Source organism: Lactuca serriola, chromosome 4 (genome assembly GCF_051521515.1).
Source record: "Lactuca serriola cultivar US96UC23 chromosome 4, Lser_US96UC23_V15, whole genome shotgun sequence".
Taxonomy (NCBI): domain Eukaryota; kingdom Viridiplantae; phylum Streptophyta; class Magnoliopsida; order Asterales; family Asteraceae; genus Lactuca; species Lactuca serriola.
This window is the reverse complement of record NC_136411.1, coordinates 214,929,247-215,073,425: the sequence shown is the minus strand read 5'-3', so window position 1 is coordinate 215,073,425 and position 144,179 is coordinate 214,929,247. Positions and strand designations below refer to the sequence as shown.

The 144,179-nt window shown below is 37.8% G+C and overlaps 1 protein-coding gene across 1 annotated transcript; it reads right to left on the bottom strand.

The window, feature by feature from the left end:
* Window positions 1-110,054: 110,054 nt before the first annotated feature.
* On the bottom strand, window positions 110,055-110,540 carry LOC145099174 (uncharacterized). The gene has a single exon (XM_079036766.1). It carries the CDS (start codon window positions 110,538-110,540, stop codon window positions 110,055-110,057), a length of 486 nt encoding a protein of 161 aa, XP_078892892.1.
* Between the last annotated feature and the right edge of the window lie 33,639 nt (window positions 110,541-144,179).

The window sequence follows — 144,179 nt, the reverse complement described above, 5'->3', positions numbered from 1 at the left end:
TGGGCCAAGGCCCATTTGCCAAATCCATAATCTTAAAGTCCGTACATCTAAGGCCCATTAATCGCCCAATTTTCCCAATTGGGCACAACTTCCTAATTGGGCCTTATTATAGGACCCCTTATCAAAACTGGCCCCATTTGCAATTATTAAGAGGGCCCAACAAGGCCCAAGTCCAGTTAGTCAAAAGCGGCCCAATCCAGAAGCACAATTTGACAAAAGCCCAACAGAGGACGTACGCGGGGCGTACTCCTCTGGTACTCTGGGCATACTCTTCCTAACGTTGACCACCATCGGGGTGGTTGAATCAGTACGCTGGGCGTACAGGATTTACGCAGGATGTATACGGGGTTTTGCCAAAAGCCTAATAAGTGCTTAATGGCTTAAGCACTTAAGCCCAAATACCTGATCCATCAACCAAATGTGTCTTTGAACCATAAAGTCACGAACTTTAAGACTTTGGACGTCCATAAAGCTCTTAACACATGGTCTTAATCCATTAAGACCTTCCTAATCCATGCATGAGACATATTTAGCTATTAGGACATCATTTTTATCACTTAGGACCTCCTCAAGGGCATGAAAGGACAGCTCATCTCGTCCAAATCATATCATGCATCAACTTGGGACTTTTGGGACAAGGAATGGTTCCATAAAGCTAGCATTGCAAGATCTATAACATACAAGCATAAAGTTTGAAGCTTTTTACCTTCTGGAGCTTCTGTAGCACAAGAGAACTTCAGATCCACAAGCTTGCCTTCCTTTTCCAACTATTTGATGAAATGCCTTCACCTTCAAGAGCTTAAAACACACAGTAACTCACACTCACACACACGGCCGGTCCATTAATTTACAATGCCCTAGGCGAGATATTAGTTTAGTGCCCTTGTATATAAAAACTATTATACATAAAAAGGGTGAAAAATTTTATAGTCAAACAAATTTCATTGTAAATCAAACAAAAACCTACCCAAATTACCTACAACAAAAAACTACATCATTGAGAAACGAGTAAGAATGAGAAATTATAAATTTGGCAATCACTATACTTATATTTTATAGATTACAACTATATTGCAAGATAACAATAATTGCAATTTTTTTAGAGTAGAATGCTTTAAAAGAAAACATTAGGAACTAATTATGTTGAAAATGAAACGAAATGACATACAATGAATACAACTATTTTGCGAACCATAGTTTTGGTCAAAATAACAATGATAATAAATTTTATAGTCAAGTAAAATCCATGGTAATACAAACGAAAATCTACAAAAAAAAAACACTTAATACAATGCCTTCAAGCAAAAAATAAAATTATCAATCCACTACAATAGTCCATTTGATGCAAAGTGCTCTGAAAATGAACAAAAAAAAATTAGAAATTTCATAATTACATATTTAAATTCAGTCAGATCAAAAATGCTCAGAACACTAATATCCAAAACATCAGATTTTCAAAAACATTGCAACTTTGTAAGCAAACATGAGAAATATAAGATTTCAAAAATCATTTATTAGATCTATCTCCCCTTTCTTCAGGTTCTGAAACTCGTTGTTTAGGTCTATCAGATCTATCTCCGAGTAGTACTGCATTTTCAACTGTTCCAAGAACTCATCCCATGACATCCTTATGGCTTTTCCTCGTGGCATCGTATCTGCCAATAGCTTCTACCAGCTCAAGACTCCAGTTTTCAGCTGTCTTACGGCGAAAACGGTCTTTTGTTTCTCGCTACAGTTGCAGCTCTCAAACACCATTTCCATCTCGGAGATCCAATCCATAATCTCAACAGGCTTTGGGCTTCCTGAGAGACTTGGTGGTTTTGCACCCAAGAAATTCTTGTACATCCGCCCATCCTTGTTGTTTCTCCCTTCTGGGCCATCCCTTTGCTCACCTTGAGTCCCTACTTGACTCACTTGGCGGTTGTAGTTCCCTTCCTCAGATTGCTCGGGAATTGGCTCCGTCGGTTCAACATGTACGATAGGTTCGTCCCTATTCAACATCCGTCTCATTTCTTCCCTTTGTTCAACAAACATAGCCTGAATCATGGCTTGAACTCCAGCCATGGTGACTGGCTCAGGCGCAACTTCTTCTACAACAGGTATTTGCTGAACCACTGGGGGTTGGTTTCTGTTCCCATTTGCGTTTACGTTTCCGCTACGGGTTCTTGCCATCTTGATCTATACACCGAATAAGGTGAATAGATCTTAATTTATGATTGACGTCTTAAATCATCCTTATCACCCCGAAACGTTTACATGCTAGTTCTAATATCGTTGTCGTACGTTTAGAATCCTAAACACATAAGGTTTCCAGATCCGGTCGGCAACAGACCATAGATCCGAACAAATAACAACATATCATGCACAAAGCATTTAGCACATAAAAGCAATTTAGGCATCATTCCTAAAATAAGCTAGTGCTCACACCTCACAATCATCGCTTAGCATTCTAAGTTTAAGTCTAGAAATAAATCCATATTCCTAGTTCGCTTAAACTAATGCTCTGATACCAACTGTGACATCCCCAAAATCACTGCCAGAAAAGACCAGTTTGTTTATGCTTTGTAAAAATCAGAGTACTTCTTTTAATGAAAGTGTTGCGGAATTTGTTCCCAGAAAAAACACGATAAATACGTTATTAAAACCTTTTCGAAGAAACGTATTTTATTCATCTTAAAACGTTTGGGATGTCATCGTTAATACAGAAACATAAGCATAAATAGAACTTACCTTTGTTTACACTAGTGATCTACATCTCTTTAAATCTCTCAGTGTAAAGTGACTTCATATCAACACCTGTGATATAAATAAACTAAGTGGGTCAGGTTGGGAAACCTGGTGAGTACATAGGGTTTTCAACCCACAATAATATAATTATTATGTTAAACAATCAAACAATCCACCCAATTACCCATCTCCATTATCTTCTTTACTCTTAAGGAATTAACCTAAGAGTCATCTATCCTGCATTCGTTTATTCCGAAGTCCCTTACTTCCACGGTTATAGGACATGCACTAAATCCATAGCTGCCAATGTTCATTCATAGAGCACTAATTCCATAGCTGCTATAGTCTACTCATCGGGTACTAAATCCATAGCTACCAGTGTTCATCTAATAGGTACTAAGTCCATAGCTACCAATTCCTAACAGGTAGTAAATCCATATCTACCAGCATCCAACTAATAGGTACTAAGTCCACAGCTACCAATTCCTAACAGGTACTAAATCCATAGCTACCAACGTCTAACAGGTACTAAGTCCATAGCTACCGGTGTTTGTCCAATAGGCACTAAGTCTATAGTTGCCAATGTATACTCACATCATCTTCTATCTCTCATCATTCATCTACCCATCTCATACCCAACATATTCGTATATACAGAATAGATCTACAGTTTAAATCCTTTAAAAGATGTATAAAGTGTTCATCCGGCATAGACAACAAGTATTCAGATATTATGCACACATAGCACGTAGTTTATATAAAATACTTCATATCTATGTGTAAGATGAAAGAGACTATGCACTCACTTGAAAGGTGGTGACTCAGCACTCAGACATCGCTTTGATACTCTCAAAACGAGATTCCTTCGATAAAACCTAGTACCAACACCACTTGGGTTTAGTCTACCGATAACCATGACAAATTAATTAGTCTGACTATTATTAAGCGTTAATAACACTCAATATAACTCATAATAATAGCCCAAATAATTATTTTAAGGACCTAATAACATTCCTATAATTATTTGAAAGCTATATTAAAAATTGCGTAAGCGTAGCACACTTACAACGAATTTTATCGAAAACCGGAACTTAATTGGAGCAGCGTTTCGAAACCGAAAGGCTCTTTTTCTCGGGACTCCGGGAGCCTCGGGGCTTCCCTCGGGGTCTAAGGGGTTTAACTAGGGCTTAAGGGGGGGGGGGGTTAGAAACCCTAGAGAGAGAAAGAAATCTAGAGAGAGAAGGAAAATTGTGTGAATAATACGAAGGCCCTTGCCCCTTTTTATACCATGCGAGGCCTCGGACTACGCTGGGCCTAATCCTTGGCTACGTGGGGCGTAACTTCGGATAAGGCAGACACGCATGATCCAGCTGGCTCGCACTTGGACAGGACCCGGATAAGACCGAAGGTACGCGGGGCGTACCGAACCTCATACGCGGGGCATAATGTGAAGGCTTCGTGGCATGATCCGAAGCGAGGTCTGATTAGCGATGGAGGGTCCGGATGTTGCCACGTCATCTCAGTTTCGCAAATTTCTTTCTCGACTTCTAAAAATCATAACATTCGCATACGAGCTCCGTTTTCGATGTTATTTATATCCACGCGAAGGTGGGAACATAATCTACAACTTTTGTTTAGACTCTGTCGGCTAATTTTGACTCGATTTTAAATTTTATATTATTAACAGGCCGGGACAGGATTGGTCCGTTAAATCCTCATAACTTCTTCATCCGACGTCCGTTTTCGCCCATCTTTTTCTCGTTACGCTACTCTTAACGAGATCTTCGATTCTTGTTCAGGTCATGTTGGCTAAAAACCGCTCGATCTAATATTCGAATTTCGGGTTGTACACTACTAGTCTGAAACTTCGAAAAATCATAACTTCTTCATACGAAGTCAGATTTAGGCGTTCTTTTTATCGATGTTCTTAGTTTAACATAATCTACGACTTTCGTTTAGATCGCTAAGGATAAATCTCGCTCTATCATAAATTCACTATTTATGCTTCCCGGTGCCGTGTCGGTTCCGTCGCGAAACTTCGACGGGTCATAACTTCTTCGTTATAACTCGGATTTCGGCGTTCTTTATATGTACGAAAACCTTGTGACATACTCTAAAATTTGGTTAAGAGTATTTATTCTAAATAATCTTTTGTCGAAAAGTCGTTTTCGACCCCTATTGCCTCTAAATTGACTAGCCCGAATCTACGGGCGTTACAATTATCTCCCCCTTAGGATGATTACGTCCCGGAATCATCAAAGAAATAGGGCTCGTATAATGACTCCATATGTCATCTCTTCATCCTAGGTAATAATTTATAACTTCTATATTCCTTCAAGTCTATCTCTTAGACTTATTGACTGCAAGCAGTACTCGATCGTGCACCTGCTCTCTACCTCAGGTTAGACTCCAAATTATGACCTTCAAGTCACAATCTCGATCCTTACTAGATACGAACTTGGGATGAATTCTTTTATTACTACTATAGATCGATGTGTCATATTCTAATGACCTATCATCGTATGCTGCAACACTTAGACTTAGGTCTCTCAGAGTTAAATTCTAAAACAGACTATGCCTTCCTTTATGTTCTAATGTGATATAATCACACTTTAACATTAGGCATTTCTAGCTACCAACTTCTTTAACAACGAGCGCGATACTTTTATTGATCACTTTGTTTGGTTTAAGTCGGATGCTACATCGATCTTGATTTTCTAAACCACATATCATACTTAGCGTAGTCGGACTCAAATCGATATGACCACTAGGGTCGGAATATCAACAATTTCTTAGTCATTACCGAAACAATGGTAACGACATACTTGAATAAAACGAAATCAATTACTAGCTTCTCGGTGACCTTGTGACTTTCCCTGATCCAAGTGTCAGTCCTGTGCTTCCGGTAGTATAGGCCTCTACTACTATTCACACCTACTCATACTCGTCCCAAGTATTGTCCCGTAGTTTCCCAAGTCACCATGCAGCAAATCACACAACAATTTAACACACCAGATAACAAAATGAAGATTTTATTATTTCTTGAAACTATTACATAGGTGTTCAAGTTCACCCTAGACTATGCCTCTAATAGGCTACATCATAAAATACTATGGCTACTACATAACTTGATCTTCCGATATGAAGTCCTCATCCTTGATTCCTCGCACGGTTTTCTGCTTCGTCGAGGATCATGTGAAATGCCCTTGGCCTTGTTGGCGTTTCTGGTCTTGCTGCTTTATTTTTCCTTGGGCAGTCTCTGGACATGTGTCCCTTACCTCCACATCCGTAGCATACTTTATCATTATGTGTGCAGTCTTTGGAATAGTGACCAGTCCTCCCACACTTGTAACAAGTCACTTCTTCGTTGCACTTCCCACCATACTTCTTCTTGCATTTATCACACCATCTTGCTTCACCTCCATCTCCTTCTCTAAGCTTTCAGAATTTGCTTTCCTTGTTGGACCTTGAAGATCCTTCAAACTTCCGCTTCTCTCCTGGCTTATCTTTTTCTAGACCCTTTTCTCTTATCTGGGCCTGTACGTTCTTAGCTGCCCTAACAGCCGCTTTCAAGGTAGTTGCCATTTTGACCATTGGGCCAAAGTCAGTGGGCAGTCCGTTAGCAAACCTATCAATCTTGGAGAGTTCAGTAGGCACCAAGTAGGGGAATAGCTTCATCCTCTCGGTGAATGCGGTGGGATACTCATCAACACTCATCTTCCCTTTCTTCAGGTTCTGAAACTCGTTGTTTAGGTCTATCAGATCTATCTCCGAGCAGTACTGCATTTTCAACTGTTCCAAGAACTCCTCCCATGACATCCTTATGGCTCTCCTCGTAGCATCGTATCTGCCAATAGCTTCCACCAGCTCAAGACTCCAGTTTTCAGCTGTCTTACGGCGAAAACGGTCTTTTGTTTCTCGCTACAGTTGCAGCTCTCAAACACCATTTCCATCTCGGAGATCCAATCCATAATCTCAACAGGCTTTGGGCTTCATGAGAGACTTGGTGGTTTCGCACCCAATAAATTCTTGTACATCCGCCCATCCTTGTTGTTTCTCCCTTCTGGGCCATCCCTTTGCTCACCTTGAGTCCCTACTTGACTCACTTGGCGGCTGTAGTTCCCTTCCTCAGATTGCTCGGGAACTGGCTCCGTCGGTTCAACATGTACGGTAGGTTCGTCCCTATTCAACATCCGTCTCATTTCTTCCCTTTGTTCAACAAACATAGCCCAAATCATGGCTTGAACTCCAGCCATGGTGACTGGCTCAGGCGCAACTTCTTCTACAACAGGTATTTGCTGAACCACTGGGGGTTGGTTTCTGTTCCCATTTGCGTTTACGTTTCCGCTACGGGTTCTTGCCATCTTGATCTATACACCGAATAAGGTAAATATAGATCTTAATTTATGATTGACGTCTTAAATCATCCTTATCACCCCGAAACGTTTACGTGCTAGTTCTAATATCGTAGTCGTACGTTTAGAATCCTAAACACATAAGGTTTCCAGATCCGTTCGGCAACAGACCATAGATCCGAACAAATAACAACATATAATGCACAAAGCATTTAGCACATAAAAGCAATTTAGGCATCATTCCTAAAATAAGCTAGTGCTCACACCTCACAATCATCGCTTAGCATTCTAAGTTTAAGTCTAGAAATAAATCCATATTCCTAGTTCGCTTAAACTAATGCTCTGATACCAACTATGACATCCCCAAAATCACGATAAATACGTTATTAAAACCTTTTCGAAGAAGCGTATTTTATTCATCTTAAAACGTTTGGGATGTCATCGTTAATACAAAAACATAAGCATAAACAGAACTTACCTTTGTTTACACTAGTGATCTACATCTCTTTAAATCTCTCAGTGTAAAGTGACTTCATATCAACACCTGTGATATAAATAAACTGAGTGGGTCAGGTTGGGAAACCTGGTGAGTACATAGGGTTTTCAACCCACAATAATATAATTATTATGTTAAACAATCAAACAATCCACCCAATTACCCATCTCCATTATCTTCTTTACTCTTAAGGAATTAACCTAAGAGTCATCTATCCTGCATTCGTTTATTCCGAAGTCCCTTACTTCCAGGGTTATAGGACTGGCACTAAATCCATAGCTGCCAAAGTTCATTCGTAGAGCACTAATTCCATAGCTGCTATAGTCTACTCATCGGGTACTAAATCCATAGCTACCAATGTTCATCTAATAGGTAGTAAGTGCATAGCTACCATTTCCTAACAGGTACTAAATCCATAGCTACCAGCGTCCAACTAATAGGTACTAAGTCCACAGCTACCAATTCCGAACAGGTACTAAATCCATAGCTACCAACGTCTAACAGGTACTAAGTCCATAGCTACCAGTGTTTGTCCAATAGGCACTAAGTCTATAGCTGCCAATGTATACTCACATCATCTTCTATCTCTCATCATTCATCTACCCATCTCATACCCAACATATTCGTATATATAGAATACGTATACAGTTTAAATCCTTTAAAACATGTATAAAACGTTCATCCGACATAGACAACAAGTATTCAGATATTATGCACACATAGCACGTAGTTTAAATAAAATACTTCATATCTATGTGTAAGATGAAAGAGACTATGCACTCACTTGAAAGGTGGTGACTCAGCACTTGGACTGCACTTCGATACTCTCAAAACGATATTCCTTCGATAAAACCTAGTACCAATACCACTAGGGTTTAGTCTAACGATAACCGCGACAAATTAATTAGTCTGACTATTATTAAGCGTTAATAACACTCAATATAACTCATAATAATAGCCCAAATAATTATTTTAAGGGCCTAATAACATTCCTATAATTATTTGAAAGCTATATTAAAAATTGCGTAAGCGTAGCACACTTACAACGAATTTTATCGAAAACCGGAACTTAATTGGAGCAGCGTTTCGAAACCGAAAGGCTCTTTTTCTCGGGACTCCGGGAGCCTCGGGGCTTCCCTCGGGGGCTAAGGGGTTTAACTAGGGCTTAGGGGGGGGGGTTAGAAACCCTAGAGAGAGAAATAAATCTAGAGAGAGAAGGAAAATTGTGTGAATAAGGCGAAGGCCCTCGCCCCTTTTTATACCATGTGAGGCCTCGGACTACGCTGGGCCTAATCCTTGGCTACGCGGGGCGTAACTTCGGATAAGGCAGACACGCGTGATCCAGTTGGCTTGCACTCGGACAGGACCCGGATAAGACCGAAGGTACGCGGGGCGTACCGAACCTCGTACGCGGGGCGTAATGCGAAGGCTTCGTGGCATGATCCGAAGCGAGGTCTGATCAGCGATGGAGGGTCCGGATGTTGCCACGTCATCTCAGTTTTGCAAATTTCCTTCTCGACTTCTAAAAATCATAACTTTCGCATACGAGCTCCACTTTCGACGTTCTTTATATCCACGCGAAGGTGGGAACATACTCTACAACTTTTGTTTAGACTCCGTCGGCTAATTTTGACTCGATTTTAAATTTTATATTATTAACAGGCCGGGACTGGATTGGTCCGTTAAATCCTCATAACTTCTTCATCCGACGTCCGTTTTCGCCCATCTTTTTCTCTTTACGCTTAACGAGATCTTCGATTCTCATTCAGGTCATGTCGGCTAAAAATCGATCGATCTAATATTCGAATTTCGGGTTGTACACTACTAGTCCGAAACTTCAAAAAATCATAACTTCTTCATACGAAGTCAGATTTGGGCGTTCTTTTTATCGATGTTCTTAGTTTAACATATTCTACAACTTTCGTTTAGATCACTAAGGCTAAATCTTGCTCTATTGTAAATTCACTATTTACGCTTCCCGGTGCCATGCCGGTTCCGTCGCGAAACTTTGATGGGTCATAACTTCTTCGTTATAACTCGGATTTCGGCGTGCTTTATATGTACGGAAACCTTGTGACATACTCTACAATTTGGTTAAGATTATTTATTCTAAATAATCTTTTGTCGAAAAGTCGTTTTCGACCCCTATTGCCTCTAAATTGACTAGCCCGGATCTACGGGCGTTACACACTATAACTTCAAACAACTCATAGAAGAAAAAAAAATTCACTTATCATATTTTCAAAAATAAGAAATCAGATTTTAGAATAATTGTAATTTCAGAAAACTGATATCTAAAATTTCATATTTTCACTTAATGAGATTTTCAAAAATCCGATATGAAAAATGTTGCAATTTCAGAAAACTACCATCATAAATATCGAATTCATGACAATTATAGTTTTAGAACATAATAGCGTAATTAATATCATAAATATTTGATTTTCATGAAAATCAAATTCAAAACTGAAGCCTTCAAAGAAGAGTGTGGTGTGCTTTGATTCAAACTCCACGATTCAAAAACATATGTTCATTATGACCATCAACATCGTGCATTAAAGAAGAAAGTTGTTCAAATGAAAAAGTCCATGAAAACTTATAATTGTTTGGCGTTTTTAGAAATGAAAACTCAAAATTAGATTTAGAGTAATCATTTATATGGAAAAGAAAAACTCAAATCAGAAATCACCCAACTAATATTTGATTTTAAAAAGCCTTGATTTGATCACACCTTCACTCGATTATTTCTATCATCTGATTTGGGAGAACTGGAGCAGCCGATAGGCAGAAGTGAAAAATATGAAATACTATATAGAGAAGGACAAATGGAGAGGGATAAGGGAGAATTGGTGAATCGATAATGGTGAATTGATGATTAATAATAACAATTTGCTATTGCTCATGGCCTCTGAGTGACTCCTCAGTTTCAATTAAGCTTTAGGCATGCGATGTGACATGTGAGGTTAACAAGAAAATTCCAACGGCCGCTGCTTCAAATTAGGCTTGATGCCTTTTGATTAGGTGCTTATTTCTCATGCCTAACAATCTACATACCATAATAGCTTCGGTTGATTTAAACTATACATACTATAATAGCTTTTGAACATTTGATGCCCTCTACCAGGATGTTGCCCTGCTGGCCCTACCCTTGGGCCGTCCTTGCTCACACACAAAACTAGGGTTTAGAACATTTTTGGAATATAGAGGGTAGGAGTGATGAGAGAAAATGAGCCATAAGGATGTTTATATAGCCCCCAACCCTAAATATTAGGGTATGTATATGACGTGAGTACGCTTAGCGTACACAAGTGTACACCCAGCGTACTAAGGCGCGCCCTAGTACGTTTAGCGTATCTTACGTACGCTTAGTATACTAGCCTTGTCTCCAAAGTTGCAACTTTAGCCTTTAGGCTTCTCATGGGTCGACTCCTCTGACCTCATGGACTACAAATAACAAATAATGATAGAAGAGAGGGTTCGGAAATACCTACAAAATCTCGCGATGTTACATTTGAGCTCAAGTACAATTATTTTAGCCGTATATATATATATATATATATATATATATATATATATATATATATATATATATATAGTGAAAATACAACTTTCATAGTCTCGTTAATGATGTTTTTCTTTCTAGGAAGGTCTACATTTTTTTGAATAAGGGAAGAGGGGTGTGTAACATCCCAAAATAATGACACAAAAATTTGAAATTTTAGAATAATAAATTGTTAATACATAATAACACCATAAAGCCAATGTAGCCAAGATTTAGCAAAATATCATTAAATCAGAGTAATTCACAGAATTCAAAAACATGTTGTGTGTGCTCTGCAATCATCCCGAGCCCTTCCATTTTGAAAACCGAAGTACCTAATACATAAACTGAAAACCGTAAGCAAAAATCTTAGTGAGTTCCCCAAGACACCACATACCACACATACATAAATCATATACTAGGCCTCGCTCGGTCTCGAGTCCCACTCGGCCTCGGGCCCCGTCTAACATCGAGCCCTGCTCGGATTACAGATCTGTTGTTCTCAGGTCTCGCCTGTCACTGTGCCTCATCCACTATACACATATAATATATCACATAATCATGCTAACACATAAAATGATCATAAATACTAGCATATGTACCAGTCATCGGGCCTCACCAAGCATCGAGCCCTGTCCGGTACACACATAACCATATAACCATACTAGCACATGAAATAATCACAAAGACTATAGCATACCATATATTCATCGGGCCCCGCCCAACAACGGACCTTGCCTGGTAATCATAAGACACATACTGATAATTAACATATAATAGCCTCCTCAGGCCTCGCCTGACATCGGTCCTTTCCCGGTAAACATATCATCATATAACGCGTGCAAGAGCCAAACCGACATCTAGCATCCTAACATAAAACCATGGGCCGACATTGGTACCTTCGACATGCTAAACCCAATGAGGAGACCCACCTCGCACTGTAGAATCATATGGAAAATCTCTGGCTGCTGGCTGACCAATCCCCGAACTATCAATATCAAAAAAACACCCGATCAACATTTGGGTCGCAATCCATGACCATAAGTCAAACAGTACCTTCTTGGGGGTAAAAAGACCATCTTAACCCTTACCTAGTTTGGCCCAAGACTAAGGCCCAAACCCAAAATCTAAAAGGCCCAAAACCAAATTATCACTCAAGGCCTATACTTGGTCCAATTTTCCAAATTGGGCCCAGACCCCTTACAGGGGCCCTACTTTAAAGCCTAAACATTAGCCATGGTCAATCCTAGCCAAACTTCTGGTCAAAGTCAAAGTTAACAGCCCATGTTGACCAAACATGTCGTGTTGCCACTTGGCCACGCCGTGTTCCGATATCATCGAAACAATCGAGGAAATCCCAGCCAACACGTCGTGTTTGCCCGAGATTCAATAGCTTAATACATTCAATTGTCTTCTCCGATTCCAAGAGCTCCAAAGCTCAGATCAAGTCCATAAAATGGTCCAAAAGGATAAAGTTTGCAACTTTATCCATTGGGACTACCCAAAAGGTTCCAAATGCAATCCAATAGGCTTAATAGTGCAAGGTCTTAACCAATAAGCACTTAATCCTTGAAGACATAACCCCAAAACATAGATCTGACCTCCTTGAGCTGGATTATCATGTGAAGTTGCCTACTTTATGTCCATATATAACTAAAGGAAGCTCTTAATCTAAAAAAGGGATTTAATAGGTGACTTGAAGCATGCACGGCACCATTCCTCACATAAAGCTTGCACCATTATGCTCAAGCATACCAAAACAAACCCAGATCCGAAAGAACAAGCCCTCAAACAACTCAACTCATCCAAAGACCTAAAAGGAGACCAAAATCATAATAAACTAGCCATAAAAAGATCTAGTCATACACAAGCCAAGATGAAAACTTGATACCTCAAAGAGACTGCAAGAAGTGGAGAGATTCTGGATCTATGATCTTCCTTCCAAGCTATGCACCTTCAATCTTCATAGCTTCCCTTGGAAATGAGCAAAATAATCACAAGAATCCACTCAAGGCTCAAGAACACCACCAAGAAAGCTTAAGGGACGAATTAGGGTTTAAGTGGAAATGGCGGATGGTAAGGAGGCCAGCCAAGAGAACTTAACGTCTTTAAATAGGGTGCAACACCTAAAAATTAGGGTTTCCTTCCCAGCTGCCAACACGTCGTGTTAAGTTACCACAACACACTGTGTTGGTCCATTAATCTTCGCGTTTCTTCAAATCTATACACGCCGTGTTGGTTCCTCCAACACACCATGTCCAATCCAAAAAGGGTCTTTACTCCCAACAATTCTCCTTAAGAAACCGGGTGTTACAGGGTGACTGCTAGGTGAGCCAGCTCTTGGCGCTTGTGTTGTTTTTATCGGGTGTGATTATCCATTCAGAGTTTGATCACATTTCCATTTCTTCGGGTCCGCTTCATTTAGGTCTCTCCCTTTCATTTAGGTATGGTGGTATGATCTGTGTACGTGTCAAATTTTGGGGGACACACCTCCATTTGGGCTCTTGGGGTTCGTACTCCCCCTTGATTTGTTCTTAGAATTCTTCTTGCACGTTCCTTGGTGGACCTGCTCACACTCGCGTGTTGCTTTGCTTTATTGGTGTTTGTGTCGGAGTTTGGTGTTCGTGACAATCTAATCGTTACCTTTAGCGGTGACACTGTTTTCCCAGTCTTCACCTGGTTGTGTGGTATGTTTCTGCCAGGTGGTGGCCCTATGAAGTCTATGCTCTTGTAGCCTTGGTATCGCCCGAGCATGTTTTCCCAGTGTATGATTGTATCCTTGCACATGAAATATATTGATATTTTCGGGTGGACTGCCTTCCTAGGAGTGACCTTCAGTTCCTCTTGTCTCCTGGTGCCTTCTGTCTTGTTCTTGTGTTTCTGCTTTGTCACCACCTCCATGTCTCATTGTGTATTGCTATTTCGGGCTTTGTTTGGTGGGAGTTCATCCTGAAGGTGATCTGAGTGTAGTCCGATTTGACTAGAGGGTTTCGTGGTTTTGTCGATTTGTCCTAAGTTGACTTCTTTACTGGTAGCTCGCTTGGCTTTCCTGTATATCCATGTATTTTGCAATCTTTGCTCCATATCTTGGTGCTTTCATGTTTTTTGTTTTGTTTTTTGTTTCATAGGAGAGGTGGGATTGTGGGACTCCATGGGACGATAGTTCCTCACCCAGGGTAGGTCGAATTTTGGGCTTTCATCGTCGTCTGTCATGGCTTCTTTCCGTGCGGTGGTGTGCAAGGAAGTTTAAGAAGACCGAACCCATGTGGGTCTTCGTATAGGATGCCTTTGTGGCTCCCGAATTAGCTTTGTTGTTGTAGCTACACCCTTCCCCCTGATTATCTCCCATTAGGACGATCTCTCTCTCACCTTCTTGATCATGCCAAATAGGTATTGGAATTGAATTCTTCTGTCCACGATGGCCCGCCCTTTGCTTTTTCATGAACTGTGTGGCCTCCAGTGTGGCGATAGCTTCGCGTCGTTGTGTTTTGAGGTTGAAGGCAATGATCGTGTTTGATCCTATTCTAGTGCTAAATTTCACTTTGCCGTGGATTTTCGACGGTATGGACTAGAACTGGAAAAGTGTTGGCTGTCCGAGGAGCATGTCCGTGTCAGATGGGTGGTTTACCACTGAAAATTCTATCACCCTCGTGATTCTTTCCTTCCCGTCATGACTGAATAAGGCGAGGGGGAGATTTATGGTGTCCACCGGTCATCGTTGGTGACCTATGAATTCCACCAGTTGGCCCTTGGTTGGTTATTTCAATCTTTCTTTCCATGGGGTCAGGAGCTCGCGGAAGCAATGCTCATAAAGAACGTCCATGTTGCTTCTGTTGTCAATTAGTACTTCGCAAATTTGCCTTTAACGTACGTAGGTAGTTATCACAAGCGGGTCTCTAGGATTCCATCTGGGCATTTGTGGGTCTTCTAAAGAAAAGTTGATGTTAAGGGTGTTCTTATGTACCACTTCACTGTCATTATCTTCTTCCCAGGGGTCGCGTCCTTCTTGGAGCCTCGTGATGCTCAAAATATCTTCCTTCTTTAGCGGGTGCTTTCCAGTGTCTTTCTTAGCTCACATCTCCTTGGGATCAGCATCAAATTTGGATCTCAAATCTTTCTCTATATCCACAAGGCTACCGGCCAATTGTTTTCTTCCACTTCTTTTTTCAGCATTGTGCATTCACCGGTGCTGTAGGTCTTACTCTTGTGATACTCGTAGTATTTCCCTTTCTCCTTCTCTGTTTTTTACTGGTGTCTTTTCAACATCATGTACTTCGGATTTGTTTCCTTGTGACTCGTCTCTTCCTAATGTGCCGAACCTTCGAGAGGAATGTCTCGAGTGTCGGTTGTGTTTATCGTGATGGCCTCTGTGGCACTCCCGGTGATGGGAGCTAGAATGAGCATCTGCTTCCTCTCATTTGATATATGTGTTTGCCACCGCTTTAATGTTTGCATCCGTTTGCTTTTCACCCTCGACTTTCCTTAGGTACTTCTCTACCCTATATATGAGCTATTCTCTTGTTTTTGGCACTGTTCCCTACATCTTTTTTGATAGAGGGTCGGGGAGAAGTCCGTGGATGAAGGCTCATGTAACAAGGAATTCTTCGTGTCCTGGCATGCTGAGTGTTGCGAGGGTGAACTTGTCATAGCACTCCCATATCGAATCCCCTTCCTTTTTCTTTAACGCCATGCTGGAGTTCGTGCCTCATATCCCTTTCGAAGTTAAAAAAATTTGTTGAGAAAGAGGTATTCTAAATGTTCGAAGCTTGAGATACTTCCTAGATAGAGCGTTTTGAACCATTCGTCTATATTCCCTGCTAACGTGATGGTGAAATACATGCAGATGAACCTTTTGTCCATCCGGAGCGATGTCATCGTCCATTCATATGTATCAATGTGCTTGTTCGGGTCCGCCGTGCCATTGTATTTGGGTATATTTGGGATCATTGTTGAATGGGGTATCTCGTACTGCAGGAGCTCCAAGCAGAATGTAGAGCTGGTGCTTGGTCCATCCATGCAGGGAAAGCCTCCGTATTGTATGGTTTGTTGGGCGTAGTACAAGTTGTTGTATCCTTGGCTATATCCACAGTTTTACCCTTGATTGTACCATGCCGACTGTGGAACATATGGTTGTTGCATCGTGTTTGTGTATGTGGACTGTTGGGATGGCGAGTTAGAATCCAAATGCTCCAACGTGTGTGAGTTTACCCCATGCTCCGGTGTTGTTTGGGAATTTTGGCCTTGTGACTGGGAAGCTTGAGCGAGAACTCCTTCGAAGTGATGGTAGTAAGGGTTGAACATCGACTGTTGTATGAAGAGTGGGATGTGTGACATGCTTTCCATGAGGGAAAGTTGGCGAGTCACCATTTGTTTCAGGGAAGAAGGTATGCTTGTGCTTGGAGACCATGTATTTGTCTCTATTCTCTGCAATTGTGGTTGTGTTCTACGATCAGCTAGTTATGGTTAGCGAGTCGTTGTTGTTTGTGGTGTTGTGTTGGTTGTTGTAACCAGGTGTTTTGTTGTGAAGGGCGGTGGACGCCATTGACTGATGATGGCTTCTGCCAATAAGCTAGCTACCTGCGTTGCTGGTGTTTGTGTGGGTGTTTACCCCCTGGTGCAGATGAACTACTACCGTCAAGAGAGAACATTGTTCTGATCTAGCTGGCTTCTCTATCCTTCGACGGCGTGGGTCTTTTATCTACCATTTCTAATTTCTATGGTTCTTTTATAGGTTCTTTAGCTTTGAGTACATGTCCGGTCAGAGACCAGTGCCCTAAGCATTACACACGTCGCTCTGGGAGGTAACTGGGATTGTTTTGTTTTGGAGTTGGCTTCGGCGCTTGGGCGCCAAGGAATGATCGTGAGGCGCCGATGGCGAAGACCCATACTCGATGGTACGTATGCGTCGACCTTTGACTAAGCCGTCTAAGAGATGACAACTCTATTATATTTAGCGTATTCCTAGTGGGATACGCGTTAACACACACACACACACACACACACACACATATATATATATATATATATATATATATATGTATATATATACGGAGTGGTTCAATTGAGAACGCAAACAGATTAAGAACCCTGATAACCATTTTTTATATTTTTTAATTAAGGAAATTTTGGACAAATCCAACTTATATAATATATTAATCAAAAATTTTCAATCCATAGTTTGCAACTAGTTACCATTAGTCGTCGAACCGCCATCGGACTAACAACAAATTCAGTGACACTTTTCTAATCGTGCTCACAACTTAATAGAACAAACATTGTACCTCCCATGTTTTGGTAATACTTTTTAACACCTACCATTTTATTTTTACATCAAAATATATTAAATTTAATAAAAAATAATTGTATAGACAAATTCAATTTTCTCTCTTTTAAATTGTAGATTTCATTAAAAAAAATATATCATTTATAAGACATATTCACTGTTTAAATTACCATATGCACAGATTAATATACATGTTAATTAATTAATACCCAAATTTATATTTACATACATACATTCATTTATATTTTAACACAAAATTTATATATGATGAGATTTAGGTGAAAAAAACAAAAATTAAACCCTTAAGCTTGCATGCATGCAACCTAAATAGGATCTATGTTTTCTTTATTGAACCTATAACTAAGAGCATAAAAAATAACCCTAGAAACCGTAGGATATTTTCGAAAAAATAGAGGAGAGGGTTTTGGGATTACATACCTTTTAGTTGATGTAGCAAACAACTAGAAATTCCCTTTGAAAAATCTCTTGGAAGCTAGCACCGCAAATGTTGTGCCTCTAATGGAGTCACACCCAAGCTAGCAAGAGGATAACTTAAGAGACAGAAGATGGGAGAAGCAATTTTCATACAAGGTTTATAGAGGAAGGGATGGACGAAATCAAGGGGCCAGAGGTTCCTTATATAGTTGAAGATACTTGGTGCCAAAGCTAGAGTTTAAGTGATAAACCCTAGATTCCCTTGCTTGGTGACCAAGCAGCCCAATCCCCTTATCAAAGGGGCCTTGGACGAAATCATCTAGGCCTTACCTTAGATGATTTTCATCCACCTCACTCCATGAGGTTCTAGAGGCTTCCTTCCCCAACTATCAATAAATAACCAAACAATCCCTTTACTTTTAATTAATCCAATTAATCCCAAAATTCATTCCAATTAATTTCTGATTAATTATTAATTAAATAATATGATTTATAATTAATATATTATTTTGATAGCACATTAATAAACCATTTATATAATTTATTATTTACATAATAAATTAATCTCTCTCTCTCTCTCTCTCTCTCCATAAAAGTCATCATGTCCAATTGCTAGTTTTGAGGGAAACCCAAAAGGATTGTGCTACTGTCCATTCAAGTATATACACATTTTATTTATCGGCTTAGACACTAATCCAATAGTCTCCCACTTGTGTAATTCTATAACTATAATTGCCAATACAACTTCTGAATCAATCAACAAATTTTTAGTTCCAAAAGCCACTATCAAACTCTGACCCAGTCAGTTACTTGTCCTAAGATAAATGATCATATAATCCTTCGTTCTGTAAGATATCATGTGAATACGAGACATGGAATAGAATTAATCTCGTTTGTCCAATACTTTGTTTCCTAATTTTTGATTTTTAATGATATAAAACTTCTAATCGAATACATTAATTTAGTCCTGGTCGGGCCCGACATTATAAGTCAACACCAAATCACCGAGGGGCCCAATAATATATCTTTTCCCATTAGGGAAAAAGAAATGAATAAACTTTGACTTATATGCTGACACCATTACTCATCAAATCATGCATGACAATATGTTTTATAACATCAAGTTACTGATGCTTTTACGTATTATCAAGGCAAACCCGACTTGTAAACTACAACTTATATATCTCTGTTTTAAGATTATAAGATACTATCTTCTCATAATTACTTATGATAAATTCCATGGAGTAATTCTCTAAGAATGGGTTAATCCAATACTTAAATCTCCATTTCTAAGTACTCATGAACATTGCAGCAACACTATTTCTATGCCTAATACCCTTAGATAATCTACTATCCAGTTCATGACAGTATTAATTCACTACTTACTTCCAAATGTATGAACGACTATGTAATTTGAATAAATATATTATTCGGGAAGTAAAACATGAAAAATGAAACACAAGAATAACTAATTGACAAAAGGTAGTAAACAAACTCATAAAGAATTCTCTATTATTTAATCACCAATAATCAATTACATTTACTTTGTTACAAGTTTAAAAAAAAATTAACTAACTACAAAAACTAGTATTATCTCTCATATCTATGCTCTTGGTATCTTGAATGTGTTTAGCCCTACTCAGACCCTTTGTGAGTGGATCTGCATGATTCTCTTCAGATGATCCTCTTCACAATGAGGTGACATTCTTCTACTCTATGTCTAATGAAATGATACTTTTTGTCGATATTTCTTGATATTCCGTGATATCTTGGTTCCTTTGTCAATGCAACCGCTCCTTCATTATCAAAAAAAAAAGTTCCATCGACTCCTTAATGGTTGGAACAACTCCAAGATCTCCGATGAAGTTTTTCAACCAAATTGATTCCTTTGATGCTTCACTTGCCGCTATGTACTCTAATTCACAGGTGGAATCAGCCACTGCCTCTTGCTTGGAAATTTTCCACGTAACTGCTCCTCCATTAAATTAAAACCCAACCAGATTGAGAACATAAGTTATCTCTAACCTAGTTACGCTCAATGTATCACTACTACCAAGTACTATGACCCAGTCCTTAGTCCTTTGAAGATACTTGAGAATATTCTTAACTGCTATCAATGAGCTTTACCTGGATTTCCCTGATAATGATTGATCATGCTCAAATAAAAGGACACGTCATGGCGAGTACATGTCATTGCATACATGATTGATCCAACGACGGAAGCATATGGAATCCGACTCATTTTAGCTATGTCTGCATTGGTACTCGAAATCTGAGTCTTAATCGGTTTGGTATTACTCTGGATGGGCAGTTATCATTTCTTGGAATTTTCCATACTAAAAGTTTTTAGCACCTTTTCCAAGTATGTACTTTTACTTAGTCTAATTTGTATTTTACTCCTATTCCTTATAATTCTTATCCCCAGAATATAGGCAGCCTCACCTAGGTCCTTCATAGTGAAGTACTTTCCAATCCAATACTAAACCTCTTGCAAAGTTGGAATGTCGTTTCCTATAAGAAGTATGTCATAAACATAGAATAGTAGGAAGGTTACTATACTCCCACTATCTTTGACATATACATAGGACTCATCTTCACTTCTAGAGAAATCAAACTCCTTGATTTTCTCGTCGAAGCAAAGATTCCATCTGCTAGGTGCTTGTTTTAATCCATAAATTGATTTCTCAAGATTATACACTTTATTAGGAAACTTGTCATCAAAAAAACCCTCTGGATGACTCATGTAAACATATTCAACCAACTTTCCATCAAGGAAAGCGGTTTTGACATCCATCTGCCAAATTACATAGTCAAAAAATACACGCATGGCTAGCATTATCCTAATAGATTTTATCTTGGCCACTGGTGAGAAGGATTCATCATAGTCAACCCCTAGGGTTTGAGTGAAACCCTTTGCAACCATCCGTGCTTTGGATGTGTGCACATTACCATCCATGTTAGTCTTCTTCTTGAAGATCCATATGCAATCAGCTGTCTTCCGACCAGGTTCTTAATCAACCAAATTCCAAACTTGGTTGTCATACATGGACTTGATCTCACTTTCCATTGCCTCTTTCCATTTTTCTACCTCAGGGCCTATTATTACTTCCTTGTAGTTATCTGGTTCATCTAAATTTACCAGTGTACTATCACTAATAAACGTATAACGATCTGTAGTTATATGGAAATCATAGAACTCAGGTGGCATGCTAACTCTACTAGAGTGACAAAGAGCTAATGAATTGTCAAATGGTTCAACCCTAGCATCTTACTCTAGTTGAACCCTAGCATCTTCAGAGGATCCTTCATTGGTTGACTCTTAAGTATCTTCAAGGTCAGTGGTGCTCGTACCATCCTCTTTGCATATGAGCCCTCTCTCGCGAAAGACTCCTTGTGAGAACAAGAATCAGTGTGCAAGGATGAGGTTTGAAAACTCAAACATTGAGTTAATCTTTAAGATCAATGTCTGCTCTTAATATGAAGTTCCATTCAAGTTTAGTAAACCAGTTAGGACTTGAAGATAAATAATCAATAAAGTATTCAAGTGATAAATGAAGTAAACTTGAGTATAATCAATTCAAAGATAATTTATGAACAAGAAGAATGTTATGAAAGAACGTTAACTTGAAGGAAAGTTGAAAGTGATATAAAGAGAATAATTGCTATTCTTGGATTAATACTTCGATATCAATTCTTGAAACATTCACTCCTTAAATAGTGAAGGAGGAACATAGTACAAACCATTAAAACATTCTAAGGATTGGATATTGATCAGTGTTTGACAAACAGGCATCTAAAAGATACATACGTTTAAGTCCTATGAAGTGTTAAATCAAGGTAAAGAGAAAATGCATTAAATGCATATACAGACTTCTGACCTCTGAACATCTTGATTTCGGAATTGACCTGGCTTCGGAACTTCATCATATCTCGGACACAAACTGACTTTGGAACTTGATTGCTTGAGATTGCTAGAGGTTCACTTTTCATGTATCAACAATCTCCCCCTAAGTAAACTTATCAATCTTGTCATCTTAGTTGGCATCTTCGGATAAGAAAAGGTAAGCACTTTGGATCACACTTCGAACTTCCACATACAACTTGAGATGATTGACAAACTTATTCTTCAAATGCTCCAGAGCATCACTCTTGGCAGCATTGACGATGAACTTCTGCAGAATGGTAGTAAGAACGAGATTCTTGTCCATGAATTGAAAGAACTCTTTCTTGTTGGTCTTGTTTCTTAGATAGATGTATCCGAGTTCTGGTTGTTCAATACGACATTCTGCTAGAATCAGGGCTTTAGGAAGTTGACATTAAATTTTCGCCAACACTTTTTTAGTTCCAAACAAGTATGAAAACTCAATGTCAGATCTACAACATCCGGCTAAATAATATTCAAAATGTTGATTGCAGTATCGTATGTTGTGATTGTAACATCCTAGGTTTTAGGTATTTTCAAATCCTTCCTTTGGTTTTAAACTTATATCATTTTGGTCCTTGGATTGTAAAGATGTAGCCCTAGTGGCAAAATGGTAATTTTGGGAGTTGGGGTTGTACGTTGAGCGTACATGTGAGTACGCTAAGTGTATTAGGGCGCGCCCTAGTATGCTGGGCATACTTAAGTCTAAGTGAAACCCTAAGTTTTAGGGTTTGAGGGGTATTTAAACACCTTTATGGATCATTTAGCCTCATCCTTCCAGCCTCCAATCCTTTGAGTCAATTTTGGCAGACCCTAACCTCATAAGAGAGGGTGTTGAGCTAAAAGTGTGTTCTTTGTGTGCTTAAGGAGGAAGGAGTTGCATCAAGGAGATTCGAAGTTGAAGCAAGCTTGTTAATCTTGGATCATCGCCTTCTTGGGAAGCTCCGGAAGGTAAAAAGTTGCTACCTTTATGTTTTGATTGCTTGGATCTCATTTTGGTAGATTTATGGTGTTCTTCTTGTCCCAAAAGTCCCATTGTTATAAGTGTTTGGTTTTAAACATTTTGGGTTGTCCTTTCAGACCCTAGGAAGGGTTCTAAGCTATAAAAACGAGGTCCCTTTAGCTAGTTTGGATCCATGCTTCTTTTAGAAGGTTTTAATGGATTAAGACCACGTATTAAGAACTTTGTGGACGTCTAAAGTCATAAAGTTGGAGACTTTATGACTCTAAGGTGCATTTGGACCATGGATATGAAGTTTGAGCTTAAGTGCTTAAGCCATTAGGCACATATTAAAGTTTTGGGCTATACGAGTGTATACCCCGCATAGAAGGAAGTATGCCCCGCGTACTTGGTCAACTTCCCCGTTAGGAAGTCAATGTGAGGCGTGCGTACGCTGAGCGTATCTCTAGAGTACGCCACGCGTACTCGCATGGTTCTGCCATTTTTTAGTTAACTTGGCTGGGTCGACTCGGTTGGGTTGACTTGACAGTGTTAACTTAGTGGGTTTATGGATTTTGACCTATTGACCAAGTTTGACCAAGTTTGAATTTTAAGGGTATGTTGGGTATTATTGGATTTTGATGGAATTGGTCACTTGGTGGTTGTAGGCATTTGAGTTGAGAGCTGAGATTCGGAGTCAGGCCGTATCAGTTTTGTGTTGTTTGTGAGGTGAGTTTTCCTCACTATACTTTCGCGTCAAAGGCACCGAGGTCGGCTCATTGTTTTGTAACCTGAATATTGTTGATATGTTGAGTATAGAATAGATATACATGCTAGTCTTGATATGCTAGTCTGGTAGATCTGTAGGACTGCCTATGATAGTGTCTGTTTATTTGTATATGATATTATCTGTTATATGTCGACATATTGTGTGGGTTGGGTTGAGGTTGTACTGCTCTGTGTTGTAGCCAACAAACCCTGGAGCATACTAGCTATGAGTTGAGGGCTAGGGATGGCATGCCAAACTCATACTAAGGGCTCATGATCATTCCAAATACAAGCTGAGGGCCAGATAGGGCATGCCAGAATTGTATTGAGGACTTAGTGGTAGTCAGGCCGAGGAGCAAGCCAGACATAAGTTGTGGGCCCAGAGGGCAAGGCAGACTTATGTTGTGGGCTCAAGGGTAATCCAGTATGTTAGCTGTGGACCCATTGCATGTTGTTATTATGTTATGTGCTATTTGCTTGTGTATTGGTATTTTGGGGGAACTTACTAAGCTTTGGGCTTACGATTTTGGATTATGTTTCAGGTACCTTAGAGGATCACAGAAAGGTGAAGGTGTGATCGTGCATCTCCTCATTTTTTTTCATGATTTTGGGATTACTCTGATATTGACACGTTTTGGAAAACTATTTGTGAACAATGATGGTTTTTGGATCGGTATAAAAGTTTAAATTTTTCACGAATTTTATGGATGTTCTAGCGATGCTCATTTGATCGTTTTGATGACTTCAGAAGTGAGCAACAATTGTGAGAATATGGTCCAGATTGATGGAAGGGAAATCTACATCCATGATGGTGATGGTGGCTTCTTTGTTCAGATTAATGTAATATCTGTACAACTTGCATTTTAGGTCGAACTTGTTTTGAACCTTTCTTCCAAACCCAACAATCTTTGTTATTTTCTTCTAAGACCACACTTCTTTTTCAGGAATTGCATTGATGGAGTAGAATGTCTTCAATCTGTCTCACTCAGTCTTGATGATTGTTTGAGGATTATCATTGGGATGAAGTGGAGAAAACTTGATGTAATACTTTCCGAAGGAAGAGATTGGAAGATCAATCTGGCCTGAGTCTTACATGGGCAGATCAAAGTACATGAAGGGCATAATGTCTTGGTCATGAATTATCCCTTCTCGGAAGAGTGGGGATATGCCCAACATCAGATTTGGAGTATCTTTTAAAGCCTGGATCTGAATGCTCTCTTTAAGTGCTTGATCGATTTGAACTTATGACCAACCTTCAACCTCTCTGAAGATCCTTTGAGGGCTGTGAGGTTCCGAGGCAATGTTCTTCCATTTGTATTTATGTGGTTTGTTTAAGTCAGAGATGAATTTTTGAATGGGTTCAGGGATGATGAACTCTGGAGGAGGAGGAATCAGAAGCTCTTCCAGAATATTGTCAGGTTTCCAAACAATAGAACCTTCATCAAGAGGAGAAATTCTTAGAGAAGGAATAGGGGAAACATAGACTGAGTGGCTCGGAATGCATCGACAGTGAGCTTAGTCTTGACCTTATCCGTTTCACGGCTTCTTTGAAGAATGTCTGTCAAGGATGATGGCAAAGTGACAGCGGACTATATCCTTCTTTCTTCCTTCAATAGAACTTTAGCTGGAAATTTCTAAGGAGCTTGAAGTCCTACAACAACATTTGTGATTAAGTCTTCATCATATTTCGATGGAGGATCCATGGTGTGACAACCCGAAATTTCCATTCTGAACAAACCATTTGAAGCCAATAGAAGTAGAACAGTTACAGTGAAAACTCAGATTTCGAGTATAAGTTTGGCAGTTTTCAGGATTTTACACTTAAGGAGATATTAGGAGAGTGGATGCACTAGGGTTTTGTGCAACACTGTTATTCCAATACTCTAGGACATTAGAGTTCGTTCCAGGAATAAAAATATTTTCTGCCAAAAATATCTCAGGACTATAAATAGAATTCTGAACCAAATTGGTTCATTTGTTGAATTCCATTTAGAGAAAAGTCAAAATTCTCTCTCACGGATCATCGGGTTTTTATCCCAAATTGTGAGTACTTTGATCTAGTTATGTTATATAGCTTAGATTGTGTTTAGAAACTGTCACACCCCGAAAACCAAAGGCGGAAACATTTCCGGGGTGGACTCCACGTTGAGTATCAAATCCAATGTACATAGTAATTGCAGTAAACAACTATTACATTACATCTATTTGAAAGTTTACATTTGTTTCAAAAGTAAATTATACAAGTGTTATACATATATCATATGAACAAAAGTTGAGACGAGTCATCTGATCACTCCGTCTTCTCCAAAAGATATCGTCGGGTACCTGTCTAATGTGGACCTGAGAATACAAGCAGTTTGAAAATCAGCATAAAGCTGGTGAGTTCATAAGCGGTTTTGTTTTATGAAAATGTATCGGTTTCCTTTAGTTTTCTGAAAAGGTTTGTTATCCAAGAAAATCCCGTATTTTCTTATGTAAAGTTAGTTTGGTTATCTTTCGTTACAGTTCAATTACATGATATATGTTAACCCCAGGAAAATCCCATATTTTCCTAAAAGCAAGATTGATTGAATAACACAGAGTATAGTTTAATACACAAAACTATATATTGAGAAGCATGGGATTTCTATCCCGAATTAGATATGAAATACTATAATAAACACGAATTGTAGATAGAAAGTAGTTTGAAAACCTTGGGACTATCATCCCGAACTAGTTACAAGATAGTTTGATATACTTGGAATTTTAAATTAAAACCCATGGGACTACTATCTCGAACTAGATATAAGATTGTTTGATAAAACCATGGGATCACTATCCCGAACTAGATATAAGATAATTGGATAAAGTCATGGGATTACCATCCCGTACTAGATATAATTTGAAATCATGGGACTATCATCCCGCACTAGATACAAGTTCAATAGACTGAAAACCATGGGACTACCATCCCGGACTATATATAAATTCTAAAATCGAAGCTGTGAATAAACTTATATTAATACATATTGTGAGTCGGGTAACCATGCTGATACGACAACGAGACCTCCTTGACGTTTGTCAAACGTCGGACGATATCCAGAATTTGTCACCCCAGGCGTGCCCGCCTAACTGTAGCTAGCAGTTAGGGTGTGGGATTGTCAGTCCCGAATAGATCTATTCACAAATTCCTCGCTCTCCCTCCAGGAGACTCTAGTTACACTTCCGGGGAGGATTTACTGATCATCCATAAAGGGTAGTGACAAATTCACAAGCTAGTACTAAACTATTCACAGGGTTCTCATACGATATCAAACATACAAAAGATTATGAAACATGATACATTGAATATAGATACATACAATGAACCTATCTGGCAATACAATCAAAAGATACGGAGATAAACTGAATCAGACATAGTTTATCTAATAACTTTATACACATATCAGTACTTGATAAAATGAACGCTAAAGACCGTAAATTATTCCCATAATAATTTGATTAGTTTGGTTATTTTCTTAACTAAAATCCATTTAGTTGTAATTGATAAATCATCCCTTATGCTCAGCATAATACATAAGGAGTAAAAGAGTTTATAAGTTTGCCAGATATTATTTGAAACATATCAATGTTATGATTTGAAAACAGTTATAGTTTGCTTGTATTCCCCCCTGAAAACATTGAAAAACACGTAAAAAGCGTAGGGGTATGAACTCACCGAACGAGAAACGTGACGATTTCGGATGTTAAACGTTGGTCCGTGGCTTGCAAACGCACGAGGTTCCTAAGTATAATGTAAAGATACACATTTGTATCTAATTAGGACTTAGATTGATTATTTGTTAGGGACAATTACTTCTAATCGCGAAAACACTCTGATACTAATGTTTGGAGGGACCCGGGTGGCATTTGGGGACACATTTAGCTAGGATAATGACTTGGGACCTCAAGAGTAAACTCCTTAGGGAGTTTACGGCCCTAATGACCCCCTCCCCATGAGTTTACGGCCGTAAACTCATGGTGGGGTAGTTTATGGTGCAATTTGGCTTCAAACACTTAGGGAATAATTTCTAGGTTTGGTTTAAGGGTTTGGAATAATTTTTAAACACCAAATGGACATATTTAAGGGAGTTTACGGCCTAGCATAGGACTCATGGCCGTAAACTCCTATAAACCCATAGAAAATTGTGTAAATGACTCCAAACAAATCACATGTGATTGCTAAAAATTATTTCAAGGCCTTACATGAATTTTTAGGCATAAAATGACATGTTTTTAGGAGTTTACGCCCATGGAACACATGCTAGGGCCGTAAACTCTCAAATGATGAGTTTAGTTGTTTTTAAAGCCCCTAACCTATTTTTGGTTGGTTCTATGATTTATTACAAGGCTTTTGGTGGTGTTGGATGGCTTTCTAACACCTTGAAAATGAATTTACACCCAAGTTGGAGGACTTTACGGCCCAAGCACATGCCTTGGCCGTAAACTCATATAAATCCCCCAAAATTTATGTTTAAAATGTTCCAAGGCTAAAGCCATTATTGTAGAAGTCATATCCATGTCTTGTTGAGGTTTAGGAAGGGTTTAAGGGCTTAAAAACCCTATAATTATGAGTTTACGGCCTAAACACCATCCTTGGCCGTAAACTCCTATACAAGTCTCCAAATTATAGTTTAAGGCATTCTAGGTCCATTCCTTAAAGCCATCTAGCCATATCTAAGTCCCAACATTGTTTAGGAGGGGTTTAAAGGCATAAAAACCCACTAATTATGTGTTTACGGCCCAAGCTCCTTCCAGGGCCGTAAACTCATCTACAAGGTCTTAATTCATGTTTTAATCCCTAATTTGAAGGCCAAATATGCTATACAATGAGTTTAGAAAGGTACCTTAGAGATTTGAGGCCTTAAAATTGAGTTTTGGACCCTTAAACTTGGATTTAGGAGAGAGGTTAGAGAGAGAGAGTAGAGAGAGGAAGAAAAAGCTTCAAATGAATGTTTAAACACGTTTATATAGGTCCTAAAACTTGGACACGGTGGAATTCTACCCGATACCGGCTTTAAACGAGGCTTTAGGTCGCACCCGATTAAGTTTCCGTCACCCGGCGGGGATGTTTCTAACATTTTGAAATAAACATTTTTGGGCTAGATTCATGAGTTCCTAAAGGATTTGGACACTCATTGAATTTATAATAACATATAAATTTAAATTATTCAACCCAAAACGAAAACGGAACGATTGACAAACGGCGAATCTTTACGGGTAGAACGGGTTATCGGTGATGAACAACTTTGGGTTGTTACATTATCCCCCCGTTAGAGGGAATTTCGTCCCGAAATTCAAAGAATAAGATACAGATCATGAATTTGGAATGAGACACGAATGGATTTGTTGCCTCGGATCTTCACTTTCTAAAGTGGAATCAGGTCTCTACTAGGTGTTCTAGCGAATTCTCATTATCGGGACGTGTCTTTGTTTTGCACATTGACTCTCTCTCAATCTACGATATCAATCGCTTCTCTCATGGAAGTTCCAACCCTGGACAACTTCGTTTTCCTCAAAGGAAATCACTAGAGTTTCGATGGGTAGGTACTTCTAAGGATTCGAGACATGATGTACTGGATAGATGTTACCAAGTTCTAAGGGCATCCGAAATCTGAAGATTGCAGAATCGATTTCTACGAAGATCTCGAAAGGTATGATGTGGGACTAAACTAGACGTTCGAAAGAAATTCCCAGGAATCCTTCGGGGAAGACATTTAGAGGAAAGAGCTGCTAACTTCCCGTTTCTCAATGATCACAGAAACGAGGGATGCGTGGTAATTCATATCGGGAAAAACTTTTGAGTTTTAAGGCATGGAATGATACGAAGGTTTGATGCCGAAGATCATGAGAACCAGGTCGAGGAAAACGTATAGACGAGCAACCCTTTCGAAACCGAGGATAACAACATGAATGATACTCGGTCATTTCATGTTAAACATAGCGTCAAAGCATTTTCGTGAAAAATTTCCCCCTTTAAAATCGAATGGAACAGAATAATCCTCCGGACTAAGGATTTAATCTATAGGTACGAAGTTAGTGTCCTCTATCTCACTGGTTAGTCATCTCGACGGTACACATTTCGATTAAATACGAAGGATTGAGTTTAGAAAATGTTCGAATAGATAGATAACATGTTTCCCTTTTTGTACTAGAATTGAAAAGAGTTGTAGGTATAAGAATTATCAAAGAGAAGTATACCTACGGCGACAGAGGGATCGGCGGTTGTAGCTGCTTTGGGGAAATTCCTTTTGAAGTGCCCTGCTTCGCCACAATTGTAGCAGGCCGGACTGATTCCCGCTCCGGATGATTGGTTCGTTGATTTAGCTGGTTTTCTGCAGGTTTGAGTAAGGTGGCCCTTATTGCCACAGTTGTCGCAGATCCTTTCGCGACATGGACCCGGAATGAGGTGGTGGTAGTTGCACTTACTACACCAAGGAAGGGTACCAGTGTATCCACTGGCGGGAGTTTGGGCTGTGGAACCGACAGCCGAAACAACAACATGGGCAGTAGCAGCATGGACTGCTACTGTTTGCTGTTTCCTAGAAGACCCTTGCATACTCGGGGCCTTCCGCTTGTTCCAAGATTTCTTTTTGCTTCCGCCTCCACTGGTGACTGGCTCGGGGGTGGTAGCCTCCTCATCAGAGTTGTCTTCGTGATCGATCAGAATTTTCGCAAGACATTTAGCGCTGTCATATGTGTCTGGCTTTGCAGCTAAGACATTACCTTTGGTTGGCTGGGTCAACCCCCAGATGAACCTCTCAATCTTTTTACTCTCCGGGGTAACCATTCCCGGACAAAGTAACGAAAGATCATCGAATCTTGAAGTCTAAGTGGCTATGTCGGAACCCTTCATCTTAAGGTTCCAGAGTTCGTGTTCTAGCTTCTGGAGTTCGCCCCGAGGGCAATATTCTGCGAGTAGAAGCTCCTTCATAGCTTCCCAACCCATAGCATTCGCTACAGGTAAAGTTAAAGATTTGACTCGGCCGTTCCACCAAGTCAGGGCTTTGTCTAGGAAGGTGTAGCCGGCAAACTTTACTCTATCAGACTCCGAACAGGCGCATATTTCAAAGATTGATTCGATTTTCTCGAACCATCGGGTGAGGGAAATGACACCTCCAGTTCCATCAAAGGATTTGGGCTTTGCGTTCATGAAGTCTTTATAAGAACCCCCTTTGTGGTGTCCCTGACTATCTTCTGGGTTTTGGGGCTGAGGACCACCTCCTGAATTACCAGGGTTCATTTGCGACATGGTTGCTACCATTGCAGCAGTCAGAACTGTTTGAAGTGATGCAAGATCAAGTTGAGGAGGAGGTGGCGGCGGAGGAGGATTGCTGTTGTTCTTTGAGCTGGGTCTCTTTCTTAGAGGCATCTTGATCTAAAAAGATCAGGAAAGAGAGGATCATAATTCCTCTGAATTGAATCAAGAGATATGGAACAGGGGATATCTCATCAAGACAGATATAACATCATACTAAGCGATAAAGCAGGAAGGAGTTATCAAGACAGAACATTTTATCGCTAGAGGATGATCAAGGAACAACCCGTATACGAGGATTTTCTACAAAGAATCGGCTCGAAAAATACTCCTATAGTATTTCATGGTTCGCTGCAGCGTCGGCTCGTTGTTTGGGATATTGGGTAAGTTTTAGGCATGCTGCGTACCACAGTCACTCCCAAGCACATGTTGGCCGTGTCTCGAATGAATATAGTTGGCCAGGCTATATTGATCCTAGACACGACTACATAACTGCCCAGGTTTAACCGTAGCGTACAATACCCATTTACTTATGTTTTGTTCTACTTGTAGTTATGGATCTCCACGGCTCGGCATACTTAAATACTTTTGAAAATACTTATATTTTGAAGGATAATTTTAGTTCAGAGCACTGAGGCCCTTTAGTGTTTATAGTTTTATACCATGTAAGGTTTGGTATACTCCGTTCACTATAAACAAGGGCTCTGATACCAATCTGTCACACCCCGAAAACCAAAGGCGGAAACATTTCCGGGGTGGACTCCACGTTGAGTATCAAATCCAATGTACATAGTAATCACAATAAACAACCATTACATTACATCTATTTGAAAGTTTACATTTGTTTCAAAAGTAAATTATACAAGTGTTATACATATATCATATGAACAAAAGTTTAGACGAGTCTTCTGAGCACTCCGTCTTCTCCAAAAGATATCGTCGGGTACCTGTCTAATGTGGACCTGAGAATACAAGCAGTTTGAAAATCAGCATAAAGCTGGTGAGTTCATAAGCGGTTTTGTTTTATGAAAATGTATCGGTTTCCTTTAGTTTTCTGAAAAGTTTTATTATCCAAGAAAATCCCGTATTTTCTTATGTAAAGTTAGTTTGGTTATCCTTCGTTACAGTTCAATTACGTGATATATGTTAACCCCAGGAAAATCTCATATTTTCCTAAAAGCAAGATTGATTGAATAACACACAGTATAGTTTAATACACAAAACTATATATTGAGAAGCATGGGATTTCTATCCCGAATTAGATATGAAATACTATAATAAACACGAACTGTAGATAGAAAGTAGTTTGAAAACCTTGGGACTATCATCCCGAACTAGTTACAAGATAGTTTGATATACTTGGAATTTTAGATTAAAAACCATGGGACTACTATCCCGAACTAGATATAAGATTTTTTGATAAAACCATGGGATCACTATCCCGAACTAGATATAAGATAATTGGATAAAGTCATGGGATTACCATCCCGTACTAGATATAATTTGAAATCATGGGACTATCATCCCGCACTAGATACAAGTTCAATAGACTGAAAACCATGGGACTACCATCCCCGACTAGATATAAATTCTAAAATCGAAGCTATGAATAAACTTATATTAATACATATTGTGAGTCGGGTAACCATGCTGATACGACAACGAGACCTCCTTGACGTTTGTCAGACGTCGGACGATATCTAGAATTTGTCACCCCAGGCGTGCCCGCCTAACTGTAGCTAGCAGTTAAGGTATGGGATTGTTAGTCCCGAATAGATCTATTCACAAATTCCTCGCTCTCCCTCCAGGAGACTCTGGTTACACTTCTGGGGAGGATTTACTGATCATCCATAAAGGGTAGTGACAAACTCACAAGCTAGTACTAAACTATTCACAGGGTTCTCATACGATATCAAACATACAAAAGATTATGAAACATGATACATTGAATATAGATACATACAATGAAACTATCTGGCAATACAATCAAAAGATACGGAGATAAACTGAATCAGACATAGTTTATCTAATAACTTTATACACATATCAGTACTTGATAAAATGAATGCTAAAGACCCTAAATTTTTCCCATAATAATTTGATTAGTTTGGTTATTTTCTTAACTAAAATCCATTTAGTTGTAATTGATAAATCATCCCTTATACTCAGCATAATACATCAGGAGTAAAAGAGTTTATAAGTTTGTCGGATATTATTTGAAACATATCAATGTTATTTGTTAGGGACAATTACTTCTAATCGCGAAAACACCCCGATACTAATGTTTGGAGGGACCCGGGTGGCATTTGGGGACACATTTAGCTAGGATAATGACTTGGGACCTCAAGAGTAAACTCCTTAGGAATTTTACGGCCCAAATGACCCCCTCCCCATGAGTTTATGGCCGTAAACTCATGGTGGGGTAGTTTATGGTGCAATTTGGCTTCAAACACTTAGGGAATAATTTATAGGTTTGGTTTAAGGGCTTGGAATAATTGTTAAACACCAAATGGACATATTTAAGGGAGTTTATGGCCTAGCATAGGACTCATGGCCGTAAACTCCTATAAACCCATGGAAAATTGTGTAAATGACTCCAAACAAATCACATGTGATTGCTAAAAATTATTTCAAGGCCTTACATGAATTTTTAGGCATAAATGACAAGTTTTTAGGAGTTTACGGCCATGGAACACATGCTAGGGCTGTAAACTCTCAAATGATGAGTTTGGTTGTTTTTAAAGCCCCTAAACTATTTTTGGTTGGTTCTATGACTTATTCCAAGGCTTTTGGTGGTGTTGGATGGCTTTCTAACACCTTGAAAATGAATTTACACCCAAGTTGGAGGATTTTACGGCCCAAGCACATGCCTTGGCCGTAAACTCATATAAATCCCCCAAAATTTATGTTTAAAGTGTTCCAAGGCTAAAGCAATTATTGTAGAAGTCATATCCATGTCTTGTTGAGGTTTAGGAAGGGTTTAAGGGCTTAAAAACCCAATAATTATGAGTTTATGGCCTAAACACCATCCTTGGCCATAAAATCCTATACAAGTCTCTAAATTATATTTTAAGGCATTCTAGGTCCATTCCTTAAAGCCATCTAGCCATATCTAAGTCCCAAAATTGTTTAGGAGGGGTTTAAAGGCATAAAAACACACTAATTATGTGTTTACGGCCCAAGCTCCTTCCAGGGCCGTAAACTCATCTACAAGGTCTTAATTCATGTTTTAATTCCAAATTTCAAGGCCAAATATGCTATACAATGAGTTTAGAAAGGTACCTTAGAGATTTAAGGCCTTAAAATTGAGTTTTGGACCCTTAAACTTGGATTTAGGAGAGAGGTTAGAGAGAGAGTAGAGAGAGGAAGAAAAAGCTTCAAATGAATGTTTAAACACGTTTATATAGGTCCTAAAACTTGGACATGGTGGAATTCTACCCGATACCGGCTTTAAACGAGGCTTTAGGTCGCACCCGATTAAGTTTCCGTCACCCGGCGGGGACATTTCTAACTTTTTGAAATAAACATTTTTTTGGCTAGATTCATGAGTTCCTAAAGGATTTGGACACTCATTGGATTTATAATAACATATAAATTTAAATTATTCAACCCAAAACGAAAACGGAACGATTGACAAACGGCGAATCTTTACGGGTAGAACGGGTTATAGGTGATGAACAACTTTGGGTTGTTACAGAAACACCAATTACATATCAAATCTGTGAGATTCGGGAGTTTACCGCCAAAGAACATTCTTGGAGAGTAAACTCCGATAAGTGGCTTAAATGCTACCTAGTCCTTTCCCCGTGAATTGTAACTACCTTAGACTTGTATGCTAGTGTGTATGTGACTAGAAAACATCAAAATCGGAACAAGACACCAAGATTTGGGAGTTTACCGCCCAAGAACACTTGGGGAGTAAACTCCATTTTAAGGTCCTAAGGTGTCCCAAAGTCCCTCAAAGCTTTAGAACTCGAACTAGAACCCACCATTGCATGCTTAGGACACCAAAAGCTATTAGAATCAATGATGAAAGTGAGTTCACGGCCAAGGAGCTTCTTGGGCTGTGAACTCCATTTTTAAGTGCCAAAATGCTTTGAAACACTTCCTAAGTCTTAGGCTTAAATTAGGACAAGTACCCTAAAGTGTTTAAAGCCTAGAAAACATAAGGAATCACATGTGTTAAGGAGTTTACGGCCAAGAAAAGCTCTTGGGTCGTAAACCCCTATAAAGGGGTCAAATGACACCCTAACTCCTTCCTTATGCCTAGAACCCAACATAGATCATAACCTTGAAATGTTAGAGACTTGAAAACAATATAAACACCCTCCCAAGGGATTTTACGGCCGTAAAATCCAAGGGAATATGGTCCCAGGGCCGTAAACTCCTTAAAGGAGTTAATATGACACTCAAACACTTGTTTAAACCGTGGAACAATTTACCACTTGAGTTGTAACAACTTTAAGCCTCAATTAATGACCCAATGTAGAGTTTACGGCCAGGAGTTTATCCCCTGGGACGTAAACTCCAAAGAATATGTTCATTAGACCTTAAACTCCCATTTGAGGTATTACACTCCTTTGTTGCAACCCATTAGCCTCCTAGCACTTGACCAAAAGTGTTTTCCTCGCGTTAAAATGTTCATACTTGTATAATTAGTGTTTCAATCACTAATTATTTATATAAATATGTCTTCATATGTAATTAGGATCATTGTGTGTGTCTAAAGTCTTCACTTGACACCAAGCACTTGTCCGATCCTTCATTATGATAATAGTCCGTTCAATTCCAGTCACCTACTGCAGGTGAGTTCATACCCCTTAAATAATGTTTTAAACTATTTTTAAATGTTTTATGGGGGGGATACAAGTAGAATCATGCTAGTTATTATATCAATCACATGTGATTAATAAGTAGAATTATGCTAGTTATTATATAAATCACATGTGATTAATATGCAGCATTTAAATAATTTACTACACATTAGCCGTTTTACCAAACAGTTTCCTTCAAATGATTTTTATAAACATTTAAATGTTTTAAACTCCTTATTACACTGTACATTTTACTCTGTATATCACATTTCAAACTTATTTACAATTGTGTTTCAAACAAATGTTTCCTTATACTTAAACTGTTTTATCAAACCTATGCGTTCAAAACTGTTTTATAGGTTGACATCAAGTCAATCTTTTCTGAAGATAATAATTATGTTCAAATGTTTTACAAAACTTATTTATGCTTTTATATTATAAATTGCATGCCTCGATATGTATAGTTATATAAGATATGTTTAAAAGACTTAGGAAGGCTATCCACCCTATTTCCTTTTCGCGCTTGAGATGTGGTCTGGTGGGATATCGGGTACTCGTTCGAAAGTCGTTTAAATATTAGTTATATATCATGTGTACATATATAGTCATAAAAGGTCCTTCCAGTTCATCCCATGCCCTTGGGTAGCAAGGGTATACATCCATGTACATACGTACCAGTTAGATTACTAGTAAACTACCATATGGGTAGTTTAGGAAGATACTAGAACTATTACTAGAACGCGATAGCATACTATGAGTCAGTTCATTCATGAGTCAATACTTACTACTAGAAGAACATATACAAATATACTAGAAAGAGAACATATACAACTATGCCAGAATGATTACATTACTATACTTGCTAGGTAGAGAGCACGTACATTACAGCTAGAACAATTCGTTACATTACACTTACATTAATACGCTAATAAAATTGTGATCCACTGTATGGGAGCATGCATTAATTGTCATGACCCGAATTGTAGCCAGAGTCTCTTGAAGGGAGAGCGTGAGTTTGCGTATAGATCTATACTGGATTGACTATCCTACACCTTGCTACTAGCTACAGCCGGACCGGCAGGTCTGCGGGTGCCAAACGTCATACCTTATTTTTGACTATACATTGTCGTTGTTACCAGTCTATAGTACGGTGCAATTTATCACATGATACCGTAATATAAATCCGGTTTAAGGTAGTTAGTACAGTAGTAGTTCTTATAGCACTACGTTTTAGTACTACATTAATTTTCCCTGTACATATATTTAGTGATCTTTTCACTTAAACTATAAATGTAAAAACTATATTATGTTAATAATAGTTACACTTGGGAAAATTACACACTTTTACATGACACGAACATTGAGAATAGTTAGGTCTTGGTAGAAGACACCCTTATATAATAGTAGGAATCATAGGGATTTCTAGAGTTTTTCAAACGTTTACAGTTGTTTTACAAACATTTTCATACTTACAGTTCATATACATTTTCGATACTTTCAATTCATTTACTTACAAATTCATACATACAAATTAAGACACTAAATACTTATGATCTCTCCAGCTTTAAAGCTGATACTCGCTTTCAAAATTACTTGTATCCTTAGGTCATCATAGACAGGTATCGATGCAAGGAGAAAGGAAGATGGAGCTTGTTCAAGACTCATCTTTCATTTTGATTTATGCTTTAGTGTTTATCAAAATTTGACAGAACACATTTGTATAATAATTATATTATTAATGCAATGGATGATGTTGTTGCTTGTTTACTACTTTACATTGTTGTGATATTATACATGACGTCCTCCGCCCAGAACGTTTCCACCGTTCTTGGTTTTGGGGTGTGACACATGGATATAACATGTATATCATCATCAGATTCATCTCGAAGACTAAACTCTGAGGTAGGTTTCCATTAAAAGGTTCGACCCTTTCGACTAGGTCCTTCTCCCCCTCTTGCTTCGGAAGGCCCTACATCCGAGGCAAGTCGAGCTATAGATTGGACTTCAGACAACCTTTCGAATACTTTCTGGAATCTTGTGTTGATTTTATTTGATAGAGGATCGTAGGCTTCAGCAGTGGGAGCCTCAACTTTCAAATGATCAAACAATGTACCCAAGATGGAAATCGTTTCGTCAAACTTGTTATTCGGAACGTCAACGATGTTCCAACAAGCTTGGAGTAAATTGATGAGGACCTGTTGCATGATGAAATGGAGTTCATCCTTCTTCCTGATTTCTTTCTCTAACCTCTAGATCTGCTTCAATGAAGGACATGCGTTTGCTTGATCAGCAACGTTAGTGGCACTAATCATGTATGCATGAATTTTGAGCATGGTAGAGATGGTATCGATGTAGTGATGCAGACTAGTGTTGTATTTTTTCTCAACTTCTTCCAAGGTGTGCTTGAAATGTAGGGAGATGAGCTGATCAACTTGATCTGCCCTTTCAGCTTCCAAGGGCCCAGTTTGCTTAATCTCGTAGAGAGACATCAGAATTACGTTGAGCTTTGCGTCGAGGCCGGAGACCTTTTCATCAAGAATGGAGTCTAACTGTGTCACAGATTTTTCGAGTGAGTCGACCTTGGAGAGAGTTGTTTCTATGTTTGTCTCGGAGTTCTAGTAGGGCAAATGGACCAGATATGTTTTCATTTGATGATCCAGTTTCCGAGGTGGAACTCTCAGACTTGTCATTATCAACACTTTTGTTGACTTGAGGTTCGTAAGGAGTGGGATTATTTTCTGTTTGATTACCTTAGGGAGGACTTATTTCAGTTTCACTACCTAGAGTTGCTTGGACTTGGTTATATATTCGTATTGCTTCATCAACATGTTTCAAGGAAGATGACATCAGTAGAAAATCGTAAATAGGCCTTGATGAATAAGGATTTTGCAGTCTCTTGAATGAGGAGAAGAGTGGTGGCGCACCAATGGAAGCGCTATCATCATCAAACATAAACTCTGTTGAGTTTTCTTCGTCAAAGGGCGGTTGGAAGGCATCATGATGAGGAGACTTCGGAGGATCATTCGAGATGATTGTAGTTTGATGAGCTTCTCCTGTTGCAAATTCTTGATCTGTTTCATAGTCTACGGGAGCAACGAACGACATGTTGCTCTGAATTTCACGTTTTTTCATGGAAATGAGAGTTGATTCAACTTGAGCACGAGTAAGATTAGGATGTATAGTGTGAGCCCCGTTAACAAAATCAATCCAATCTTATCAGTAGAACTTGGTCGTCCTTTACTTGAACCGGGTATCACACCAGTTGGAGCTCTAAAAGTCGGAGGGACAACCCCAACTTTCGAGAGCTTAGGATCCAAGGCAAGGGCCCCATATCGTGCTTATGTTGAAGAAAATGGGATTTCTGAGACGACACGTGGGTCTGTTCCAGAGGGTGCAAGGAACTTTGTTCAACACCGACATCATCTTTTTGGGAAGATGACGATGGATCACGTGGAGACTCCCTGTGACTGTTTGCAAGTGGTATTGAAACTCCAAAGGGTACTTCGGAAGAGTGGCCAGGTGGGGTAATTGGATGACCAAAGTCAGTCAAAATGTCAATTTGTGATTCCTTCTGAGAGGAACCATTGACTTTGGATCTCTTTTTGGCAAGAACTTTGGAAGGAGATGTTTTTTCATTGGTTTGCCTTTTTATTTTTGCCACCAGTCGAAACTAGTTTGACCACATCCGAGGGTTAATCAAGAGAGACTAGGGCAGACTGTGTTGGGTCGTACACAATCGAAGTCTCTAAGTGATGTTTTAAGTTAAAGGTCTAGTATGTTCAAGAGTCATATTAAAGTGATATTGCTAAATAGCATATGATACTAATGGGGCACACTAACAAAAACTTGATACAATTGATTATTTACTAGAAATTGATTATTTACTAGAAATTGATTTTAATAAATATTCAACTTGATACAATTGATTATTTACCATATGAATTATGTAATATTACTTGCTAATGAAAATTATTATTTCCTAGAAATAAATAATTTCCAATTTAATAAGTCATGTACAGCATTTTTGACTATAAGGCTTTTTTTTCTTTTACCTAAATGTTAAGGTTTATATTTTATAAACTTGGGTTTTATAAAATATACAATCTTTTTCTCTTTTTGTGTACAAATTTCAAAGATTGTACTTTAAGGGACATAGAATGATGTTTTGACTTAAAGTAATAAGAGGCATGGGAGACAAACTTACATGAATGGACACACTTATGACAAGGGGGAGAAGGTTGTCTAAAGGTCTTCATGGTTAAAGACCTTTGGATCATGTGTATTCTTTAAATAGCTAAAGTCTTGCACTCTTGGGGTGTTCCTTTTCAAGCCATGGCCGAGAGTATCTTCCCTCTCCTTCTCTCTTCTCTTGCTTTGAACACTTGAAGATTTGATGCTTGCATTTTGCTCTCTTTGAACCATACTTGGGTTTGGTTCAAAGCTTAAGAGTTTTATACAAAGAACTAGCATTCTACATCAAGTTGAGTCATTGTTGGTGTCTCAAAGGTTCCACATTCTTCATCAAACTCCAAGCCTCCCAAGAGGACCCAAAGAATTACAAAGGTTGTTATTTCCTCACCTATTCTTTGGCTGGTATTTTAGTTTTTCTATAACTTGCAAGAAGATCCTTGGTGGGTATAAAATGTTTATGTTATTTCAAAAATTAAAGTCTTCCGTTGCCATATTTTTCTAGTTTATCAAACTATTTTTTTGAACTAAAACCCAACAATTGGTATAAGAGCCACATTGCAAGTTTGGTTAGATTTTTTATTTTTGGAAATCTTAGTTTTTGGAGAATATGATTAACTTGTTTTTGTATAAAAATAAGTTCATACATATTTTCTATGACAACTTTTTTATTTTATGTGACAAAAGTTTCATGCATCTTTTGTGATTTAAAGTTGTCTTAGAGAAACAAAGGTTGTTTGATGTGTATATTGATGTATATGACGTGCATAAACTAGCAATGACCAATGCGTCGTTATGTTGTTGTGTTGGTTATTTTGGTTATAAAATGGTTGTAATAATTATTTATTCATATGGTATGTAATAATTAAATAGATTAGCTTTTCTTGGTTATTTTTGTAAAGTAATATATTGGTTTTTAGAATTAATTTATTTGTACAAAAATGTAACAAGAAATCAACTTGGAACCATTTTTTGAAGAAAAAAGAGCAATTTTCAAGTCTAAAAGGTATGCAAGATTTTCAGTGACATTTTCTGAAAAGCGTCGCTAATGCTGTGTCCAAAAGGCTGTTGGACTTTTAGCGACAGTTGCTGAATTTTAGCCTTCAAAAAGTTTTTCCTATCTTTTGCAAGAAATGAGTGTTTACTCATGAGGGAGATTCTACAACAACATTACAAGAAGTTTTTTTTGGTCCCTTTAGGAATGGACTTAGCGTTTTTGTGTTGGCTCACAAAAATGTCATTAGATGGCTATGTTTATGCACATATCTTTTTATGTATGTTTGTGTTGTTTATTTTATGCATTATTTGTGTGGTTGATAAAATTAGTTTTTCACATGCTAAAATAATTTTGAACAAAATAAACATCACATGGAGTTTGGGTTTTTCAAAATTGGACATACGATGTAACAAGTTATATGTCAAACGAATTGATGTGTTCAATTAAGTTATGTGTCAATTGAATCAGAGATCGAGAAACAAACTGTTGGACAATAAGTATGACTATGCTCCATGTAATTGTCCGTACAATATCTAGAATGGAGCACTATACGATCCCTTATCTAAAGGACAGGTTACTGATAAGATCAGAGTTTGACAGCATCTTTGAGAGGTACGATTGCTAATCGGATTGTATTTGCATTTGTAGTTACTAGACTTATCCAAGTGGGAGACTGTTGGATTAGTGTCTAAGCCCGTAACTATATTTGGTAAGTACTTGACCCGGTTGTGCATGGTCCTTTTGGGTTGCCTCTACCAAAGCAACATAACAGGATGATTTATTAAGAAAGAGGTTATTATGATTTATTAATATGTTATATAAATAATATATTAATGGAGAAATCATATAATTAAATTAACATTAGACAATAATTAATTAAGAAATTAATTATGTGGCTAAAAGACATTAATAATATATCAGGGACACAAACTGTCAAATGTGTGACAGTTGAGTATTGGGCTGAGGAGCCTCTTGGACTAGGCATGGACGAAATTAGGATGTGTCCATCCATAATTTTGGCTATAAGGCCCTATTCCAGAAGCTTCATTGGAATGCTTAAGGCCTAAGCCGTCCATTAGGGTTTAGACTAAAACCCTAGCAGCTCTAGTATAAATAGGACCCTAAGGCTTACAATTTTCGGCCACTTGAAACCCTAGAAAGATCATAGCCGAAATTTTGCCTCTTCCAACCTCTCTCCAAGATCATCCACTTGCTATTGGTGTTTGTAAGCCATTAGAGAAGTGACACTTGTGACTCTAAGCGTCAAAGACTAGAAGATTCAAGTAAACAACAAGAGGTAATTATCTAGATCTATTTTGTTATATTAATTTCAAATTATATACACTAGATCTAGGGTTTGAAAGTCTTGGATGAATTGCAGGTACAATAGAGAAACCTAGATCTAAGCATTAAGGTTTGCATGAGCACATAGGATGTTCTTTTGGCTCAAACCCATCAGTGTGATCCAGGAGGACCATGTTTTATGGACTGAACACCTTTAAGCCCAAAAAATCTAATAAAGCCCACATAGATAGATCTTGTTTCTTTTAAAAAGAAACTAGACATTGGAAGAGGATTTACTCCTCTTATTAGGAAAGAAAGTCTGGAAGAGATTAGTACTTCTTTTATATACTAGATAGAACTCATACTTTTCATATAACACTTAGGTACTTGGTACTTTAATGTTAATATAATATTTGTAAATGGCTTGCAAATATTTGTTCAAGAGTAACCAAGCTGAGCACAATCAAGTTGGAACTACACACTCAAAGTTTAGTTTATTATTTATGCTTAGAACATAAATTACATGTGATGTAAAACAGTATTTGTTTTGGAACAAAATATGTTTTAATTTAGCATGTCTAAATTTATGTCTCAATTATTTTATTCAAATGCTTGATCATTTACTTAATCGACTGTCATAACGATAATATTCATATTTTGAAATGATTAACTTCTATTTATGAGACTAGATCTTTTAATAGAATTATGAAGTAAATATCAACATTCTATAAATAAAATCAAGTTCTATATACAAGCACTAATGACTTTAACTTGTTTTAAATCAAACTTATCTTGGACATTGTTATCATTATTATATAAATGGCATTCACATATTCCAACTTCAAGAAAATGATCTTTGAAGGCAAATAATGTAGTTTATTGGACATATGTGAACCTTATTTATATGTAAAGGATTCCTAATGATATTTTCACTAAGGTATAGAGAAAATAATTAAGGAAGTATACACTTTGGTATATGACTTCCTTTCTAATGAATGTCTGAGATTAAGCACAAGATACCAAATCAACTTTATTAACAACTATAGTAGTTATGATTATATTTACATGGTAAAGCATAATTGGGAAATCTTTGTTGAAGGTTTCAAAAGTTAAGATGCAAACTGGTAAGAACCATCCAAGGTCTTAATGATAATAAAGGATGAATTAAATCTTACTTGGTATGATTTACTTTCTAATCGGTAGAAATATCCTCCTCTAAGATTTAGTATGTAAAGGCTCCATCCTCAACTTACTTAATGTTTTGTGGATTTGAAGCCAATGTTGGACTAAAGCTTCTAAACCCAAAATCTGCTAGACGCATATTTGTATAATACTCTAAATGTGGTTTAAATTATTATATGCAAACCCGACAAGAACAAGTCCTCTTATTCTTGTGAAAGCTAAGTTAGTAGAAAGCAAGCTACTAATGACAAAGTGAGTGGGAGGTACATGGAACTTGAAGTAGCTTAAGAGCCATAACCTTATGTAGTAATAGTTGGCACTAGTTTTAACAAGGATTGTTAAAATTAAATAATAGCTATTCATAAACTCAAATTGTTCGCATTAATGGTAGAATTCATCTATGGCTGGAGAAATGTGAAATCTCTCATTGATGATATTTTATTGATGGTTCCTGGAAAATCCATCAAATACCAAGATGCTATGTCAGATCTCGAATCTGATAAATGACTTAGAGTCATGAGCATGAGATGTAATCCATGTATAAGAATCAAGTATGGGCTTGATTAAAATGTATCCTTATCGCAAGGCTAGAAGAAGAAAATGATTCTTCTAGAAAGAATAAATTACATGGATAACCACACACATTTAAAGCAAGACTTTTTGTAGAAGGATTTTCTCATACTCATGTCATTGACTATGGTCCTCATCATACTCATGACATTGACTGTGATCAAACTTTTTTCACAGGTAGCCATGATTAGATCAAGAAGGATATTATTTTCTATAAATTCATATTCTTAATATGAGATATAGTAAATAGTTTTCAAGAAAGACCATTTTTCTTAATAGACATCTAATGGAAGATATCTATATAGATTAGCTTGGTGGTTTTCTTAATCCATGTTATCCTAACAAAATATGTGGAATTTGAGATCCACTTGTGGATATAAAGCAAACATCTCAATATTGAAATCATCATTTTATGTAAAACCACAAGGTATGTTTTTATATCAAAATGAATAAAACATATGTGTTTACTAAGAACTAGTGGGAGCATAGTAAAACTCCTAATCTTGTATGAGTGAGACATACTTAATCATTTGAACTCACATTCGGACTAAGCAAGGTCGTTTTCACCTTGACTCGGAAAGTGTTTCTAAAATGAAAGACTTAGGAAGGAAAGGATACATTCTTGGAATTTAAAATCTATTAGGGATAGATTGTAACATCCCCCTCTGGCACGTATCACAATATTGTCCGCTTTGGGCCACTCGGCACGAGGATTTCCCAGGGGTCACCCATCCTGGTACTACTCCCGCCCGAGCACGCTTAACTGCAGAGTTCTTATGGGATCTGCTGCCCTCACGGCTTTAAAACACGTTGTGATAGGGAAGGTATCCACACCCCTTATAAGGAATTCTTAGTTCTCCATCCCAGCCGATGTGGGATCAGATCTAACCCACTTTCACCCCCCATTATAGGGTTTGACGTCCCCGTCGAACACATCGACCCGTGCCCTGGCTCTGATACCATTTGTAACATCCCCCTCTGGCACGTATCACAATATTGTCTGCTTTGGGCCACTCGGCACGAGGATTTCCCAGGGGTTTACCCATCCTGGTACTACTCACGCCCGAGCACGCTTAACTGTAGAGTTCTTATGGGATCTGCTGCCCTCACGGCTTTAAAACGCGTTGTGATAGGGAAGGTATCCACACCCCTTATAAGGAATGCTTAGTTCTCCATCCCAGCCGATGTGGGATCAGATCTAACCCACTTTCACGGGGCAAATAAAACTTCTATCCGTAGCATGAACTCTAATTTCGGGACGAAATCCCTCTAACGGGAGGATGATGTAACAACTCGTCTTTTCAGGTCCTTGAAATTCGAGTCTTGTAGCCTCTTTGAAAAAGTAATTAGAATATCATCGAAAAATGAAGTATTCAAAGGCTCTGTTTGGAGTATGCTATGTAATAGATATCGTCTTAAGGTTTCCAAGCATATAAAGAACACTAAAATCCAAGTTATAACGAAGTTATGACCATTCTAAGTTTTCCGACAAAAACCGGCAATACGAAGTTACATAAAAACTCGAATCGGAGATCGAGCGACTTTTGGCCGGAATGACCTAAACGAGAATCGAAGGTCTCGATAATGGTATTTCAGCGGTAAAAAGTCTGGCAAAAACCGACGTCAGATAAAGAGGTTATGAATTTTTTAAAGAAATTCCTTAATCATGTCATTTTAATAAATAAATAATAAAAATAATTTCATAATTTGCCGACGGAATCTAAACGAAATTGTAGATCGTAGTCTCACCTTCGCGTGGATATAAAGAACGTCGAAAACGAAGTTCGTATGAAGGAGATATGAATTTTAGAAGTTTATTTAAAATAAATATAAATTTAAATATAAACTCCCGGTATTATCCGAAGAACGAGTCAGCGGTCCGATCCTTCGTACGCCCTGCGTACCCTCGTACGCCCCGCGTACTCAAATCAAGGGCTCCGGATTGTCCACGTCGCTCCGATGTTTCTTCCGAGGATGCGGTAAGCCATGACGTCTCGTACGCCCTACGTACGAGCGTACGCCCCGCATACGCGAGGCCTCTCAGCCCCTATAAAAGGGATGCGAGGGTTTCCGAAAAACTTGCTCATTTCTTCTCATATCTCTTGCATTTTGCCTCGTTTTCCGTGCCCGTTCAAACCCGCAGCCCTGGTCATTTTGATCAAGTCCCGAAGGTCGATTTTACTCCCGAGATTCCCGAGAATCCCGAGAAAAATCCGTTTCCCGAGACGAAACTCTGCCCGGTTTTCTGCTCGCTTTCTTCAAACTTTCAAGTGAGTTCATACCCCTACAAACACACTTTAAATACGTTTTTAAATGCTTTTTATACTCTTTTAGGGGGGGGGAATACAAGTAAACATACGACAAAAATCGTGTGAAACATCGATCTTTTGATATACTTTTCATACTGTTGTTTTAACTATCTTATGAAGTTATTATCATGCAAAACACCTCACAACACAGCTTTACCCTCTTGGGATACAATATGTTTTATAAATAGAAATATGTTTTATTTATACATTTACATACAAATACCTCACATCAAGGGTAACCATCGTTACTAAACCGTTTTATACATTCAAAGAACTTATGATTTATGCTTTGTCAAACATTGTGAAAAGGATAAACTTTGCATACAAAACTAATACTTTAATACAGACTTAGTTGAGAATCCGTGAGACGTGTACATCTTCAAATACTACCTTTTTGCTAAAAGGTATCGCTATAAGTCCTGTCTATAACCAGAGTCTCCCGTTCGGAGAACGTGTCAAATGTGTATAGATCTATACGGGAAGTCATGATCCCACGCTCTGACTGTTAGCTATAGTCCGTCCTTTGGGGTGACAGTTGTCATAACGCTACGACGCCTAAAGAACGTCGCTACAGGCATATTATGTTCAGTATGGTTATAAAACTCACCGGATATAGAATTATTATGGTATTATGCTTTTATGAACGAGTAGCTATTAAAACTATTCTTCATCTAACAAGTGCGATCTTCGTATAGCTTTACTATGTAAAACTATGACACAACTTACAAGCACGTCCGTTGCTTGCGATTTTCGGTCTTGGAGACTGCCAGTTATGTTAGGAAAATAAGGGTTTTTCCTGGATACAAACCAAACAACTAATAGGAAAATAAGGGATTTTCCTGGTGCAATTACTTACAACTTATAACACGAACATTCATATGCATCTCATACTTTTATAAGAAAATAAGGGTTTTTCTTGGAAAACACAACAATTCATATCTCAACCATTAGGGAAAATATGGGATTTTCTGGATCTAATACATTCATTTTCAACACAACGAATCATAACTCTTTACATTTGAAATACTTCGTTTTCTGGAAAACATACACGAACTTTCGAATGGCATACATTTTCTCAAAACACTACTCATGAACTCACCAACTTAATTGTTGACACTTTTTCTTTGAAATAACTTGTATTCTCAGGGAACCGCTAAGCAGATTTGGAAATCAACTTTTGGGGATTAACGTGCTGACGTTAATTACTTCTTTTGAAAGATGTTTATGTATTTAACTTTTGAACATGTAACGAATACAATTATGTAAACATTTTGGAAACTTTAATATATATGGTGGTGTGTACTTTCCTTTCTATGAACTGTTATGATACTGAATATGACGTCCTCCGCCCTCGAACGTTTCCGCCGTTCTGGTTTGGGGGTGTGACAGATTGGTATCAGAGCATTGTTTATAGTGAATTAAGTATATCAAAACCATTTTGGTATACAACTATAAACACAACTGGGCAAAAACACTATGGGTAAGAGTCATACTTTTAAAATTAAATTTATTTAGTTTTTGTAAAGTAGGCATGCATTCATTTCATATTAATAACATGGTCAGTATCATAATTAAAACAATATAGAAGTATTATAAATATGTTGTGCAGTACAGGTATGCCTTGGGGCATGTAATCGGAACTGGGAAGAATATAGCCTGATCAACTATATTTGTCCAAGAGCCGACTAACGTATGCCAAGGAGTGTCTGCAATGGACAACAAATTTAAAACTTACCAAAAGCATATCGTTAAAGAATACTAAGGGAGTATCCGAGTGCCTTCAACCCTTAAACTTAAAAGTAAATTCCATGTGCTTTAGCATATAGTCAATTCTTAACCCTATTCTCGTATAGACTCAATGGCTGGATTCCATCACCCCAGTGACCCCTACTACCCCAACCAAGGTAATGGAGAAGGGATAGAGAATGATCCTGAAGAAGGAATGCAAGAAGAATCAGAGTCAGATCCCGAGAACAATAACCTACCCTTAACGACTCCAATTCAAAACCCTAATCCTCGACCGGAATTTCATGGCTCGACGCCCCTTTGGGCAACTAACCTGGATAGGTGGAGCCGTGAACAGGATCAACCCCTTCCATTCAACGAAGACCGAAGCTTCTACAACCTAAGCGAGGGAGGCTCAGCAGACAAAGCCCTTCCTATATTGGTTTGTCGGATTTCTCGCATTGGTGAACAAGGACGGACGACCATCCATCGAATTGAGGAAAATGATGCGAACACTGGAGTCAACACAGTTCGCATCTGACAGTTAGGATTAGCTCACGGGAGAATCGTAAATCGAAATGAAGCGTTGCAGAGAGAGCTAACGACAACTCAAACCGAAGTGATAGAACTTCGGGCACGTTAAGAAAGACATGAACTACGTATGCTCGAGATGGAGCGTCAGTTGGCAGAATCTAAGGCCCCTGTAGCCAGCTTGCGTAACAAATAATACCTGTCTGACTTCCAAAATTTTGTCATAGCATAAGACCTCGGATAAAGTCCTTACTTTTCTTAACCTTGTAACCGGAGACCTTTAGATAGGTCAAAATTTTCCTAACTACAAAATGTAACGCACCATCTTTTATAATATATGATGTATTCCCTTTATTTAAACCCTTTGCATACCCCTCAAATTCATGAGTTTATCTACTCTCCTCATGAGCCGAACTCAAAACCCTATTCAGGGGTAAGCCAAACTTCAGAATATAGCAAATCACTAATGTGCGACTTTCGAATCATTAAAACTTATAGTTTTTCATGTTATTTCCTTATCAGAACAATGTCTCCTCGTAGATCAGCACGTAGAAACGCAACCCCACCACCACCTCCTCAATATGACCCCAACATAGTGCAATCTGCTATCGCTGCGGCAGTAACAGCTGCACTGTCTCAAGCAAACTTTAGCGGCGCAGCAAGGACTGGAAATAATCAACTTACCAACGTAACCCCATTCCTACGATTGGACACCGCCACTTTGCAAGCTACAGTTATAGCCACAGTGGCAACCATTATAGCATATAATAACTCTGTCAACTCAAGCAGGGAAGGAAACGATATCAAAAATCCTAATCAAAGAAACAATCGAAAACACCTACCAGTAGATACCTATAAGAATGCCGCAAGGTGCGAACACAAGAACATGAAACGAAAACCCTGGAGCAAGAGGGGAGGCAAATCAACTCAAAGAAACGCCAAAAAGCAGTCAACAAACCCTACCCCTACACCCAAAAGGTCGTACAACAGCAACCAGCCTAAGTGCAATCGATGCAACTTTCATCATCACGGATCTTGCCGTGAAATGTATTGCTTTAGGTGCAATAGAAAGGGACACACCGTCCGCTACTGCAGAGAACTAGCCCAACCAACTGCTCTAGACACAAATGTAGGAGTAGACCGTGCTTGTTATGAGTTCGGAGTAACGGGACACTTCCGAAGGGACTGCCTGGAGTCAAGCATCATGAATGCTGGTGGAGAAGGCCAAGTATTCGCAATGGGCCAAGAGGAGGCTTTTGCAGACCCCACGATTATTCTGGGTACATTTCTCCTTGATAACTTAATTGCATACATTCCATTTGATAGTAGGAACGCAGAAGAGTTCCGTGAGTCACAAGTTTAAAAATCTACTCGAACAAACACCCTAATCATTAAACAAAACTTTCATAGTAGTGATAATAGAGATAGACTAAAAAGCACTGAAAACACATACGTAGAATGCCCTATCCCACTAACGAACGTCTTACAATGAGAAGTACCGACATTGGCTTTCGACGTGGAATGGTGTGGCCCTACCCATACCAGTTCCATGTTTTATGAGAGACCCTTTCACTTTAACCATCGACTAATGAAACACGATCGATTCATAATGACAAACCCGGCACAAACCCCAATTGGTTTCTAGTTTCAAAACCCCGAAGTACTCATATGAGCAATCTTTACAACCTTCCCGTAGTATCCCCCAACGGATCATTTAGAAATACCACGCATACAACAAGTCAAATCCAAGCTCAGAAACTAGTAGTGAATTCCACCATGAACTTCAAAACGTAGTTGCCCTAATGCATCGAGTGAATATGCTAACATTTAGAAGAACATAAGTAATTAAACCCAAAACCACATGATCCCGATCAGTCGAAGTGATAGGCGGAGTAAAGAAGGTCCGCTGAAACACGCACATTAGGATCTAGATTCATAAAGGAACAAGAGGAACAAATGGACCAGAAGCACTCACTCTGGAAACAATTAGCCAAGCAACAAAACCCCCATCCTCCATATCGACGCTGCTACATTACAAGCTACAGTAGCAACTACTGTGACAACCTTCCTTACACACATCAACTCAGGCAACACAAGCAAGCCCTAAAGGAGCGCAAGAGATCCCAAAGATTTGCCATGCCACCACAAGTGGCAACTCCTGCAGAACGCCTTAGGAAGCAATTTCCAAGGTGCGGTATTGAGGAAGGCACTCGTGTCCACATAACACTGGCTAAACACCTCACTCCCGCCACTAAGGCTAGCACTAGCCAGTCATGCCACCAATGCGAGGAGATAAGAGCACCTCAAGAAGGATTGCCCTATCACAAAGAAATCTGGCATAGACGGTAGGATTCTCAGGACCACAGTTGCAGGAGAACCTACTCCGAACCCACATTAATGTAATTTAGGCGTTTCGTTGTAACAGACTTATAAACCATCAAAAACTAGTGCAACCAGAGCCTTGTCTTTTGCGGGATCCCGTCGGTATAGGGATATTCATGCTGCGTATACTTGCCTTTGTAGTATACCTTATTCGCAGCAATAGTCTTGTAATAGTCTAAAGTACTGTAACTCTGTTGATGGTTGCACGGTTGTGTTTTGTCGGTAAACGTCTTATGTTCAAATCTAATGTCTTTAAGTTTCCTTATGATTCCGACATTAGCATACGACTTGATTCAATTTGATTCTCACAAAAACAGTTTCATACGTACACCTCTTTCTTCGAAATCGCCTTTCCAGCGAAGCCGTCATATCAGAGAACCAATTACTCATGAATGGAGTGCCTCGTAATTCTTTTCCTTTCCGAAGAAATCCCTGAAGTGCCACTCGTACAGTACGTCAAGTTCAAATCGAAAGATCCATACGGTTGATCTGTCACTGATGAATGTATACGTAAGGGGTGATATATAATCAAGGTTCTACAGGTTTAGAATTGACGATTCCACTTTAACTTCTTTTTCCTCGATGGGATGTGAGCTTAAAGAAGAATCAGTTATTCGACTACCTTTTCAATCTTAATTATATACAACTCGTATACACGATATTATGAATCGTTGAACCATGTATGAATTTCTAATATGAACTTCAGGACGGAGACTGCCTAAGACTACGAGTGATCGTGCTGCCAAACAAATAAACTTAGAAGCACAACACATGCCCCTTTCTGTCGATTGGTACAAGAGAGACAGATAGAACAAAAATATCCATCCTTTTTCCTTAATTCGGGAGTAATTATACTTTCTTTTAGATCTTCATGACATCTAATCCACTTCCAAGATTTGGACATCATAATCAGTATGAATTGGTTGTGTTCTCATGCAAAAGGAAAGGTCACTGCCTATACCTCAAGACAGCTTAAGACACAGGAAGTTAACTATACAACACATGATCTTGAGTCAGGAGCATCGGTAATCACTTCGAAGATCTGGAGACACTACTTGTAAGGTACAAGATGTACTACTCTCACAGTCCACAAAAACATTCAACATACGTTCGACCAAGAAGAGTTATCATGCCAGTGAAGTCAAACAAAGGAAGCAAAGTCGTATCCCGATAGTGAAAGGTTCGTTGGAATGCCAAGCGAGGAACCGAGTTCAACTAAGAACATGAGGAGCAAATAAAACTTCTATCCGTAGCATGAACTCTAATTTCGGGACGAAATTCCCTCTAACGGGGGGATGATGTAACAACCCGTCTTTTCAGGTCCTTGAAATTCGAGTCTTGTAGCCTCTTTGAAAAAGTAATTAGAATATCATCAAAAAATGAAGTATTCAAAGGCTCTGTTTGGAGTACGCTATGTAATAGATATCGTCTTAAGGTTTCCAAGCATATAAAGAACACTAAAATCCGAGTTATAACGAAGAAGTTATGACTATTCTAAGTTTTCCGACAAAAACCGGCAATACGAAGTTACGTAAAAACTCGAATCGGAGATCGAGCGACTTTTGGCCGGAATGACCTAAACGAGAATCGAAGGTCTCGATAATGGTATTTCAGCGGTAAAAAGTCTAGCAAAAACCGACGTCAGATAAAGAGGTTATGAATTTTTTAAAGAAATTCCTTAATCACGTCATTTTAATAAATAAATAATAAAAATAATTTCATAATTTGCCGAAAGAATCTAAACTAAAGTTGTAGATCGTAGTCTCACCTTCGCGTGGATATAAAGAACGTCGAAAACGGAGTTCGTATGAAGGAGATATGAATTTTAGAAGTTTATTTAAAATAAATATAAATTTAAATATAAACTCCCGGTATTATCCGAAGAACGAGTCAGCGGTCTGATCCTTCGTACGCCCTGCGTACCCTCGTACGCCCAGCATACTCAAATCAAGGGCTCCGGATTGTCCACGTCGCTCCGATGTTTCTTCCGAGGATGCGGTAAGCCATGACGTCTCGTACGCCCTGCGTACGAGCGTACGCCCCGCGTACGCGAGGCCTCTCAGCCCCTATAAAAGGGATGCGAGGGTTTCCGAAAAACTTGCTCATTTCTTCTCATTTCTCTTGCGTTTTGCCTCGTTTTCCGTGCCCGTTCAAACCCGAAGCCCTGGTCATTTTTCTCAAGTCCCGAAGGTCAATTTTACTCCCGAGATTCCCGAGAATCCCGAGAAAAATCCGTTTCCCGAGACGAAACTCTGCCCGGTTTTCTGCTCGCTTTCTTCAAACTTTCAAGTGAGTTCATACCCCTACAAACACACTTTAAATACGTTTTTAAATGCTTTTTATACTCTTTTAGGGGGGGGGGGGGAATACAAGTAAACATACGACAAAAATCGTGTGAAACATCGATCTTTTGATATACTTTTCATACTGTTGTTTTAACTATCTTATGAAGTTATTATCATGCAAAACACCTCACAACACAGCTTTACCCTCTTGGGATACAATATGTTTTATAAATAGAAATATGTTTTATTTATACATTTACATACAAATACCTCACATCAAGGGTAACCATCGTTACTAAACCGTTTTATACATTCAAAGAACTTATGATTTATGCTTTGTCAAACATTGTGAAAAGGATAAACTTTGCATACAAAACTAATACTTTAATACAGACTTAGTTGAGAATCCGTGAGACGTGTACATCTTCAAATACTACCTTTTTGCTAAAAGGTATCGCTATAAGTCATGTCTATAACCAGAGTCTCCCGTTCGGAGAACGTGTCAAATGTGTATAGATCTATACGGGAAGTCATGATCCCGCGCCCTGACTGTTAGCTACAGTCCGTCCTTTGGGGTGACAGTTGTCATAACGCTACGACGCCTGAAGAATGTCGCTACAGGCATATTATGTTTAGTATGGTTATAAAACTCACCGGATATAGAATTATTATGGTATTATGCTTTTATGAACGAGTAGCTATTAAAACTATTCTTCATCTAACAAGTGCGATCTTCGTATAGCTTTACTATGTAAAACTATGACACAACTTACAAGCACGTCCGTTGCTTGCGATTTTCGGTCTTGGAGACTGCCAGTTATGTTAGGAAAATAAGGGTTTTTCCTGGATACAAACCAAACAACTAATAGGAAAATAAGGGATTTTCCTGGTGCAATTACTTACAACTTATAACACGAACATTCATATGCATCTCATACTCTTATAAGAAAATAAGGGTTTTTCTTGGAAAACACAACAATTCATATCTCAACCATTAGGGAAAATATGGGATTTTCTGGATCTAATACATTCATTTTCAACACAACGAATCATAACTCTTTACATTTGAAATACTTCGTTTTCTGGAAAACATACACGAACTTTCGAATGGCGTACATTTTCTCAAAACACTACTCATGAACTCACCAACTTAATTGTTGACACTTTTTCTTTGAAATAACTTGTATTCTCAGGGAACCGCTAAGCAGATTTGGAAATCAACTTTTGGGGATTAATGTGCTGACGTTAATTACTTCTTTTGAAAGATGTTTATGTATTTAACTTTTAAACATGTAACGAATACAATTATGTAAACATTTTGGAAACTTTAATATATATGGTGGTGTGTACTTTCCTTTCTATGAACTGTTATGATACTGAATATGACGTCCTCCGCCCCCGAACGTTTCCGCCGTTCTGGTTTGGGGGTGTGACATAGATAAAATGAATGTTATAACTTTTCATGTCCTTATACATATACTGGCAATATCTTGAAAGGGATCAACACACAAGATTCTTTTGGAGAATTATTGGCATTGTCATATGGCACCATTTTGAGCTAGCCTCAAAATTACATAGCTTATATGCTTGAACTATATGAAATTATTTATATTCTATTTTCTAGGCAAATGAATTCATCATTTACACCATATTATGCATATGACATCGTATTTGATCATGTTGTAAACATGTTATAGGATACTAACTGAATATATGGTTAAGTCACTAGATGACTAAGAGAGCATTCTAAGAGTACTTTAGAAGAACTAATAGAATGTATATGAGACAATCAGTTTAGAGAGGATCTTTATGGAAAGAGCTACACAAGATGTTAATTTCTAAACATATACAAATAATTAGGAATTATAATTAGATTTTGACTTCCTTATGGAATGAAGGCTAACTCTTGTTGGAATAAGGTCCACGTAAAACATAATGACACAATATACTACAAAATAAGAATACACTACTTTAGAAGTGGAATTCAAATATGATTGGATGAATGGAATCATTGAAAAACTATGTTGATTTCTGCCATTCAAGGATCACATAGAAATCTTTGTGACTTCGAGAGTATACTTAATCAAGCTAAGGGACTCTATGTCACGAAAGAACACCAATCATATTCCCCAAAATATTTAACTATACTTAGAGTGAAGTTAAGTATGGAGATGATAGTATTCACAAAATTCACACAAATTTAATTTTGTCAGATCCATTGATAAAGTCATTCTTTTGAGCTAAGTATGAATGGTTACACTTCAACTATAAGACTTTATTATTCTAGAAATGGGTTTTTGATTTGGATATTAGAACATTATAACAACAACTTTTTGATAATTTTATGATATATTGGGATATAGTCATCACATTAATACTTGTTGTGTTCTATATTAACATGTTTAATCCGTGAATAATGTTATTATTCTAAAAGTTCATAGTTGGTTATAATTGTGGGAGCAATTATGAAGTAAGACTAATATGAATTGGATTAGTTGACTCTCACTAGATGAATGTAGGCAAGTGGTTGTAACCAAGTTTCATAGGTACTTGTCAAAGAACTAGTATTGAACTAACCCGCATCATGATCATCTCATGGATCGCTATCATGAATGATACTTGATTAAAAGGTACTGTATTTGTATCCTTAATACCTGAGATACATAGTGGGGATTAAGTGTAGGGAGTACTCTGCTTTGATAATGGTCAAATGTTGTTCCTTAACCGGGCAGTTTTAAAAGCCATTTTCAGGTATGGTGTGAAATATGCAAGAGGCTTATGTATTCAAGATAGGATTTGTTCCTCTTATGTGTTGAGAGTTAGACATCTAAGGCGCCTTCACAAAAGTTGAACAACTAATGATATTGATCGTGATCTGAATCTCATGTTGAACATGATGTTTGTAGCAAAGGGATAACTAATAAAATTACTTTATACACCAATTATAGCTTTGAGCTTTTTGGGAATTGGGCGTTAATAGAATGGCACAAAAAAGTCATATGTCTTCTGGGCAGTGAAATGTTGCTAGATGTTCACCACTTTCCATATCAGTCTAATATGAGTCTTACGCAAGTGGGAGATTGAAAGGTATAGTATGCACAATAGTCATATTAAAGTGATATTGCTAAATAACATATGATACTAATGATTCACACTAACAACAACTTGATACAACTGATTATTTATTAGAAAATTGTTTTAATAAATATTCAATAAAACTCTTCTAATTAAATTGGAAATTATTTATTTCTAGGAAATAATAATTTTCATTAGCAAGTAATATTACATAATTCATATGGTATGAATTAATAAGTCATGTACAACATTTTGGGCCATAAGGCTTTTTGTCTTTTACCTAAATCTTAAGGTTTATATTTTATAAACTTGGGTTTTATAAAATATACAATCTTCTTCTCTTTTTGTGTACAAATTTCGAAGATTGTACTTTAAGGGACATGGAATGATGTTTTGACTTAAAGTAATAAGAAGCATGGGAGACAAGCTGAAATGAATGGACACACTTATGACAAAGGGGGGACAAGGTTGTCTAAAGTTCTTAATGGTTAAAGACCTTTAGATCATGTGCATTCTTTAAATAGCTAAATTATTGCACTCTTGGGGTGTTTCTTTTCAAGCCATGACCGAGAGTATCTTCCCTTTCCTCCTCTTTTCTCTTGCTTTGAAAACTTGAAGATTTGATGCTTGCATTTTGCTCTCTTTGAACCATAATTCGGTTTGGTTCAAAGCTTAAGAGTTTTATACAAAGAACTAGCATTCTACATCAAGTTGAGTCATTGTTGGTGTCGCAAAGGTTCCACATTCTTCATCAACCTCCAAACCTCCCAAGAGGACCTAAAGAACTACAAATGTTGTTATTTCCTCACCTCTTCTCTGGTTGGTATTTTAATCTTTCTATAACTTGCAAGAAGATCCTTGGTGGGTATAAAATGTTTATGTTATTTCAAAAATTAAATTCTTCCATTGCCATATTTTTCTAGTTTATGAAACTATTTTTTTGAACTAAAACCCGACATTCAGAAAAGAGAATCGGATGGAATAATGGCCAACATGTGCTGTGGAAATCTACGAGTGGGTCCGAAAGTCGATTCATTTAGAAGTCTATATGTCTTAATAGCTTTAAAAGAGAGAAATGCCTCTTTCGATTTGATAGGGATTGGATATTGTCTGTTCTATAGAGTTGTTGAAGTGTAAGATTCCAGGAGCTCGAACTTGAAATCTCGTGTGGCTTTCTCTTGATGGCAAACTTCCTAAAGTCTTGCCGTAGGACCACGGTCAAGTCAACAACGTTGGTCCTTCTTGAGTGGATGTTGTAAACGACATAGACCCAGTCTTTACTCATTGAATCAATGTGACCATGTTTTCCTGAAAGACCTCGAAGAATGAGGTGCATCAACACGGTCCACAGTCTAGGAACTACTGATTTCTTGAACTTCTTAGACTTAAACTCTTGAGTGTACCCAATTTCATTGAGGAACGTCTGGAACTCTTCATATGTGGGTTCTTTCACTTGAAAAGCCTTGGGGTTTTCTGGAATTCCAATGGCCTTGAGGAATGTTTTCTTTGAAAAGGAACAATACGATCAGTAGTGATTTTCGTTTCCAGAACATCGTCTTCAGTCTTGATCCTTTCGAAGGCAGTGTGAAGGATTTATAGAGTGAGCTGAGGGTTTGGGGTATTGGTGAGTGGAATGGTAATGGGGTGATGTGATATGAAATCGATCATCACTCAAATGGATTCGTCATGATCCATAGGATCGAATGAGAAAAGTTAGGTTGTTTTGCGAAGGATTGGTTCTCTAGATGAAGATGAAGCGGAACCTTTCGAAGATTTCTTCTTGGTGAAAGTTTTGGAAGTATTTAGGACATTTTGATAGGAGTCCATTGTTTCAGGCATGCATTCTTGAAGAATAGATTGCATAGATGTAGGAGAAGAGGTTAAATAGAGCGTAAACAAGGTACAGTTGGGATTTGAAAATCTTATATAGGTTGGATATCCGAGTTGGGTTAGGAAAAAGCGCAATGATGACACCCAATTGGTAAATATATCGCATTAAATGTGTTGCCAAAATTGGCATGTATTTAACCTGTAAGGAGGAAAGAGTCGATGGCCATACGGGCTAAAAAGAAAACCGTCGTTTCAGTTAAGTTGATGTGCACTTTATCGAGACGTGTGAAAAAAGGGTGATTATTTAGGAATTTTGGATAATCATTACAAAAATAACCGTTAATTCAATTAAGAAAAACGTTTTAGAAATTTTTTTTAATGAAAAACCTTTGAGCTTCAGTTTGAAACAGAGGATCCCAAAGTAAGGAAATTCTGAGATAGAATGTCATAAGATACTTTGAGGAGAAATTGAACACCACACGTGTACGTGATATAGAGTTCAAGATAGAACAATCGCAGACTGAATATCAGAGGTAAAATGCATGAATATATTAAAGGATGGTTTTAAATAGATTTGAGATTCCGAGACATGAAGGATCAGATCTCGAACAGGGATAAGAGATGAAACTCATTACCATTTTGGATTTGAATTTAGAGATGAACCTTAAGATGCTTCATTTGAGATAGATTCTGAGGTGAGATAAAAGCAAAATACCAATGTAACTATATTGGTCATGAACTTCAATAGATGAAGAAAATTGAACAACTTAAAACTAGAAGATGAGGTTAGCCAAAAAAAACACATAAAATGATCCTATTTATTTCTAGAGGAAAAAAATTTTGACTTTGGAATTATTTCACTTTCTGATGTTCCATCCGAGAGTACAAGCCTCTTGGAAGAATTGAGGATCAGGCAACATCATACCCATTTTGTTCAGATCCCATTGAATTTGGTTTCGTCTAATTCCTTAGTAAAGACATCAACAATTTCATCGTTAGATGGAACAAAAATAAGTTCAATGTTTCCTTTTAAACCATGATCTTTAATAAAATGGTACTGAATATCGATGTGCTTCGTCTTGGGGTGATGAATTGGAATGTGAAAAATTGTAATTGAACTTTGAGAATCAAAATATATTGAAATTTGTTGAAATTGATAACAATAGTCCAAAAGCTGAAATTTCATCCAAAGAACTTGAGAAGTGCAACTAGCAGCAACAATGTACTCTGCTTCGGATGTTGAAAGAGCAATGCATTTTTGTTTCTTAGATGAACAACTGACCAATCTTCCACCCAAAAATTGACAGCTTCCTAAGGTGCTTTTTCGAACCAATTGAAGACCACCATAGTTTGAATCAAAGTATGCTTGAAGAAGGAAACTCTCATTTTCTAGATACCAAATTTCGAGGCTCTTTGTACCTTTGAGGTATCTGAATATTTGCTTGACCACCAAAAGATGAGACATATTTGGATTGACCTGAAATCTAGCACATAGGAATGTGGAGAACATGATATATGGACAGCTTGTTGTAAGGTAGAGTAGCGATCCAATCATTCCCCTATACTTCTTTTGATCAACAGCAACACCTGATGGGTCTGAGAAGATCTTGTGTCCAAAACCCATAAGAACCTTTGCAGAGGCACATGTGTCCATTGAATAGTTTTTGAGAAGCTTGGAAATGTATCTTTCTTGGTGAATAAAGATTCCTCTGGTTGTTTGCTTGACTTGGAGTCCGAGGAAGAAACTTAATTCACGATTCATGCTCATTTGGAATCGACTAATCATTAACTTGGCAAAATCAGCAAGCATCGATGAATCCGTGGATCCAAAAATGATATCATCAACATCGATTTGGACAAACATTAGGTTGTTTCCATTTTATCTTCGAAATAGGATAGGATCGAGAATTACTCTTTGAAAATCGAAATATTTGAGAAAGTCGGTGAGAGTCTCATACTAGGCCCGAAGAGCTTGCTTAAGGCCATAAACAACTTTTCGAAGTTTTTAGCAATAGTTCCGATAAGAAAGATTGACAAAACTGAGAGACTTTTGGAGATATACTTTGGTATCCAGTTCACCATTGAGAAAAGCATTTTTAACGTCCATTTGCTAAACCTTAAAGCCTTTGTTAGCTGCATAAGCAAGATAGATTTTAATGGCTTCAAGACAAGCAACGGGAGAAAAGGTCTTGTCATAATCAAGTCCATTAATCTGATTTAATCCTTTGGCCACTAGTCTTGTTATGTTCTGAATGATAACTCAAGCATCGTCTAGCTTGTTTCGGAAGACCCGTCTTGTACCAACAATAGGGTGATCCCAAGGAGGAGGGACGAGAATCCATACTTCATTTCTATCACATTCTACCAACTCTTCTTGCATGGTTGTAATCCAATCAGCATGTTCTAATGCTTCCTTGATGGATTTTGGTTCTACCATTGAGATAAATGCTGAAAAATGATATTCATTTGGATGTTAGGAGCTAAACCAACTTGAACACCAACATTAAGATTTCCGATGACCTGATTTGGAAGTTGATCCTTTGTCCAGATGTGTAATCTTGGAAGCTCTTGTGCAGCGGATGATCCGACATTAACAATGGGGGTGTTTTGCTCCCCCTGAATAGTTTAAATTTGAAGATGATGCTCCCCCTAAACTTCAGAACCAGATAGGTTTACGTCGTCTTCAAGTGGGAAGTCAAAGAAGTGAGCATCGTCTTCATTTTTGATTGGAGTGGGATCAAATTTAACAAATTGACCTGTTGCATCTTGAAATCCTTCAAAATTTGATTCAAGAGAGGGATGACCATTCTGCCCCTCAACCTGAGAAGGTTGAAACAGCTCATAATCTAATGGAGGAAAAATAGGGGTCGAACCAGAAACATTTTGGTAAATTGGTGCTACAGTTTATTAGGACGATCTTAATTGAGATTCTGAATCAAGAGTTATTTATGAACGTCCGAACAGGGTTTCGAAGTCAACTTCATGGATAATTTGGGAATTCGGACATCCTGGAGATGGAGCATCGGACTCCATGATGTGGGTTGTGACATGAGTTGAGCCAGAATTCCTAACATAGTTGCCATCGAAGGTGAGATCAAAGATTTCTTCAAGAGCACAATTTCGTCAATTTAGACCTTGGTAGGCTTTGGATTTTTCTGAGTATCCCAAGAAGATTGCTTCATCGGATTTGGTTTGAAACTTCGCGAGTTGATCACGGTTGTTTTTGATAAAGCACCTGCAGCCAAAAACATGTAGGAACAAGATACTCAGATTGCAACCATTCACGGCTTCGTACGGTGACATGTTGAGGCGTCGATTGATGATGCTTTGATTTTGAGTGAAGCAGGCAGTAGACCCAACTTTAGCCCATAGATAAAGTGGAAGATTTGCAAAGTTGAGCCTCGATCGAGCAACTTCAATGAGGGTTCTATTTCTTCTTTCAACCACACCGTTTTGTTGAGGAGTGTAGGGAGAAGAGAAATTGTGGTCAATACCTTTACTGGAGAGGAATTTATCAATGTTGACATTGGTAAATTCTAAGCCGTTATCACTTCAGATCCGTCTTATAGGAAGTTTGACGAGAACTTTAATTCCTTTCATAAAGTTGATAAGTTCCGAGGCTGTCTTAGATTTCAGCCTAAGGAAAAAGACCCAGGTAAATGTTTTAAAATCATCAATAATCACAAGAATGTACTTTTTATGATGCAAACTTTCTATAGTGAAGGGTCCACAAATATCAATATGCAGAAGTTTTAATGGTTCCGAAATTCATTTTTTAATAGTAATAAGATCACCTTTCTTGGATTGCTTCCCACATTCACATGCAGCACATAAGTGATCATTTTCAAACTTGAGGAGTGGCAGACCTCTAACCATTTCATCGGAAACAAGATCATTCATATATCGGAAGTTTAGATGATCAAGCCTTCGATGCCATAACCAACTAATTTCAGGAATGGCCTTGAAGGCTTGATCATCTAAACTTCCGATATATAAGGCTAGCACTAAGGGATATGACACCTAATATGAAATATTAAGGCTAGGACCCAACAAACTATTTTATAACTTAAAAGAGGTATGCCGTAATCCAAGCTATAAAATATTTGAAGGTAGGTGAATGACGATTCACCAATTTCCACCAAGATAAACGAAATATATCATTAGGTTTTAATTGGATTTGAAACTCCTAGATCTTTTGAGATTCATTGAACTGTTCAATGGCATGTTTCAATCTCGAGTGTGCCCTTCAGGTTTTGTGACTGGGATGCCGAGGATCACAAAACAAGGTGTGAAGTAACCATGCAAATTACTTGGTACCCTTAAGTGTTTACCCCTTAATCGATGTGCCGGTTAACCACACACGCTCCATCGATACTATGATAAACATTAAGTTACCCTTTTCCTACCTTGTTAAATACGCGTTAGTGTGCCGGTTAACCACACATGCTCCACTAACCGACTTAAACAAAGTGCAAAGTGTAATTTCATGGATTAGCACCTTATTCACATTTTTCCTAAGTAACTAAGATTGGGTATTATTAAGAGTTTAGTTACTTAGTATTTATCATTAATACTTTTAATGAAGGGAGAATTATAGTCCCGTCAAACCCGTTCGGCTAACGACCCTCCACCAGTCAAGCAAGCGGTGGGTGAGAGTGGACACCCATTAAGTTGCCATTTTATAGGCAACAACCTATACCCACCTTATAGACCGGCTTCGTGAATGAGGCGTACTAGCGGTAAGACTGACTTTACTTTTATACATATATATATTATTAACTTATAATATTATAAAGTATAAGGGTTGAATTTTAACTTTTAAAATTCTAAGGGCTAACTTGGAATTAAAGTATTCATAAGTGAAAACTTTACAAATTCCAAAACTTGAGGGCAAGTTTTGAAACTATTCAAAACTCATTAATTCCATAACTTATGTGTTTAAAGTAGTTTTAATCCAAAAACTCTTTAAGTTCCATAACTTGAGGACAAGTTATGGAAGACTTTAAACTAATAAAAGAATTACTTTTCTTTATTTTATAACTTATGAAATTAATTAAGGTTACACTTTATTTATTTATTTATTAATGAAGTGACTCTTGAACCTCCATAACTTAAGGACAAGACTCTTCATCTTTTGTAACCATTGCCAACTTTTATGAGTTTTATGAAACTTAAATGTGACTTTTCATATAACTTGAGGACAAGTTACAAAAACACATTTTAGAATCAACTCTTAGATTAATTTGGATTGAAAACACATAATCAATTAACTTTTCTATTAATCTAAGCAACTCATAAGAACAAGATAATTCAAATCAAACTTTTTCATGTAATTAGCCTAATCATTAAACTAATTCAAAACATGAATCTATTGACAATTATCTTTGAAATTGGATTAGCATGAACATTACCACATCAAAAACAAGTTTATAAGTTCAAAAACAACTTAGGGTAATGTTCCTAGTCCATTTCTAGACAAAAACCACGAAAATATGATGTCTGGGGCTCCTACTCGTCGAGTGCATGAACCTACTCGGCGAGTAGGATGATTTTACTCATGGACTCGGCAAGTTCATCAGTGGACTCGGCGAGTCCAGTGCCCAGAAAGCCAGAAAATCGAGTTTTTCAGTATTTTTCAACAATTTGCATCAAGTATAAGAGAACGCAAACCTAGGCTCTGATACCACTGTTGGGTTTTGAGCATTCTAACACTCCTAAGTGTACATGCAACCCTAAATACCTTGGATCTATGTTTTCTCTATTATACATGCAAATAAGAACATCCAAGGTATAATCCTAATCTAGCATAAAAAAACAATGAGTGTAACAAGATAGAATACATACCTCTTTGATGTAGAAAGTCTTCATGAAGCTTGAGTGCCTAGCCCCAATAGTGTGGAAGCCTCAAATGGAATCACAATCACCAAAACACTTAGAATAACTTGAGAGAATTCTACAACTCATGAAATCGGCTAGCCCTTTCACTTCACACACTAGTGGCCGATTTTGGTCAAGAATAAGATGCTTATATAGTTAGGGTTACACCATGTAAACCCTAATTGACATGGCCTTTCATTTCCATGATCCATGGGTACAAATACACCATGGAGCATCCATGGACCATCCTATGGGTTTTAGCCCAACTTGATTATCCATGGAGCATTAGCCCACTATACAAGTATGGATGATTTACACAATCAACCCATATATTTAATTAGTCTTCTTTTGATCACTTACTTAATCCTAGATTAATTCTTGATCAATACTAATTAAATAATCTTATTATTCTTATTATTAATATACTAGAACTTATAATATATTAATAACCATAAGTGTCTTATTTCTCTCATTATAGTCTATCCAAGTGCATGATGGTATGCAACCCAAATGGACCATGCCGGGTCGGGTCAAGTCTTACCAATTATAGTTATGGACTTAGACATTAATCCAACAGGAAGTCCTACAAAATAATCATGTTATACATACATATATATATATATATATATATATATATATATACCTGGAGATGAATCTTTAAGTGGAATAGAGTAAGCCCTTGAATTCCCATTAGCTTCAATATTGATTTTGGAGTAGCCTCCAACAAAATTTAGAAAAAAAAAACTCAATAAGCTTCCTTTTATTTCATTTCTTATGTTTCATAAACAAAAATTTTAGGAATACACTTACTAGTTGCTCATCCATGCTGCTTAACTGCTTCTATTAACCGGTTCATGGAGATCAGGTGTCAATTTGAGATTACCAATACTTTCTTAGTGGTGAACTCATTTGCATTGTGTGCAAAGGTTGCTTAAGCATAAAAAAAACTATGAATTAGAATTAGGTAAGCTCTGAAACTCTTCAGTGGTTCAATGTCAGGATCTGGTACATAATGCATGTACCTAAAATCCAAATTACTAATATGTAAAGTATATACCTCAATAATAACAACACCATTTAATTCTTCAAAATAAAACTTTAAGTGGCCAAAGTACAATACATATGAAGCTCCGAGTTTCGAGTTGGTTTTGGAGCTATATACTACATAACGTGTATCTGTATGTTTAAAGATATTGGTTTTTGTGTTCAAAGGCTATTCCATAACTTAATTAGTGCTAAACTCGGATGCTTTGTAAGTAGAGGATGTATGGAACACTACTAGAATTGAGTTTTTTTTTTTTTTGAAATGATGAGAAAGAATTTTGAAAGTACAATGTCTTGAAAAGAAAAATGTACCTGCTCTGTGCCACCAGACACCAGAAGGGTTCCAGTATCATTCATTGCTAATGCTAAATACCCAAAACATATAAAAACAAGCAGTTAGTTTTTATTTTTACTATTTGCTCAATGATATGTTCATCTTTATATGTACATAATTCAAGACAAAATGAATACCTCCCCATTAGGTGTCTTATGAAGGGTTTCATCTTTAAATCAAACTTTAACTCTTTTATCTCCTTGCTTTTCTTGATTTACTGCCAATTGTACTTCAAGCTTCTTTATTGACTTCATACTGGATTTCAAGGCGGTACTCGCCGAGTTGTTCTTGAGACTCGGCGAGTTGAGTCGAGGTGGCCCTGCGATTCATGACTGGTATGACTCGTCGAGCATAGGGAGGGACTCGGCGTGTCAAGCGGGACAAAGAGTTAGGGGACATGTGTGAACTCGCCGAGTCACCAGGGTGCACTCGGCGAGTAGGGTCCAAGTGTGACCGTTGAGTTTTGTTGACTTTTAGGGTTTGGTCATCAATGGAGTCCTTGTGACAAGAGGGGGGTAAAATAGTCTTTTACCCTTCTGACGGTGCCAATGGCAGGTTGAGTCTAGTCTCGAGGGTTATATTTATAAGAGTATTTATTTATGTGAATAGGCGGAGGCTAGGCAATATTTTCAATCGATTCAGAGATTTACCGAGACGCCTGATGTGAGTCTTCTCACTATACTTTACCTAGTGTGGTAAGAGAGTTATGTGACAGAGTACTATAGAGTTATATGCCAGTGTATTTGCATGTTATTTATGTGTTGTGATTTATTGTGATATGTGATATGCATGATTCAGAGCTACAGAGTTGGGACTTTCGGGTCCCTAGAGTTAGGGCCAGAGGGCCCTCAGAGAGTTGGGGCTGTAGGGCCCCACTGAGACACATTGACCAGAGGGTCGACAGAGTTACAACCTCGAGTGGCTATTATGTGTTAAAGTGGTATTTTGGGGAACTCACTAAGTTTATGCTTACCGTGTTACGTGTTATGTGTTTCAGGTACCAGTGATGACCGCGGGAAGGCGCCGGCTTGATTCGTACACACACATGGGATTTTATGTATTTTGATCTTGGGAGATATTTTGTGAAACAAAGACATGATACTATGACATTTTATGAATGAATGAGTTTGTAAAAATGTGTTTGAAAATGCGAAAAATTGTTTTAATTTTTACGGTGTTACAAGTTGGTATCAGAGCCTTGGTTTGAGGGATTCGGGTGAACCTTCGGGCGTATCTGAACTCAAACTGAGGATTTGAGGATATTTTGATAATGAAATAAGTTTTCAAAAGAAGAACTTACGAGACAAACAGAGCAGAGTCGTGTGTACGAACAGCCAGCGCCCGAACGGTGATTTCCCAAAATACCATTACGATAAGTGTTATAAGATATGATGTGATATGTTATATGATTAGCTATGCTATGCATGCTAGAGTAGACTAGGTATTCTTATTAGGACTAGAGGAGCCTGATATGTAATGCATGAGTCTAGGAGTCTTGCTGCTAGGAATACTTCAGAGTGTTTAGGTAGCAGCGAGGAGGTTATAAGAGATCTGCTAGCGAGTATCATATGATTAGAGAGAGTAGAGTACTTGGGATTTGGGACTCTGGGAGGAGGACTTGGGGTGAATGCCGATACGGTGTGGATGGTAGTATTGGGCCCGTACTACTGAAGACACCGGGTCAGTGCACAGTCCAAGTAAGAATCCCTGGAGTACCAAGGGACAAGTAGGGTGGAGTATTTGAGTGTGAGCATACTCGAGTGAATCCCTGATATTTATTCTTGTGTTCTATTTCAGAGAGAGGGGGATCATGGTTGGGACACGCCACACACCAGGAACTAGCGGTACGAGTGATGAGGAGATCCGTAGTATCATCCAGGAGGAGGTGGCTGCGGCCATCAGGGCAGAGATACCAGAGATGTTCGGGTCTATCAAGACCACGCTGATAGAGACATTTGATTAGAAGTACGCTGCTCTATCTGATGCTGTTGTTGCTGCGGTCACTATAGCTATAGCTGCGACTAGGCCGCAGGGTGGTGATGCGTTGTTGTTCCGAGAGTTCAGCAACACAAAACCACTGGAGTTTGACGGGACCCAGGATCCAATTGCGGCGATGAGGTGGATTTCAGACATAGAGGGGTGTTTCTTTACTTGCTCATATCCAGAGCATTTGAGAGTTCGGTTCGCGCTGAACCAGCTTCGCTTGGGAGCGAACGATTGGTGGAAGTTTGTGACGGCACACTATACGCCTACTGAGCTTGCTGCAGTGACTTGGGAGAGGTTCACTGCTATGTTCCGAGATGAGTACATTCCCCAGGTGGAGAGGGAGTGTTTGGCCCAGGAGTTTCTGACCCTCAAGCAGGGTACTGAGTCTGTTACGGTGATTATGAGGATGTTTCATTAGCGAGCGATGTTCTGCCCAGAGCAAGTGTCCTCCGAGCAGGCACGTATGAGCCGATATCTGAGCATTTTGAGGAGGGATATACGAGAGTTCGTGGCGAACTCGACGTACCGGACATTTGCCGAGCATCAGGAAAATGCCTAGAAGAGGGAGATAGAGCCGGAGACCCAGGCTAGGGAGGAGGCTGGGTCTCAGGGGAGGGATCGGCGACCGGTACAGTCTCAGCCGGTAGCCAAGCAGGCCAAGCCCACTGATTCGAGAGCAGGGAACCAGAGGGGCCGCACTTGTGGCAAGTGCGGCAAGAGCCACGATGGGGGTCTGTAGAGCAGGGTCTAGCTACAAATGCGGCAAGGAGGGGCATATGGCCAAGGATTGCCCCAAGGGGTTTGCAGTATGTTTTCACTGCAACCAGACCTGACACCGGAAGGCAGAGTGTCCACAGCTGCGGGGATCAGCACAGGGAGCATCTCAGGGATCTGCCCCTACTGCCATCAGAGCTACTGAGAGCCAGACAGTGAAGGCCCAGGCACCGAAGGCACGAGGGAGAGCCTTTCAGTTGACCGCAGAGGAGGTCCGCGCAGCGCCCGATGTCGTGGCTGGTATGTATTCTTTCGTGTATTTATTTTGATTTGAGATATTGTACTTATATTATGTTATGCGTAAGTACTTTTCTTGTGAGTTCTGTACCTGCCTTGGTGTTATTTGACTCGGGTGCGAGTCGGTCTTTTGTATCATTGGCTTTTAGTCAGCACATCAGTGTTAGTTGTGAGGCGTTGAGTCGACCTCTGAGAGTTTCCATAGCTGACGAGAGGGCGGTATATGCCACAGAGGTGATCCGAGGGTATGTACTCGAGATTTTCGGTGTTGGGTTCCCGATTGATTTAGTTCTTATTGCGATGGGAGATGTTTGTGTCATCGTGGGCATGGACTGGTTGAGCAGATTCGGAGCGGTTATCGACTGCAAGCGATAGTTGGTGACCATACGAGACCCTAGTAGGGGAGTTCTTACGGTGTACGGCGAGGGTACACGTTTTGGGTCAGCATTCTATTCGGCCGCTAGAGCAAGGCAGTGTCTACAGCAGGGCTGTAGGGGTTTTGTAGCGTATGTGATGGATACGTGGGTTGATTCAGAGAGACCGAGGCCAGTTGATGAGGTTCTGATAGTGCGTGAGTTCCCGGACGTATTTCCAGAGTAGTTTCCGGGCGTGCCTCCCGTGAGGCAAGTGGACTTCAGTATCGATTTGGTTCCGGGGGCCGCGCCTATCGCCTAGGTGCCCTATCGCCTTGCACCTCTAGAGATGCAGGAGTTATCCTCGCAGCTTCAGGAGTTGCTGGGAAAGGGGTTTATTCGGCCGAGCAGCTCGCCGTGAGGAGCGCCTATCCTTTTTGTCAAGAAGAAGGATGGTTCACACCGGATGTGCATTGATTACCGGGAGTTGAACAAGCTGACGGTCAAGAACCGTTACCCGTTGCCGAGAATCAACGATTTGTTCGATCAGTTGCAGGGAGCATCTTGGTTCTCCAAGATCAATTTGAGGTATGGGTATCATCAGGTAAGGGTGAGAGATGAGGACATCCAGAAGACAGCGTTCAGTACTCGTTATGGGCATTATGAGTTTATGGTGATGCCCTTCGGACTCACCAATGCCCTGGCAGTGTTCATGGATCTCATGAACAGAGTGTGCATGCTGATGTTGGATCGCTCGGTGATCGTATTCATCGACAACATTTTGGTGTATTCGAGATCTAGAGAGCAACATGAGGAGCATTATAGGGAGATCCTCGGAGTTCTGAGATCAGAGAGGCTTTATGCCAAATTCTCCAAGTGTGATTTCTGGTTGCGAGAGGTCCGGTTCCTAGGGCACCTCATTAACCAGAAAGGGATATTGGTCGACCCGGCCAAAGTTGAGGCAATGATGAGTTGGGAGGTGCCGAGGTCACCCACCGAGATCAGGAGTTTCTTAGGGCTGGCAGGCTATTATCGGAGATTTATCAGGGATTTCTCCAAGATCGTCGTGCCACTCACCAGGTTGAACCGGAAGGGTGTCGCTTTTTCATGGGGCCCAGAGCAGCAGGCCTCCTTCAAGACACTTCGCCAGAGGCTATGCGAAGCCCCGATGTTAGCCCTCCCAGAGGGAATGGAGGACTTTGTGGTGTATTGTGATGCGTCGATCTTGGAGTTGGGAGCGGTGCTGATGCAGAAAGGGCATGTGATAGCATACGCATCGAGGCAGCTAAAGCCACATGAGACGAGGTATCCCACCCACGATCCAGAGTTGGGGGCAGTGGTGTTCGCCCTCAATGTCTGGCGTCACTACCTGTATGGGGTTCGGTGTACCATATACACGGACCACAAGAGCTTGAAGTACTTGATGGATCAACCCAACCTGAATATGCGCCAGAGGAGATGGTTGGATGTGGTAAAAGATTACGACTGCGAGATCCTATACAACCCGGGTAAGGCTAATGTTGTAGCCGATGCACTGAGCCGAAGGGCGGAGAGCGCCCCGATGCGAGATGTTTGTTTGAGATTGACCGTGATGGCTCCGGTGTTGGACACCATTCGTGGGGCCCAGGCTGAGGCTATGTGATTAGAAAACCAGAAGAGAGAGCGAGTTGTCGGGTTGGTATCGGAGTTTGTTACCGATAGCCGGGGGCTTATGACATTTCAGGGTCGTATCTGGGTACCGTTTGTGGGCGGGACGCGTACCATTTTGATGGAAGAGGCTCATCGATCGAAGTTCTCGATCCATCCTGGGGCCACTAAGATGTATTTAGATCTGAAGAGGGAGTATTGGTGGCCCTGTATGAAGAGGGATGTCGCGTGGTTTGTTGAGAGGTGCTTAACCTGTCATAACGTTAAGGTCGAGCACCAGAGACCGCATGGTAAGTTGCAGCCATTGGAGGTTCCCGAGTGGAAGTGGGAACAGATTACCATGGACTTTATCACCAAATTTCCAAGGACTGCTAGGGGAGTCAATGCAATTTGGGTGATTGTGGACAGGTTGACAAAGAGCGCCCACTTCCTTGCTATCAGTGAGAGCTCTTCTACAGAGAAGTTGGCAGAGATGTACGTGAGGGAAGTGGTATCGCGGCATGGAGTGCCGATCTCGATTGTCTCAAACCGAGATGTGCGGTTCACTTCCAGATTCTGGAAGAAATTTCATGAGGAATTGGGTACTAGGCTGCACTTTAGTACCACATACCACCCCCAGACTGACGGACAGAGCGAGCGGACGATTCAGATGCTCGAGGATATGCTCTGGGCATGTGTGTTGGATTTTGGTGGGAGTTGGGACACGTATTTGCCCTTGGCAGAGTTTTCCTACAACAACAGCCATAATTCGAGCATTGGTATGCCACCCTTTGAGCTGTTGTATGGGAGAAGGTGGCGGACGCCCATTTGCTGGGGAGAGGTCGGGTAGCGTGTTATGGGTAGTATCGAGATCGTACTTCAGACGACTGAGCAGATACAGCAGGTCAGGCAGAGGTTATTGACCGATCAGAGTCGTCAGAAGAGTTATGCGGACAGGCACCGGTCCGAGCTCGAGTTCCAGGTCGGCGACTTTGTACTCCTGAAGGTCTCTCCTTGGAAAGGAGTGATCCGATTCAGGAAGAGGGGCAAATTGGGGCCCCGATATATCGGTCCTTTTCGGGTGATCGCGAGGGTAGGCAGGGTAGCCTACCGGTTGGAGCTACCTACAGAGCTGGGTCAGATTCATGACACTTTCCATGTGTCCCAATTGCGAAAGTGTATAGCCGATGAGTCGGCAGTAGTGCCATTAGAGGATATTCAGGTGGATATGGGCCTGAACTACATTGAGAAATCGGTGGCTATTCGGGATCGAAAGATCAAGGTTCTGAGGAACAAAGAGGTGCCTCTAGTGCAGGTCCAGTGCCAACACCGGAAAGGGTCAGAGCTTACTTGGGAGCCGGAGCGCGAGATGCGTGAGCAGCATCCGGAGTTGTTTCCAGAGTGAGACTTCGAGGGCGAAGTCTAATTCTAGTGGGGGAGAATTGTAACATCTTGATTTCTCAGGTATATTATTTTATTTAATTATTTTGGAGTTTGTGGAGGAACTCGGCGAGTTGGAGCCAAGACTCGCCGAGTAGGGTTGCGGATGTTCATCCGGGTTCACGTCCGGACTCAGCGAGTCCATGATGTTTAATGAAACCCTAATCCCCCGGGTTTGGAGCCTATTTAAGGGCACTTATAGCCTCCCATTGCGGCTACCAGTCCCTTGAGAGAACCCTAAGTGAGCCAAATCGTTGTGAGGGAGAAGAAGTCACTTTTTGATCCTTATACCTTTGGTTTAGCAAGAAGAAGGTGACAAGAGCAAAGAGGAGGTGCGATTCAAGCAGTTCCAGAGTTCAGAGACTTCATTTTGAGTCAATAGTTCGAACTTCCTTCAGTTTTGGTATTCATCATTAGAGTTAGGGTTTTCTAACCCCTTTGGAGAGTGATTATGTGGAGCAAATGGTCCCTCTTCGAGTTTGTGCCTTGGATCTGGACTCAAAGAGGTCCAGAGACCTTAACCCTTAGAGCTTTATGGATCATTTTGGGGTTATTGGACTTAGGTTGCCATTTTTGGGACTAAATCTCCTTTTGATGCCTTGTTGTGGTTATACAAGCATCAAGTTTCGAACTTTACGTGACATTCATGCTTGGGGAGGCCAGATCCATGGTTTGGAGAAACAGATCTGACCTCAGGAGGTCAGTAAAGTTTGTGCATGGCATGAACTCGTCGAGTTGTTCTTGAGACTCGGCGAGTAGGGTTAGGGTTTCACGTAAATTGCTCAGTGAGTAGACTTGCCGAGTTGGGGGATGACTCAGTGAGTTAGGAAGGGGTTAGAGGACTGGAGTTCAAGGCGGTACTCGCCGAGTTGTTCTTGAGACTTGGCGAGTTAAGTTGAGGTGGCCCCGCGATTCATGACTGGTATGACTCGTCGAGCATAGGGAGGGACTCGGCATGTCAAGCGGAACAAAGAGGTAGGGGACATGTGTGAACTCGCCGAGTCACCAAGGTGCACTCGGCGAGTAGGGTCAAAGTGTGACCGTTGACTTTTGTTGACTTTTAGGGTTTGGTTAATTGTTTGGACTAGTGTGACCTATTAGGGACTTAATCCATTAATTCCATCACTCCACTAGGCCACACATACAATGTAAATGGGCATAAGTCGTACTTCAATCCACTAGTCCAAACGCAGGTCCCAACAATCCAAAACTAACATCTTCCAAAATTATGGTTTTCTAAACCCTAATTAGGGTTTCTAACTTAAACACAAGCCGATTAGGTCCAAGATTAAGCTTTTAGATTAATTAGTGTTTCATCAGGTCAATTAGGATTCCATTAGGCCAGACACCAACCATTGCCACTTCAGGCGGTGGTGGTCGGCGGCGGCTCACGGCGGCAGCCACCACCTCAAGGTGGTGGCGCTGGGGTTTTTCTTCGGTTCTCCGGCCAAGAAATGCTCCTACAACCCCCTTACCATTAACACACATGCACACAAACACCATAACACGAACACAGCCACCTCTCACGGTGGCTGGTGGCGGCAGAAAGAAGTAACATAGTGGCAACCACCATGGTGGTCTTCTAAAGTTTTCCAGCCGGCAACTCACCCACACACCCGCTGTGACGATTGAAACACGCACACACACGATAATATGGGCTGAAGTACGAATCCATCTCACGAAACACACACAACACCACCACTCTTATGGTGGCAAGCGGTAGTTAGAGAGGGTATTGCCAACACGTGACAGCCGTCGGGGTGGCGGTGGTGAAGGACATGAGAAATGATAGAATAAATAGGGGGAGGAAATGATAGAATAACAAGAGAAGGTAGAGACAATAGCGGACCCGACATTGACCTTTAATCCCGTCTTGGTCGGCAACAAAATGGCAACGGCGGTGCATAACTCTTGGTGGTTCATGATCTCGACGGTCGAGGGAGCGGCGGCTGGAGATGAGAGGATATAAGGGTGGCGGCGATTTACAACTAGGGTTAGGATTAATGTAGTTTGAAGCAGGAAGGGAAGAAGCTTCGAGTTCAACCCATGCATTCACCCAAACTTATGCCCCTTTTATCAAATTCTGGTCCCTCCTCATAAAACATTTTTCAAAACAACTCCAATATTTACCAATTAACCCCTATCTTTAATAATCCCTTACATTTCAAGTCCCAATAATTACCATGCAGCCTCTATCTTCATTAAATATTTACAAACTGAATCCAGATTTTACTTTTTAGCCCCAACCTCTAAAAATCCTTCAATACAAGTTCAATATTTTATTAAACACCTCCTGACTTCTGAAAATCTTTACAAAATACTCCAGAATTATATTTTAGCCCCCGAAAATCCAAATTATATTATTTGGCTCCCCAAAACCAACACCCCGCTAAATATTATGGACTTTGTGACTACTTTTCATTCATTAATCTTTATATATTTATTTATTTAATAAATGGGATGTTACAACTCTCCCCCACTTAAATTAGATTTCATCATCGAAATCATTCCTTATCATCCCTTACACGCCCGACAACTTGAACGACATGGTCACAATCCCGAGCATAACCCTACCCTTCCCAAGGCAATTAACGCCAACCCTCATAGGGTTCTAAAACCCAAGGATGAACGAATTCCTTGCAACATGATCGTCTTTACCCAATATGAAATTTGGATTTTCGAGAAGGTCTGACTCCCTAAATCATCTAAAGGAATCCATGAGTGGATTCCATTCCACATATCTCTCAACTAACTATTCAACTATTGATTATTGGAGGTTCCCACTAGAAAACAGAATCACAAACCTAATTATCCCTACAGATCACTTATACTTAGACAAGGCTCAGATAATCCTTCAAGTAGAAGATCCATCCCTGCAACAGTTAGACTCAGACGAGATCTGCACAACAGGGTCAAATCAATTACTCTGAGATTATTCAATCCAAATGCAAGTGACTTAACATCTTCCTATCCACAAGCTACTCTATGCAAAATCCCAAATCATTGTCGCTATCCAAAATACCAGATTCCTACCTGGTTGCTAAGAGAAACAGCAACCTCATAGTCGCTTCTCATGACTTCCGAAGAGAATTTCGGCTATCGAAATCTGCCCTAACCATATTGTCATTCATGGCTCCATTATTCCTTCGGATCTTCCCGATCATGAAAAAATGGATGCTACCTGAACCACTGTAGTCTTACATCACGTCTGGTCTCCAATGACCTACCATTTCCCGAATCCAATCATACTGTAGCCTACTCACATTTGTGCGACTGAGCTGCGCCGACCTAAATCATCTGAAGGAATCCGTGAGTGGATCACAAATCAGTCACATTTTCACTGTAGAATAGGGACTGGTGAATGCTACGGGCCACCTCGCAGTCTTACAACACTCCCATACTAACTGACAACTAGTGATTGCTACGAGTAACCCCTGCAGTCTTACTATACCACTATACTAACGGCTATCTAACGAATGCTACAGCCACCCCCCGTAGTCTTTCAACTTTTCTACTCTATCCGCCAACTGGTGAATTCCACGGGCCACCCCGCAGTCTTACAACACTTCTACACTACCTTCTGACTAATAAATGCTATGTGCCACCCCACAATCTTTTCATATCTCACATGCTATTTGGCCGTTGGTGAAGGCTACGGCTATCTCGCAGTCTTACAACACTTTCCACAATGTTTGGCTGCTAGTTAATGCTACGGCTATCCCGCAGTTTGACACTGCATCCCATGATGTCTCATCCGCTGACCATGGTCTTACCGCTGATCTCCAATCCGAGCACACCTAAGGTCAACCACTCGCACGGTCAACATCCCATACTAAACTCATGTCCTAAACGGAATTTGTTGAATTAGCTGTCTAAGCCCATAACTAAAATTGGTATGTAGTTGACCCGAGAGTAGCATAGTCCATTTGGGTTGCATATCACCACAACAATTTGATAGGATGGCCTTTTGAGAAAAAGTTATTTATGATTTATTAATGTATTATAAGTTCTAATATATTAATATGAAATCATATCATTTAATTCATATTGATCAAAAATTAATTTGGAATTAATTTACTAATCAAAAGAGACTAATTAAATGTAAGGGGATTGATTTGGTAAATCAATCATTCTTATGGTGTGGGCTTATGGTTATTTATAATGGGCTAAACCAATATGGTAGTCCATAGGATAGTCAATGGAGGTTTTAACCCATGGATCCTAAGTAAGATGAAAAGTCATTCACATTAGGGTTTACATGGATGTAACCTTAATCCTAGCCACGCTATATAAGAAGACCCTAGGCTACTAAAATCGGCACCTAGTGATCTTTGGAAGACTATAACTGGTTTTTAGTATGTATAAACTCTCTCAAAATTCATCCTTTGTCTAAGGTGTGTTGTGAACCATTTGAGGTGTCACACTTGGGGCACTAAGTTCTTAAAGGCCAAATACAACAAGTTCTACAAGCTACATAAAGAGGTAAACTCCTAACTAGTATTTTATGTTGTTTATGTCAATTACATTCTAGTTATAGGCTTAATGCTTTGGAAACAATATTGCATGTATATGTAGAGAAAACATAGATCTAAAGCATTTAGGGTTGTATGTGCACCATAGCATGTTGTAGTATACACTAAAACCCTTCAGTGGTATTAAAGCCTAGGGTTAGTTTTTATGATACATGATGCTTATTGTTTTTTAAAGCAAGAAAAATCATTTTTTTAACCTGCCTGATAACCACGAGGTGGTGACTGTTCAGCGGGAAAAAATGTCAGTTTTTGGCCTGTTTTGGATTAGGATCATTACCACAAAAGTTTTTTGTTCGTAAAATTTGATTTGGTTTCTATGGTAATGATTATCCTCATCCAAATAAAAGATAATCGTCATAGTTTCAAGATTTTTATTAGTTTATTTGATAGGCTAATTTCTTGCAAATGGTTGATATGAATTATTTTGACTTATGAGTTTAACTAAATCATGTATGTATTATTTGATTATTTTATTAATTAAAATAATGATCTAAATGATTTTAGTTATATCCATAACTTGTCCTAAAGTTATGGAAAATGAAAACTTTTTTCTTTTAAAAGGTAGTTAAAACACTTAGGTTATGGTATATGAAGTGTCTCATTTTTTAAGAGTCATTTTAAATGGTTTTGAAGTCTTCCATAACTTTCGAAATTGAAAAGTATTTTATAAAAACCATATTAAACTCATAAGTTATAGAAACCAAAAGTTTTGACAAGTTTCAAAACTCGCCCTCAAGTTTTGGAATTTGTAAAGTTTCACTTATGAATACTTTAATTCCAAATAAACCCTAGAGTTTTAAAAGTTAAAATTAAACCCTTATACTATTCTATTATTATAAGTTTAATATTATATATATATATATATATATATATATATAAGAACAAGTCAGTCTTACCGTTAGTAGGCCTCATTCACGAAGCTGGTCTATAAGGGGGGGGGGGGGGATAAGGTTACTGCCTATAAAATGGCAGTTTAATGGGTGTCCACTCTCACCCACCGCTTCCTTGACTGGTGGTGGGTCGTTAGCCGAACGGGTAGGATAGGACATTAATTCTCATTATAAGTATAATGATAATCATAAAGTAACTAAACTTTTATTAAATTCTCAATCTTAGTTACTTTAGGAAAAATGTGAAAATGGTGCTATTCCATGAAACTGCACTTTACACCTTGTTAAGTTGTTAGTGGAGCGTGTGTGGTTAACCGGCACACTAATCTGGGACTGACAGTGTGTGGCAAATGGTAGCTTGATGTTAATCATAGATCAACAGAATTGGAATTCGTGATTCCATTCCAACCGAATTGATCACTATTTGGAATTTGTGATTCCAACAGAATGGGAATTTGTGATTCCAGCAGATCATGAGGAAAGATTTGTGATTCCAACAGAAGTGGAATTTGTGATTCCAATAGAATTGGAACTTATAGTCTTGTATAACCCCAATGGAAAACCAAATTGATCAGTTGGGTAGTGAATCAAGCCCTAAAATAAGCAGAAGAAACAAATATCATTAACAAAATTAAAGAGACACTTCTGTCTTTGTCAAACTGATCAGTTGGGTAGTGAATCAAAAAATTTACCTGTAATTGACACAACTAGAACCTACCATTACCACCCATCATCACCACCCTTGATCAGATACAAATAAGAAGTCAAGTAGGGTGGAATCATGTGCAAGGTTTTAAAGAGAGAGACACTTCTGCCTTTGTCACTACACCAACACGGAATCTTCTCACGAACCCTAGCTTTGCTACCATCAGACCACTAACAGGCCATATCAATTGCCAAGTCTCCATTTTGCATTCAATGTTATGTGTAATTCCATCAACAAGCACCATCTTCCTCATTCTTGTCCATCAAAAACCTCTACATACCACCACAGATCAACAACATCAATGAATTCATCCTTACGAATCCAAAAAAAAAGAAATAAAAAATTAGAAGGGAGAAGAAGGGGTTATGATCGAAGCAAGGACAAGAAAATAAATTGAAATACCTGCAATCGATTTAGACAGATGGAGGATTTGATTTTAGGAGGCTGTGGTGACGTCAATTTGGTGGTGTTCCGACGAAATAGAGTTTACATCAGAGACTCGATCTTTATTGCCTCAACGTTTTATCTTCCTTATGTCGTTATTCTGCAGATCATCTTCTCACGAACCCTACTTCTGCTACCATCAAACCACTAACAGCCCATATCAATTGTCGATTCTCCATTTTGCATTCAATGTTATGTGTAATGCCATCAACAAGCACCATCTTCCACATTCTTGTCCATCAAACAACTCTACATACCACCACAGATCAACAACATCAATGAAGTCATCCTTATGAATCCAAAAAATGAAATAAAACATAAGAAAGGAGAAGAAGGGGTTATGATCGAAGCAAGGACAAGAAAAGAAATTGAAATACCTGCAATCGATTTAGAGATGGATGGTTTGATTTTAGGAGGCTGTGGCGACGTCAATTTGGTGGTGCTCCAACGAAAGAGAGTTTATTTTTAGGCGGCTCCAGTGACAAGTCGGCCTGGATCTTCTCGTGGGATTTGTCGTGAGGTTGAGGGGAGTCGAACAGTGGTGGTCCCGTCAAAGTTGTGGAAGCGGCGGAAGTTGTGGGTATGATTTTGGTTCATACCCTCTACGACAGTGAGGGGTTCCTCCATGAGTACCTTCGATTAGATGTATAGTAATTCTCAACCCTATAAGATGCTAGGGGTGGGAGATTGAGGAAGACATGCTTATTTATTAAGTCAATACCACGATTAAAGGAATTATTTTTGGAATTTACTAAACAAATTACTAAATTACCCTTATTTATTTAATTATTTAGTTTTTTATTTAATTTTGATTGGCCCACATTTATGCATACAATAACACAATAGTTAATTTAAACACCTGAACCTATCTCTCTCTCTCTCTCTCTCTCTCTCTCTCTATATATATATATATATATATATATATATATATATGTGTGTGTGTGTGTGTGTGTGTGTATAAGAATAAGTCAGTCTTACTGTTAGTAGGCCTCATTCACGAAGTTGGTCTATAAAGGGGGAGATATAAGGTTACTGCCTATAAAATGGCAGTTTAATGGGTGTCCACTCTCACCCACCGCTTCCTTGACTGGTGGAGGGTCCTTAGCCGAACGGGTAGGACAGGACATTAATTCTCATTATAAGTATAATGAAAATCATAAAGTAACTAAACTTTCATTAAATTCTCAATCTTAGTTACTTTAGGAAAAATGTAAAAATGGTGCTATTCCATGAAACTACACTTTACACCTAGTTAAGTTGTTAGTGGAGTGTGTGTGGTTAACCGGCACACTAATCTGGGACTGACAGTGCGTGGCAAAGGGTAGCTTGATGTTAATCATAGATCAATGGAGTGTGCATGGTTAACTGGTACATTGATTAGGTGGTTTGTAACATTGGGTGTACCAAGCTAATTTTCATAGTAATTCACACCTTGTTTGTGATCCTCAGCATCCTAGTCACAAACTTGAAGGGCACAATTGAGATTTAAACATGCCTTTGAAAAATTCAATGAATCTCAAAGGATCTAGGAATTTCAATTCATTTAAAACATAGTAATCAATTTCGTTTTTTCATGGTGGAAAATGGTAAATCGTCATTTACCTACCTTCAAATATTTTGCAATTGGATTATGGCATCCCTCTTCCGAATTGTAAAATACTGTGTTGGTTCCTAGCCTTAATATTTCATTTGGGTGTTATATTAAGGACTTAAATCAACTAACTTGAATTTCTTGCATTGTAGATGTCTAGTTTGGACAACTATGGTCTTCCCAAATCTTTTGGAGCAAGCTTTCCTCTTGAAGATGATATCCTACGTGGCGATCAAGGTGAAAGATTAATCCCTTTGTCGTGCATTAGTGGAAATGGAAATCATACTTCACTTCCTCCGCCCATCCAATAATTCTCCCTAACCCACAAGTTCAAAGACTTGAAAAGTTCAAGGTCACTCAAGCCCTACTTGTAATGAAACATCAAGATGGAAGACATGTGTGTACTCATGTCTTGGAGACGAAGTCACATACTGACAGGCTGAGAGTATTGGGTGTTGAAGTCTCAAGGAACCTGGTTGTTGATTTGGTTGTTAAATCACTTCCCGAGTCAAAGAGTGAGTTCATTAAGGACTACTATGTGACAGACCACGACATGACCCTTATTGATATTACCTATTTGCTTGTTGCTGCTGAATCAGCAATGATTTGGCGCACTGGAAAAGAAAAATTGATTGGAAGATCTACTTCTCAAACTTCCATGAACATTGACAATGGTAACATTGGAAGTCCAGAAAAGATTTCTCTTCCCAATGGAAAGGGATCGGCCATAGTCAACCCGGTTGACCAAATGGTAAAGAGAAATTCTAAGTCTGATATTGTCTCACGTGCCAATGCAAAGGAAGCCATTTGTTCTACTTCTATTTGAAGGGACATTGGAAGTGAAGTTGCCCTGACTACCTTAAAGATCTGAGAGAAGGTAGAATAAAAAAGTTTGACTCTGCTTCAGGTAAGTCTATTGTCTGACTCTATTAAGTTCCTAATTGTTGATTCTTAATACCTTATGTGACAAGGTTGCATTTTGATGTTTTGTAGGATCATGTAAAAGGAAGGAAGCTTAAAGGAAGAGTATGCTGAATCTGGTCGCAAAGATGGATTTCAATCGCATGGTTCGATGATCGGATTTTTGAGCTACTACTTAATAGTTATGATAAATTGCTTAGAAATTTATAATAACATAGTTTTCATTTATAATTGCATTGTAAGGAATAAAAGTTCTGCATTTTATAAATAAATAAAATTTTGTTTTTATTTTATTATATCTCCTTGCAATGGCATTTGTGAAAATTGATGTTTGTATCTTTCTATGTTAGCAATATGAATTTGATTCTTTCGTTTATGGTAGTGTCGAGAATTTTCCAAATAAGGAAAGATTCTCATCACCCAAGTTTCAATTGGATAGAAACTTGCAATCATGTGTCACACCCCAAAACCAAGAACGGCGGAAATGTTCTGGGGCGGAGGACGTCATGTACAGTATCACAACAATGAAAAGTAGTAAACAAGCAACAACATCATCCATTGTATTAATAATATAATTATTATACAAGTGTGTTCTGTCAAATTATAATAGACACTAAGAGCATAAATCAAAATGAAAGATGAGTCTTGAACGAGCTCCATCTTCTCTAAACCTTGCATCGGTACCTGTCTATTGATGACCTGAGGATACAGGTAATTTTGAAAGCGAGTATCAGCTTTGAAGCTGGTGAGATCATAAGTATTTTAGTGTCTTAATTTGTATGTAAGTATTTGTATGCATATGAACTGTAAGTATTGAAAATGTTTTGCAAAACAAATTTAAACGTTTGAAAATCCCTAGAAATCCCTATGATTCCTACTACTATAAAAGGGAGTCTTCTACCAAGACCTAACTGTTCTGAATGTAGCCTTCTACCAAGACCTAACTGCTCTGAACGTAGCCTTCTACCAAGACCTAACTGCTCTGAATGTAGCCTTCTACCAACACCCGACTGTTCTGAATGTAGCCTTCTACCAAGACCCGACTGTTCTGAATGTAGCCTTAGTATTACCCTTGGGTAATAGGGCAACTAACAATGTTAACTGAAGACATCCGTAGATGTACATTTACCTCCGTTGCTAACAGTTGGGTATAGGAATAGTCAGTCCCTTAAAGTATACCTGTAATGGTATCAACCGTTGACATCCGTGGATGTGCTTTTACCTCTATAGCTAACAGAGATTCTAGGAATGGTCAATCCCACAACGTATCCTTTGGTACTAGGATATTAAATCCAATTTATCTCGTCGATTATGTGATTGAATCACAAGGTAAAGATAAGAATGAGGGTTATATAACAGAATCTATACATATAAAATGTACTAGTAATTCGTGTAAGTGTACTCATGTAAATGTGATCATGTAACCATATCTACGTAATAGTATGGTAATGTACCGTGATGTTCTAGCTGTAGTGTATGTTCTATCTATCTAGCAAGTATAGTAATGTACTGTAATGTTCTAGTTGTAGTGTATGCTCTCTCTATCTAGCAAGTATAGTAATGTACTGTAATGTTCTAGCTGTAGTGTATGCTCTCTCTATCTAGAAAGTATAGTAATGTATTGTAATGTTCTAAAAAGTATTGACTCATGAATGAACTGACTCATTGTATGATATCGCGTTCTAGTAATAGTTCCAGTATCTTCCTAAACTACCCCTATGATAGTTTACTAGTAATATAATTGGTACGTATGGACATGGATGTATACCCTTGCTACCCAAGGGCATTGGATGTAATGGAAGGACCTTTATGACTATATATGTACACATGATATATAACTAGTATTTAAACTACCTTCGGACGGGTACCCGATATCCCACCAGACCACATCCAAATCGAGGAAAATGAAACATGGTGGATAGCCTTCCTAAGTCTTTTAAACATTGCTTATATAACTATACATATATAGGCATGCAATTGACAACAGAAAAGCATAAAATAAGTTTTGTAAAACCTTTGAACATAATTATTATCTAAGAAAAGATCGACTTGATGTCAATCTATAAAACGGTTTGAAGGCATGGGTTTGAATAAACAGTTTAAGTATAAGGAAACAATTGTTTGAAACACAATCGTAAATAAGCTTGAATGGAAACATACAGAGTAAAATGTATAGTTTAATAAGGAGTTTTAAACATAATAAGTGTTTACGATAAACATTTGAAGGAAATTGTTTGGTAAAACGGCTAATTAGTAGCCAATCATTTAAATGCTGCTAGTAATCACATGTGATTGATATAATAATTAGCATAATTCTACTTGTATCCCCCCCCCCATAAAACATTTAAAAACAGTTAAAACATTGATTAAAGGGGTATGAACTCACTTGTGGTGAGTGGATTGGATTGAAGTGTCGGGTACGGTGCTAGGTGACAAACGAAGACTTGTACACACGCCTGAGCCTAGTTATCATATAATGAACATATATATAACTAATTAGACAATTTATAACTAATAAATTAATTTGGGACACCCTAGAACATGACAACACTTTGTTTCAAGTGTTAAAGATCACAAGGATTGCATCCGAGTGTTGGTAGGGCAAAACTAGTGTGTTTGGAGTCTAATGGCAAACTCCCTTGGGGTTTACGGTTTTGATGGTCATGACACAAAGAGTTTACGGCAGTAAACTCTAGAGTTTATGGTCGTAAACTCTAGTCCTAATGACAAGGTGTTGTTTTGTGGTTTAGCAAGCCTTTTGAAGTAATTCTACTAAGTGGTTTGGCCTTTGGAGGGGACTAGGACCTCAAAAACACTCCTTGGAGGAGTTTACGGTCTCATGGACTTTTCCCTTTGGGTTTACTACTTTAAACCCTCATGAGGAAGGGTATAGCCATGTTTTCAAGCCCTTAACACAATTTGGTAAGTGTATGAGCTAGTTTCTAAGCCTAAGGAAGAAAAATGACCAACTTAAACCAACTTTAGGGTGTTTACGGTTTTGGGAGATCCCCAAACCGTAAAAACCTATATTTGATGGTCTTTGATGTTTTTCTAGGCTTAAACACAATAAGGAAGGGTTTAAACATGTCAAGGATGGTTTATACATCAACTAGGACTTAGATTTGAGGCTTAGACACACTTTGGTGTCATTTATGGTGTTTACGGTCCAAGCATCTCCTTGGACTATGAAAACCTCTAGCCTTGTGTTCTTGACATTATTTCTTGATGTTCTAATGTAATACTAGCTTAAAATCACTTGAGGATGGAAGCACTTACTATTAGAAGGCTTGATTTGAGCTAAAAGGCCAAGAACACTTACTGTGTGTTCTTGGTGTTTTGAAAATCTAGTCAAAATACACATATGAGTGGATGGTTAGATGTATAAACACTAGATTAAGTGTTTTACTAACTTAAAAAGGTTAGAACACTTACAAGATTGATGGTTTGGAATCAAAACTATGATGATACTTGAAAGAGTTCTTGGAGTTTACTCTTTTGTGAACTTGGGGAGTAAACACAAATAACTAACTTTTGGGGAGTAAACTCATACATAGGTATGAGTTTACGGTGTTTGGGTGAATTTTCAACCCAAACATAAAATTTTGGTCGGGAATTTCTAAGACGCGAGGTGTTTGTGGTTTTTAAAATTCAAAACCCGAGACGGCACTTTCTTTCACCCGTTCGTTTAAAAATAATATTAAAATAATCAAACGAACTTTAAATTTCTTAAAAATAATAAATGATGACATTGACTTATGATACGAAGTGGTTGACTTTTAGGGTTTGACCGAATGGAAATTTCGGGTTGTCACATCATGCAACTTGTAGTGTGTAATGAATGAGAACCTTTTCCTTTGGGAAATTAAAACTAATTCCTTGTTCACATGAATATGTGAGTCAAGTGAAGGACTAGGAGATTGGGTACACTTGGTTGTGTACTGGTCGAGGTCCACCACAAAGATCGATAAAACTATTCGTCATGATTTACTGAAAGTAAGTAAATATGGTTATGCTTACAAGTTTAAGTATAATTTTGAAACATTGGAAAAGTTTCAATGTATGGCAGAACGAATGAGAAGAATCAAATTAGGCAGAAAGATAAAAGTTTCTACAATCTGAAAAGATGGGAGAGTACTTTAGTATCGTGTTTTATGATCATCTTAATGATTATGGAAAACCATATCACAATTAATCCTTTAAGGACACCTTTTGTATGTCTAAGAAGAGGAATCATGAATTATTGAAATGGTTAAATCAAAAGGTGAATCATACTTCGTTCCAAGAACAAGTCTTAGAGTCATACTCCAAGATTGTAACTTGAGTGACATAATCTTAAGAAAGGTTTATAACACTTGTCAAATGTAGAGTAAAATGTTTCTTACTCTTGTACATTTGAAATTGGTAAGTTGTGATGTCTTGGTAAGGACAAAGACCAAATAAGACCAATTGTGTGAAGTATTTATCTTGATAAGAATCCGCACTAACTCTTGAATATTTGTTTGTCAAGGAATGGTTCATGACAAGAGAATCTTATATGTCAAGAGATCAGTGGGAGTCTTAAAGATATTGACAAGTTTAAAGCACCAATCAAGAATAAACCTATTGTTAATCACTAGCACATGACTTGAGGTTGTAACCTATCGTGATGATTTGATATTCTTATTTATGTGCTCATTCTTGTTAAAATTTGACTATGCATGTGAGTTCTATGAGTTCTCAGTTGTTTACATAAAGCAAAGCATCTGGACCAATGAAAGTTTCATTGATCAGTATGGGTGAGCTGCTTAACAACTTGGAAGACATGGTAGGCCCTTGTGCTACCAGGTGGCAAGAAATTAAGATTGAACAAGTTCAATCCATATGAGTTTGGATTGTCACTAACCTTGTCTTATGATTATGGTTTGACAAATTCAGATGGATAGGAACACATACACCATAAATTCTAAGTGTCATAAGGTTTCTCTCCAATTAATGAAAATGATTGTGAGGAAACGATTTCACGAAGTAGATTTTAAATAGTTAGCAATTGTGACATTTGCATTCTCAAATTTGATTATGATTACGACATCCCTCTTCATAGTTTGAATTGTGAGAAATGGCAAAGGTTAAACATTTGGGATTTATTGATGTAAGTTCTAAAAATTTTTAGACACACGTGTGAGCTATCTAAGGAAATGTGTATGAGTTTGAGAAGCCTAGATAAAGTCTTATCAAAGCATCTCGTATCAAAAATTTGAACTTTGGAAAGGAAGTCAATAAGTATTGATTTCTAAGTGGGAGCATAATTGTTATGGTAAGTGTTGCAAGTTAGCAATGTTAATTATACAAAAACAAAAGGTTTCAAATCGCAAAGTTGCAGGGTTTGAAAAGTTGTTTTGCTATAATTAAAGGAGAGGAAATTATACTTCATTTCAAAATCTAAAAGCTTAGATTAAGTTTTTAATCAAATTTAGTCAAATATATATATGAATGTTATGTTGGAATGGTTCAACATAAGGAAATTCTATGGAAATGTTAATTGTGTTCTTAAAATTTGATTGTGATTACGGAATCCCTCTTAATAATGCGAATTATGAGAAAATGGCAAATAGAAATATTGTAGCAAAAGACTGGTCAAGTATCATGTCTTTATGAATCGTGTCCAATATGCTTCGGGTATAGGACCGATTACATGTGCTATAATATTCATCGGTTCTAAATTTTCCAAATGCCTAGGGCATTAAGAGGGAAAAAGGACTAAAACCATATATGACTAAAGTGCTTAACAACTATTAAGGACAATCTAAGGTTCGTCAAGGATTGGTCACTTGTAGTTGGAAGTATAAAAATGGATGGACCATATTGACACACTCTGAGAATAAGTAACTCTTGTTTAGAAGTGATAGTCAAAATAGGAACATGGAAATGTTTCCATAAGTGGAAGTTATTCTTTACATCTGTGTAAGATTAGGAAACTTAATGCAAGAAGGATGTTCAAAGGAATGTACTTTGAATTTGAAACTTCGTTTCCGTAGGATTGCTCTCCGTTGGAATACTTTGTAATGTCTGTTGCCAAGTCTCTGTGACTTTTGTGCATAGTCATTACAAGAGGATCATTGCATATAAGTTTAGAATCTAACAGATTACAGTAAATGGCAAGAATTTGATATTCTTACATTTACGGTAAGGATTTGGAATTGTGAAATGAGCATCATTGAAATGTTGTTAATTGATCTATTTCACAACGCAAGGATCATAGATAAACATAGTGTGCATGCTTGGAGCATGGGACAACTATTCTTTTAATTCAAGTATTAAGTTGATTATACGAAACATTATACAATGAATAATGAGTAATCAATATGGCACTCAAAAGTTTTGGGGCCATATAGGATTAGTATTATTCTTGTGTTTCACTTTGCATGTTTTGACTTCCCGAATAACTAGGTTATTCAAACCATCCACAGTCAATCATACTTTGGAAGTAGGTATTGAGGCAATACTGTCATGAATGGGTCTGTAGTTTGTCTAGGTGTTTTTGACATAGCACAAGTTTGCTGTAATGTTCATGAGTACTCCTGGAATAAGATTCGAGTATTGAATTCAACCCACGCTCATCTGAATCAATTCATGGATTTTATAACAAGTGATTGTGAGATGATAATATCTTATATTCTTGAAACCAAGACATGTGACTTGTAATTTACAAGTCGGTTGCACATTGACATATGTAAACGCACTAGTAACTTGGTGTTATAGAACCTATTGTTGTGTGTGATTTGATGGGTAAGTACAAGCAAGCATTTGAGTCGAAGTTTATCCCTTCCTTTTACCCCATGTGGTTAAAAGCGATATCTGTGGGCCCCTCGATGATTTAGTGATGACACCCCTAAGTTCTTAGGCAAGCCTGGACTGATTTGATTTGTTTAATTAGTCGGTCGTCATAAATCAGAAATTGGGAAACAATAGATGGACAGAGAGATTGATTATAATCCATGTCTCAATCCATATGATATCTAGAATAGAGGAATATGATCCCTTATCTAATGGATGCGTCATTGACTAGGTTAGAGTTCGACAACGGCTTTTAAGAGCTACGATTGCTAGTCGAGATTTTGGAGGCGTACTTGCAATAATAGTTATTAGACTTATCCAAGTGGGAGACTGTTGGATTAGGTGTCTAAGCCCATAACTATAATCGGTATGTACTTGACCCGAGCATGGTCCATTTGGTTTGCATATCACCACGACTATTTGATAGGATGGACTTTTGAGAAGAAGTTATTTATGATTTATTAATATACTATAAGTTCTAATATATTAATATGAAATAATATTATTTAATTAGTATTGATCAAGATTAATTTGGAATTAATCTAGTGATCAAAAGGCACTAATTAAATGTAAGGGGATTGATTTGGTAAATCAATCATTCTTATGGCGTGGGCTTATGGTTATTTATGATGGGCTAAACCAATATGGTAGTCCATGGATAATCCATGGAGGTTTGAACCCATGGATCCTAAGTAAGATGAAAAGTCATTCACATTAGGGTTTACATGGATGTAACCCTAATCCTAGCCACAATATATAAGAAGACCCCAGGCTACTAAAATCGGCACCTAGTGATCTTTGGAAGACTATATCCAATTTTTAGTATGTATAAACTCTCTCAAAAGTCATCCTTGGTCTAAGGTGTGTTGTGAACCATTTGAGGTGTCACTCTTGGGGCATTAAGTTCTTAAAGTCCAAATACAGCAAGTTCTACAAGCTACATAAAGAGGTAAACTACTAACTAGTAATTTATGTTGTTTATGTCAATTGCATGCTACTTGTAGGCTTAATGCTTTGGAAACAATATTGCATATATAATTAGAGAAAACATAGATCCAAAGCATTTATGGTTGTATGTGCACCATAGGATGTTATAGTATACTAAAACCCTTCAGAATCTCCAACCTGGTTCCGTAAACCTGCTATCAAACATTACGAGAACTCAATCTCAATGTTGGCAAGTCTCCTAAACATCCAACTTACACTACCCTCAATCCATACATTCGCTTGGGCCGTATCTCTTCCTGACAAAATGCGAAACTTATCTCAGTTCCAAAACCGCTCTCGCTTCTGAATACATGATCGTTTCTCCCCCACTTAGATTCGACTAAGTCTTCACGGCACCCGAGAATATTAGGATTCCCACTCCTTCTTTCCTTATGCGATAAACATGTTGACTACCAACGCTTAACCTGGCTATTGATCCATTACTAGCCCACTCCGTAGACCACACCCTTACTAAAGACTAGATGAACGCTTTCTTTATCCCAAATGCTTAACCTGATGTCCCCCCTCAACCTTAAAGTCCAATTAGCCGATGCTCAAAGCAACTTCTTCAGTGACAGACTGTTTCTCTTGGCGCTCCCAAAAGCTAACACGAGCACAAGGACTGAACCTCACCAAATCCTGACGATGGTGGATAACCACCCTCCTGAACCCTGACCGCAGACCGTCACGAAATGCCCCAAAACCGATCTCGGCTGTAACCAAGATAATACTTAACACTTCTGCACCATCAAAAAAAAAAGACCTTACACTAACTACTAACAATTCTCGGTATGCAATTGGCCCATGACATTTTGTTGAAATATATAATCCATATACAAGCAGAGAGATAACCCATAGGTACTCTACCCTCAACCAATGCGAGAAACGAAATTTCTGAATATAGATAGTACCAAACTGAGTAAAAGATACATACCTGCCACCTGTCCTGCTAGAATCCTGATCTCCCTCATCTATCACCGCAAAGCCCTACTCTCTCGTCCATCAGTAATCCTTAAAGAAACCGAGACATACGCATTCCCTGCTTCTCCCCTCATTGTCGAGCAGTCGACATTCTTGTGGCCCACCTGATCACAGTGAAAACACAATGGGCTCGCCCCTGAGGGTAATCCCTGCTGACGTGACCAAAACCGCCACACTTGTAGCAGCCTAAACCTCTGGAACGACAAACTCCCTTGTGCAATTTTCCGCACGTGCCGCACTGACTCCGGTTCTGCTGGCCCTTCAACCTAGTGTCAGATCCCTTGGGTTTCTTCCCTGAAGCCACAGTCACCTGACCAGCCTCCGCCTTCCTCTTCCAAATGTGCTCAATATTAATCTCCCTCTCTTTCGCCCTGGCTATCAGGTCCTCCAAAGTCGGGCACGCTGAGTAGCTGACATATTTTTGGACGTCATCTCTCAACATATCATAGTACTGGGTCTTCCTTAACATATCACACCCGCTATAACGATTGAAACACACACACACACACACTTGATAATATGGGCTGAAGTACGAATCACATACACGAAACACATAGCACCACCGCTCTTGTGGTGGCAGGCGGTAGCCGAAGAGGGTATTGTCAACGCGTGACAGCCGCCGGAGTGACGGTGGCGAAGGACGTGAGAAATGACAGAAGAATGAGGGGGAGGAAAGGTCGCCATTACCGGAGAAGGTAGAGACAACAGCGGCCCTAGCGTTGACCTTGAATCCCGTCTTCGTCGGTAACAAAACGGCAGCAACGGTGCATAGCTCTCGGTGGATCATGATATTGACGGTGGAGGGAACGACGGCTGGATATGAGAGGGTATAAGGGTGGCGGCGATTTACAACTAGGGTTAGGGTTAATGTAGTTTGAAGCGGGAAAGGAAGAAGTGTCGGGTTCAACCCGTGCATTCACCTAAAGTTATGCCCCTTTTATCCAATTCTGGTCCCTCCCCATAAAACCTTTTTCAAAACAACTCCAATATTTACCAATTAACCCCTATCTTTAATAATTCCTTACAATTCAAGTCCCAATAATTACCATGCAACCCCTGTCTTCATAAATATTTACAAACTGAATCCAGATTTTACTTTTTAGCCCTAGCCTTTAAAAATCCTTCCATACAAGTCCAATATTTTACTAAACACCCCGTGACTTCTGAAAATATTTACAAAATACTCCAGAATTACATTTTAGCCCCTGAAAATCTAAATTATATTATTTGGCTCTCCAAAACCAACACTCCGCTAAATATTATGGACTTTAGGACTACTATTCATTTATTAATCTTTATATATTTATTTATTTAATAAACGAGATGGTACATCTCTCCATTTGGGGACGAACACTGAGTTAGATACTTACCAACTATTGATTTATGGCACAGTCTTGACACATAGTTTCAAAATTTGATACTACTTCTTCCAAACTTATTTAATGACACTTAAATGTTTTTGCCGTTTGGAATGGAGCTTAGAAAGTCGATATGCGCGAAACTTTAGATTTTTACAGGCGATAAACATGCTAAAACTAAGATTTTTGTAGGTTATAGCTTATGAAAATCTATATTTTCGCAGCTATTGAAATGATAAAATCCATTCCAACCTATGCATATCTAATTCACATAGCCACAATGTCTAATTTTTTATTTTTAAGTACAAACATAAAATACATAGTTGAAATAACTCACTACTTGGGAGATCATAGTTATTTCCAGTTATCTTCTTTAGAAAGAACTTGTAAAGTGTTTGCGAAAATATTGTTTACGAATAAGAAATGAAATTTTTTAAGTTTATATATGGTTGAAAATGAACCGGGCTGTGTAGGCTCATTAGATTTTCACAACCCACATCCATTTTTGTAGTCCGTGTAAGTCTGACGTCATTTTATTTTTATTTTTTTAAGTAGATTTGGCCTGTTAGATTTTTAAAGTTGGTTGTATGCGAAAACTGTGATGGTTTTTAACATTTTTATCATGACTCTTTTTTAAAACTGATTTGAAAATCTTTTTTTTATTTTTTTTTATTTTGTTATTTTCTTCTTTGTTTTTTTAATATAAATTTTTATATTTCTCGAACGGATTACGGAAGCTACTCTACTCTGGTATATTCAGTATACACGCGCCTTCTTCGATCATCATTTCTTCCCTCTCATCAAAATGCCTAGCTCACGTTCTCTCTCTCCTCCCTCACGCCGCTCGTCGTCGCCGGAAGGTGTTGCCGAGATCAAAACGAAACTAGCGATCATTTTCGCGAAGCTTATCATCTTAACTGCTACGTCCATGCGCTTTTTTTTACCAGGCGGACTTGATGCCAGGGCTATTCAGAAATCCCTTTCACCAGCGCCGTCTGCCGGTCCAAACGACGAGATCGATGCGCCTCCACAGTATTTCGCTAGAAACGTTCTGTTTTCTGCGTGGATTTTTCTGAATGATCTATCCATATATGCGTCAGTGCTTGTCATCTTTATAGAGCTCGGAGTGGCGTCAATTTGTAAGCTGTTTGGAATGCTCGTTGAGACTAAAAATCACTACCACAAAATCACCTGGAGATGCACCTTCTTCACGATATATGCGTTTGTTATCGGATTCCTTTCGCTGATGCTGAGTTCTGCTCACTATGAAGTTGCCATTGCCCAAACGACAACAACAATCGGTACTCTAGCAACTAATCGTTGCGACGGGGAAAATGACCAGACTCGCGTTCAACTCCTTTCGCAACGCACCACCTCGCAGCGCCCGACCTAGAGCAGCGGCCTCGACGATTGAAATGACAGGTTTCGGAATGTAGTATGTTCTCATCTTCAAATAAACATTGTTTTGGTTTTCTTTAACAGTTGATTTTTGGATTTCGATCTATGCGATAGCTATTGTTTCTGATTTCATGTTTAGATTTCTGTTTTTGTTTTTCGATTTCTCGAACTGAAAATTTGCCTGTGGTAGGTTTTGATGTTTGATTGAAAATCTCGAAATGGAATCAATATGTGTTTGGGTGCAATTTCATGTTCAGTTTTTGATTTAGATTGTGGATGTGGAATAATGATGTTCATTGATCGATTGTGATTTGATGTTCAGTAATTGTTCTTTTGAGTTTTGATATCAATCTGGATTTATTAACTTTTGAGTTTTGATACCAAAAATGATATGAATTATTAGAGTAAAACGAGTTTAAAAGTTCATTCGAGTAAATCAAACATTATATTCCATGTTCACAAGTCTAGTGGTTTCTTTTCTCCTGGCAAAATCCCACAAAACCATAAGCAAACCCCCTCCCAAAAAAAAATAAAAAATAAAAAAATAAAATTTTAAACCTTTTTTAGACAAAATTATATAAATGGTTTTATCAAATGTCATAAATATCACAAATTCAGTCCATATTAATTTCTTACATATTTGATGATTTGATCTATATTTATCTGAAATTTCTATTATATCTTTTTCAATTTCAATTTCACTCTTCTTTTATATAACTTTACTTAAAAAAAATAATAACACCTGCCTCAATACTCTTCCCATTCCCTAACCCACTCATTCTAACCCTACCCTAACCCCACCTCGAGTCCACCCCAACCCACTCCATTCAACTTATGTTATATGTGGGTTGGAAATAACTGGATCAAAAAATATGTAATGCAGTTGTAGTGTATTATGGGCTCTAATTTGTTAACAAAAGCGTAGTTTTGGTGTTATGAAACAAAAGAGAAAAAGGGGAGAAAATGATAGTGTTTCCCGATCAAAATCACATCATATTCAACAATATACTTCAATAAAAGCTGTCATTGATCTATGTTTTGTCAAGAGAGAAACAATCAACCATTCTTTCTGCCTCCCACCATTGTCACCAGTCTCCTCCATTGTTTCTGTTTCTTTCCTCCCGACGATCTGTTATGCCTCGATTGATATCGTTTTTAAATTGAAAGAGAGAGAGAACATGAAAAACGAATGATTGGAGCTACAACCCATCCCGGTGGAATTTGAGCTTAGAAACCTGAGTTTAAATCCATAAATCTATAAATTAATCAACCATTCTATTGAGAATCTTGTTGGTTAGTTTTGGGTTAGAATAAAAGTCGAAATTTGGGCGAGTTCATCTTTTCAGATGCTTGCAGTTGCATGCATGGATTTGAAGTGGAAAAAACGACAACAGAGATGGATCTAGGATTCCGGCGAGGGAAGATCTCAGACACTGTAAGACGCTTGCCAATGAGGGATTTTTGAAGGAGATGGAGAAGAGTGGATGTACGTGGTCCTGGTTCAGTGTCGACGAAGATGGAGAAAGAGTGACATTAGAGGCATCAACGATTTAGACATCGGGAACCGGAGCATCAGAATGCAGGTGGTGGAGATTGGAAACGAAGATGTTGGTAAAAGCCGTCACCGACTTACCGTCATCAATCACCACAGATTCCTTTCCCTCTTGTTTTCTCTCCTCTGTCGACCAGTTCTGCAATATCCCTTCTCTCTATCATGGTTGTAATCAACATACACGGTTATGGTGTTGGATGGGGTTAGGGTTTCTCCGGCGAACTGGATGAAGAGCTGGAGGGGTTGGAGATTTCTCCGATGAAAATATGATCAAATTAGAATTGAGTTAGGTCAGAAAGGAAATATTAACAAATGAGGGAGAGATGAGCCGGGGTGGGGGTACAAGGTTTTATTTATTTATTTATTTATTTATTTCTTCTTTAGTTGAATTTAGTTAAGGAAAAAGATAAAAACAAAAAATAAAGAAAAAAAATAAAGAAAACAAAAAAAGTCATTTCACGTGGATTAAGATTCGGAAAAATGACTTGATATGGTAATATACTTTTTAAAATGTACATATTTAGTTCTTATTCTTTTTTTTTGTAAAATAAACTCTTATACTTTATTAATATGTACACATTAGGTCATTTTCACCGGATTCTACAGGTTTTGCTGATGTGGAGCCACAAGCGGTACTAAATAGCAATTAATTGGCTTAGTCACCGGAGGTGGGTGATCCTCCTGCAACAAGAAAAGGGCGGCGACCCTTCTCTTTCTCGTCTCTTTTCCTTCCGGTCGAACAACAACAGTCAAACACTCTTTACCTGTTGTGTTTCTCCGATCTGTCTCTCTTTGCCTCCATCTTTGAGATATGTTACCAGAAAAGAAGAAAGAATCGACGAGCGGGCTACCAGAGCAACTCCTCGCAGCCAACTACCGTCTCTACTTCCTCATGCCTCACCCGTTGACCTTGTTGTTTTTGCCATCATTCCTCCTTGCTACTAATGATGTCTAGGAACACACTTGTCGCCGGAGATCGGGGTTCTCCCTCTTTTTCATGATGAATAAAAGTTGGAAAAATCTCGTTGTGGATATGTGGATGCCACTTGGGTATTTCATTTCAACAAAATAAAAGAAAGGGAAAATGACTTGATAGGGTAAGATACTTTTTGAAATGTAAACATGTATTTTTGTAAAATAAACCCTTCCACGTCAGCAAAACCTGTAGAATCCGGTAAAAATGACCTAATGTGTACATATTAATAAAGTATAAGGGTTTATTTTAAAAGAAAAAAAAATAAGGACTAAATGTGTACATTTCAAAAAGTATCTTACCCTATCAAGTCATTATCCCTTAAGATTAAGAATGAGTCATGCAACATAGAGACCATATTCATAAAAAATAATAATAAGTAATAATAATAAGACTGAAATGTGATATTTGGTTTGGTAAACCATAATGACAATTTCTATAATTGTCCATTTTTTTATAAATATTATTCGGGTTTATGATTTATTGAAAGCTAAAAACAAACCTCTAATTTCTGCAATACTTTTCACCCTATATAAACACAAAAAATATCCAAGGACAAAAGACTAAAAACGACTCCAATGGACAAAAAACTTGTTTTTTTTTCAACCATAAATATGGAACGATACACATTTCGTCTGTATAAAAGACGTAATTGCTCTTAAACGAGGGCAATCAAAAGACTATTTTAAGAGAAAATTGTCTTGTATAAAATTGTAGACAGGAGGTCAATATCAATCTAATAAGCTGTACAGATTTAACGAAAGATAATAAATTGGGAAAAAAGAAAAAAGAAAAAAAAATCTCCTATTGAAACCCTGGTAGAAATGAGTTTTCACTTCCTAAGTAAATTACAATTTCAATTAGCAAAGAACCCATATACCAAAAGTCATGACTCTAACTCTAATGGCCACAATGGGTAATAATATATGCTTAAAACATAAACATATCTATCTCTCTCTTCTTTTGTGTTGTAGTTCATCTTCACTTCACCTATTTTTTATATTATTATTTTTCCAATTTTGTTAAAAGCATATCCATATTTGGTATGTCTTCATAGCCATAATAATGATAATATGCCTCCGGATTAACTTGTCCACAAATGCTCGAATATGGATATTAAAAAAAATCATGAAAAGTCAAGCGATTGAGTTGACTTTTAAGGTTTAAATGCAAGAAATAGCAACTAACTTATATTGATTTGTTTATGATATCATCTTATTTTTCATTTGTTCCTATTAAAGCATTGTACTTTGAAATAAAATATATAGATTTTTCAAAATACAATGTCTTGATAAGAAAAAGCTTGAATGTAGAGTGTTTTTATGGAAAGAAGTAAAAAAGTAGGATAGTATGTTGCTATTCTTGCATTTAGTTGTTTAAGTAATGATTAAGGTGGTGTTTGTTTTTTGTCCGCAGATCTTCCTGACCTTTTCTGTCTGCGCAGTGCAGACCACGCGCAGACATTAGCCTTCGCAGACTTTTTGTTTTTTTGAAGACTGCAGACCTAAAAATGTCTGCGCGTCCTCTTCTTGGCGCAGATATGGACCATAGTCTTCTAACATCTTCAGACATCTCTTAGCCTAAAAAAACATATATACTTTATTTTATTTTTTTTAGTTTTTTGAATTTATATTTATTCAAACTTTATTAGTGATAAAGAATTTGAAAAAAAAAGTTACAATACTTAAAAAAAAAAAAAAGTTCGACGACACAAACATGATCTTTTTGACAAATTTATAAACAAAATTTTATTACAATAATGGTCGTTGAAATTGTTTATATAAATATGAAAAAAAATAATACATTCTTTTATTTTTTGTGTCAAATTTTATAAAACATTATTTAATAAAGCATCGTCAATTTCTTAGAAAAAAAAAAATATTTATGGCACGTTTTTAATTGATTTAATTGAAAAAATCGAAGTTTATTTGCATTCATTTATATATCAAATTCTTTTATTCATAATTACAATGTTTAGGCATAACTTTGCAACCAAAATTGTTGGTTTTTTTATAAAATATATACGTTAATTTGTACCATTTTTATTTTCACTTTTTATACAATAATACATAAAAAGTTGATTTAGATTTGTTAATTATTTATAACAAAGTCATAAATATATTAAAAAGACACTTTGTAGTTTAAAAAACAGTTTATTTAGATTTTAGTTTATTTTAGTAGCATGCAGATGTTAAAAAAAACAAACAGTCTTCTTTTTTCAGACTGCAGACGTTTGGTCCGCCTTTTCTGCTGCAGAGGTCTGCAGATGTGGTCCGCAGACTGCAGACACTTTACCTTAGAAAAAAACAAACATCACCTAAGACTATGAGTCGGTTTGTTACAAAGTTGATTATAAGATAAGACAAGTGTTTGGTGTGAATTGGACTAAGGCTCATTCATGTCAATGGAACACAAATTGTAATTTTTTTCAGTCCAGTCCAATACAAAATGGTGTATCTACGCAAAAAGACATAAATGCTCTCCTTATATGAGAAAATATAAACATTCATAGTCTGCTCCATGACCTAAAAGAAGAATAGAAAAAAAAAGGTAAGAATTCAAAAATAACTTTTTGAGAATGTAATAAAAAAAATGTGTAACCTGTTTTCTTCATTATGTACTTATTATACCTATCTTTATGAATGTTTCTTGCTTTATAAAGAGACATTAAAAATACAACTGCCTGGGTGATTTCCCACCAACTCCATATTCGGCCATTGCCAATTTCATATTTGAATCATAACTACCCTATGAAAAAACGCAGAATCAGCAGCTGCCATCTTTCAATGGCATTATGGGCTTTTGTAATCAACAAATTTTGTGAACCCAATTTTGTGTATTCAAGGAAGAAATAAGTAGATTGGAAGTAAGAAATAGCAATGATTTCTTTATTATAGTATCTTACTTTCATTTTTTCCCCTTTTATTTATAACGTTCTACTTTGAAAAATGAACCCAATTTTTATTGCGATGACTTCTTGTGACAACCCGGAATTTTCATTCGGTCAAACCCTAAAAGCCAATCACTTCATATTATAAGTCAAGTTCACTTTTACTTGTTTTTGGGAAAAATAAGTTCATTTGATTATTTTAATAATTAATCTTTAAACGAACGGGTGAACGAATGTGCCGTCTCGGGTTTTGAAATTTAAAAACCGCAAACATCTCGTGTCTTAGAAGTTCACGACCAAACTTTTATGTTTGGGTCGAAAAATCTTCCAAAAAACGTAAACTCATGCCTTAAGCATGAGTTTACTCCCCAAAAACTAGTCATTTGTGTTTACTCCCCATTTACCAAAAGAATAAACTCCAAAAATCCTCTCAAGTATCATCCTAGAAATTATTCAAGATCTTCAATCTAGTAAGTGTTTCTAGCCCTTTCAAGTTAGTATATCACTTAATCTAGTGACTGTACATCCTTTAATCCATCCATTTTTGTGTTTTGACTAGTTTTCCAAAAACACCAAGAACACACACTAGTGTTCTTGGACTTTAAGTTCATTTCAAGTTTCCACAATGTAAGTACTTCTATCCTAGAGTCATTTAAAGCTTGCTATACATGTTTATATCAAAGAAAAATCCCAAGAACACCAAGTTAAAGGTGTTCACGGTTTTGGGACCTCCCAAAACCGTAAACACCAAGAATAGGGCCAAAGTGGTGTGTTAGGGTGCCTAGATGCTTCACAATGCCTTAGGGACTTGTCTAGATTCATCCTTGATGAGTTTATCACACAAAAAGCACCAAAATCATACATTTTTATGTGTTTACATTTTGGGGATCTCCCAAAACCGTAAACACCCCAAATGATGTGTAAAAGTCCCATAAATGTCCCACGGTTGTTCCTTATGTCTAAATCTAACCTAGACTATTGCCATGTTTGAGCTAAGGACTTGAAAACTGCTAAATACCAAACTTATGAGTTTAAGGTAGTAAACTCATGAGTTTAAGGTAGTAAACTCATGGAGAAATGGTCCTCAGACCGTAAACTCCATTTAGGAGTGTTTTGATGCCACACAACACTTCCTAAGGATAAATCATGAAGTAGGAATGCTTGGAATAGCTTAGAAGACTTCACAACAACAAATGGTCAAAAATTTAGGAGTTTACGATTGTAAACTCAAGAGTTTACGACCGTAAACTCAAGGGGTGTTGGTCCTTAGGGAGTAAACTCATTTTAAGAGTGTTCCTTGAACCCCAATCATACTAGCCTTTTCCTACAACACTTAGATGCACTCCTTAATACTTATAACACTTATACAAAGTGTTTGTCATGCCTTAGAGTGTCTTGACTTTGTTTATTAGTTGTTTAAAGACTAATTGTTTATATACATATATCCTTATATGTTATTAGGATCTTTGTGCGTGTCTAAGTCTTCACTTGACACCAAGCACTTATCCGACACTTCCTTCCGATCCACTTGCTACATGTGAGTTCATACCCCTTAATCAATGATTTAAATGTTTGAAATGTTTTATGGGGGGGGGGGATACAAGTAGAATCATGCTAGTTATTATATCAATCACATGTGATTAACAAGCAACATTTAAATGATTTGCTACTCATTAGCCGTTTTACCAAACAATTTTCTTCACATGATATTCATAAACATTTTATATGTTTAACACTCCTTATTTTACACTGTATGTTTCATTTCAAACTCATTTACAATTGTGTTTCCTCCAACCATTTCCTTATACTTAAACTGTTTTATCAAACCCATGCTTTCAACCCATTTTATAGATTGACATCAAGTCAATCTTTTCTTAGATAATAATTATGTTCAAAGGTTTTACAAAACTTATTTTATGCTTTTATATTATCAATTGCATGCCTATATATGTATAGTTATATAAGAAATGTTTAAAAGACTTAGGAAGGCTATCCACCCTATTTCCTTTTCGCGCTTGAGATGTGGTCTGGTGGGATATCGGGTACCCGTCTGAAGGTCGTTTAAATATTAGTTATATATCATTTGTACATATATAGTCATAAAGGTTCTTCTAGTCCATTCAGTACTCTTGGGTATCAAGGGTATACTTCCATGTTCATACGTGTCAGTTACATTACTAGTAAGCTACCATATGGGTAGTTTAGGAAAATACTAGAACTATTAATAGAATGCGATATCTTACGAGTCAGTTCATTCATGAGTCAATACTTGCTAGATAGATAGAGAACACACATTATAGCTAGTGCACACAGTACATTACTATACTATTACATAGATACATCTACATGAGTACATTTACATGAATAAGTTTACATATATACACTTACATGAGTACATATACATAGATACATCTACATGAGTACATTCACATGATTACCTTTACATGATTACACTTACACGAGTACATATACATAGATACATCTACATGAGTACATGAGTACACTTACATAAGTACGTTTACATAGATAACATATGATGAATTAATAGTACATTTTATATGTATAGATTCTGTTATATAATCCTCATTCTTATCTTCACTTTGTGATACAATCACATAATCAGTGAGATAGATTGGATTTAATATCCTAGTACCAAAGGATACTTTTGGGATTAACCATCCCTAGAATCTCTGTTAGCTACAGAGGTAAAAGCACATCTACGGATGTCAACGGTTGATACCATTACAAGTATACTTTAAGGGACTGACTATTCCTATACCCAACTGTTAGCAATAGAGGTAAATGTACATCTACGAATATCTTCAGTTGGCACTGTTAATTATCCTAGTACGACAGGATAACACTTAGGTTATTTATATTATTACCTCCACCTTATGACCCATTCACATAACCGATGAGGTGAATTATTTGTGTATCCTAGTACCAAAGGATACAAATTATTATAATAAAAATAATAGTAGCACAGTTAAGTCTTGGTAGAAGACTACATCTAGAACAGTTAAGTCTTGGTAGAAGATTACATTAGAACAGTTAGGTCTTGGTAGAAGACTTCCTTTTATACTAGTAGGAATCATAGGGATTTCTAGGGTTTTTCAAATGTTTACAGTTGTTTTACAAACATTTTCATACTTACACGAACTTTCTTTCAAAACATTTTCAAGTCTTTCCTTTCATGTCATACAAACACTTACATTTCAAATACACACAAATAATTACATTTCATTCGTACAAATTCTTACATACAAATTAAGACACTAAAATACTTATGATCTTACCAGCTTTAAGTTGATACTCTCTTTCAAAATAACTTGTATCATCAGGTCAACAGTAGACATGTACGGATGCAAGGTTTAGAGAAGATAGAGCTCGTTCAAGACTCATCTTTCATTTTGTTTATACTTTAGTGTTTATCATAATTTTTCAGAACACACTTGTATTAAAATTATATTATTAATGCAATGGATGATGTTGTTACTTGTTTACTACTTTTCATTGTTGTGATACTGTACATGACGTCCTCCGCCCCAGAACCTTTCCGCCGTTCTTGGTTTTGGGGTGTGACACTTCTTGATTAATTTCAAGCCTCCATTAGATAGACGCCTTCTCCTTTCTGATTTCTGAAAATCTCAACCCATACACCAACGTATATCTCTTTTACTGTTTACAATTTCTCTTTTCGAGAAATTAAATATCCTTATGCTTTAGTTCCTATAAATTCTCATACCCAATTAAATAATGACATGTGTCAATTTACTATACTAAAATATCATTAAATGAGAATTAAATGTGACATATGTCATCATTTAATTGGGTAGGAAGATTTGTAGAAATAAAAAATAGGAGGATATTTAATTTCTCTTTTCCTATTCCTAGATTTATCATTTATATTTATATAAATTTTTTGAATTTATGACATGACATACCTAACAGTCGAAGACAATTGAGTCCTGTTAAAATGACATAAAGGGTATGTGAAAAAACTCAAATATTATTGGTTTAAGTAAATCAGAAGGAAGATTCAAGTTTTCATCTTTATTATTACTACTTTTATCGTTTTCAGATCTTTGAGAGACATTTGCAATTTGCATTGCTTGATTACCCTTTTAGGCAACAACCAGTGACATGTCATCAAGTAAACCGTTGTATTCAGCCTCCAATGCTTCATTGGTAAGCCCATGGACCACTTTGTCTACAACTAGAGGAAGAAGAAGCCCATTTCAACCTAATTCGTTTGGATCAGGCCTCTTTATAGTTTTTCTTGTCTTTCCTTTTAAAATTTGTCTTTTAGTATTCATTCCTTTTAATTTGTTTGTGTAATGCTCTAGTACTCCACCCACGTTTTCTGTTGGGGACATTCTAGTAGATGCAGGTTCCATGGTCATGGTCAGTACGTTGGTCCCCAAGTCCTGTATTTATAGTCCTGAGTCTTTTGTGAAAAGTTTTCATGCAAAAATTAATGAAAGTTCTCTAAGAACATGGATAGTACCCACCTCTAGAATTGTAGGCATTTATCTTCTATCTATCTCTAAATTCTTACGCAAAACACACAGGTCAAGGCTATCATTCATCTAAATCTGTAGGAACTTACAACCGCTGATTAATGAAGAAGGATCTGGTCTTCTTTGTGAAGTGACATCAGCTTCTACACCTGGCTCCAAGATGGTGACGTGGCAATGAAATGGATGATTCTACCCCTGGCCTATGTAAATGGCGATTTTTGAATAACATTCAGCTCCTTTTGATCTGCTAAAAGATTGTGGGGTGGTTGTCCAACAAGGCAAATGGAATGGGGGTTACATTACACCACCGTGGGTGAAAGCAGCGTTTTCACCTTATAATATGTATTAATTTAATTTTATTTTTTAATCTAATGTTATTAATTTAATATAATTATAGTGAAAAATTTTAAAATTTGAAATTTAAAAGGGAGAATCAATTATTAATGTAATATAATTATAGTGAAAAATTTTAAAATTTGAAATTTAAAAGGGAGAACCAATTATCATACATACTTATAAAGCTAGCATTTTTTCTTGAATCTCATGCATTTGAAACCCCCATTTTTTAACTACCTCAAACCACATTCAGTTGAAACCCCCTTTTTATTAACTAATGCAACTCAAAAGTTTTCTTAATTATGATTTAACACTCAAAAGTTTTATAACTTATATTATGTTTAATTAGCATTTAGTGAAAAGTTTACTATAAAAATGTCAATCTTTTGTGTCTTTTGTGTTATATAAAATCTTACATGTAAGAAGAATGTCATAACATCAATGTTTTGCTTGGAATATCTTTCAACCAAAATAAATGAAGCTTTTGTATTCTTTCTTTATATTCAATTTCTCATTTAATCGTTATAAGTGATTTGTATGTATTACTCAATCTTGAATGTGACTCTCCAAACATCAATGTTTTTCTTGGAATATCTTTATAATTCTTCTTTTTCAAGAAAAATATTTTGATTGCAGGTTAGTGAAGAATTGTCATCAAGTTTCTATTGTTGAATGATGTTAAATGAAGAAAGAAGATTCGGAAAACGGATATAGGTTTTTTTTTGTTTGAGCAAAGTTGATGAATATTAGTTTTTTCTTTTGATTTAAATGTATGTTTATGTAACATCTTTATTTATATATTCAACCACTCAATGCTCTTATTTATTTGATTGTATTTTTTCTATTTTGATTATGTTTATTTTCTATTATTTTTTTGGTGGGTTATCCTACACAACATATTTAAAAGACAATATTTAAAAGATAATATAATTTTTAACATTTGATATGTAGTTATGATAGATTTATCATGATATGTTCTTCATATGAAAATAATTTATCCATATTACTATGACAAGAATTACATATGACATTTATGAATATATATATATATATATATATATATATATATATATATATATTATGTGATTTGTTTAACATGTATATGCACCTATGTATGTCATAAATTTATAATTAAATATCTTTATGTTTAATAATTGAATGGATTAAAATGATACATCAAAACCAATTATTTAGACGAATATAATAATAATAATAATAATTCTTAAGCATTTGAAACCCCAATTTTTTAACTTCTTCAAACCACATTCATTTGAAACCCCTTTTTTTAACTAATGCAACTCAAAAGTTTTTTTTAATTAAGATTTAACACTCAAAACTTTTATAACTTATATTATGTTTAATTAGCATTTAGTGAAAAGTTTACTATAAAAATGTCAATCTTTTGTGCCTTTTGTGTTATATAAAATCTTACATGTAGTAAGGATGTCATAACATCAATGTTTTGCTTGGAATATGTTTCAACCAAAACAAATGAAGTTTTTCTATTCTTTCTTTATATTCAGTTTCTCATTTAATCGTTATAAGTGATTTGTATGTATTACTCAATCTTAAATGTGACTCTCCAAACATTAATGTTTTGCTTGGAATATCTTTCTAATTCTTCTTTTTCAAGAAAAATATTTTGATTGCAGGTTAGTGAAGAATTGTCATCAAGTTTCTATGGTTGAATGGTGTTAAATGAAGAAAGAAGATTCAGAAAACAGATATAGGTTTTTTTTGTTTGAGCAAAGTTGATGAATATTAGTTTTTTCTTTTGATTTAAATGTATGTTTATGTAACATCTTTATTTATATATTCAACCACCTAATGTTCTTATTTATTTGATTGTATTTTTTCTATTCTGATTATGGTTATTTTCTATTATTTTTTTGTTGGGTTATCCTACACAACATATTTAAAATACAATATTTAAAATATAACATAATTTTTAACATTTGATATGTAATTATGATAGATGTATCATGATATGTTCTTCATATGAAAATAATTATCCATATTACTACGACAAGAATTACATATGACATTTACGAATATATATATATATATATATATATATATATATATATATATATATATATATATATTATATGTGATTTGTTTAACATGTATATGCACCTATGTATATGTTATAAATTATAATTAAATATCTTTATGTTTAATAATTGAAGGGATTAAAATGATGCATTAAAACCAATTATTTAGACGAATATGATGATAATAATAATAATAATAATAATAATAATAACTATAAATACACATTTCCAATTACCACATTCATTTGAAACTCACAATGCAACTCAAGAGTTTTCTAATGTATGTATATTTATTAGTTACCACTCAAGAGTTTTTAACTTATATTATTAATTAGTAATCACTAATAACTTTTTATTTTCCTTTTTTTTATAAGGTTGTAAAGGTTTGTTCATTAAAAACATTAATGTATTTGAAGAGATTTGTGATTTAAATATGAACAGTTAATATAAATGTTATAATAGATGTTTTAGTGTTTTTATGTTATTAAAAGTTATAGTGTTTATTTTTCATATTTTTTTATTATTCGTTGTCTATATATATTTTTTACTACAAATGTTATAATATATGTTTTTCTATTTTTATGTTTTTATAAGCTACAGTTCATATGTTTTGTTACCCGTTATATTATCATTTATTTGATATATAACTTACACAATTTTAAACGGTTTGTAAAATTATCAAATAGTTGTATATATTACAATGACTTAAAAATTAAACTATAATGTTTAATAAAACTAATATGGTAAATATATGCTTGCTTTACTACTAACATTTTGTTTCGAAGTAGAAATATTAAATAATAATTTGGTAAAAGTTATTATTTTAACTATATAATTCTATTTCCGCGCAACACGCGAGGATTCGCCTAGTTAATTTAATGTAATTAGAGTGAGAAATTTAAAATTTGAAAGTAATAATTAATAGTTTGACAAGTGTCATAATAGGTGACATATAATATTAATGAGGAGTTTTAATAATATGACATTTGTCAATAGGAGAATAAACATATTGATTTATTAGAATAGGAATATATATATTTATACTAATAAAAGAGTAGCTATTTTGTCATGTGTCACCATATTAGACATTTTAATTAATGTGTTGCCACTTGTCAATCTATTAGTTTTTAATTTTAAATTTATTAGACCTACTCATTAATGTGATTCTATTTTAAATTTTAAATTTTAATTTTTAAATTATTGTTTTCATTAATTCACAAATAAAAATTATCTAATATATATTAAAAATTAATTTTATATATTTATTTGAATCAATGATTATAATTTCACATAACTAATAAAAAATATATCTTAAATTAATAATTTATTTAAAATAACTTATTAATAATTTTTAGTTTTTACTATAAAAAGTTTGATTAATTTTATAACCGTGGTTCCCACGGGTTATAAACTAGTATATATATATATATATATATATATATATATATATATATATATATATATATATATATATATAGACACACACACACACACACTTCACAACAACACATCATTGCAGCAAAACACATTTGAGCCAAATTGGCTTCACATTCAAGACCACAGCCTTGAATATTTAACCGATATCAATATCAAATTGTTCATCACTATATCTTAAGTTATCTTAACTGATATTTAACCGAGTCCCTCTTCACTTGTGTTGTTCATCTTATACTAATTTGTATTTTCATGCAAACCTTGTTACGATTCAACCTTGTGTCTATTTGTTTACTACTTATTTATATAAACTTGTTTCTATTTATTTTCCTTACATTTCCGCAATCTAACTATTATTATTGTTGAGCTAACAAGATCCACTAAGATTAACTTTAATTCCGCAACTTATTATCTCGTTACTAACGTTTGTTCAAGTTTTTCTCTCAACATGAAGTTTAGGAGTTTAAATGTTATAACATTGCTAGTGGAAACTAATAAATTTCATATAGAACTATAATTTCGGATTTGGTCTCTAATCCCAAACCCTAGATCGTCATTATGGAAGAAGAAGAATAAGAGTTTTACCTTCCAACTTGATATTGACTCTTAACTCTCAAACCCTAGCTCGATTCTCTATAAAATCAACCCTAGCTCTTCATTTCATCTTCAAATCGCTATTAATGGGGTTTTCCCTCCTCTTTGCATCATCTCTCTCCATTTAGGGTAATAACATTCAGTTAAATTCTTCCCAAATCATTTATTTATACCACAATTAGTCCCTCTTGACAAATAATTTCAAATTTTGACACTATTTCTCCAAACTTATATGTATTATCTATGGTCCTTCCCCACCACAATATATGACTATTATGTCATTTTCACTAACTAGGTCAACGATTTTAGTTAAATCTATTTTAATTATACAGTTGTCACATTTAACCTTTTTCTTTAACTGTTCTTATTAATCAAATATTATTACTTTAAAAATAATTATTAATTAATAATATAGCACTATTCAGTATTTTTATTTACAGATTTTATTTATTTGCTTTAAAATAAAAGTTTTAGTCCTAAAAATGGAATGTTACAGACATCGATGCACCTTCATCATATCTCGCTAGAAATGTTCTCATCTTTACTTGGATATTTCACAACAAACATTTAAATGATTGCAAGCATGCTACGTTAGCAACAGAAATGCTACAAACTAAACGGAAAACATTAAAAATTAATACTTAAAGAATACATAAATCATTGCAAATAACCCTTACTTTGCTGGTGGGAAGGATTTTAGCAAATCAATATCTACGAAAATATAGATCTTTTGAATGTCACAACTTGCTAAAACTTAGATTTTCCCGAGTCATAACTTATGAAAATCTAAATTTTTACATCTATTCCTACCTACAAAAATCAAATTCATATAATCATAGTGTCTAATTTTCGGATACAAACATAAAATATATAGATAAGGTTGAATAACTCATCAATTCAAAATATATAGATAAGGTTGAATAACTCATCAATTCAGGTTGATCATTGTTGATTCTTTTGCAAAGAGGATTTGTAGAGGGTATTAGCGAAAATATATCATAAAATAAGAAGTGGCGGCCCTGGGGTGGTGCCGGCGGTGCGGTCGCACCAGACCTCCGATTTTTAGGATAATTTATAGTTATAGTATTGGTATTTTTGAAAAATCTGATTTTATGTTTTATCAATAAATAAAATTAGCCCGGTAACTTTTGGTTCCAATTTTAGATGCGTTTTAACATTTGGCCTCCGATGCGTTTTAATTACCGAAACAAAGTCTCACTTTAAAATCATTGTCAACTACAAGGTGAGAAAATAGGATTGAAAGTGTGAAAGCCATAGTTACTCAAGCTCCTGAAATAGTAAAAGTTCTGCATAAACTTGTTGAAGAAGAGACAGACATAAAGATCATAAGTGAAGCTACTTGTCTAGGAGAGTATGAACTTGGCAGATTTGACTTTATAACAGGTATGGTTATATGGTATCATATATTGGCTAAAGTAAATAACCTGAGCAAACAACTTCAGTCTAAGACTATGCGTATTGATGAGACAATGAGTAGTGTGGGAGCACTTATTGAGTTTTTTAAAGACTATCGAGAGAATGGATTTGGGAAGGCTTTGGATTGTGCGAGAGTATAGCTTCTGATATTGAAATTTATCCAGTGTTTGTTGAGAAAAATAATAAAAGAAAAGTTGTTAAAAAAAGACATTTTGATGAGAATGACATTGGTCATCAGAGCCGATACATGAACTTTCACCTCAAGAGTCATTTAGGATTCAATATTTTATGTATATAGTTGATCAAGCTATTGGTTCATTAGAGCGAATGTTTGAACAATACAAACAATATGAATACATTTTTGGTTTCTTATTCACAACACAAAAGTTGAAGTCAATGAATACTATCGAGTTAAAGTCATGTTGCAAAAATCTGGAAAAGAGGCTGTGAAATGGTCATATCTCAGACATTAATGCTGATTATTTATTCAACAAAATGGAGTTGTTACAAAACAATTTACCGGTTGAACACAATACAGCTAACGGAATACTAAATTTCCTAAAAATTATGAACACTTATCCAGTTTCTTGTCTAGCATACAGAATATTGTTGACTGTTCCTATTACAGTTGCATCAGCGGAAAAAAGTTTTTCAAAACTAAATCTTTTAAAATTTTATTTGCGCTCGACCATGTCTCAAGAGAGATTAAACGTTTTGGCATTGATTTCGATTGAGAATGAGTTTCTTGATTATGAAAATCTCATAGATGAATTTTCTTCTAAAAATGCTAGAAGGTCAATGTTTAGAAAATAATAATGCGTTTTTTTTTTGTTTGTTGAAAAGTTGTTTATAACAGTTTTACAGTTTTATTTGATTACTAATGAGTGATGAAGACATTATTTTGTGGTAGTGAATTTATGAGATGTTTTTTAGCAACTTTATGTTTTGAACTAGTGGTAGCAAATGTAGTTAATAATATTTACAAGAAATTTTTGTGGGGCCTCATTTTAGTTTTTGCACAAGGCCTCCGAAATGTCAGGGCCGGGCCTGAAAATAAGAAATGATTTTTTTTAAAAATTTATATATGGTTGCAAAGGAACCGCAGTACCATGAAATTCTGGCAGCCCACATTGATTTTTGTAGTTTATCTATGTCAAAAAAGAAGTCATTTTATTTTTAGTTCGTTCGCCACTTAGATTCTTACACAAGGCGGTATGCGAAAAAAAGTTTGCGACAATTTTTAGTATTTTTTATTGAAAGTTCTTACTATTTTTTAAAAATGATTTGAAAACAATTTTTTTTGTTGTTTTCTACTTCATTCATTTTAATACTATAGTTTTGGATATTCTTGATCGTACGGAAGCTACTCTACACTCTAGTCAGGTATATATATCCACACACACGCTTCTTCAATTTCATTTCTTCCCTCTCATTAAAATATCAAAATGAATAGCCCATCTTCTTCCTCTCATCACCTCCGCCGCCCGCCGTCACCGGAAGGCGTTGCTGAGATCAAAACGAAACTAGCAATCCTGTTCGCGAAGTTCGTTATCTTAACTGCTACGTCAATGCGCTTTTTTTTTACCAGGCTGTCACGGAATGCTTCAATCACCGTGCGCCACTTAGTATTTTCTCTGACTAAGTCATGCTTACTTCGATGGCTTAGATGTATTAACGATTAAAGGAAGCAAGAGAAACGATAAGAAACACTTCTAAGAAAAGAGCTTCTTTATACAACTTTACTTCTTACAAGAGAACTTCTTGGATGCCTTGGACAAATGAGTCATCCTCCTATTTATAGGCATCCTACACCTCCTCAAAGGGAAGTTTCTAGATTTCGTATATTCTCGAGTATTCTAGATTGTTCTTACAAGATCCTTATCTATATACAAAGTTCTACACAATTCTATTCTATACTTTTGCATCCTAGAGAATTCTAGATCGTTCTAGGGACTTATGGTAGATTATTACTTGTTCTACCATCTTCTTGATCGGTCTGGAAGATTCTAGAACACCGTCTCGTGACACCCTCCCCCACCGAAATCCTTGACGTCCCCGTCAAGCCTTGGACTTGTATGCTTCGATCTTGTCTCTGAACTGCCATAAGTCTTGTTCTCGTTCCCAACTGGATTCCGTATCGGGTTGTCCCTTCCATCGAACATAGTACTTGGTCCAATTGGGTGATCCTCTTTTGCGAATTATTCTATCGGCCAAAATTTCGTCTACTTCCTTATCAAAGGAGATCACATTCGCAACTGGAGCTCGTTGTGATTCACTCCTAGACGGGTCTTCTTCATCTCGATTATACGGTTTAAGCAGACTTACATGGAATACGGGGTGGACCTTTAAGTGGGTTGGTAAGTCGAGCTTATATGATCTTGTCCTGACCTTTTGGATCACCTGATACGGCCCTTCATATCTTCTTGTTAAGCCCTTGTGTACTTGTCGAGTGGACTTGAACATTCTCTGGGGAAATTTCACCATTACTTCATCGCCAACCATAAATTCACGCGGTTGTCTGTTTCTGTCCACCCACTTCTTCATGCGTTTGGATGCTTTGTTCAAGTAAGACCTTGCTATGTCAAGTTCCTCGTTCCACCCTTTAGCGAACTTGGTGGACTAGCGCCTTTATACCCCCTAGTTAGTTCTTGTGGTGTCAAAGGTTGTTGACCCATGATGATTTCAAAAGGGCTTCGTCCGGTAGCCTCGCTTCGTTGTAGATTATAAGAAAATTGGGCTACATCAATTAACTTAGCCCAATCCCGTTGATTAGCACTAACAAAGTGCCTTAGATAAATCTCCAGCAAATGATTCACCCTCTCGGTTTGTCCATCAGTTTGCGGGTGGAAACTGGTCGAAAAGTGGAGCTCGAAACCCATGAGCTTAAATAATTCCCTCCAAAATTTTCCAGTAAACCGAGGGTCTCTATCACTTATGATGCTCCGAGGGAGTCCCCAATACTTTGCCACATGTTTGAAGAATAACCGGCCAGCTTCCTCAGCTGTGCAATCTCTGGGCGCGGGAATGAACATCCCGTATTTGGAGAAACGGTCTACGACCACCATGATCGAACCACAACCTTCAGATGTAGGTAAGGCCAAGATGAAATCCAAAGTTATACTTTCCCAAGGGTGCTCCGCAATCGACAACGGTTCTAACAACCCTGCTGTCTCGGACTGTTCCACCTTGTCTTGTTGGCATACGAGACATGTCCGAACATAGGCGTCTACATCGTCCCTCATCCTTGGCCAGTAGTAAGTCTTTTCTACAATTGCCATGGTTCGGTGTGTTCCAGGATGCCCTTCCCATTTTGAATCGTGGCATTCTTTTAGGACTTCTCTCCTTAAGTTTTCCTATTTCGGAACATACATTCGATTACCGACACTGAGTAATACTCCATCTTCGACCCAAAATTTTCGAGTCTTCCCTTCTTTAGCCATCTCCATTAAGCTTTTTGTTAACGGGTCATGGCTTATTCCTTCTTTGATGCGATCAGTAAATGAGCAGGTTACCTGGGAGATGGTTGCCAATTCCCCTTTCCGAGTTAGAGCATCGGCGATGACATTTGTCTTCCCTGGCTTATACTCCATGACATAATCGAACTCAGCCAAGAAATCTTGCCAACGGGCTTGCTTAGGACTTAGCTTTTTCTGATTTTGAAAGTAGCTTGTAGCGACATTGTCAGTTTGAATTACAAACCGATTCCCGAGTAAATAATGTCTCCGTACTCGAAGGCAATGTATAATCGCCGTCATCTCTTTATCATGTATCGGATACCTTCGCTCGGTCTCATTAAGTTTCCGACTTTCGTACGCCACCGGATGACCTTCTTGTAACAAAACACCACCTATAGCAAAGTCTGAGGCATCAGTTTGTACCTGGAACGGCTTCGAGTAATTGGGTAATGCTAGAATTGGTTCTTTCGTGACGGCCTTCTTTAGCTCCTCAAACGTTTCTTGACACTTATCCGTCCATTACCATGCGACCTTCTTTTTAAGTAGATCAGTTAGTGGAGTTGACCGTGCCGAGTATTCTGATATGAATCTTCGATAATAATTGACCAGACCTAGGAACGATCGTAGTTCGGACACATTCTTAGGTGGTTCCCATTTTGAAATTGCTTTTATTTTTCTTTCATCCATGTAGATCCTCCCGTCCTTAATCTTGTGCCCAAGGAATCTTACGTTAGGTTGGGCAAAAGTGTATTTCTCCATCTTCACATACAACTGGTTTTCCTTTAATGACTGAAAAACCAATCTTATATGTTCCACGTGCTCCTCCAATGTTTCTGAGTAGATTACGATGTCGTCTAGATACACTACTACGAACTTATCCAAGAACGGATGGAAGATTTTGTTCATGAGGGTGCAAAATGTGGCCGGTGCGTTTGTGAGTCCAAAGGGCATGACCAAGAATTCAAACGATCCATACTTGGTCACACATGTTGTCTTTGGCTCGTCTCCTGCTGCTATGCGAACTTGCCAATACCCTGATCGTAGATCTAACTTTGTGAACCATCGAGCATTTGTGAGTCTATCGAAGAGATCGGCGACTAAGGGGATTGGGTACTTGTTCTTCACGGTTACCTTATTCAAGGCTCGATAGTCAATACACATTCTTAGACTACCATCCTGTTTCCTTTGGAACAATACTGGGGCGCCAAATGGAGCTTTGGAAGGTCTGATGAAGCCAACGTCTAGTAACTCCTTCAACTGTTTTCTTAGCTCTTCTAATTCTGGTGGTGCCATTCGGTAAGGTCCTAACGCTGGTGGCCTTGCTCCTGGTTCTAATTCTATCTCATGATCTACCTCTCTTCGTGGTGGTAGTTTCTTGGGTAATTCCGGTGGCATTACCTCTTTAAATTCCTCAAGTACCTTCTTGATTTTGTTCGGTACCTCCAGTTCTGGAAAATTGACTTCTTCTTTTAATGTGGCTAGGAATGTCACCTCGCCCCTCCGAAGGCCTTTGCTAAGTTGCATGGCTGAAATGATGCGGGAATTCGCCTTGCTTCTTTCTAAGGGAACGATGTGAATCGAGGATCCCTTGGTGAGGCGCATAGTTTGATCTTCAAATGAAAAAGGTCGGGCTTCGTCTAGGAATTCCATCCCAAGCACCATGCAATAATCATCCATTGGGACTACCGTTAAGTCTATGATTCCTGTCCATCCTCCTATCTCGATGGGCACATTGTGGGCGACACCAAGGATGGGTTCGGATGGAGAATTTATTACTTTCAGCCAACCTATCTCCTTGGTGTATTGAATATTCCTTTTCTTGGCTTCATTTTCAGCAAGAAAGTTATGAGACGCACCTGTATCGACTAGGGCTTTAGCTGTCTCTCCATTTATTTTAGTCTTCACGAATATGAGACCTCCTCCCTTCTTTGGTTTTGTCTCTTCCTTAGCCACCGAGTTGAGGAGACGCATCGAGCTTAGTTGTTGTTCGTCCCTTTCTTCATTTTCATCTTCAAAGACCATGGCGTTGAGACTTTTCTGATGGGTTTTGGTCATAAGACATCCTATGTGCTCATACAAACCCTAAAGCTCGGATCTAGGTTTCTCTATTGTACATACTTTGAATCCAAGACTTTGAACCCTAATACTAGCATATGGAAATCAGAATTCACATGTAAATAGGTTTAAGAACATACCTTGATTGTTATATAGCAATAACAATCTAATTCCTCCTTGAATTGACCTTGGAAGGCTTAGAGTCACAAGTGTCACTCCTCTAATGGCTCACAAACACCATAAGCAAGTGGAGAAGGTATAAGGAGAGAGGAGGGAGGTTAGAATTCGTATCTAAGAAGGGATACACGAATTCATGACCTTGGGGTTGTTTATATAGGTGTAGAGATAGGGTTTCAGTCATTATCCTTATCTAGTTGATTATCCATTAAGCAACCAATAAGATAATCCTTGAATCCTTATCACACTCGAATTCTAAGGCTTTCCAACCTTAAATTCGTCCACCATATATAAAAGATAATCCTTACCTTATTTTGTAACTATCACATAATTACAAATCAGCCCCCTCTAGTTTAATTAATTACATTTGATCGCAAAACTAATTCTTAATTAATTATCGACCAATATTAATTAAACAAATATGATTTCTCCTTTAATATATTATTCTTATAACATATTAATAAATCATATTATCCTCTCTCTCTTTATTCATTTCTCCAATCAAGTTGCTTTGGTGAAGGCAACCCAAAAGGACCATGCACCATCGGGTCAAGTACATACCAAAATAGTTATGGACTTAGACACTAATCCAACAGTCTCCCACTTGGATAAGTCTAATAACTATTCTGCGTATAGCTTCGGATCCCGATCTGCAATCGTAGCTTTCCAAAGCCGCTGTCAACTCTGATCATATCAAATACGCGTGTCCTTAGATAAGGGATCATATATTCCTCCATTCTAGATATCATATGAGATATGATTTCTAATCATTCTCTTTGTACTACTTCTCGATTTCTGATTTATGACGACAGACTAACTGAACAAATCAAATTAGCCCTAGCCCGGCCGAGCATTTACGTTTGTCATCACTAAACCATCGAGGGGCCCAAAGATATTGCTTTTATCCTACTTTGGATAAAAGGAACGGATAAACTTTGATACAATGCTTGCTTGTACTCACGCACCAAATCACACACAACAATATGTTTTATAACACCAAGTTACTGGTGCGTTTACATATTATCAATGTGCAACCGATTTGCAAGATACAACTCACACATCTCGGTCTCAAGAATATAAGATGTTATCGTCTCACCAATCACTCGTGATATAATCCATGGAGTGATCCAAGTGAGCGTGGGTTTAATCCAATGCTCAAATCACATTCATAAGCACTCATGAACGTTGCAGCAAACATTTGCTTATGTCTAATACTCTTTTAGACAATCCACACACCAATTCACGACAGTCTTCATTCATATCTACTTCCAACATATGAACGACTGTGGCCCGTTTGAATAATTCGATTATTCTTAATAAACTCAATTATTCTGGAAGTCAAAACATGCAAATGTGAAACACAAGAATAATACTAATCCCATATGGCCTCAAACCTTTGAGTATAAATAAAACACCTTTTATTTATCACCATATCGATTACTCATTATTTGTCGTTTCGGGTAATCAACTTCTTACTTGAATTACAACACTTGTCTCATGCTCCTAGCATGCACACGATGTTTACCTATGGTTCTTACTTTGTGAAATAGATCACATTGAACACATTTCCAATCATTCTCATTTCACAACTCCAAATCCTTTTCATAAGTGAAAGAATATCAAATTCTTGCTACTTATAGAATATGCTAGATTCTAACATTTTGTGCAATGATCCTTTCGTAATGTCACTGCACTAAAGTCACAAAGACTATTGCCAGTGATATTACAAAGTCCTCTATCGGAAATTGCTACAAGACAATTCCATAGACGCGATGTCTCTCACTCAAAGTACTTTCTTTGAACATCCTTTTGCATAGAAGTTTCTAATCTAGTCATAGATTTCTCAATATTCAATTCCCAATATGGACACACTTCCATATGTTCCATATGACAACTCATTCTTAATAGAATCTTATCTATTCATAATGATGTCGATATGGTCCATCCAATATGGAAACATTTCCATATTTTCCAATACTATACTTCCAACTACTCACAAGCGACCAATCCTCGTCGAACTTGGATTGTCCTTTGATAGTTGTTTAATTATTTTAGTCAAAACCAATTCTAATCCCTTTTCCCTCTAAATGCGCTCGTCATTTGGAAAATTTTAGAATGGTCAAACATTTAGCATTTGCAATCGATCCTATACCCGAAGTGTATGGGACACGACGCATAATGTTTTATTTGCTATGTTCTCAAAATTCGGATTGTGAAAAGGGATGCCGTAATCATAATCGAAATTTTAAGAACACACTATGTACCTTTGACTAAATTTTATTAACATTTCTCAACCTAAACCTTTAGATTTGAAATGAAGCATAATATTCTCTCCCTTAATTATAGCAAAACAACTCTTCAACTATTGCGACTTTGCAAAGTATGACTCTTGTTTTCTATAATTAATATTGCTAACCTTGCAATACTTTCCTTAATAATCATACAATCATAACTTTTATGCTCCCACTATCTTGATGATTATTATAAAACATAACACTTATGCTCCCACCAGCTTCGACATGTATTCATAAACATCTTAACTTTCAGAAAACAATGCTTATTGAATTTCTTAAGTTCATGTTTCTAATACTTAGTGCTTTGATAATCTTTTATCAAGGATTCTTTATACACCTTTTCCTTCGATAGTTCATATGTGTGTCTAAACAATTAAGACTAATTGTCAAACCTCACAATTCAAATTATGGAAAGGGATGCCGTAACCATAATTGAATTCGAGAATGCAATTTTACAATCACTATCTTCTTAAAATCTCTCTTAGTGAAAGCATTTTTTCACAATCATTTTCATGAAGGAGGAAATCTTATGACACTTAGATTTGAGCGGTGTATGTGTTCCTATCCATGTGAATTTGTTAAAACCAAAGTTTATGACAAATTCAAACTCATATGGACCGAGCTTTCTTAATCTTGATTTCTTGCCTCATGGTAGCACAGCTGCCCACCACGTCTTCCAAGTAGTTAAGCATCTCACCCTTTCTTATCAATGTACCTTTCATTGATTAAGGTGCCTTGCCTTTTATGCATTCAAGATGAGAACTCATAGAACTCATATGCATAATTAACTCAATTGGAACAACACATAATCAAAATAATGTCAATACGATAGGTTGTCAACCTCAACTCGTGTGCTAGTGATGATTGGTAAGGTTTATTTGATTTGTTCTTGAAACTATTCAAGACCATTAAGACTCCCACTGACTCCTTGACATATAAGATTCTCTTGTCAAAACATTTCTTGACAAACACATATTCAAGAGTTAGTGTAGCTTTTATCAAAACACTTCATAAATTGGTACTAGTTGGTCTTTGTCTTATTCAAGACATCACAACTTCCCATATTTGATGAATGTTATAAACCTTTAATACTTTTCACTCATTGTCACAATCTTAACTTTAAGACTTGTTATTGGAACGAAGTATGATAGACTTCTTGATTTAACCATTTCTTCAATCCTTGAATCCTCTTCTTATACATACAATTGTACTAAGACTCACTTAGAGGATCAATTGAGATATGGTTCTTAATCACTAAGACATATCATAAAGCATAAAAGCTACTCTCCCTTCTTCTTAGAATGGAGAAACTTTTATCTTTCTGCCTACTTGATTCTTCTTATTCGTTCTGCTATTGATCTAAACCCTTTAATCAATTCAGAATTACACTTAATCTTGTAAGTATAATCATATTTACTAAACCTTTAGTAAATCATGACGAATATCTATGTTACTTTTATGGTGGACTCGATCAACACGCAACTTTGTGTGCTCGATCTCTTAGTCCTTCATTTGACACTTTGTCAACGAATCAGTCTAATTTCCAAATACGAAATTTCTCATTCATCGTGCATCCACGTTGCATGATTCCAAGTTTCTGTCCAATTGAAACTTTGGGCGATGAGAAACTCTCCCTATTTGGTAAATTCTTGACATTTCCATAATAACATAACTAAGAATCATATCCATTCGAACATCAATTTTCATAACGATTTCATTGTAAGGAAATAAATAAATAAGTCGAACAAAATTTATTTTATTTATAAAAGCAGCGGAAAAATTTGTCCTTACAATGCAAAATCCATTGAAAACTATGTACAAAAGAAAATTTCTAACAACTCTATCATAACTTTCTAAGCTCAAAATTTAATCTTCAAGTCCATGCGATCGAAATCCATCTCTTGTGATTAGATTCATCTTGCTCTCTTATCAAGCTTCCTTTCTTTTCACCGACCCTACAAAACACTCAAATGTAATCTTATTACATCATGTATTAAGAATCAATGAATAGGAACTTAATGGAGTTAGATAGTGGATTTTTACCTAAAGCGCAGTCATACCTTTGACTCTCCCATCTCTTAGATCTCTTAGGTAATTAGGGCAACTTCGTCTCCAATGCCCCTTCTCTTGGCAATAAAAGCAAATTGACTCTTTTGGAATAACACATGGAACTACTTCAGACATCGCCTTTCTCTTATGATCAAACTTTTCGATCATTGCATGTCTTTCATTGCCATTGTCTATATCCATAGAGTTCTTGAAGGCAGATTCACCAATCAACCTTGCTTTTTCTATTGCGCCAAACCATTGCTGATTCGGCAACAATAAGCATATAGGTGAGATCTATAAGGGTCACGTTGTGGTTCTTCATATAGTACTCTCTTACGAACTCACTATATGAGTTGGGAAGTGACTGAAGAACCCAATCAACAGCCATCTCTTCACTAACAACGGATCCCATCATTCTTAGTCTATCAATGCGCGACTTCATCCCTAGGACGTGTGCACATACCGACTTTCCTTCTTTATGTTTACTTGCCAAAAGGGCTTGAGTGATATTGAACCTTTCAATTTTACAATCTTGTGGGTTAGGGAGAATAATTGGAGGAGGAGGAGGAAGTGAAGCATGATTTCTTGATCCTCGATCGAATCGTGGAATATCATCTTCATGTGGAATGCTTGTTCCACGGGATTTGGGAAGACCATAGTTGTCGAACTTTGACATCTACAATACGGGAGAAAAATGAATTCAAGTTAGTTGATTGATTGAGTCCTTAGTAAATCACCCAAATGAGATACTAAGGCTAGGACCCAACACAATATTCTATAACTCGGGAGAGGGATGCCGTAACCCTAATTGCAGAATATTTGAAGGTAAGTGAATGACGATTCACTAATTTCCACCATGAAAAACGAAAATTATTTTTAAGTTTTAAATCTATGAAAACTCCTAGATCCTTTGAGATTCATTGAACTTTCAATGGCATGTTTATATCTCGATATGCCCCTCTTGTTTGTGACTGGGATGCCGAGGATCACAAAGCGGGTGTGAATAACCATGCAAACTTACATGGTGCCCTCACATGTTACAGTCGCCTATTCGATGTGCCGGTAAACCACACACGCTCCACCGAACTATGACAAATATTGAGTCACCCTTTGCTACCTTTGCTTAGACCCATTTAGTGTGCCGGTTAACCACACACGCTCCACTAGCGTCTTCGCAAGGGCACAAAGTGTAATTTCATGGAATTGCATCAATTCACTTTTGCCTAAGTAACTAAGATTGGGAATTTTATAAAAAACATTTAGTTACTTTTATACTTCATTATACTTATAATGGAAGGTTTCGTCCTATCCTACCCGTTCGGCTAACGACCCTCCACTAGTCAATAGTGCGGTGGGTAAGAGTGGATACCCATTCAATCGCCATTTTATAGGCAATTTCCTTAAACACCCCTTATAGACCAGCTTCGTGAATGAGGCCTACTAACAGTAAGACTGACTTTTACTCATACATATATATAATGTTAGACTTTTAATGTTATATATAGTATAGGGTGTATTTTACACTTTTAAAATATTAGGTGGTTCGGTTTAACAATTATACTTTTAATTTACTTAAATTGTAAACCTAAACTTTTATGGATTTATTAAACCTCTTTAATTATACACCTTAATTAGTTAATAAAACCATAAGGGTGTGATTTGAACTTTTTTCAAAACTATACTAGTTTTAGAATTTAACATTCCTAATTAAACTTTTAATCAACTTTTAAATTCCAAAACTTGAGGGCAAGTTTTGAAACATTTCAACACATTAGGGTTTAGAATTTAAATATGCATCAAAATTAAACCATTTAATCAAAATTTAAATTCCAAAACTTGAGGGCAAGTTTTGAAACATTTTTCAAAACATTAGGGTTTCAACTATTTAAATTTCAAAACAACAAAACTTTTGGGGTTCAAATTTAAACTATAAAACCTAAAGGGCCATATATGAAACTTTTCACAACAACAAGGATCAAATAACAAATAATTCAAATTAACATAATTATCCATATTTGATGATTTCTTGCAAAATAATTTATCAATTTACTTAAAATAATTAATCAATTATCTTAAAAGGAAACAATTATCCTATTAATTGATAAATATCTTCAATTAGATTAAAATTATAGTCAAATATATCATATAATCGGATTAATATTAATCTAACATGATAAGGTAATTATCACAATGCAAAAACAGCAAGAAATCCCGAGATAAGCACTGTCTGACGCACCGACTCGCCGAGTCACCCTCTGGAACTCGCCGAGTAGGGCTGACTCGCCGAGTCCAAGAGTGACTCGCTGAGTCAGGTCGAACAGTGAGGCCAAAACACGATTTTCAGTAACATCAAGCATCAATACAATAGAAACCAATCATGGCTCTGATACCACTGATGGGTTTTGGTCATAAGACATCCTATGTGCTCATACAAACCCTAAAGCTCGGATCTAGGTTTCTCTATTGTACATACTTTGAATCCAAGACTTTGAACCCTAATACTAGCATATGGAAATCAGAATTCACATGTAAATAGGTTTAAGAACATACCTTGATTGTTATATAGCAATAACAATCTAATTCCTCCTTGAATTGACCTTGGAAGGCTTAGAGTCACAAGTGTCACTCCTCTAATGGCTCACAAACACCATAAGCAAGTGGAGAAGGTATAAGGAGAGAGGAGGGAGGTTAGAATTCGTATCTAAGAAGGGATACACGAATTCATGACCTTGGGGTTGTTTATATAGGTGTAGAGATAGGGTTTCAGTCATTATCCTTATCTAGTTGATTATCCATTAAGCAACCAATAAGATAATCCTTGAATCCTTATCACACTCGAATTCTAAGGCTTTCCAACCTTAAATTCGTCCACCATATATAAAAGATAATCCTTACCTTATTTTGTAACTATCACATAATTACAAATCAGCCCCCTCTAGTTTAATTAATTACATTTGATCGCAAAACTAATTCTTAATTAATTATCGACCAATATTAATTAAACAAATATGATTTCTCCTTTAATATATTATTCTTATAACATATTAATAAATCATATTATCCTCTCTCTCTTTATTCATTTCTCCAATCAAGTTGCTTTGGTGAAGGCAACCCAAAAGGACCATGCACCATCGGGTCAAGTACATACCAAAATAGTTATGGACTTAGACACTAATCCAACATTTTCTTCTTGGGACAATCTCTTATTAGTTGGGGACCGTCACATAAATAACACTTCACCTCCTTACGAGTCCCTCCTTCGATCACCTTTCCTTTGAAAGTTGAGGGTTTAACAGCGGGTCTATTGTCCCTAGGTGACGGCTTTGGCGCAACTTTATCTCCCCCACCAGTCCTTCTAATCGGTGCATCTCTTCGAAAGTCCATAAGGTCTTCCGCTACAGCAATAGCTTCGTTAACGTCTTGGACATTCCTTCGCTTGAGCTTGTTATAGGCCCAAGATTGTAGTCCATCTTGGAAATAAAATAACTTGTCTTTTTCTTGTAATTCAGGCAACTCCAGCATTAAAGCAGTAAATTCTGCCACATAATCTTTAATCGACCCAATGTGTTTCAGTCCCCGAAGCTTTTTCATTGCTACATCTTCGACGTTATGAGGACAAAACTGCTTCTTGAGTTGCCTTTTGAACTCATCCCAGGTCTCTATGGTGTATAGCCCTTTTTCTATGTCATTATGCTTCCGCCTCCACCATAGGGCAGCGTTCTCACATAGGTATAGGACAGTCGTGTCTATTTTGGGCTTATCGTCCTGTACCCCGACTGCATTGAAATAACATTCTACATACCAGAAAAATTCTTCAAGAAGTTTAGGGTCACGCTTACCTTCGTACTTTAGGGGTTTAGGTGCATCGGCATGTGGCATCATCTTTGTACTTGCTCCTCCAACAATTACGGCTTTGCACAACTTTACTTCGGCTTCTAGAGTAGCTACCTTTTCATGGAACTCATTACGCAGGGTGTTAATAAGTCCAAGGACTTCTTCCTTGATGACACCGATGGTCTCCTTCATTCCATCGCTCGTGTCACTTATATCGGCAACGAACTGATCGACAGTATCCTTCCATTCAAGGATCTCACCGACGTTAATCTCTGTCCTTGTAAGCTTGTTCTCTAAGCTTGCCAAGGCATCTATAGATTGGTCCCTCTTCCTGGACTTTCTTCCTTTCTCCTCGACGACAGGGGGCACGTTTGCGACCTCACTACTTCCTGCTTCCGTAGCCATGATCTCTTGCTTGTACGAACCTGGCTCTGATACCACGTGTCACGGAATGCTTCAATCACCGTGCGCCACTTAGTATTTTCTCCGACTAAGTCAGGCTTACTTCGATGGCTTAGATGTATTAATGATTAAAGGAAGTAAGAGAAACGATAAGAAACACTTCTAAGAAAAGAGCTTCTTTATACAACTTTACTTCTTACAAGAGAACTTCTTGGATGCCTTGGACAAATGAGTCATCCTCCTATTTATAGGCATCCTACACCACCTCAAAGGGAAGTTTCTAGATTTCGTATATTCTCGAGTATTTTAGATTGTTCTTACAAGATCCTTATCTATATACAAAGTTCTACACAATTCTATTCTATACTTTTGCATCCTAGAGAATTCTAGATCGTTCTAGGGACTTATGGTAGATTATTACTAGTTCTACCATCTTCTTGATCGGTCTGGAAGATTTTAGAACACCGTCTCGTGACAAGGCGGACTTGATGCTAGGACTGTTCAGAAATCCTCTCCACCAGCGCCATCCGCCGATGCAAACCACGAGACAGATGCACCTCCACCGTATCTCGCTAGAAACGTGCTGTTTTTCGCCTGGATGTTTCTGAATGATGTGTCGACCTATGCGTCAGTGCTTGTCCTCCTGATTGAGATTGGAGTTGCGTCAATTTGTAAGCTGTTTGGAATGCTCGTTGAGACTAAAAATCGCTACCACAAAATTACTTGGGGAATCACCTTGTTCACTGTCTATGCCTATGTTATCGGCTTCGTTGCGCTGATGCTGAGTTCTGCTTACTATGAAGTTGGCCCTGCCCAAGCTGCAGCAGCAATCGGTACTCTAGCACTACTCGCTGCGATGATTGACATGGCGAGACTCGCGATCACCTCCTTTTGCAACGCACCACCTGGCAACGCACAACCTAGAACAGCCGCCGGAAATCACATGGATTGATTCAGCCTTGAAGTGACAGGTATCGAAATTTAGTGTGTTCTCATCTTCAAATAAGCATTGTTTTGGTTTTCTCTTGCATCTAATATTTTTGGATTTCGAATTATGTCATAGCGCTATTGTTTCTGATTTCACGTTAGATTTCTGCTTTTGATTTTCGATTTCTGGAATTGAAAATTTGTTAGATATGGCATCATTTGTAGGTTGTGATGTTTGATTGAAACTCTCGATATGGAATCAATATGTGTTTGGTGCAATTTCATGATCAGTTTTAGATCTAGATTTCGTTTCGATGCTGTGGATATGGAATAATGATGTGTTGATTGATTGATTGTGCGTTGATCTTCATTGATTGTTTTAAATTCATGATGAGTCTGCATTGTTGATTTTTGAGTTTTGATATCAATCTGGATTTATTACCTTGATTGAATAGATATAGATTACATGATGATCGTGATTCAAGTTCTTGTTGCATTGATTATCATCCAAGTTTTGTTTACTGTTTCAGTTATAGTTAATTGGAGTTTGTTACGTTTTAAAATGCTCATTGATACCTTTTAACTGATTTAAGATCTTTCAACATACACACCATCCTAAATGTATGATTATATTTAATCAATAACCATTGCAAGGCATCGTAAAAATGATACATCATGTTTCTGAAAATACTCAAATTCAACACAAACATAAACAAATGTAGTAATGTGTACAGTAAACATAAAATAAAAATAAAAATAGGAAAAGCATAATCCTCTATGCAATTACAAATCAAAATCCCAATTCCCAATTCCCAATTCCCAATTCCGACTTCCCACTCTTTGCTAAATCCACTCTACCCTAAACGATTTCGGAATGATACCAGCAAAAGATGGAGTTTCCATAAATGGCTAAAATCAATCGTCGGAAAAGCTCGCTGATCTCTTCTTCGATTCAACCATGATCTGCATCAAAACCGTCCACCAATATTACTGTAGCTTCTATAATTAGGACTCTGAAAAAAATACTAATATATATTAGCCATTTTCTTTTACCAATTTAGAACAAATACAATGCCATAAAACGTCTTAAGTTTGACATAAAATTTTGGTTTTATCATTTGACAGATTTTTGGTTCGTTTATATTGTAAATTTGTCATATTTTTTTGTCGGTTTTACCATTTTTACGTGTAATAGCAGGTTTCAGGTTACCATCAATTATTTTTTTACAAAAAACTCTTAAGTTTTCAAATATACCTGTAATAACAGGTTTCAGGTTTTTAGTTCGTTTATACCTTTAATAACAAGTTTTAGGTTCCCATCAATTATTTTTTACAAAAAACCCTTAAGTTTTCAAATATTTTTCTAAAACCCTTAAGATTATAAACATATAAAATATAAAATATATTCAAAATTTGATAAAACGAAATAGTTTTAAAAATTTAAATGTCAAAACTTTATATCAAACTAATATAAGTTTTATTGTATTTATATTTTGAAATCAAAACTGAAACATATTTTTAGCTTTACTTATGGTAAATTTTATATTGGTTTGATATTAACTTTTTATATTTAAATTTTTTAAAAAAATTACCTAGTTTTATCAACATTTGAATATATTCCTTAATTAATACTTAAACTTTTCAAAGCAAAATTAAAAAAATATAATAATTAACTATGCTAAAATAGTTAAACATATGACTAATATGACATTAATAAAATTCAATTAATTTTTTTAAAAAGGATAATAAAAATATTTATATGTTTAAAAGGTTTGTATTTCAATTAATAATAATGTATCATATTTTTCATACAATTAAATATATTTATATAATAAATTAGACAAATATATTTATATTTATATGTTTAAAATGTTTATGTTTGTATTTTAGAAATAATAACTTATACAACTATATTTATTTTTATAAAAAAAATATGATAATATTCTTATTTCTGAAATACAAACCTTTTTAACATAAAAAGTATTTTTATTTTCCTTAAAAAAATAATTTATTGGAAATAATGTCACCATATAGTGACTATGATCATCTCCAAAATTGTTTTATGAGCCATGGATAGATACAACGAATTCAAAAAATATTATACATTATTATTTCTGTAATACAAACCTTTTAAACATATAAATATTTTTATTTTCTCTTCAAATAAAATTAATGTCATATTATTCATATGTTTAACTATTTTAGCGTAGTTAATTATAAGCTAACGTACATTTTTTTAATTTTATTTGAAAAGTTTAAGTATTAGTTAAGGAATATATTCAAATTTTGATAAAACTAGGTAACTTTTTTAAAATTTAAATATAAAAAATTTATATCGAACAAATATAAAATTTATCGTACGTCAAGCTAAAAATATGTTTTAGTTTTGGTTTCATAATATAAGTACAGTAAACTTATACTAGTATGATATAAACTTTTGATATTTAAATTTTTAAAACTATGTAGTTTTATAAAATTTTGAATATATATTTATATTTTATATGTTTATAATCTTAAGGGTTATTTTGCAATTTTTTGGAAACGTAAGGGTTTTTTCACAAAAAATGATTCATGGTAACCTGGAAACATGCTATTATAGGTAAAAATGACAAAACCGACAAAAAAATGACAAGTTTGTAGCATAAATGAACCAAAAATTTGTCGAATGGTAAAATCGACATTTACTGTCAAATTTAAGGCTTTTTATGGCATTATCCCTTTAGAATATAATAATAACATCACTTTTGTTTATTTAGGTTTCGCTGCTCTTTGTCATCGAAAAAAAGCAAATGTTATTGTAATAACCAAAAAAGTTAAAATAAGAACCGCATCATTTACGACAACAACCGAGAATTATTGCAAAAAAGTAAATGCACAATTTCAAAAGGAGTGCGACAGGGGGATCTCCTATCACCATTCTTGTTTGTCATTGCCATGGAGGGTTTAAATGTTGCAATGCCTTCCGCTTGTGATAATTATCTTTTCCATGGGGTTGATGTTCCAAATGGTGGTCCATCTCTATCACATTTGTTTTACGCCGATGACTATGTTTATCGGGAACCAAACCAACTCTAACTTCATTAACCTAGTGAGAATTTTGAGGTGCTTTCATGCCTCTGCGGGCCTTAAAGTCAACTTCCATAAGTCTAAGGTTTTTAGTATCGGAGTTTTGGATAATGACATTCTAACTGTGGTAGAATTCTTGGGTATGAGTATGCTTCTCTTCCTTCCAAGTATCTTGGAGTCCCGGTTGGAGCCAATGTCTTTAAAAAAGAATTGGCAGCCCGTCATCGATCGTCTTCATAAAAAAACTTTTTCCTTGGAAAGCTAAGATGTTATCCATCGGTGGTAGGTTAACTTTAGTCAAGTCGGTGTTGGGAAGTCTCCTGCTTTTTTTATTTCTCCTTGTATAAAGCTTTGGTTGCTATTATTAATACTATTGAAAAATTAAGAAGGTGTTTTTATGGGGAGTAAGTGATGGAAACAAAAAAATAAAATTGAGTTGCATGGAAGATTGTGCTCAATCCAAAATCTGTCGGGGGGCTTGGAGATGATTCTCTCGCATCATTAAGTCGGGCTCTTCTTGCAAAGTGGTTGTGGAGGTTTAAAAAAGAAAACAATACCTTTCGAATACATGTTGTTTGTTGTATTCATAAGTGTGAAACGAAACATGCTGCTTCTTTGGCTAAGAAATCTCTCCCGCGCACTTAGAATAGTATTGTCAAAGTCATAACGATGCTTAGTAGTCTCAACATCGAGCTTTTCCATATTTTTGGATTCCAGGTTGAGGACAGGTGAGCATCCTTTTTTGGCTTGATGATTGGTTAGGGATCAGAAGTTTGATAACTAAAGTTTCTTCTTTAATTGCGTTAGACATTATTAAGTGTTGTTTTATGGCTGATAGGTGGGCTAATAACAACTTCTCGTGGGCTTGGAAAAGATATCCCAATAGTCCATAGGAGATGTTGGAGTTGAATTCATTTGTGAATCCGGTTAACCAAGTGGAAAGGTCTAATGGTCCTGATACTTAGAATTTGAAGATCTCGGTTGATGGCAAGTTCATTGTGAGTGATCTTAGAGGCGTAACTGATAATAAATTGACTGTTTCGGTGAGCAATCCCACTGTTTAGTTTCATTTGGTTCCTATAAAATGTATTAAATTCATGTGGAAAACATGTTTGGGGCATATCCCCACGACGATGACTCTTTCCAAAAGAGGTGTTAACATTCCTTCTTCTTCCTGTCAATTGTGTTTTAATGGAGTGGATAATGCGGATCACATTCTTTTAGAGTTTCCTATTGCGTTTGATACTCTCGTTTGGATTTTCAATTGGTATGGTATCTTCCCTCAAAGATTCTTATCGATCTCCGACTTTATGAACTTCGCTGCCACTTGGGGAAATTGTCCTTAAAAGAAGAAAATCTTCCTAGCTATTTGTTATGGTTACTGGTGGTGTGCTTGATAGGCAATGCATGATGTTTGGTTTAATAGGCTACACATGAATTCTTCAAAGTTGGTGGATAATATGATGTTTTTCGTTTTTAGTTGGATGAAGCATAGGAGTAATTTTGGTTATTGTAAATGGGAAGTTTGGTTGTATTCCCCTTTAAAATTATGTAATTTGTTTTATTTTTGCCTACCCTTTTTCCTTTTAGACCGTGACCTTTTATAATATCTGTCGGTTCCAAAAAACAACCTACACACACACACAAACACACACACACATCTATATATATATATATATATATATATATATATATATATATATATATATATATATATATATATAACTGTATTCTATAATGATTTAAGTATAAAGACGTATTCCACACTGATTTATATGCGTACAAGGGTAATTCTATAAATGACATTTGTGATAAAGAAGGGAACTCTAGCAAAAGTCAAACGTAAGTCGATAATCACTCCCATAAAAATCTCCCAATGTATATTTCAATTCTTTTAGCAAGAATCAGCAAAATCTACAACAAATTTTCCAAAAATTTAGGTTGATTCTATGACATTATATATTTGGAGTGAAATGAAGTGGACAAGATCACAAAGCTTACGAAGGAGTCCAAGAATGATGGAATCAGGTTGGAATATCAGGGTTTTGATTTTATGCAAATTATGTATGAGTATATGCAATTTTGAGTATGAAGTTCAGATAGTACATAAAAAGTCATCATACAATATTCTGTATTGAATGCCAATATATTTTGTTTTGAATGTATGTTTTTGTTGATTAACGAGTGTAAATGAATTTAATTTGTATACTTGATTTTCTTGTTTAATAAAAGTATGTTTAGTAAAGACAATGGTTTCTAATAAACTCGTTGATTAACATTTATTTGAAGGTGAATGTAAGAGAATATAAAGTATGGTAAAATATTTTATTATGAAGTACATAACATTCCTGAATAATTTTTTTATCATGAATAAAATATATGAATGTAATCAGTCATTAGGTATTATAAACTAAAGAAATTGTTGACTAGTATATAAAATATACATAAATGAGTTCTGAATGTTATATGCGACAAACACAATAAAAATACATATTTACAATACATAATTTAACCACAAGAATGTGTGAATGAATATTCAAAAAATCAACATAAACGGAATATGTATTTCCAGTTAAAAACATGAATTAGAAACATGATACACACATAAAAAAAGTGATTGAATTAGAAAGATCTACACACTTCAAAATTTTGAATAAGAACCCTAAATCATAATACATATTTCTGAAAGAAATCGTTGATGTTAGTGATCGAGTATACCCAAGTCGCATATTTGTTTATTTATGACATCACTCTGAATGAATGTTAGACATTAAATAATAAGAATAATATATATTTCTTTTGATGCAAAATCGTATAATGAAAAAGAAGTAATCAATTTATAAAGTTATATATTTCAATAGTTACGTGGATAATCAAATGAAAATGTGTTTGATATATGATGTCGACCATTGATTACCATTTTATACAATAAACTAATCGAAGAACTTTCCAGAAATTTTGCTGCTATCGGCAATATCTTCAGCAGACATAACCTCCTCTTCATGTTGCTGATCGATGATGTCGACATTATCGTGATCGGATAAAACCAATTCATCAATCACTTGAAAATATTTCATCGTCAAACATATCGTGGGTATCTGCATAATCGTGGGGGAATAAAAAATATATAAATTGATTGTTATGAATTACAATTATGAGTGGAGAATAAGGTTGAATGAACCAATGTTTGAAGATGAAGATGGATACAGTATAATAGGTTTGACTAGTTGTAATTGGGTTATTTGTTATTATGGAAATCATGGAATATTTAATTTACCATAATTATAGGAAATTAACATTGAATTAGTCATTAAATAAATTGGGCATAGCCGAAAATGCCCTTAGTCAGGTAAAAATTTTAATTAATAAATTATACATATTGATTGGCTGATATTTGTCCTCATGTTCTCACTTTAAAATGTGTTTTCATATGACCTTTGTAACATCCGGATTCCCAAGTATTATTTTGTTCCTTTTATTTTTGGCTGTTGTGAGGAAACTCGGCGAGTTGGGGTCTAAACTCGCCGAGTAGGATCGCGGATGTTCACGCAGGTTCGCGTCTGGACTCAGCGAGTCCATGCCGTTTAATGAAACCCTAATTTCCAGGGTTTGGGACCTATTTAAAGGCCATTATGGTCGTCATTTGCGGCCATCAACCCCCCAGAGAGAAACCCTAAGAGATCTAGAGCATTTGTGAGGAAGGAGAGGCCATTCTTGATCATTTTGTGGCTGTTTTTGCAAGAAGGAAGTGGTCAAGGCAAGAAGAGGCTGAAGGAGGTGCAATTTTGGTGGTTTTGAGTTCATAGAGGCTGTATTGAGGTATTATTCCCGGACCTTCCTCAGTTTTGTTGTTGATTCCTTGTGTTAGGGTTTTCTAACCCTTTTAGAGGTTGATATAGGAGAGCATTTGGTCCCTTCTCGAGTTTGTGTTCTAGATCTGGACCCAAAGAGGTCCAAAGGCCTTAACCATTGGAGCTTTATGAGTCACTTTGGGAGCCATGAGCATGGAATGTCATTTTTGGGGCTAAATCACCATTTTGGACCATTTAGATGTTATATGAGTGCCAAGGTCCAAACTTTACGTGATTATCATGCTTGGGGAGGCCAGATCTATGATTGTATGGAACAGATCTGACCTCAGGAGTTGTATAGAGTTTGTGCATGGCGTGAACTCGCCAAGTCTGAAGAATAGACTCGGCGAGTAGTATGAAGATTGCCTGTTAATCACTCAGTGAGTGGACTTGCTGAGTTGGGGTATAACTCAGTGAGTCAGGAAGAGTCAGGGGAACTGAGTTCAAGTGGAACTTGCCGAGTTGTTCTTGAGACTCGGCGAGTTGAGTCGGGGTGGCCCCGTGATTCATGCCAGGTGGAACTTGTCGAGTCAAGGGAAGAACTCGACGTGCCAAGAGAGGGATTTAGAGAGTCAATGGACACGTGTGGATTCGCCGAGTCGCCTTAGTGCACTCGACGAGTCGGGTCAAAGTTTGACCGTTGACCTTGTTGACTTTTAGGGTTGAGTACAGTTGTATTTATGAGAGTATTTACTTGGTGTGATTAGGCGGAGGCTAGATCACATTTCTTCCGAGTCAGATACTTACCGAGACAGCGAGGTGAGTCTTCTCACTATACGTTACCTAGAGTGGTATATTTGTGTGGACCAGAGGGTCTTATGTGCTATGTATGAGATTATGTGCTATGTGTTATGTGTATGTTGTATGATGTTATAGATCGGGCCGAGGGGTCCAACGATACAGACCGGGCCGGAGGGCCCAACGAGCTATGACCGGCCTAGAGGGTCCAACGAGCTACGGGACTGGAGGGTCCCACTGAGACACATCGACCGGAGGGTTGTATTATAGCCTCGAGTGGCGTATGTGTTGTATGTGGTATTTTGGGGAACTCACTAAGCATTTATGCTTACAGTGGTTGTGTGATGTGTTTCAGGTACCAGTGATGAGCGCGGGAAGGCACCGACATGATTCGTACACACTTGTGGAGTTTATGTTTTGGATTCTGGGTAAATGTTTTTGTGATAATAACATTTGATAGAATATGGTTTGATGTTAATTTGTGAGTAAATGAATGTTTTAAAAACCAAAAATTGTTTTGAAAATTTACGTTGTTACAAGTTGGTATCAGAGCCTTGGTTTGAGGGATTCGGAAACATCTTCGGGCGTATCTGAACTCAAACTGAGGATTTGAGGAAATCTTGATAATGAAGTAAACTTTTTTAAAAAGAGTAAAAGAGTTTTGAGACAAACAGAGCAGAGCCGTGTGTACGATCAGCCAGCGCCCGAACGGTGAATCCCCAAAAGTACCCTTACATTATGTGTTATGAGATATGTTATGTTACATTATGCATGCTAGAGTAGGCTAGGTATACATATTAGGACTAGAGTGGCCTGATTTGTGATGCCTTAGCCTAGGAGATTTCTGCTGCGGAGATGCTTTGCGAGCGAGTAGATAGCAGTTAGGAGCTCATGAGAATAGAGTACTTGTAATCCAAGAACCAAGGAGGAGGACTTGGAGTGAATGCTGATGCGGTGGGGTCAGTAGTATTGGGCCCGTACTACTGAAGACACCGGATCAATGGACATTCCAAGTAAAAATCTTTTGGACAACGGAGGACAAGTAGGGTTGCGTCCTCGAGTATGTGTATGCTCGATCGAGTCTTTGATAATTTTTGTTGTATTTCAGAGGCATCATGGTTGGGACTCGACACACACCTGAGAGAAGTGGTGTCAGTGACGAGGAGATCCGTCCATTGATTCATGAGGAGGTGGTTGCTGCCATCCGGGCTGAGATTCCTAAGATGTTTGGGGACATCAAGACCACATTGATTGAGACTTTTGATGAGCGGTATATAGCACTGACTGAGGCTGCTGCAGCTGCAGCTACTGCTGCTGTTGCTGCTGCCAAACCGCAGGGAGGTGACTCGTTGTTATTCCGGGAGTTCAGCAACACGAAGCCACCAGAGTTCGACGGGACACAGGACCCGATTGCCGCTATGAGGTGGATCTCCGACATCGAGGGATGTTTCTATACGTGTTCTTGTCCAGAGCACTTGAGGGTTCGGTTCGCCTTGAACCAGCTCCGCCTGGGAGCAAAGGATTGGTGGAAGTTCATGACGGCAAACTTCACTTTGGCTGAGATTTCCGAGGTGACCTGGGAGAGGTTCACCACTATGTTCAGAGATGCATACGTTCCCCCGGTGGAGAGGGAACGGTTGATCCAGGAGTTCTTGAACCTCAAGCAGGGTACTGATTCTGTGACAGTGATCACCAGGAAGTTTCATGAGAGGGCGATGTTTTGCCCTAAGCAGGTGTCTTCTGAGCAGGCTCGCGTAAGCCATTATCTAGGTGTTCTGAGGAGAGATATTAGGGAGTTCATGGCGAAATCGACATACCGGACATTTTCTGAGCTTCAGGCAAATGCTCGGAAGAGGGAGATTAAGTTGGAGACTCAGGCTAGGGAGGAGGCCGAGTCACAGAGGGTGGATCGGCGACCGGCTTAGTCTCAGCCGGCAGCCAAGCGGGCTAGACCCGCGGATTCGACATCTGGGGGCACGAAGGGCCGCACTTGTGGCAAGTGCGGTAAGAGCCACAAGGGGTCGTGCAGGGCAGGGGTATGCTATAAGTGTGGGAAGGAGGGGCATATCGCGAGGGATTGCCCCAAGGGATTTTCGATTTGCTTTCATTGCAACTAGATCGGCCATCGGAAGGCCGAGTGCCCGCAGCTTCTTCAAGGATCAGCACTGGGATCTGTGCCTGCTGCTAGGACTACCGAGGTCCGGCTAGTGAAGGCCGAGGCCCCGAAGGCTCGTGGGAGAGCATTTCAGTTGACCGTAGAGGAGGTCCACGCGGCGCCTGATGTTGTGGCTGGTATGTATTCTCTTTTCATCTTTTATTTAAGTTGAGTTTTATGCTTATATGATGATATGCGTAGGTACTTTTATTGTGAGTTCTGTGCCTGCTTTGGTATTATTTGACTCGGGAGCGAGTCGGTCGTTTGTTTCCATAGCATTTAGTCGGCATATTAGTACCCGTCGAGAGGCGTTGGATCGACCTCTGCGAGTTTCCATAGCTGATGAGCGAGCAGTGTATGCTTTGGATGTGATTCGAGGATGTGTCCTTGAGATCTTCGGTGTGGAGTTTCCGATAGATCTAGTCCCGATCGCGATGGGGGACGTGTGTGTGATAGTGGGTATGGATTGGTTGAGCCGATATGGAGCTGTGATAGACTGCGAGCGTGAATTGGTGACGATTCGAGACCCTAGTGGGGGAGTTCTTACGGTGTACAGCGAGGGTACACGTACGGGGTCAACATTTTTTTCGGCCGCCAGAGCGAGGCAGAGTTTACAGCAGGGCTGTAGGGGATTTGTGGCATATGTGATGGATGCGAGGGTGGGTTTAGAGGGACCGGAGTCAGTGGATGAGGTCCCGATAGTGCGTGAGTTTCCGGATGTGTTTCCATAGGAGTTGCCGGGTGTGCCTCCGGAGAGGCAGGTAGAGTTCGGTATTGATTTCGTTCCGGGAGCTGCGCCTATCTGTGACAACCCAAGTTGTTCCGTTACATTTCCCCGTTACCGTTAACGGAATATTCCAGTTTATAAAAGTTCTGTTAATTAGAGGTCGTTAATTTAATAAACATTTCATTTTTTTATATTTAATATGCCGTTAAGTCGTGATAAAAGGAAGTAAAAACACATAACACACATTTCCATTTATTTGGAAAATGTTAAGTTTTATTATTACGACCACTAAATCGTGTGCGACCAAAAGCCCCGTATAACGGCAGTATTGGGTAGAATTCCACTGAGCTCCAACTCCCACCCATATATAAACGGGAGTAAACTCCATTTGGAGCTTTTCCACCCTCTCTCTCTATACTCTCTCTCTAGACTCGTTTTCGCCCCGAATCCGCAACCAAACGCTTCCAAATCGTAAGTCCGCTTAGCCTAGCTTGTTCTAAACATTATGATTCGTGTTTATAGCTTAAAAATTTGGACCTGGAACGTGTGTTTACGGCCAAGGAGCATGCTTGGGCCGTAAACACTTAATAAATGGGTTTTTGAGCAATTTAACCCCTCCAAACCAACATTGGGACATAGATACGACCTTATGGCTTGCAAATCCGGACTTAGAACACCCTAATCATGAATTTTGAGGAGCAAATAAGAGTTTACGGCCAAGGAATGTGCTTGGGCCGTAAACCCCTCAAACATGGGGAGTAAACTCATTTTTACATGTTTAAAAGCCATATAACTCCACCAATAGCCTTGGAATAAATCCTAGAATCATCTAAAAAATAGTTTGGTGACCTTAAACATGTCAAACACCCTCCATTTAGGAGTTTACGGCCAAAGCTTCCCATGAAATAGTTCCAGGGCCGTAAACTCATAAAAATATGTTAAAGGATGCCCTAAATTCATACCAAGGCTTAAGACATAAATTAGGGGATTGTCCTTCGGGTTTAGATCAATTAAACTCAATAAAATGAACGGGTAAAGGGAGTTTATGGCCCATACATGTTTCAAGGCCGTAAACACCCCTAAACATGCCCAAAAGATAGTTTTTATCCCCCAAATGGCCTTAGCGTATTTCTATAAAATGCTAGGAGGGTATTAGGGGCTTGAAACTTCATTAAAATCATGGCATAGGAGTTTACGGCCGTAAACTCCCTTAGGAGTTGTCCCTAGGCCGTAAACTCCCTAATGAAGCCCTTAGAAGCCTTAAAATCACTCATATTATATAGTTTTGGACCTAGAATAATTCCATGAACAAGCTAGAAGCCTTAAACACACTAGAACCCCTCACCATGAGTTTACGGCCGTAAACTCATGGTGAGTAGTCCCTGGGCCATAAACATGGTGTTGGGAGTTTACTCTCGAGAGTAAACTCCATTCCTAAGCCATACACACCTTTAGACGCTACCCGGGACACCTAAACACTTAACCAAAGTGTTTTCTGCTCCTTTGAGCACATATATTTGTTTAATTAGTATTAATATACTAATTGTATGTGAACATATGTTATCATATGTTAAATAGGTCTCTAAGTGTGTCTAAGTTTTTACTTGACACCGAACGCCCAAACGGCACCTTCGTCGGACCTACTTACACCAGGTGAGTTCATACCCCTGAATGAACCTTTTAATGTTTTTACATGTTTTATAGGGGGGGGGGGGGGGAATACTAGTTAAACATGCCAGTTATCATATCAATCACATGTGATTGATAACCCGCATGCACCATATTTTACCACACTGTACACTGTTTTACCGAGTAGGACACTATAAATGACTTTCTAAAAGGTTTTTCACTTGTTCAAGTTCTTACTTTTACTGCTTTATCAAAGTTCCAATTTCAAAATGATTTATGAAAGGTCCCAAAGATTTCTAAAGGTTTTCACACTTATTTTACCAAAGAATACAAAATGCGATTTTCCTGAGTATAAAGGTTTTTCCAAGGTTTTCATGTATACTTTTACTTGTTAGTTACTGCTGCTTCGCTTATACTTATTTTATACGCCTACTTAGTAACGCTTTCACTTATACTTGTAGTCGCTTATACCTGATAGACGCTCTTACCTCACTTATTGTCCTCTCTACTTTGTGATATGCTTATACTTGTTCGACACTCCTACTTCACTTGCGACCGCTCCTACTTCACTTGTTAGACACTCCTACTTCACAAGAATCACTTCTACTTGATACACACTCAGTCATTGTTAGATGTATGTCTGTGCTTATATAGGTACATATAAGTAATGATTGAAAGACTTAGGAAGGCTCGTCCGCCCTATTTCCTTTTCTTTGTTGAGATGTGGTCTGGTGGGATCGGATGGTCGTCCGAAGGTCGTCTGATTTATTAGTTATATATTATGTATATGAGTATGGACATACAGGAATTCTCTAGTCAGTTCGGTTAAGAGTCTCTACCTCTAGTCTGCACTTACATTAGAAACACACTACCCACTATTTGGAAGACTCTACCTCTAGTTCAGCACTTACACACTACCCACTATTTGGAAGTCTCTACCCACTATTTGGGATGCATCTTCAGGACACGGCGTTCTCCGTCGTCTAGTTGGTAACCAAAATCTCCTGTAGGGAGAGCGGACATTGTGTGTATAGATCTATACGTGATTGACAACCCCGCACCCAGACTGCTAGGTACAGTCCCGGCCTACCAAGCCAACGGGTGACAAATGTCATATTTTAGACGCTTGTAGGGCGTCTGGTACTCTAGTCAGTATGGTTACGAGTATCCCGGGTTACCTTATAATTCATTGGCCTTAAGGTAACGGTATTTCGCCGGCAATTTTCATTGTATGCTGGTAATTCACTTTCAGAGTCACACTGTTTTGACCTTACAAGACGTATCTTTCATCTGATACTGTCTGGGGTCTATTTTCTCTGTTTTGACCTTACAAGATGTATGTAACAGCCCAGAATTGCAGGAATTGTTATATTTATGATTTTGGGTGTTTTAGGAGGGGACTCGGCGAGTTGGAGCCTAGACTCGCCGAGTAGAATCGCGGATCTGGTTGCGGGTTCGCGACTGGACTCGACGAGTCCGGATATGGACTCGGCGAGTCTGCGCTGTTTAGCGAAAACCCTAACCGTTCAGGTTTGGGACGTATATGAGGGACTTTATGGCCATCATTGTTCACCCTATCCCTCTGAGAGAAACCCTAATTCGATTGTGAGCAGCTGGAGCAAGGTAGAAGACCATTGTTGAGTTTTGGAAGTATTGTCTTGCAAGGAAGAGGAGGATTGGTTAAGGGAACAACAAGGGAAGCCACGTTCTAAGGATTGAGGACACAGAGAGCACGTTATTCAGGTAATATTTCGAATTGCATCCTTCTATGATTGATATGTATATGGATTTAGGGTTTATTGAACCCTTTTGTGGCTAAATTGAGTATTACCTTAGTCCCCCAAACGATTGGAACTCTGTATTGGGACCTTTGGAGGTCCAGAATGTCCCACGCCTGAGCATTTCGGGAATCAATGGAGGTTTTGGATTGGAATCCTTATGCCTTAGGTCAAAATGTAAATTATGAGTCATGGGGTGTATTATGAGCACCGAAATGAAGACCTTACGTGATGAATCAGTCTAGGAAGGCCAGACCTAGGAATGGTCGGAGCAGTCCTGACCTTAGAAAGCAGTTTGAGCGGTTGCATGGCATGGACTCGCCGAGTCCGATGAACAGACTCGGCGAGTAGCTTGAAGATTAACTGGGACTCGTCGAGTTGCTCTTCAGACTCGGCGAGTTGAGTCAGGGTGGCCCCGCGATTCTTCCAGGAGAAACTCGTCGAGTCAAGGAGGATACTCGACGAGTAGAAAGGGAATCTTAGAGAACTGGTGAGGACGTCTAGACTCGCCGAGTCGCCCTAGCACTCGCCGAGTCAGGTCAGGTTGACCGTTGACCGTTGACCAGAGTTGACCTATGTTTGACCTCTTAGGGATAGTCAAACTTAGAAGATAAAAGTGTTAATAAGAGATGTATGATATTATAGGGAGATTATAGCTCGGCGGATCGAGTACGAGTGACTTCGGGATTTGCTAGCTTTTGACATTCACGAGGTGAGTCTTCTCACTATACTGTACCCGGAAGGGTTTGACTGTGTGACCGGAAGGTCAGATATGATATGTGATATGTGTGTTTTATGTGCTATGTATGATATATTTGATAAGGGCCGGAAGGCATTATGTTATGGGCCGGAAGGCGAATATGTTATGGGCCGGAAGGCGTTGTGTTATGGACCGGAAGGTCGGCGTGGGTAGGACCGGAAGGTTTACCCAGCAGGGACGGAAGTCCCCTGAGACACATGGACCGGAAGGTCAGGGCCTGGAAAGGCGTATGTGCGTAAGTTGTATATTGGGGAACTCACTAAGCATTTATGCTTACAGTTGTTATGTATGTGTTTCAGGTACTAGCGAGGACCGTGGGAAGGCGCCGGCGTGATCTGTACACACTGAAAGATGTTTTGTGATCTTGGGATTTAGATGACTTGTATTTTTACATGACACTTGAAATGTTTATGCCTTGTTTTGAATAAAAATACTATATTTTGAAATGAAAAAAATTTGTTTGAAAATTTACGTTGTTACAACGTATCTTTCATTTGATACTGTCTGGGGTTTGTTTTCTCTGTTTGACCTTACAAGACATATCTTTCATTTGATATTGTCTGGGGTCTGTTATTCACTGTTTCAGAGCTTACCAGTTGTACCTTTCATTTGGTACCTTCTGGGGTCTGTGTCTCCACTTGTTAGACTGAACCAGGCATGTCGTTCGTTCGATACTTTCCTGGAGTCTATGATTCCTTGCCTTAGTCACCATTCCTCACTGCTGAGGCATATGTTATTCCCTGATGTCGTTTGCTTTCCTCAATAATCAAATTCAGTATTTTGATAATGATAGCAATTTAGGGAAAATGACTTTTTACCACATAACATTGACCAGTCTTGGTAGAAGGCTGCTTTATTAAAGAAAATATAGGATTTTCTGGAAAGAACTCCAATACACAGTAAACACTTAAACTACTACTTTATAAAGTTATTTGGATAAATGTCACTAAATACTTATGAACTCACCAGCATTTGTAAAAATGCTGATACTCGCTTTTCAAATAACTTGTATTCTTAGGTTAGCATTAGACAGGTACACCCCCGGAGCTGTTGATGAAGACGGCTTAGTACCTTACTGTACTTATTATAATTGTTTGTATACTTTGATTCATTGTAATGTAAATCATGTAAAATTATTACTATTAATGCAATGTTTTGTTGTACTTTTATTACTATAATGCATGTGTTGTGATACTTGACATGACGTCATCCACCCCAGAACGTTTCTGCCGTTCCGGTTTTGGGGTGTGACAGATTATTATCAGAGCATTGTTTATAGTGAGCTAAGTATATCAATTCATAAAAGATATACAACCTATAAACACAATGGGATAAAACACTCTGACCAAGAATTATACTTTAAAATATAACCATATTTTACCAAAGTATAATAACATCCAAAATCTAAACACTCGAACACAAGTATCACAAGAACAACAAGAATAAAAGTCTTCGGATGTTGAGCATTTCCGTCAAACCTAGGTAGTTATGTAATCGTAAGCTGGGATAAATGTAACCTGATCAACTACATTTATCCGAGATGCGATGAACGTGTGCTCGGGAGTGATAGTGGTGTGCAACAGGTCTGAAACTTACCAACTAGGATTGCTAGAGCCAAACACTAAGATAAAATACTATAGGAGTATTTTAGAACACTAAAAGATTCACACTAATCCCAGAATCATAATCAGAAGATAAGAAAGAAACAAGAATTAAAGTACCATAGGGGTATTTTAGGAACCATAAACAACCTTGCATGAATAACTAAAAAGATCCTTATTGATATACCTACAACTACAGAGGGTGTACTCCCAAGGTTATATATAATAAGGATCCCATAGGCTAAGAATGTGTGGTTTCGCTCTACTTCCTTTTCCTTGTTTGGATGTGGATTCCGAGTAGTATCACATATTCGAAGGCCTATCGGATCTAAGTTATATATGATTTGTATACCCTGTGTAATCATAGCAGGACTCGATATGGATCATACAGTGAAATGTTAATAATCTCTTAGGATTCTTTAGACATTTCCATTCTCGCGCGAACCCTATAGAAAACCCTATCCACTTCAGTGCTCGGCAGATGAGTTGATTCAGACCTAGAGGAGGTTCATTGAGAATATTTCCTGTTTGGAAATAAATGAACTGGGTCGAGACTATTGAATGCACCAAGTGCCCATATTCTTTTAGGGACATTGGTGAGAAATTTGCTTAAAATTCCGAGATTCCCAGTTGCCCTTTATGAGGTGATGACACCCAGAGTCAGATTTGGAGGCAAGGCGGAGGAGAGATTCAATATGTCCATACGAGAAGAGAACCCTAGGAAACTACCCGAAAGAAACCAACGCCGATTCCAGTCAAAGATACGAGGCAGACCGAGGGAGCCAGTACATGGAACCCGGGAATTGTCTTTTCCTCGTGTTCGTCACGCTAATACACCCATAAAATAATACAATTTAGTGAGTTAGTGGTTACACTACTCATGCTATGTGTTAGGAAAAATCTTCATTTCCCGTTGCCAAATACACGATTAGGGCGGATCCCCGCATCTCTATTGAGAGAATTTTAGCCATCTGCCCTTGTGAGCCTCTCTTTCCGCAGATTCATTCCGAACCGTTCTCAAATCTCTCCAGGCCGGAGAGTGAAACCTTTCCCAATATAAAGGTAACCTAGTAGGAATGACTCGCATCTTATGGCCCTTTTTCCCGATACTCACACTCCTACCTTGATTACCAGGACTACATCATAGGGATGTAGGTCGACACTCAGACAACCAACATCCGAGGCACGAGAAAGTTTATGCCTAATACAGTCAAGACATATATGTCCAAGGTTAGCCATCGTCTCTCATTACATTGTATTCCTTTCCGTGTAGGAAAACCATGCCACCAAAGAAGCATAACCAATCCACAAGTAAGAAACCTGCCCTCTTATTCGATGAAGCTACGTTCCAAGCTGCAGTCTCAGCAGCCGTAGCAGCTGTCATGGCTCACCTGAATGCTAACACCGCCAATGTTGGCAAGGGCCCTGTCGGGATTTCCAATCCTGGCAATGGACAGCAGCAACCAACACTTTCATACCCAGTCACCCAAGAACCTCAACCGAACCCACTAAAGAGAAAGCTCAAGATTGAGGAGGGAAGTACCTCGGCTCAAGGACCTTCCGAAGGGCAACGAGCTGAGACGGCCAATGCTCCTTTAAATCCTTCCCTCCCGACCTCAAGAAGACCATACCTAGGAGACCTTCCCCACTGCAGCAAGTGCAGCTACCATCATCATGGTGCCTGCCGGGAACTCTATTGTGCTAGGTGCAACATGAAGAGGCATACTGCTCGTGTATGTAGAACTCCGGTGGAGCGTATTGCATCAATCACCAAAGTGACGACCAATCCAGTTTGCCGTCTATGTGGTGCGATTGGACACTTCAAAAGGGATTGCCCAGCTGAAGGAAACAACAAGGACACAGGAGGAGCCTGACTCTACTGCTTAGGAAGAAGTGTCAAGGAACTCAGTAGATTTTTGGTACGTCTCTCGATCTCGGATAACTAAACTAAAGACAATAAAGACAAATTCAAATGTAAATATTTCCCCAATAAGGCGAAAGTCGCAACACTGTTTTAAAATTTAAAAATTCATTAGGTAAAACTATAATGGCTAAACATATACATCACGGCCATGTATAGTTAAGATGGACAGACCTAGAGTGAGCGAATGCCGCCTCATTTCCTGTTCCTCGTTTGGTTGGGGATTTAGGGCAGGATCGCTCAGTCAACAGTCCTCCCCACCTTAAATATACATGACTAGTATATGTGAGGCGATTATAGAAATGCCTTGTGAGAATCCATTCATAAAAAGGTACTCTATTCGGAAACACTTAGGACTCTCTATAGTTCCGCGTTGACTCTATCGGTCCCAGTATCCGCGGTAGTGATACATAGGACGAAACCCGAGACGCCTAGAACTTGTGTGCCTGTTCGGCACATGACTCTATCGATCTTTATTGTATATTATGTCGGAGTGTGCCAACTTCGACGACTCTATTGATCATGGTTTGACTTCGTGCAACCATGTGTACATCCTTAGTGCTGTGTAAAAAGAACTTTCTCCGTAGCCATATTGGCAAATAAAGGTTCTCCCGAATCTAAACCTAACACAAATAATCAAACCTAATGCGATCCGTCAATCATCTCTCTTATCTCAAACCTCCCGAAGTACCCCAGAGAGGGTACCGTACGCTGTTGACCGAACCCTTGTAGTCAGATGGAAACCGAAGCGAAGGACACTGTAGAAACTCCAGAAGACGACAACCAACCGAAGCATACTCCGTAGATCCCCCGGGAGACCCTTCGCACCTTGCACACCCGGTTCGTGAACCCAGAGAACAGAACTCATGGGACTGACCACTATAACTAGGCATATGCATAAAGGTGGCATATAATTGAGATCAAAAAGATTTAAGGTGTGTGTTTCCTCCCTACTCCCTGTTCCTCGTTGGGTTGTGGGTTTGGGGTGGAGTTGCACAGCTGAACATCCTGCCGACCTCAATTGTATACTGCTTGCATACACCAAGTACTGGTGGTTAAGCCAAGCATGAGCTCTACCACGAACCTCTTTGCAAAACACTTTCACCCTATTCCATAAAGTAGGAGCCAGAGTCAAGAAAATCACTGCGGGTTGGGCTATTAAAGTTCCGAGTGATGAGACTCTATACTCACTAGATTTGACCTAGGCCGAGACAACTCAGAACCTTCGGAAGAGTAGTTGCAGTAGATGCTCGCACTACTCAGGCACCTTGCCCACCCTGTTATAGACAAGTCGTGCTTATCAAGCTCCACCCTCTCGCAAGGAGGAAATCGTCGTCGCCTTGTAGACGATAAAATACATTTTCCGAAGTGAACACTAGGATACCGAGGACCACAGGGTAACCTCCGCAGCCAAGAATCCTTGATCAAAGTGCAATAGTAGTTGCATTGAGCCTCATGACCTAGATCCCGAAGAGATTATAGACTTGACACCAGCCTTGGTGTTAGTCGAAGGGTTATGCAGGAACATGCACTTTCCACGCTAGAATAAACCAAAGTCTTAGAGATCCATTGGACTATTAGGTGTTCCACGGATACTACCTCACGCAGAGATAGTAGAACCACCTCCCGAGATAGTCCAACACTCGTCTAGTGAAACCCTATTTCCCCGACCCTTAGAGTTTCCGTATCTCAAGATTCTTTAGTGCATATCCATTTTGCACAAGCTTGAGATAGACACTCTATAGCAAGCAGACAACCATAGTCACGCAACCCACTCAACGATCTAGAAAGTCTCTATCAGCTAGTTGACAAAAAACACGAAACCAAAGACCACTCGAGATTTTTAAGAACCAACCTGAAGGACTACACTACCAGTACGACAGAGAACGTTAGGAACTTCGGAATGGCGATCACGCCAGTGATGATCTTGCCATAGAAGTAGACTATGTTCTTATTTCTGAAAAGCTCTACCATTCCGAGAGCTTAGGACCACATGAGAATTCTCATGGAGACTTGGTCCAACCCTTTTCAGGCCGCTACTACCTTCGGATATACCACAAGATTCACACCCGGTCGATCCACTTCTTAGACTTGATATGCAATTACCTGACAACACTCTTCGTGCCTCAATCATCTTGATAGAATCCATTGAGAACCCTAACCTTGTAGATACACCAGTCGGAACCCACTAGCTACACTAGACGGAATCCGCATCCCGTACGTGAAGGTCTGTCGGAATGACAAACACAGACCAGAGATCACTTGGGAATGCGTGGAAAAACCATATAGGAAGTACTCTCTTACCTCTACTTGGCCATTCAAACCTACTTCCTTGCCTAGACTTGAATTTCGGGACGAAATTCCCTCTAACGGGGGGATGATGTGACAACCCAAGTTGTTCTGTTACATTTCCCCGTTACCGTTAACAGAATATTCTAGTTTATAAAAGTTCCGTTAATTAGAGGTCGTTAATTTAATAAACATTTCATTTGTTTATATTTAATATGTCGTTAAGTTGTGATAAAAGGAAATAAAAACACATAACACACATTTCCATTTATTTGGAAAATGTTAAGTTTTATTATTACGACCACTAAATCGGGTGCGACCAAAAGCCCTGTATAATGGCAGTATTGGGTAGAATTCCACTGAGCTCCAACTCCCACCCATATATAAAGGGGATTAAACTCCATTTGGAGCTTTTCCACCCTCTCTCTCTATACTCTCTCTCTAGACTCGTTTTCGCCCCGAATCCGCAACCAAA

Coding starts and splice junctions, on each gene's coding strand:
- LOC145099174 (XM_079036766.1), bottom strand. CDS start 110,540: ATGAAGAAGTGGGTGGACAGAAACAGACAACCGCGTGAATTTATGGTT.